This window comes from Salarias fasciatus, chromosome 7 (genome assembly GCF_902148845.1).
Source record: "Salarias fasciatus chromosome 7, fSalaFa1.1, whole genome shotgun sequence".
NCBI classification, from domain to species: Eukaryota; Metazoa; Chordata; class Actinopteri; order Blenniiformes; family Blenniidae; genus Salarias; species Salarias fasciatus.
The window spans coordinates 12,198,079-12,339,916 of record NC_043751.1 but is presented as its reverse complement, the minus strand read 5'-3'; the positions used below and the strand labels follow the sequence as shown (position 1 = coordinate 12,339,916).

At 42.8% G+C, this 141,838-nt stretch overlaps 7 protein-coding genes across 10 annotated transcripts; 3 read left to right on the top strand and 4 right to left on the bottom strand.

The window, feature by feature from the left end:
- Window positions 1-35,006: 35,006 nt before the first annotated feature.
- Window positions 35,007-37,223, bottom strand: LOC115392449 (cyclin-dependent kinase inhibitor 1C-like). The gene is made up of 3 exons (XM_030097063.1): window positions 36,458-37,223; window positions 36,178-36,295; window positions 35,007-35,732 (listed from the first exon to the last, which is right to left on the bottom strand). Exons 1-2 carry the CDS (start codon window positions 36,981-36,983, stop codon window positions 36,180-36,182), a joined length of 642 nt encoding a protein of 213 aa, XP_029952923.1. The 5' UTR covers window positions 36,984-37,223; the 3' UTR covers window positions 35,007-35,732; window positions 36,178-36,179.
- Window positions 37,224-42,706: 5,483 nt separating this feature from the next.
- On the top strand, window positions 42,707-60,910 carry ptdss2 (phosphatidylserine synthase 2). Of its 2 annotated transcripts, none has more exons than XM_030095670.1 (13): window positions 42,707-42,852; window positions 43,748-44,111; window positions 47,705-47,806; window positions 49,508-49,590; window positions 51,792-51,859; window positions 52,464-52,598; window positions 53,729-53,779; window positions 54,722-54,835; window positions 55,033-55,151; window positions 55,271-55,385; window positions 55,733-55,878; window positions 56,006-56,191; window positions 57,744-60,910. In XM_030095670.1, exons 2-13 carry the CDS (start codon window positions 43,876-43,878, stop codon window positions 57,895-57,897), a joined length of 1,509 nt encoding a protein of 502 aa, XP_029951530.1. In that variant the 5' UTR covers window positions 42,707-42,852; window positions 43,748-43,875; the 3' UTR covers window positions 57,898-60,910. The 2 variants fall into 2 exon arrangements, with proteins under 2 accessions (XP_029951530.1, XP_029951528.1); XM_030095668.1 differs by lacking the exon at window positions 42,707-42,852 and adding an exon at window positions 43,244-43,582.
- Window positions 53,175-74,987, bottom strand: samtor (S-adenosylmethionine sensor upstream of mTORC1). 2 transcript variants are annotated; one of them, XR_003931772.1, is made up of 6 exons: window positions 74,774-74,987; window positions 71,168-71,309; window positions 70,943-71,071; window positions 69,072-69,186; window positions 66,916-68,751; window positions 53,175-53,185 (listed from the first exon to the last, which is right to left on the bottom strand). XR_003931772.1 is itself a non-coding variant. In XM_030095671.1 (5 exons), exons 1-5 carry the CDS (start codon window positions 74,931-74,933, stop codon window positions 68,119-68,121), a joined length of 1,179 nt encoding a protein of 392 aa, XP_029951531.1. In that variant the 5' UTR covers window positions 74,934-74,987; the 3' UTR covers window positions 66,345-68,118. The 2 variants fall into 2 exon arrangements, 1 of the variants encoding a protein (XP_029951531.1); XM_030095671.1 differs by lacking the exon at window positions 53,175-53,185 and having other exon boundaries at window positions 66,345-68,751.
- Window positions 61,874-65,787, bottom strand: tmem168b (transmembrane protein 168b). Its single transcript, XM_030095667.1, has 4 exons — window positions 64,344-65,787; window positions 64,054-64,193; window positions 63,447-63,721; window positions 61,874-63,198 (listed from the first exon to the last, which is right to left on the bottom strand). Exons 1-4 carry the CDS (start codon window positions 65,499-65,501, stop codon window positions 62,651-62,653), a joined length of 2,121 nt encoding a protein of 706 aa, XP_029951527.1. The 5' UTR covers window positions 65,502-65,787; the 3' UTR covers window positions 61,874-62,650.
- A 12,145-nt stretch (window positions 74,988-87,132) lies between the features above and the next one.
- LOC115391575 (forkhead box protein P2-like) lies at window positions 87,133-97,035 on the top strand. Its single transcript, XM_030095848.1, has 15 exons — window positions 87,133-87,291; window positions 89,049-89,153; window positions 90,097-90,177; window positions 90,574-90,625; window positions 91,083-91,260; window positions 91,701-91,805; window positions 92,030-92,117; window positions 93,188-93,319; window positions 93,918-94,101; window positions 94,190-94,260; window positions 95,247-95,348; window positions 95,465-95,586; window positions 96,538-96,607; window positions 96,718-96,836; window positions 96,915-97,035. Exons 1-15 carry the CDS (start codon window positions 87,133-87,135, stop codon window positions 97,033-97,035), a joined length of 1,689 nt encoding a protein of 562 aa, XP_029951708.1.
- A 4,293-nt stretch (window positions 97,036-101,328) lies between these two features.
- LOC115391589 (myoD family inhibitor-like) lies at window positions 101,329-104,021 on the top strand. The gene is made up of 4 exons (XM_030095861.1): window positions 101,329-101,547; window positions 101,757-101,846; window positions 102,164-102,391; window positions 103,592-104,021. The coding sequence occupies exons 1-4, from the start codon at window positions 101,487-101,489 to the stop codon at window positions 103,861-103,863; spliced, it is 651 nt and encodes a 216-aa protein (XP_029951721.1). The 5' UTR covers window positions 101,329-101,486; the 3' UTR covers window positions 103,864-104,021.
- A 4,119-nt stretch (window positions 104,022-108,140) lies between these two features.
- On the bottom strand, window positions 108,141-134,676 carry ankrd26 (ankyrin repeat domain containing 26). 2 transcript variants are annotated; one of them, XM_030095860.1, is made up of 45 exons: window positions 134,619-134,676; window positions 133,364-133,654; window positions 132,730-132,844; window positions 132,425-132,598; window positions 131,950-132,056; window positions 131,731-131,868; window positions 131,313-131,470; window positions 131,166-131,192; window positions 130,873-130,909; window positions 130,722-130,791; window positions 130,590-130,641; window positions 130,299-130,495; window positions 127,675-127,849; window positions 127,421-127,482; window positions 127,233-127,329; window positions 126,945-127,049; window positions 126,526-126,614; window positions 126,045-126,108; window positions 125,919-125,963; window positions 125,094-125,360; window positions 124,898-124,996; window positions 124,744-124,814; window positions 123,661-124,485; window positions 117,877-118,055; window positions 117,478-117,651; window positions 116,834-116,864; window positions 116,597-116,738; window positions 116,305-116,518; window positions 116,005-116,188; window positions 115,751-115,897; window positions 115,199-115,661; window positions 114,564-115,069; window positions 114,319-114,471; window positions 114,020-114,195; window positions 113,683-113,776; window positions 113,507-113,533; window positions 113,011-113,088; window positions 112,682-112,816; window positions 112,464-112,576; window positions 112,085-112,232; window positions 111,713-112,003; window positions 111,377-111,612; window positions 111,040-111,283; window positions 109,073-109,118; window positions 108,141-108,992 (listed from the first exon to the last, which is right to left on the bottom strand). In XM_030095860.1, the coding sequence occupies exons 2-45, from the start codon at window positions 133,561-133,563 to the stop codon at window positions 108,862-108,864; spliced, it is 7,086 nt and encodes a 2,361-aa protein (XP_029951720.1). In that variant the 5' UTR covers window positions 133,564-133,654; window positions 134,619-134,676; the 3' UTR covers window positions 108,141-108,861. The 2 variants fall into 2 exon arrangements, with proteins under 2 accessions (XP_029951720.1, XP_029951719.1); XM_030095859.1 differs by lacking the exon at window positions 131,166-131,192 and having other exon boundaries at window positions 117,478-117,711.
- Between the last annotated feature and the right edge of the window lie 7,162 nt (window positions 134,677-141,838).

Genomic DNA, 141,838 nt, shown 5'->3' with positions numbered 1-141,838 from the left:
ATTGGATTGGCAGACTGGGGTGGTGGTTCCCCTTTTTAAAAAAGGGGGACCAGAGGTTGTGCTCCAGTTATAGGAGGATCACACTCCTCAGCCTCCCCGGTAAAGTCTATTCCAGGGTACTGGAGTGAAGAATTCGACATACAGTGGAACCTCAGATCCAGGAGGAACAATGTGGTTTTTGTCCTAGTCGTGGAACATTGGATCAGCTCTATATTCTCCATAGGCTGCTCGAGGGTTTGTGGGAGTTCGCCAACCAATCCATATGTGTTTGGTGGATTTTGAGAAGGTGTTCGTCCACGTCCCTCGGGGTGCCTTGTTGGGGGTGCGTTGGGAGTATGGAGTCCGGGGGCCCTTGTTAAGGGCCGTCCGGCCTCTATATGACCAAGGCACGAGGTCAGCATTGCCGGCAGTAAGACTAAAGACTAAAGACCAAAGACCAAAGACCAGGGGTGATAGGGCGTTTGCTGTGGCTGGGCCTAAACTGTGGAACAGTCTCCCTTTGAGCATTCACTGTGCTTCAGATGTTGAAGCTTTTAAAGCGTTGTTGAAGACCCACCTTTTTTCAGTGGCCTTTAACACAGGCTGAGCATTTATTGTGATCCGTATGTCTTCCCGTGTATCTGTTATAATTGTATGTCATTGTATTGTACAGCACTTTGGGCAGTGGAAACTGTATTTTAAATGTGCTTTCGAAATAAACTTGACCTTGACCTTGACCTTGACCTTGGCAGTATGTTGGACCTGTCCCTGGTCCATGTTGGAATCTGGCAGGGCTGCCCTTTGTCACCGGTTCTGTTCGTAATTTTTATGGACAGAATTTCTAGGTGCAGCCGGGATCTGGAGGGGGTCCAGTTTGGTAGTCACAGGATCTCATCTCTGCTTTTTCCAGACGATGTTGTCCTGTTGGCACAGGGATGGTTTGCAGCTGAGTGTGAATTGATGGGGATGAGGATCAGCACCTCCAAATCCGAGGCCATGGTCTTCGACAGAATGAAGGTGGTCTGCCCTCTCCGGGTTGGAGTAGAGACCTTGCCCCAAGTGGAGGAGTTCAAGTATCTTGGGGTTTTGTTCACGAGTGGGGGACGGCTGGAGCGTTAGATTGACAGGCGGATTGGTGTAGCAGCTGCAGTGATGAATTCGTATCGGTCCATTGTGGTGAAGAGGGAGCTTAGCCAAAAGGTGAAGCTCTCAATTTGCTGGTCAATCTTCGCTCCAACCCTCACCTGTGGTCTTGAGCTTTGGCCCATGACTGAAAGGACAAAATCCCGGATACAAGCGGCTGAAATGAGCTTCCTCCGTAGGGAGGCTGGGCGCTCCCTTAGAGATAAGGTGAGGAACTCAGTCACCAAGGAAGAGCTTGGAGCAGAGCCGCTACTCCTCCACATCGAGAGGAGCCAGCAGAGGTGGCTCGGGCATCTGTTTAGGATGCCTCCTGGACGCCTCCCTGGGGAGGTGTTCAGGGCATGTCCTACTGGGAGGAGACCCCGGGGAAGACCCAGGACACACTGGAGAGACTATGTTTCTCGGCTGGCCTGGGAACGCCTTGGGATCCTCCCAGAAGAGCTGGAGGAAGTGTCTGGGGACAGAAGTCTGGCCATCACTACTTAGATTGCTGCCCCTGCGGCCCAGTCCCAGATAAGCTGTTGAAAATGGATGGATGGATGGAATTAAGTTCTCGGCAGAAATGTCCTCTGACATTATGGAGAAAGGACCGTTCTTGTATTTCTATCCTTGTCGGGGCCAAATGTCCCCACAAGGATAGCAAAACGTGGAACGACGTGCCTTGTGGGGACCTTTTTCCGGTCCTAAGTAGGAGAAACAGTGTTTTCTTGACCGTGTTGTTGTTACTGAAAAAAGTAAAAGTGCAAAAACATTTCTTTAGGGTTAGGCTTTGTTGTGGTGTGGGTTAGGGTTAGGGTAAGGGTCAGGGTTAGGGGCTAGACATGAATGGGAGTCAATGGACGGTCCCCACAAGGATAGAAATACAAGACTGTGCGTGTGTGTGTGTGTGTGTGCGTGCGCGTGAAAGGCTGAGATTGGAATGTACTTTGCGTTTGTATTTGGGTGCATATTTACAACCCTCTGGGGGAAAGTAGGGCAAATATAGGACATACATGCAGTGAGAGAAAATTTCAAGGAAGCAAACAGCAGGATGAGATGAATGAGGGGTAAAATGTTATCAAATATTATTTATATAACTTGAGTTTTGCTACAGCTTCAAAAGCATTCACCAAACTCCTTTGCCCCTCAGTCTGAGCACAAATTATTGACAAAAGAAAACATTTAGGAGTAAGTCTGTAAAGCCCTGTTCACTCACAGGTACTGAAATATTGGAGGCATGAATTAGGATGAAAGAATCAATATCCCACCTTCCTAATAAAATTAGATCTCTCCTCTGAGAATTACACTCATACTTAAAAATACAATTTTGTGCTTTTTTTTCTTATAAACGCATTAAAAATCACTTGAGTTCTACAGTTAAACCTTCACAACACTCCCTGGAGCCACAGCTAATGTTGAAACACTCATTACCAAGGTGAAACCAGTCTAAAAAAGAAATGGGAATCATTAAGTTGCGTTCTCAGAAGTTGCTAGAGACAGTTAAGGGACAACAATTAAAAACAATTAACCTAAAATGCATGTTTTTGAATGCCGGGAGGTGATGGAATTTCTCTGTGAAAGTGTCCAGAAATGACTATATTGTATTTGCCACTTAATAAATAAAGCTGAATTGAACATGCAAACTCCACACAGAAAGGCCAGGCCGGTGTTTGAACTTGGACCTTCTCACGGTGAGGTGAGGGTGTTGACCATTGCACCTCCATGCAGTTCTGATCAAGTTCAGTTGCAGTCAAAGTGAATGTTTTGCATTAGTTTAATTTGACCAAAAAAATATAGGAGACCTGCAGTGATCAACTTTTGCTTTCCACAAGAATTTGTGAATCAGTACATGTGAAGCCAATGTCCATAAAAGAATTAGTTCCCAGTCTGCAAAATGATGCAAAAACATGCAGTGAGCAGAGAGATGCAGAGATTTGTCTTTCCGGTTCTAACTCAGGTCATCTGAGGGTTGCAAGTTGAAGAGCGAACCATAAAAGACAACAACACATATGGAGCATGTAAGTTAAAAAAGAAGTGGATGCAGGGAGTGTTGCTGAGGGTTCAGGACTGCACAGCTTCAGCAGGAGTTGTGCAATTTTGGAAAGTTGTAGGGATTTCGTCAAAAATATAGCCTCGTATATCACATTAATGCAGACATAAAGAACAAACACGTGTGCATAGTGCGTGTGAGAGTACGAACATATGAGGACAATGACTGTTGCCTGCATGCCCTCACTATGCTGTACAAAATGTTCTGGGACAGGAGAGCTGGCACCGGACCAAGTCCCTGGACTGAAGTAACCTCCATCTCACTACTCAACTGACTCCCTCTTTCAGGCGCTCCTACAATAACTCACAGCTCAAGCTTGACCCCCAGAGAGCGACGCACAAACACACGCACTGTCATGCAAATGCAGCCTTTCGCTTTTCTGCGATGCTGCATTTTGGGAAAAGTCTTCCAACTGTACAGGTTTATTGTAAAATGACATTCTGCACTTTTGTCTCTTGTCTGTCGTCACTTATATTATGTCTGATAAGATCCTTAGATAGGTATCGGGGAGAGACTGCAGAGATAAGGCATTCACATTTTTTTTATGGAAGCTGTAACATTTCTTTGACACACACACACACACACACACACACACACACACACACACACACACACACACTACAGTCCTCTTCGCTGTACATACTGTCTTGGATGCTCTTCTGTTACACCTCTCAGAAACACTTTGAGGACATTATGGCTCTGACTCTTGACCTATTTGTTATTAGTGCTGCTGATGGAGGAAGCGAAGCTCATTGTATTGTCTCACTCATTGTCCTCCTCTAATTTTTCAGCCTAAACAATGGAGTCGAGATCCTTTCCTGTTCCACCTAAACATGAAAACCAGCAGCGCTGTTTAAGCACCGAGGTCGGCTTCAGCCAGTAATAATATTTGACTTGCTGAAGGTAGCGCCTTTTCTTCCCGCGTCCCTCGTTTGGAGATTTGAACTCTGATAATTTTTTGGCTCTTGCTCGCATGAAACTCTAGCAGATTATTTTGTAAAGCAAGGGTGTGGAACAAAATACCATTTTAACATTTCATTTTGCATAAGGAGAAAATGTTGAGAATGACTCTCCTCAAGTTGCTTGTTGCTGTAATGCCATCATTTTTGAGAGAAAAACACCAGTAACTGCTAAACTGATAATGCTCTTGAAAATTGATAGTTTTGTGAACTTCTTCTTTTTGCTACTTTGTTCAAAAAGAGCAGTTCTCCTGTGCCAGCTCACACTCTGTTTACACAACGTTTACAAGTGAAAATGGAAAACTCTGATGCATGTTGGGTGTACACTTAGTTATATACTTTGCACTTACTGAAAACACAACTTTTTAAAAACAGCCCCCAAGAGAAAACTGTTTTTTTTTTTTTTTCCTTTTTTTTAAACTGGTACCCAGACTGACAAGATCTGAAGCTGGATCCTCTCTGAACTCACATGTGCTAACCTTACCTGCTGGCCAGAGAACAATGGTAGATTACAGGCTTGTGTTTATGCTACAGAAGCCACTAAGCTTGTTTTGGTTTTCTCAAAATCTAACACGCCTCTTTTATCACCATGAGAAACAAGAGGAGAATGAGAACAACATATATCACAAGCTCCTAGATCCTGTGTTTTGAGTTTTCTGTGTATGCTTTATGTTTTCTTCTCTCTTTTCGGGGCGACAGATCTGGTATCAGTACAACAGTTTCAGTCTTTTCTGCAGTTTAGTGGACAGAAACATTTCTTGATGTGGTTTCATGTGTATGGAAAGCCTTATAATGAGAACGTTTGTGGATCTTAATGACTTGTTAACTCAAACTGACTGAAATAATGAGTGTGCACCAACAACTGACTTCCAACTCCCTCACTTAATCATCACTCAACTGTGTGTACAATATTAAAACCCAAACTGAGCAAGACAACAAAAACACAGCGAGAGTTACAATATTTTGGAAGAAAGTCGGGGTGTTTTCTACTTAGACGAAACTGATTGTTCAGTAAGTTCATTATTTACCAGTCACGCACTGGTTCTTTCACGTGAGTCTGTTGTGAAACTAAAGCCCAGAGACGTGTCTGTTCGAGTTTACAAAAAGTCTTTTATCACATAGGATCATCGATCTGGCATTATTCGAGAGGGAAATGGACAATTTTTCAACACGTTCTCCCAAACTGTAAGCATTTGGTCAGTGTGTCTGTATAAAAGCTGAAATGCAGTAAGTGAGCCAACCAACAGCACAGCAGTGGGAGATTACAGGGTTGTGTTTATGTTAGAGAGGCAACTGAGCTTGTCACTGCTTTTACAACGCATTCTCTTCTAATTTTTTGGTTTTATTATCCAGAAACTTCACTGTTACTCCACACAAATTACCCTTTCTCACTCCTGCGTCTATAATTGCTCCGGAATCGACATTTCCCAGTTTTGCAGTAGTTTTGTGAGGACAGAAACATTTCTTGATGTGGTTTCATGTGTAGGAAAAACCATCTGGAATGGAAACAGAAAGGTTTTGATCTCTGTGTGAACAGGGTAAGTAAGATACTTAATGAAATACCTAAATATGGTCTCCATTTTCGACACAATGTCACTGACAACTCCCTTCGTCATTTCAAGTGTCCACTGTTAAAATAAATCTAAGATTTGTGATCGTCCAAATGAACGCCGCCCCCATGGGCGGTGGACAGGAGCAGGGAAGGGTTTAAGTGGCACCAGAGACACGCTTAATAGTCGCTCATTTTACACCAGTGGGATTTTGGGGCAATCATTTTATAACTTCAGGATTTGCTGCCTGACTTGTGAAATGTGAATGTTCCTCTTGTTTCACTCGGGGGAGCGGGAGAAACGGGGCCGGGTGTCGCCCTCGGTGATGGATGTTACGGTCTGAAGGTTTCTGCGGTCCAAATAACACCCTGCCCCTTCCTCCGTTACCTTTAAACTCCAACAGTAAAATGGGTTTGGCACATTTTTTGGAGTTGAAAAAGTTTTGGTCACAGGAAGCCTGAAGGCCTCCTGACTCTGTGTGGTTCCTACTTATTGTCTTGACCAACAGGAAAACCTTGACTTTCCACATGTTTTCACTTCATCTTCTGCTTCCCTCAAGCGGCCACTGGGCCGGTGGTGGTTGTATGCATGTTGGTGGTTTTGGTGAACATCTCACAGATGACTGAGCGCGTATCTTTTAGTGTACGTTTAAGTATATGTGTGGCGAAATGGGTCATAAGTTCATCCTTCACTGTTGTTTGAAACTCAACAGAATTCAATTGTTGTTGCCGTTGTTGCAGAATCGCGTTGGGTTGTTACAGTAAATGGATGTTATGAGTCATGTGAAGGTCAGCTGACGTCAAAAACACTCAACCACAAATAGATGATTACACAGAGCATGACAGGGCTTGTAAAGCAATGTTCTGTTTTCTTGATTTCTTGGCTTCATTGGATTTAAATTTTAACAACCAATGGGAGAATAACAATCGACCCCCATGACTATAATTGAGGAGAATTTTGGTACATTTGTACCTTGATGGGTTGTTGCTTCAGTGAACTTTGAACTATATAATTCCACTGAACTACTTCTATAACTGTAACTCGCTACTAAATAAACTTTATTGTCTGCATTTTGAAAAGCAACAAGTTTACTCTTTCTACAGAGAAAATGTCTACTTTATAGCTGCATCTGTTCATCATAGTGTCATTTTTACCTGGCCCTAATCTAAATATCATATTTGAACTGAGTTTCTATAAAAATTGGATTTGAATATTTTAACAGCAGCTTCTTCTTTTTTTCTTATAACTGAGTACATGCAGTGTTTGAGTAGTTGCACTTGGGTCCATCACCTCTCATGTCTATCATATTATTAAAGTCGTTGCAGTCACTGACGTTTCTGAGAGCCCAATATTGTTTTATATTAATCTTACAGGAAGCTGTTGTGAAGATGCTGCCCAAGTTTTTTCTTCTTGGTACATCTGTTTGTACCAAGGACAAGGTTCACGATGAGTTCTGCATAACGGAGAAAATGTCATCCCTCTGACACGAGTGAAAATATCTAACTTTAAGAATGACTGATTAGCAGATTAAATAACCAAGCAAAATAACACGCATGCCATGTCTTGAGTGAATCAGACTGACAGCCCAGCGAATGTGTCACATCTACTCTACAACCACACAACTGAGATCATTATGAAAACATTTCAACTGAACATATTTGAAAAAAGAAGCTTACAGTTTATGCTGTATTTCACATGAGAATGAGATGCCAAGCTGTAACTCAAATGTTTTGACAGCATTTAACATCTTCGTTAGAAATCACATTTTCCTCGTGATCATGAGGTGATTATCTTATTATCTTTCTCTAAAAATAAAAGGCTGTTAATCTGCAACTAGAAAGCCTTTTTCTGAGATGACAATAAGTCAAACAGCTCGTCCTCACTCATGTGCCTTTCATCAGTCAAACACCGACGCGCTTTGTTTTACAGAAAAATTGGATTTCTGCATTACGACTGAGGTGGAGGCAGCAACAGCTTTAATTTATGTCCAGAACTAAACAAAAGAGAACACTCAAGACACACTAAAAAGAATTCACTGGCAACATCTTAAGGTTTTTTAGATCAGGATCTTTTCCACATTGACTTTTGCTTGGAGGCACATTGATCTTTAAAAAAAATTCAGTTCACACCTCAGCAAAGAAAGAAAAAAAGACCAGGATCTGTTAGAATTGAGTTCATTTCATGAATCATTTAAGCTGAGATTACTCCAGTCACTAACAGACATCTCTGGTTGTTTCTGTCCTGACAGCTTCCAGAGGTCCCACAGATGGTTTTTCACAGATGGATAAACTGTAGCTGTTTATCATATGGCCCTCTGCCTTCACTCAGCAACCGCTGCAGCGAGGTGGGACGCGGGCCTGACTCCGCCAGACCCTCCTCTGCAGACGCAGCGCTGCCCCGGCCTCGGCCTGCTGTGCAGCACCAGGCTGCAGCGGAATTTTCATTATTTTCAAAGCGGCTGGTCCTGCTTGGGTGGTCCCCCGCCATGTGTCGGCCCCCAGTATGTGTAAATATGTGCGTGTTTGACTATGTGTACGTGTTAGTGAGTTTGGGCCTTGGTTGCTTGCACGTTTTGTGAATAAATTTTGTCCATGCGGTTTCTGCAAGTGTGCGCTTTTTTGCCCAAACAGCACAAGTCACGGATTCCCTCCCCGAGTAATTAGCCATGGCTGCCTTTTACGAGGGCGACAATCTAAACTGGGCTGCAGCCAAGTGGTTATGATACAGCTAAGTACAGCTGCCGTCCACCCCCACAGGAGGGATGGCTCTGAAATGGACAGAAATAGCAGATCTGGGGGTTTGACTCAATTCTTGCTTCTTTTTTTTTTTCCCCCTCTTACAGAAATCAGATTAAAAATAACTTGTCATAGCTATAAATAATAGCACCAATATGTAGAATGAGGTGCTTTGCATCTCACTTTTGCCACTGAATATTAGAATTCTTCTTATATTGTGCATTTATTAGCATACCAAAAATAATACTCATCTTTTGAGAAGAATTTGCATGAGAAATGCTGAAGAGACAGCCGTTCCAGCCAAAAGGGAGAAAAGAAGGCAAAAATAATACAAAATGCTTAGATTAAAAGCAAGAGACTCGAAAGTTAAAAATAATGACCCAACATGTAAAAATGCTAAACCTTCAACAGTTCACCTCAAAAATCATCACAACAGAATCCATTAAAAAAATAAAAACTAAACAGAAACAGACCAGTTTTGGTGAAGGGATGCAAAACAACTTTTACATGGAGATACAATTACCCACAAATGCTTATCTGCATATGTTCAAAAGAGAAACGACTGGCAGTTGGGAGGACAACAGCAACTTTGAAGGGCAACAAAGGCAGTTGTGTGTTGACCAACCTGCTATGTAAATGTGAGCTGAGTTCATGGCTTGTTGAAAGCTATAAGCAAATGAAGTAAAGAGCTTCGCTCTGCACCATGTTCCTGTATAGGATTAGCCCCTGTAAAGAACGGCTATACTGCACAATGAAAATCCAAACAAATAACAGGGAAATCATCTGCTTCAAAACAGTGTTTCCTCTTTAGAGCAGCTCAGCCATATAGATATCACTTCTTGAAATCGCAGTGAGAGCAGATCCCTCCTACAACCGATGTTCTAACTGAAGATCCCATCACTGTATTTTGTTCTGTGCATGACTTCTGTTAATTTTAATCTTTTAAAGAGCCAATTAAAATGAGATCAACTGAAAAAAGTCCCTTTGTCCAGCGTGCGTACACCACAGCTCGATGCTAATGTTTGAATATTTGTGGTTGTTGGAAAAGAGGGCTGCTTGGAAATTTGACTCTTCTGCTCCAAAATGATTTTTCCATTGTTTTGGCCAATTCCACAGAAGTTGGAAATGCAGCCAAGCCCCAAGCCAAATGTGAGTCCCAGCAAAGCAGCACATGTTTTTCAGAGTACACACCAGCTGTAAATGTCATCAAACCATTATCTAAATACAAATGTGGCACACTAATCACACAGAGAAACTGCACCAATTTTCTTGTCATGACCTGTCATGTGGCTCATTTACCAAAAATACAGCACATTCGAGTTTGGGGCTAATTCAGTGGAAGAACTATTCTTGATGCACAGTGATAAGTGAGGGAGAGCTGGAAGTGGAAAACATCCATTACAAACACTATTTTTCCCCACCATGGAGCATGATTCCTGGTCTCAAAAGCACATCATGTTTTCCACTCCAGCTGGAAGTGAGTATCCACCGATCAGCCGTCTTGACATCTGCTGCTGCCACAGAAAGACACAAACTTTTTTTCTTTTGCAAATTTCAAGGCAACCATAGGTTATTAGGTTGAAAAGAGAGGTGTTCAGTTATTTCTCTTCTGTACCAATTCATCACTGATCTAATGAAAATGGGAATACTTTCAAGGAAGAAGAGCTGAACACAGCACAAGGAGAAAGACAACCATTGACTCAGGTGTTGTTGTGCTTCTATAAAAAATCTCCTTGTGTTTAATGCAAATTTAAAATTAAAGAAGAACAATAACGCTATTTTTTCACCTAATTTGAAAACCGATGTAGAGTAGTATGAATTTACAGCTCGATCAAGAGAAAAACCTACACTCAGGGTCACACAATGTCATCATGGCTCCACGTTCTCCCTGTGTGGGTTTGTTTTCTACAAGTTCTCTAGTTTAGTCACAAAATTTTATAATGTTGTATTCTCATACATTGACAAATGAGTTTATTTTTCTTCTTTTATTAAACTGGTTGCTCCTATTTGTCCATATGAAGGTTAAGGTGAGTGTGTTTCGCCTGATGTTCTACTGCGACCGGTCACCTTTGCCCAAAGTTACCTGGATAAACTCTGTTCCTCAAGACCCCAAACTTAAATGTGCACACAAAGATAGCTGAATTCAGATTTACAACGAAAATACAGTTTGAAAAAAACTGGTAATTTTAGTCTTAATGACACGGATGTAATGAGATGTTACTTGAAGTGAAGCACAAAGTCTTCTTGAGGACCCATTTTTAGAACTATAACTGTCATTTCTCCACAAAGGCATGTTTATCTTCTTGTATATTTATTCGTAATACATTTTTGCTATTTAGTCTCTAACTTCTTCCACAACAAAATTGGATGCTGCAAAAATTCAGGCTCATGGAATGTTCACAAAAATTGGGACTGCAATGTTTCCCAGTAGTTAAAGGCCTAAAACCAACAGTTTGCTTAAAGGTATAATGGACGACGTTTTAGCCAATGAACGGCGTGATGATAGCGTCAACTATTGACAGAAATGCTTGCGTCACGCCATCAAGTGCGCTCGTAGGAGCAGCAGAGCAGGTAGGATGGTCTGGCGCATGTGCGTTTTCAAAAAGCGAGTAACAGACGTTTTGCTTCGACTTTTTCGAGAAAATCGTCCATTATACCTTTAATGTGCAAAAAAAAAATAAAATCAAAGTTGGCTATTTAACAAAGCTCTTTTAAAATCACGAGCTGCTCACAACAAGAGGACGATCTAACAAGAAACAGGTCTTTAGGAGACTGAAGTCTGTTGAATCATACTGGGATACAGCAATATAAACTTTTCTACAATTGTAGCAAGCAGGACTAGAAAATTCAATATTGTTACAGTTGTTGCTACAGAGTTGTAACTGTAGTGAACAGCTGCATGTAGCAGAATGAAAGGCAACAAGTTTTCGCTGGAAACTCTCGAGAGTCAATGCATTTCTGAAGATTTTGAGTTAAAAGGTGCACGTGTCTCTCCGGGCGAGTTCTGCTGCTGTTTATGTGAACATGCCTCGTTCTCTTCCCCACTGGCAGGAACAATGGCTTCTGCTGAAGTGCTGAGGAGCAGCCAAAGCCGGGAACAATGAGCGGGGCGTCGCACGTCTCAGCAGGAGGCGGTTCACGCCCGGGCCCTCATCAAGGAAGACGTCAAGAGACACAACTAGAAGCAGGTAAAATGTCTGGAATGCCTGAATCCTGTCTGGCTTCCTGAGATGGAAAATCAAGCCAATGAAAGCCAGAAGGAGAGAAAGTGGAGGATTGCGGTCTCTGTCCAAAAAGGTGGAATGTCGAGCTGGGGAGAACATCAGGGAGAGCGAGCAGAGCTCTGGAACAAAGCCACCAGCAACCTGAAGAGTCCAGCTCTTCTATCTGTGAGGGGCTCAGACGCCACGGCCAGACACATTTTCATTATAACTTATAGCACGTACCGCAATATTTCAACTTCCTGTCAAGCTTCACTGTTAAGCCTTATATATATCAATATATAGCTATTAAATATTTTGGATTTATATCTGTACATGTTATGTATGAGTGCGAACTATGCTTTTTTGCAATTAAAATTTACGAACAACAAAATAAGTTTCAGGTGCATTTAGAGCGACTCAGGTGACCAGACATGGATTTATCTCTCAACCTCCTCTCTGCTGAAACTCAAGATGGAGGTGGGCTTCTGCCACAGCAGGGAATCATCAAAAAAATCAAATCTGTGTGGGTTCAAATATCAGTGGGAGTGCTATTCTCTTTAATAAACACACATGATTTAGGTCTCTTTTTTTTTCAATCAACTGAGCAAATACTTTATGTCAGGATGAGCTTACGGACATGTGAGCATAGAGCAAATGATTAGTGCGGTAATAGAGACCGTGTGAAGTGAGGCTTTCTGCACTGCCTGTTTATGACTGGGTCACTGCGATTGGGCCCTTGAGTCTGAGCATAATGGAAACAACAGGTGCTGATTGGCCAATAAAAGCACAAGTGCCTGAACTCACCTTCATTTATGTGCAATTCTTTTTTTTTTTTTTTTTACCTGTGCATTATTAGAGCTTGTTTTGGAAAAACTATGAATATAGCTAAATTACCGACAAAAAGAAAACAAAACAATCATCAAGTGCAGATATCTTTGAAAACAGGATGGCATTTTAGTACATTTCTGGGCAACTTCCAGACATGGGACCAAGTCACACGTGTGGAAGTCTTCAGTCTCAAGTCTTAACCCAAGTCATTTTGTCTTTGGCAAGTCAAGTCGCCTTTCACTTGACCTCACATGCATGGACTGTGGGAGGAAACTCTTTTACATAGGGAGAATACGCAAACTTCACATGATATTTGAAGATTCTCAATGTGAAGTGAGAGAGCTTACCATCAGACAGCCCTACTTCATTATTTCCAGAATGAAATCCATTACAGTTACTTCATACAGAGTAGAACAAAGATGAATAGAATTGAATAATGAAAAATGAAATGAGCAAGGATGAAAAATTTAATGACTAAATATAGATATGCAGAAATAAATGTTGATATTTCGACCATTTCATTAAAAAACCATTATGGTCTTACCTTTAGGTGGAGTTCATAGGCAGATGCTTCCAGTTTCCCATGATGCAAATATTGGAGATTGGGTTTCTTCCTCTGCAGCTGTAGCGTTAAGAGTCTCTGGACTCTGGAGCGCCCCCTACCACGAGGCAGAAGAACTGTCTGCCTCGACTCCAGCAACGCGGAAAGAGAAACAAAGAAGAGTTCATTCTCTGAGTGAGTGAGTAAATTTATTTTCACAGCGCTTTTCACAGATACAAGATCAGAAAGAACTGTACATAACGAGGTAAAAAAGAAATGTGTGTACCATCTGGCCTGAAGACTGAGGGTTGTCTGTGAGGAGTTGGGGCACAATAAGTCCATAATGTACTGTGGGACTCACCATGCAACGCTTGGAGAGTCAGAACAAAAATTTAAAGATCAATCCAAGACTTGACAGGAAGCTAATAACTATATAATAATAACTATAATAACTATAACTATATTAATATTATATTTATGTTAATACTGAAAACAGAGAATCAACAACACTGAAGTCACTGTGTCTCAAGCCAAGTCAAGTCCCAAGTTTTTAACTTCCAAGTCCAAGTCAAGTCTCAAATCTTTCATTTAAGTCACATGTCATCAGAACAGCAATGTCATGGTTCATGTTTTGTCCTTCTGTTTTGTTTCTGTGGTGTGGCTCTGTGGCTCCCCTGCTCATGCTGATTGCTGTTCTCTGCCCTGATGTGGTTCAGCTGGGCTTGGGTGTGTGATTGAAATCAGCTGGTGTTCTAAGAAGCTGCCTGACTGTGTTCTGGTTGTTGGATCATCTTGTCTCCATGCCTTCTCTTTAGTGCTGTCGTGTTGTGTATGGATGCCTGCCTGCCTGCCTGCCTGCCTGCCTGCCATGATACAATGTGATGTACTTTCAAATGATGCTAAATTTGTGATGATTTCTTGTAAGAATTTTGAAGATTTAAAAGCTTCCAGATCTCTGTTGATTTTGTTGTTCAGGTCAAAAATCATAATATTCTCTGGCAGGCCTGTAAAAGTGAGTGATCAGTGTCAGAGATGTCAGTTGAGCCTGGGCACATTTGCTAAATTAATCCTTAAATATGAAAACATTTATAAGCCAGATGGTTTCCTCAACAGTACAACACCATGGAGAAATTCAATGATCATTTGTCAAAATATTAAATTCCAGTTCAAGAATAAATGAAAAAAATAAATCTTGATTATGAAGATGAATATTTCTGGCATCAAGAATATGCTTTTCAATAGTTCTTAATTCCAACCCATCTGTTTCTTTTCCCAGATGACCTCCTTCTCTGTGGTTGTCTTTATCCCTGCAGTTTCAGATTAACTTTCTGTCACAGTTAATCTGTTTGACTCAAATCTTTTATGCTTAAGAAAAAAAAAAGTTAAGTTCAACATGCATGCAAACACACAGAAAACCAAAAAATCTGAGCCTCAGCTCTGACAGCCGCTTTTGTGATGTTTGGTTAAACAACCAAGAAAGGCTGCTGAATGAAAACAAGTCTGAACAAGTCACTGCTAGTTTTCCCTTTTCTTCCCTTTTTTTGGGGGGGGGGGCTCAACTTCATGCTCCAGATCTTTCAATCATTCAAACCGAGGAGGAGGAGGATAATGGATGGGTGCGATGAAAAGAAAATCTCATTTTGATCATGATTTCACAAACCAGTTTTTGTTTTGATCAACCACAAAGTGAACCGTAAAAGTGAGCTTTAATGTCCCAACTCTTTAATCTCTCTTCATCTCGCTCTCTTTATCCCCACTTTGTTACCTGAGGTGTGAATTTTTATTAAACCCACATAATCCGCACTGTTCTTAAGACTTTGTTTCAAACAGGTTTTAATCTTCTGTGCCTGCAGAGGCACACCTGGAGGACTTTAAAGATTGACAGGTTGTGTTTGAGGGTCCAAATGTATGTGAATGGGTTTTGAAGTGTGGAGGTGAACAGATTTTTCTAACACTGTATCAGAATTCTGAGTGAAAGCCCTTCTTTATATACAGAGTATGCTGGATGACACAGCTCAGGCTTGCCGGAGGCTTGGGGTGGAGAGAGCAAACTGAAAGTATGAATTCCAACCACAGATTATTGGAAATATTAAGAACTGTCCGATACACAGGCACACAGAACAAATGAATACTCCAAAGAATCGGTGACTATCAGGATCTTTAATCAAATATGTTTCAATGCACTTACAATTGTCCACAGGAAATTTAAAATGATCCTAAAATCAACTTTTTTTTAAAAGCATGGACATCGACAGCTAACAGTACACTGGGGAATAATCCACTTTAACAGTAGAAGCCTGTCTGCCACCTTCAATAACATCAAACACTACATTTACACAACTATTCAACACAATTGCATTTTCATAAACTTGGATCAATAGCAAAAGATGCCCTTTGAACTGAAAGAGAACTGATTTGTAAAAACATATATGTATACCTACAGCTGTAGAATAAAATATCATCACTGTTAGATAATCTGCAAGAATGTTGCTGTGGAATTAATGATGGAACAAAAACTCTATCAGCTGCATGGTGCAGCAGTGGTTCGTGCTGTCACCTCCTCAGTGACAAGGCGTTGATTCAAATACTGGCCTTTATGCGCAGAGTTTGCATGTTCTCCCTGTGTGTGCATGTGGGTTTCTTCCAGCTGATTGTTTTCCCCCGGTTTATGGCCATTTCGTCTACTCCCATTTCTTCTACTCTGAAATTCCCATTTCGTCGACACCAAAACTCCCATTTCGTCCACTCCCAGTTCGTCTACTACCTTTTTGGCAAACGGTCCCATTTCGTCTACTTTTGTCTACTTCAACATTAGACCACCAAAATAACATTAATTATGAAAGTTATTTAAGAAACAGGATATTTATTACGAAAACTGCTACAACAGCTATTTATTTCCCTAACCCTAACCCTAAACCCTAACCCTTGAAATTTAGTATTTATAAGAGCAAGAATAGGTCAAAATATAGTATTACAGCAAAACCTGTGGAAAAGTAGTGAAACGTGGGAAAATTACACAGGAGACAAAAGTAGAGGAATTGGGAATATATGTCAGAAACAGAGTAGACAAAATGGGAAGTAGACGAAATGGGATGTTACCGCCGAAAAGGGGGTTCTTTCCTGTTTGTCCTGTTACATGTTAAACAGATGTGTCTCCCCCTGACCGGGCGTAATCTCCAAAAGGTATCAGTGGTCTGTACACTATTCTTCTCTGATGCATCGGCACCCACAGGGGGCTGAAGTGGGTTGGGTTGTTGTAGTTTCTGTTCCTTTGTCACTTCATATGTTAAGTATGTGTTCTTCCTGACTGAGTGCAGCCTCTAAGACATGCTAATGCAGGAGAGAGTATGAATATCAGCCTGTATCCCGGTGTGGCACAATGATAATGTGTGTATAATGGTGTTTGAGTTTCGCGCCTACTCGTTGCTGGACTCAAAAGACCATGATTCATTGCGGATGGAGCATGCGCAGAACCAAAAAACAATGTCCCGTTACTCAATATGTGTTTACACGGCGGCACTTTCGGGTTTGAAAAGGAGTAACCCAGCGGTCTTTTTCTGGTTTTTAAAATCTCGAATATGAGCTTTTTCGGGTTTTTGCAGGTGTTTACATGGCCATGCGCTACTGGGTTATTGCCAATATTCGAGTTTGAAAAGGGTTTGAAAATGGTTATTGGCTGCATGTAAACATACTGACTGAGCAGTGGTGACTTCTCTCCTGTTGCAACTGGAATAAAAGGAATCAATAAGGAACTTATCGTTGCTGCATTTATTAGTAGAATTTCCACAACACGAGTCAAGACATTGGTGTTAAATGAGATATTTTTCTGTGTTGTTCTAGTTTACTAATCTCTGACACGACGTCATTTCTTATCAGTCAGAAGTTAAAGATACAGCTTATCTTTACTTGAGGTAATGATACCTCAGTTTTCAATGGCGGCTGAGACTGTTTTGTACATATGGGAGAAGGTAAAACAGCATGCATGTGAAATATGTTGTTGCTGCAAATACCATGTGTGCACAGCAAACAGATGGAAGTTAGATTTTAAAGGGACTTCAGAAACGCTGCAGAAATGAAGCACCGACAGGATTCACAATAATATGACTCACTTCAATCGATGCTTATCTTTCACTTCACAAGCAAAAATGACAACTTGCAATGAATCCGTTCATCATCAAACGGAACGTACAGTAGTTGGTGCACGTCATGCATTCATTTTCAACTCCCACGACCTTAAATCAGGTTGGATTAATTAGCATGTCAGTTCATCCTTAGCTTGAATGGTTGCCAGTAATTATATGAACAGCCTCATTTTCACAATGGATGTCAGGGAAGCTCTGCACAGACTGTAAATAGGTGCTCTGGGACGTGTTTAACCCTTCTGTCTCTGCGTCTCGTGGCGACCCATCTTCAGCATGAAGCCTCATTTAATCACTGTTATTGATTGTCCTTAATCACCCCTACTGGTTTCATGTCATTTGGTTACCATGCCTGCCATGCTAATGATATGCCTGGTGCCATCTGTTCGGTTTTCAGGCGGATCGAGTTATCTGCCATGTGGCACCTATTCCCAGTCGGACGTGCTGCTCCTGCCTCCCAGCTCATTACTGATTACTGTTTCCTGCCGGAGGCCTGCGTCTGCAGACGGGTGTGCACGCAGGGTGGGAAGGTACAAGGTACTTATTTTGGCCTTTGATAAATTGTGTAGCCATACGCATTTTAGTGTTGCTGCTAAAGAAAGAGGAGTTAAAAAAAAAAAAAAGCCTCCCCTATTATGCCACATTATTTCCATTTGGCTAAATGATTTGTCACTGGCTTTGAATGGCAACGTGTGTTGTGGTAAAAACGCTTTTACAAAGCCCAAGAGGGGGTATGGCATCTATACTGGAGCATACAAGTTTTCACAATAGAGACAAAGCAAGCAAAGTGAAGAAAAAAAAAACTGTGCTGACAAACAACTGAATTGCAATTGAGGGCTGCAACTCCGAACAAGGACAGCGAATAATAATGGGCACTCTGCTTCTCCCGATGGCCTGCAGTTTTACAGCCAGAGGAGAAGGCCTTTTACTGTCTGGTAACTCAGCACCAACAGATGTGTTTACACAACCTTTATTACCTGTCATTAACGAGCTGTCAGCATGTGTGTGTGGAAACAATTGAAGGTTTACCTCAGAGACATGTGTGCAGAGGATGTAACCGGGAGCAGGTCTGAATCTTTCAATTTGATCTGAAAAAAAGTGGAGGAATATTGAAAATGCCAACATGCACAGATCTCCAAATTACCCCAGTGTTGAGGGAGGTAACCTAATCTTCTGTATATGAAAAGAGTGAGAGTAACTTCGTGTCTGCACACACGGTAGATGTGTTTAGTCTAGTGTTCGCTTGGCACAAAGACTGGAAGCAGCCAGGAAGCTTCAAAAGTCAGGAAAGTGTGAAACAGGTCAGTGTTTAAAAACTGAGGAGAATCCAAGAATCTGTCACTCTGAGTAACGAGAACGGCAAAGTGTAAAGATGTGAACATGAACTGCCAGAGAATTTTTTTTTTTTTGTCCTCTTACATCAAGCAAAACGGAATGCTGATTGGGAAAACAATCACCTGTGATCTTCTGCAAAAAACAGACAAGGAGCAAACACAATGTAAGACATTTCTGTAAATGATGCAAATGTTGCATCTTTTTGCAGTGAATATTGTTGTCTGCAAATAAAATCCTGTTAAGAATCCCAGATAAAAAAAATGGGACAAAAACATTTTACGGAGACGTGCAAAGTCGTTGTGCAGGCTCCCTCTTCTGTGCATGATTTGTCATAGACAGACAGAAACAATAGTCGGAGTGCATGTATCTTTATGTGAAGACATTAATCTAGCTTTCCTTTGACTCCTCCAGCGGCTCACCGTGGAGAGGTCAGAGCTGCAGAACAGGAACCTGGCAAGGACTCCGTGTCCTGCGTGATACTGGAGCAGAGTGAACACTGGCCGGCCCAGACGACCCACTGCAGGTTTTTCTTTGGGCTGTTGCTTTAAAGGTGCTGTAGGCAGGATTTTGCTAGTCAATGCTAATTTTTCTGTGTTTTCTTTGGATTAAATGTTAGAGTATCCATTGATAATCCTTTAGGAGTGTAGCATAATTGCACTACCGCGAGGGCGCAGCGTTTCCATCTGTCTCTGTTCTGAGCTGAAAAGGAATCTGACAGCTCCAGGTATCTTTGACCAATAAGACCAATCAGAAGAGCCCCTGAGGCTCTACCCGTGATTGGTCGAGGGGTGTTCGTCTCGCGTTCTTGTGGGAGGGGCTTAACTTGCGTAAGGGCGTGATGCCAGAGATAACAGGACCGGATTGGCTGTGCTGGGTTTCAAATCGCCATCTTGCTTAGGTAAACTTAAGCAAGATGGCGGAGATGTGGAATCCTGCCTATAGCACCTTTAAGGAAGAGTTTGACATTTTGAAAATGAGGTTTGCTCTTCTTTTTGCTGTTGTTGTTGAGAATTAAACGTGGAGATATCAGATACATTATTTTCTAATTCATTCAAATACTTTATTTTGAAAAAAATCCTACTTCTCATATGTGACTATAAGTGCCTTTCTGGGACTGACTCATTTAGTAATAATAGAATTGACTGAAATGTATCTCATCTGCATTGTGATCACAGCTACGTCGCCATCTATTCAATGCAGATCAAATAGGAGCTCTTTAAGAATCCAACTCATAAGATTAATTCTGAACTAAAAATTACACAGTACATTGCCTGGATCAAGTAGGTTCACATAAAACCTGACTTCCTACTCTTTCAAAATAAAATATCTCAAATATATTGTCAGCAATAGCTATTTTAAAAAGGTAATAAATGGTGTTTGTTGATGGATGAAAAAGGGTTTCATTTTGAAAGTGACAACTATCATAAAATAGAATATATATATATATATATATATATATATATATATATATATATATATATATATATATATATATATATATATATATATTATATATACATATCTATATATCTATATATATATATATATATATATATATATATATATATATATATATATATATATATATATATATATATATATACATATATATACATATATATATAGTTTAATTTTTTTTAATCCTAGGAGAAATTCTTTGGAGTGTTGCTTCACACAGTCATAATTCATAATAAATAGAATGAAATATTTATATGTATGTATGAATGTATGTATGTATGTATGTATGTATGTATGTGCAACCTTATATCCACTAGTTCAGTGTAACAAGTGGAAATGTTTAATATGATATTCCATCTATTTACATGAAACGACATACTTCCCCCTGAATTTCTAATAATTCCTTAAGTGTTAACAGGAAAAGTGTGTGGTCAAACAATCACCTTCCTAAAAATCCCCCAAAAAGTAAGTCAAACAGAAAAAGACTGAAAAACCACAAATGGTTCCATTTCAGAGAAATGGGCCCGACGAGGGAAGTGAAAGTGTGCCCGAGAGTTTATAAAGAAGGCGCATAATGACATTGTTTCTACCGCTGCCAACAGCACTGCAACTTCCTTTTCTTTTCGCATTTCAGTTTTACAAATTCCATGTAGTAGGACGAGATTATTAAAGTAACTCAAGACCTTGTCTGTGTACATCTGGAAAAATCTGACAAGCCTCTTCAAGATCTAAAGGAAAATGACTGGAGAAGAGGCATTGCAAAAAAAAAAAAAAAAGAAAAAAGAATAAAAGTGTCTGTTTATTTTCTGCCCTTTCAGAGTTTGTTGCCGTTTCTGGTCGGCTGCAGCCTGGGCTTTGGAGACGTCCACAGCTGCAGGCTGTAGCGTCCCGAACAGACCACTGCAATTATAGTAGAGCATGTCAGCCAAGCAAACAGCTACAGTGGACACTCCAGGGAATGTGTGTATACGTGTGCATGTCTGCTCTGTTACATTGTGTGTTTAGTTATGGACAGCTGCCAGTGGAAGGAGAGAACAGAGACAGGGGGGGGCTGCTTGGATATCAGTGTTTGCTCTGGCTCCGGACCAAAGGCCTCCTCTGTTTTTTTCAGCTGGCGATAATAAAAGGAGAGGACAGAAACAGAGAAAAAGAGCAAGACCAACCAAAAGGAGAGTAAGAAAAAGAAGATGATGAAGAGTGAAAAGGGAAAAAAAGAGATAGAAGAGGCAGAAATGGTGTAAAAGATAAGATCCAAACACAGAGGGAGAGAAATCACACAAAGGAGTGACTGCTGGAAGAAAGGTTGACAGTGAGGAGGAGCTGACGGGAATCGTGGGGAACAGGATGAGGAAAAGAAAATGACTGAGGGAACAATTAGGGGAAGGAACAAGGAGAAGAAGAAGGAGAAAAGGGTAGGAATATAGCCCAAAGCGCCAGTGTCCTTGAACAGCTGTAGACGAGAACCCTGTGAGAAAATGTCACAAAACTCTCAATTTCCTTAAAAAAAATAAAAATAAAAACACTGTCACCCCAATGTAAAATAAAGTGCAAATATAAACTACAGACCGCACCAGTAAAAAACAGTCCCCCTGTGCTGGTATGATTCAATTAAACACAGCTGCTTTCATCTCTGCTGTGACAGTGAAATCAAACTGCGGCCTGTTTTACTGCAGCTGACCAGACAGACGTTTAAGACGCTGCAGCCACCAAGAAACAAAGGCTGCACTCAGTGTTTGTTAAATATACACTGGAGATCAGCCGTCCAATCACCAAGTCCCACAACTTCCTTTCATTTATTTTCCAAGAATATTCTCTCCAGTTAGATCATTCACACAGTCAAGGGCTCGAGTGGAGTTTGCATGTTCTCCCTTCCTAACTCATTCAGTTGAGAACTGATATGTTTGGTTGTTTATGGAGTAAATAAATGTGAGATTCACTGGCATCTCTGATAGCAGTGCAGGTGCAGACGTTGCTGCTAAAGTTACCTGCCCCACAGTGCTGCCTCCTCTTTTTTTTTTTTGACAGAATGCAGCAGAAACCTGAGCCCTGCCTCGGCAGTGACTGTCACACCAGCAGTTCACGGTGAGAAATACACACCCATGCAAAAAAAAAAGGGAAAAAGGAACGCAGAGAGTGCGTCAGAGAGTGGCATGTTAGCGTCATGTAAGCTCATCAAGCCGTACAGCGGTCACGGTCATAAAGAGTTACAACATGAGAACCCATACATTTCTGAAAGTTGCACACACACTCACACACACACACACACAGCAGCAGCAGACCTATCATCCACCGGCGGCTTTGATCACAGCAACCACAAATCCGAGTGAGGCAGTGTTTATAGTGTGTAGTTGTCGCCTCTGTGTGACTTCAGACTGGGAGAGGCGGGCGCTGCACCAAGTGACACAACTTCATAAAGTTCAGCCATGTGCAATTAGTTTAGGGTTTTTACAGTCTGACTCTGCAATATCCTTTTTTCCCTACCTTTTTATGTTGGCCTACGTGTCTGTCGTTGCTCAAATCACAAAAAGCAAAAAGGAGAAGAGGCAGTGAAGTAGCCACGTTAGCTAATTGGGAGCCACATCTGAACGCGTGCCTCGTCTGATGTCGGAGCCGAGCCCAGATGTGTCGCTGTGGGCAGATGAAAGGCTTCAGAAGATGTGATGGGGTTTTTTTTTCCCCCCCATCCAGGGAAGCAAGCGGCGAACGCAGGCCTGATCCAAGAGGAGATAAAAAAGAACCAGGGGATCATTTTAGGCATAATGGTTTGATAGTGCTGGACTCTCCATCTCCGAAACGGGATCATAATGCCGGCGCACAAAGCGGATGGGAGGGAGAGGCAGATAAAGGAAGCCGGCCCCGTCGGGTTCTGATGACTTTTCGAAGTGTTTGTTGTTGTTCGGGTTTTGAAGTTTTCTGTCGACGATAAGAAGCCCCTCTGATCATGAGCCCGTCTTATTAAACTATTCAGAAGGCGACTCATTACAGCCATCTGATAAAAAAAAAAGAGCAAAACAAAAAGACTGATTCGTGTTTTCATGACAAAAGATAAACACACAATATCTCTGTCCCAGTGGGTTTGTTTGCTTACTCTGCTTGCCTCCCCTCCTGGCTGAGCTGCAAGTGTCTCTTGAGGCTGACACTGTTTTTTGAGGGGCTTTAAAATCTTAACACTCTCTTTCTTTGTCCGGGGACTTTAATCAAAGGAGTGAAAATCCTCTTGGATGCAGTAGGAGCAGGGATTGAATCTGTTAGCGAGATGACCAACAAGCCTTTCAGATGCTCATGAATGAAACCTTCTGATCCACAGTGAAAAGACATTATCTACCAGCACGCCGTTTCGCTGGGTGACATGTTTTCCATCCACAGAGCAGCATGTACAAGTCTCATCTTCAGCTTTATTAAAGATCTTTGGGAACACAAAGCTTTGATTACAGTCCAGCTTTTTAATTAAAAGTGCATCTTAATGAATTAACAAGTAGTGCTGTAATGTAACATAACAAGAAAAGTGTAAAAGACATCATTATTTTCAATAAATATAATTTTTCCACAAGTAGAGCAAAATCTGTATCTTTTAAGTTGACTACAAAGACCAAAACGATGATTTCCCTACTTAAACCAGCTATTAAAATCCCACCAGAGCCACAGAAAACATCATGTGTAATGATTATTTTGTGGTCTAGACTGTGCTTTTGGCCACTTCCCCTATTTGTAATACTTGCCTGAACAAGACTTATGATATCCGATGTAATCTCAAAGGTGATTACATAGGAAGTGTTTTCTTAATAATGCATTAGGGTGAAAGCTGTAGCAGATGCAGTTTGGCATAAATGCTGATACATTATGCAAGAGGAAAGGTAAATGACGAGAACCAGGAGAGCAGTGCAACATCAGGCTTATGTCATCTTGAAATGCAAGTTTAAGAACAGAAGGTGGAACTGAGATGTGAAAAAAAGACAATGAGTTTTCAATTACACTGTTACCATCTATGTTTTATTAAAAAAACCTAAATAGGATAGGTAAACTAGAAGCATAAATGGTGTGTTATTTCTTTTTTAATGCACCGAATAGCCTAAAGAACACAAAACTTTCTCTTCTGTCCGCTTTCGACCTTTTACTTCTCCCAGTGATCACATGGGGGCATACTTGAACCAAGAGACTGCTTTTTCTTCCACACTCTGGCCTGTTTGGACACACACACACACACACACACACACACACACACACACACACACACACACACACACACACACACACACACACACACACACACACACACTTAGAGAGGATTCAGACATTCACTCTCACACAGGGTGACACCCCCTCTCTTTTAAAAATACACAATCACCATTCACTCTGCAAAATCCACACACACCACGTCCTGTCTGCTTGGGTACACTTTATCAACACACACGCGCTCCTGCACGCGCACGCTCACACCACTACACACACACACACACACACACACACACACACACACACACACACACACACACATACACACACTTCACAGAGGGCCCCTCGCCTTATTGCCTCTCCATTTGGCTGGTGCTATTTGTTCCACACGTTTTGTCGGTGGCTGAGTAAAAGCTGCTCCGGACTGGTGGTGCTGTAAGGCCACATGATGGAGGTCCTGTCCCGACTTGTTAGAGACTTATGTCACCACCTGAGACTTCAGCAAGCATTTATCCATCAGATGTCCTGAGATTCTCAGCACCACAATAGTGTTTACAAGTTGATCAAACATAAGAAAACATCAAGCTGAAGCAACTGAGCTCTATAGAGGAATACATAGAAAATGGCTTGTTGTCTCACTCATGCATTATTACTGTCTCCACATGTTTACATTAAATCAAGCTTAAAGTCCATCTGTTTTTCTAATTTTTTTCTTTCATTCTATTTAGAAGTGTGTGCTTAGTTTAGATGTCTGGCACATTGCATTGTTCAGGTTGCTGACCTTCAGGAGCTGACCTTGACGCAAAGCGCTGATGCCATATACTGTAGTTCTGTGAAATCCTCATTATTTGAACGCAAAATAGAATATTTTACCAAATGTAACCACTCACTAGCACATAACAAATTATCATGATGATGCAGGTTCACTGTGTCTGTGGGTGAGAGTGTGCCAGTTTTTCACACCACCTTGAACTTGAGCAAAAAGGGAAAAAAGAATGCCAATAAGAAACTGACAGACGTAATAAGGACACACAACAACAGCAACAATGTCTATTAAACCACTATTTGGTTTGTTTGTTGTTGGGTTTTTTTGTGAGCTCTGACTGTTGCATTGTGGGATGGTGTCCTCAGCAGACACTGATCAGCACTTCTGCTGTCTCCATGACTGCTGCAAATGCAGCTTCTGCTTCCCAATCTCACTCTCTTCCTCACAAACTCAGAAACTCATTCTTTGTTTTCATTCTGCCTGTTTGTAATCCTTCTCTCTCGCTGCCCATGAAAGGCAACATTTGTCATTTCCTCCAAGTGAACACGAAGGCGCGCACGAGGCCGAGGAGACCAGCAGATTGTGATTCCACAAACGGGACCACACACTGGCGTGCACTTGAGCACATGTGGCGCGCACACACACACACACACACACACACACACACACACACACCTGAGCCTCACTTGACTCCCTGGGTGGTGCTCAACTTGCAAGATTTCACCTCTTTAAATAAACCAGCAGCGTTCGGCAGGCGTGGTTTAAAGAGTGAGAGTAATGATCTTGTATCGTGGTTAAGGCTAAACATGGCGGTGCTTTAAATGTCTCGTGTAAAATTACACTTTTTTGATGTTGCGTATTTATTCCTAGAGTATGACTAGTGTTATAATATTAATAAATGTTTCCTTTCAGATTGCAGGAGCTACTCCCAGGCGATCCTAACCCTGACCCTAACACAGGGTCATCCCGTCCGCGGTCACTCTCCAGGAACAAACCAGCTATCGCAAGAGAAGTTTCCACAGGGGAGGCAGATAAAGGTGGGGGGGGGGGGGGATGAATTTGGGGGACGGACAGGAAAGGGGGTGCTCACGGTGTCTGAGAGCAGATGGCGTGCCTCTCCCTCTCTCTCTTTTTGGTGACGTCCACTGGGAATTGGAGAGGCCTTTAAGCATTCCTTTAGAGGCCAGAGACAGATAAGTGAGTTATGCAGTTCGCCACCATCTGGGCTCAGACAGCGCCTGGCCTGCAGCTGACAAGTGCATGTGCGTGTGTATACTATAGTAATAGTAGCTGGGAGGAGTGCGGGGTGGCGGCGGTGGGGTGTTTCCATAGCGATAGGTCTTATTCCTGGAGAGAGGTCTATGCTGCACATGCACGCTGCCCTCCTCCAGCGCTGTGTTGTTATTGTTAACTTGGGATGCTGACTTTGAGAGCGTGTTTTTTTGCCCCCCCCCCCCCCCTCCTTTTTTTTTTTTTTTTTTCGTTGGTCCTCCGTTATTGTCAACAAATTTCGGCCCATTCTTGTGCAGCTGACAGTGTCTTCATGGAACATAGCATCTGTTGTGAAACAGAGGGAGGGAGCGAGGGATGATGGCAGGACACCGTGTTACGTTTGCCAATTTCCCTGTTCCCATCGTTCAAGGCTTTGTGCGCATTGTAAGATGCCGCGCCGCGCTGCCAATTCTGAACTGCGCTTGACCTGCTGTATATCTGCGTGTTGTTATCTGGGTCGAGGTCTTTTGTTCAACCCAAGGACGACATGGCACAAATGCGTCGATGTATACAGTTATAAAGTGTGTCTAAACCCACACAGTAAATTGTGGCCAAGAAATAACGTGAACCCTGGGAAATGATCGAGTTTTGGACATAAATCGGTCCTTAAGTAAGATTTCATGTGGATCTAAAGTAGTAAAGACTTGCAACAAAGAAACACAACTTGCTTTAACTGAAACAAATATCAAAAATATGAGATGTTGACAGCTGTTAAACATCCATGGTGCTATCAACTCAGCAACGATCTGAGCTAAGTTTGAAAAAAGAACTCAAAAATACTCAAAACTTTTACCACAGTACATTAATAAATCATTTTACAAGTTATACAGCTGCTCAACTTCTTTGATAACAGCTCTGGCTGTATTTAGACAATGCAGCTGCATGATGCACGTGTGCAATATCACATATATCCAAACTACAAGCACACACAGCAAGTGGTTAAAATAGTAACTGTGGTAATGTGTCTGTCACACAAGCTGTCTGATCTTGAGCTGTAAATATAAATAACTTATCATTGCCTAAATGTCTCAAAACTTTCTGCAGCCCTTTTGTGTTTTCTTTATCCAGAGGACAATGTTGGGGAAGTACCCACTCTGACTGATCAATGAACTATCGACAAAGCAAACTATTAGCAAAAAGTAAACACAAGCCAAAGAAATCCTGAAACAGAAGCTCTCGGCCTGGGCTGTCAAAGCATCATTTTTCAAATGGTAATCAGTTCAATCAAAGTGAAGAAATGGCACCGCCAAGGAGCCGTCTGGAGAGGGATTCGGTGTTTCAGGGACCAAGACATGACTTCGAGTTCCTTGATTAAACTTAAAAAACCGTGAATTCTAGACAGCATAAAATAATTTTTTGCTGGAAATTAGCATTTTCATTTTTTTGAAAGGGATATGGAAAGAGGAAAAAAAGTTGAGCTTTAATCGTTGTTGCATTTTTTCACTGACGCGCTCACTTGCCAACACTAATGAAAGAGCCTCTTTTCTACACCTCAATCTCTTGAGGAACAATGCGGTCACACAGTTTGGAATCAATCTAGAAAAATTCCCATCTCTGCCAGGAATCTGTTGGCATCCCGATACTCCAGCGGGGTAACACTGCCATGTCTGTGAAGATAAGCTGCCGCTCAGCTCCTCGATACATTGATTTCCATGTACACAATGTAGACTGAACGCCCAGTGTGTGAGCACAAAACACCACAACACACACTGAGACAGTTTCTCCTTCAAACCAGCCCTCCACCGCATCACCTGCTTCTTTCCCTGCTCAGCCAATTATTCCTGCATCTTTCCATCCATACATCCATCCATACACTTTGATACGGGTGCGTGTGTGTTTGCACGCATGCATATGGCTGCATGTCTAAGCAGGCCTTTCCCGCTGTGTAATTGCAGACTGTGTATCAGCCCACTGGCGCTGCCCTGTGTGGAGACTAAAAGATGTTGCTAATCCGCCAGGTCAAGCAGCCAGCAGTGACTGAATTCAACCCCAGGACCACAGCCACAAATTAGGACAGGCTGACAAGGCCCTGAGGCATTCTGGGTATTGTTGCGAGCTGCCAACGGGCCTCTAAAGCTCCAGGTCCGGAGTGAAAGAGCAGCCGAGGAAAGGTGAAGATTAATAGTGGCTTGGTGACCTGGGAGTATGGCTGTCGATCTATATCGCCACCAGACGCTTTCTGTGTTTAACACACACACACACACTTGCACACACACACACACACACTTGCACACATACACACCATGTGAAAGTTCAGACGTGACTGAGTCCCAGACTGCAGAAAGTTTCTACTAAAAGGCAGCGCAGACGTTGAGGATGTTTCTCTCCATCAGCTGTTTTCTCATCGAGACGAGCTCAAATTGGTTTGAACAAATGTGACAGAAAAGAGAAAACAGCGAATCCCACTGGGAAGACATCCATGCCTGAACGCGATGCTGGCAAAAGCAGGCAGCTGAGCGCTTGCAGGATGAACCCAAACTTCGCCACTCCTGTGTTCTCTGCTGCCTGATGAATGATGGCCCTTTGTTGTGCGTCTCATAAAGGCTGCCGTGGCCGTCCCTTTTCATAAGACCTGGCGAGCAAATGTGAGGCGTGAATAGCATTAGTCCGAGTCAGTGCACCCATAGCAGTGTAGCCAGCCCTGAAAACACAGCCTGCTCGCCCTCCTCCCCAAGTTTTATGAGCCAAGATGATTGAAGGAGAAGAAAACTGCGATGCCAAATAGAGAGGGGCAAGGGAGGAGACGGGCGAGCCGGAGGAGAGATGGATGGATGGACAGATAAAACAGAGACAGCAGCCGCTCAGCAGAGGACTCGCATCACACGGAGGACGGGCCGTGAAGGGGAACAGGTTTGCCTCCAAGGGACTGAAAGGGATTCGCACAAAGGGAAAGGGAACAAGAATGGAGGTGGAGGACTCTGGCTGTCAGGACTGGTGCTGCGATGGAGTTAGATCTCATTTCTCAAGTGTCATCGCGCTATCTGCGTCTCCTCCTTTCTCCTCTCCGTCCAATTACTGCCACAATGAAGTCGGCCTCCTCCTGCAGAGCTGCATATGGCTCTCTGGTTGTTAAGCGATCACTCCCGAGCAAAGCTATGCGCTTTCTGATGGGTACAGTATGTGCGGCGCTCAAAAGGCCGCAGTAGGCCGTTGTTTGACTGAGTGGGAGCCGCTGCTGCGATCGCTTGTCACCACATTATTTGTTGTGAATGCGAACAAACCGCTAGTCTGTCACTGGCTGCAAGCTACTGCAAACATTTACTTCAACATCGCCCTCAAACACTGCATTATTCCACATCTGAATAAAGCTATATCTATGCTGAATTAAAGCTTTGGATTATAAATGCAAAAAAAGGAGCATCAAATACCTCCCTGATCTTCATGTTGTGAAGGAATTCAGTGATCACATAGCGTCAGTAGTGTGTGTCTTCTGTGGGAATCTGGCAGACGCCATATGTTGATGGGAATCTGTCGACTGCGTCCACAGAGACCGGCGCTGTGTGTGACTGCAGCCACTGCAGGTCAGAGACAGCATCAGCCAGACAGGAATCGGTTTATTTCAAGGTCTGTCTGGCAGCAGACATACTTTCATAACAGCCAACATGAGCTAATTTGATCGTTTTAAATAAGATATGCAGACTTTTTTTTTTATATTGCATGGATCCAGTGCTGTAGTTTTAAAATCCTTGAAAGGATGAAGTTATAAAGATCAAGTGACAATATGTTATTGATCACTGTGTCACATCCAGTGTTAAACAGAGTAGAATCATTCATCAATATTATCAGGAACAACAAATATCAATGTTTTTTTTTTTTTTTAAAGCCAAGTGCTTCTTTGTGCTGTCAACATTTTCAGTGTTTTCAATGCAGGATAATATGTGGTTTCCAAGGAAAATGCAGAAAGAATGGTTTTATTTGTTGAAAATGCAGCTATTGGTTTCCAAAGAAATTGTACTAAAAACAATATTACACATTTAATAAGCAATCAAAACAGAGAATATTATTCAATATGTAAACATTAGATAAAACTCCATTATTCAGTTCCATAAATTGTAAGGGGATCGATTATGAATACAAATAACAGAAAACCAAAAAGTCAGCTGATAAATTGCAACTGTATTTATAAAGGGAAAATAAGAAGAATGGGAATAAAGTTTAGATGAAAAAAAGATAAAAAAAATTGTTTACCTATTCAATGAAATCAATCTGAATTCTATCTCTTTATCAGAAAACGTGGCACTATGCTGGAATTAGCAGCAGTGTAATGAAGGAGGTCAGATTGGCCCACCTGACTTAATGAAAGAAATGATTTCATGTTGTGATGAAAATGAGACACCATCATCTGTATATAGTCCACTGTCTATTTTATTAAATTCTGGTTAGACTTGTGAAAAAAGCACAGTGGTGTGTGTGAACCACAAAAACAAGCAAAACCACTTTGATGAAATACATTTCTTCACATCTATTCAATAAACTGTAAACATCTGAATATATAGTCCCTGTGATTTAGTTGACATTTTTGTTTCTTTCTTTCTTTTGGACAGGGTTGACCCTTTCACCTTTTCATGATGTGCAACAGACCCACAGAGAAAAGAGATTTAACTAACACTCTTAACCAGAAAATGTCCCAGTTTATGTCTCATATTGACTCATAAAATGTTATTTTGCTTTAGAAAAGGGACAAATTAAAACCCACAGTGGAAACGTACAAGAGGCCCTACATCCCTTCAGGCCCAGTTTACAAGCTATCTTCATTGGTTTTAATAAGGTTTTATTTTTTTGTGTTTCAAACCACATAATTGTGAAGGTTTTGAAAATCTGCAGCACATCAAGAAACAGTTTTGAAATCCCTTTCCACAAATGATCATTACGCCTCAAATAAGTGCACACTTCAAACAATGAGCAGGGGAAAAAAACAACTGTTCTTTTACCAACGTATTTGAACATAACTTCTATTGCTCCGGAGGTGTATTTACACATAGTGTACATCACGTTTAAAATGATATATTCTTCCATCCTTTGCTGTGCGCCCGGGGAGCCCCTCCCTCCCTCCAGCACGTTATGGCCCACTGTAAAGGATCTGCCTTTTCTCTTCTCCTTCTCGGTATTAAATCCGATCCCCTTGATGCGTGGGGAGAGCAAAGTGAATTTAGAGATTGAGGTGGCAGGCCGACTCACTCCCCCTCACCTCCCTCCTCCTGCTACCAAAGTCGGGATGCAAATAAAAAAAAAAAAAAAAAAAGGAGGAGACGCAGAAAGGGGATATTTGAAAAGCTGCCACGAGTTCCCTGTCACACCGCCTCCTGCGTGGATTGAGCCGTGCTCTTTGTTACCCACAGGCATGAATACTGAGTGGATGTAAAGAGAAAAAGGCCCAGGATGAGGAAGAAAAGGGAACACTGGGGCAAGTCTGCGTCTGGGAGAGCTCAAACTAAAAATAACTTGACCTACTATTTCAGTTCCTGTGATTCCCTTATTATAAACTTTCTTTATAAAATCTTTTTCAGCGTTATAGACGTGTATATTTGATTTGTGATTAATATACTGCAATTTTTTTAGGTCTATGAGATTGGATGTGTGTCTAAAACTTAATCGTGAGCTTCGAAATACGCACGTGTCGTTCAAATTGCCAAATGTTTTTAAGTTGCACACAGTAAGCAATATTCAGCGCACACGCAGTTCCTTTGGCTCTAACAATCACCTTCCACGTCTGTCGACCCACTCCACTCATGCACACTCAGTGAAGGGGGGACAGGTGTCCAACAATCCAGCAGGCATCCACCCCCACTCCGCACTCCGAGCGCACGGGAAAAAGCCAGAGGGCGTACGCACAAAGTGACAAACACACAGGAAAAATTTCTGAAATTTGTAAAATGATCTCACCTCATTCATCTGTGTCCGTAAATTAATTGCTCAGGTTAGTAAATGAAAGAACAGTGGGGCATTTTTTTAGAAACATTTTAGTGCGTAAAATCGCCACGCGCCGAAGCGCCAGTGAAAGAAAAACACACTGCTAAGATGCATTAGGATCAGTTCAACGAATTAGTTGTTTATAGAACATTATATTTCGCTCGATTAATGTAATTAATGGAGAAAGTGCTGATTACTTTGTTGTTTCTGGGATAAACAGATTGGAAGAGCCTGTTTTAATTAAACAAACCTGCAGAACTGCATTGTTTGCTCTTCTCCAGTAGCTCTTTTCTGACAGTTTTGGTCTGCAGCTCCTAAACATACACAAGCCCCCCCTCCGTCACGCTATAGATTTGGAGGAAAAAAAAAGTGTTTTTTGGGTAGAGGGGGGTAAAGGGGGTCAGGGAGCTTTAACTCGGTGACAAAGCCTCATTTGCAGGTCAATGCGATGGCACACTCGCCTCTCCTCTCCATCCAGCTCGCCTTTGTTCCCTGTCGCCTGCGCCGATGCCAGATGGTCATGGAAAATGCTAATTCTCCCTGGCTGATTTTCATCCTTTCTATATTTAATTGCAGTCTTTGCAGACTGTCCCGTTAATTGTGCGTTTTGACTGGCGAACGTGTTTTGTGAAACTATATATTTTTCTTGGTTTGCAACATTTAGTTTGAACTGATGAGATGCTGTGTGTTAAAGCTGCATTTTATATGTTAAAACCCTGAAAGGTAAGAGGTGTTTCCACGTGGATTTGGTTGAATATCATAAAATTATTGTAAGATTCAAGATTTACTTTTTCAGTACACATTTTTGAAATGTGCTTATATTAATAACAGATTCAGATTTACAATTTAATGACCTTAAGGTGCTGTACATTGATATTGCCATTCTAAAATGAACATTAAAACAACACAGACTAAATCGATTTGTTCTTTTCGTGTGTTTTAACCATTGAAAATTTTTTTATCTTGAAGATTGGATTTAGACTATTTAATATTTGATTATAATCAGATTTATGGAAAATGTTTTTATAGAAAACAATTGTTTTGACGTCTGTACTATGCAGTTTTGTGGTGCTGTTTGTCTAAATGCTCAGAAAACTGTAAAATGATACTATTTAGCATATAGATTCCCTGAAACTTGTAATGGATGAAGGAAATAAACACTGTTTTGCTGATGGCTGGGGGCAAAGTGAGGAGGAAAAAGGTCAGCCGGGACACGGCAGGGCCCAGGAGGCTGATCCTCTCCATCAGCAGCTGGCTGCTTAATGATATTCTGTAGGAGAAGGCATGTTAATGAGGCTGTATGTTCGCTGTCATATTGTTCCTTTATGCCCGTCATATTTACAACAGGACTAAATTAAGTCATAATCATGCACTCTATTATGAGAATCCCACACTGGAGAAGTTGTACTATTTAGGCACTAAATGGTATCCAATTCCTTCTTCTTCTTCTTCTTTTTTTTTTTTTTTTTTGTTAGTCTGAATAAAATGATCTGCAATTGAAAACACAACCAGACTCAGTTTTCTCTTTCTAAAAGAGGTTTACCAGATGATTTACAGGCTTTAACCCACGACCTTTCCCAGAAAAGCTCAAATTCAAATCCTTTTGGGGGGGAAAGAATAAGATTTTAGGTTCTATTTACAAGGACAAAATGTATATAGTTACACAGCTGTGGGGACAAATAAAGGAAGATGACCCTTTTAGCAGGATGTGAGGCTGGAGCCCCCGAATGTGTCCAGTCTCCAACATAGAGGGGACTTCATTAAAGTAACACATAAACAGCTGTTGTCTTTAACATGTAAACTATTGAGAATTTAAAACTGCAGTGAATGGCGCAGCAGCTCCCCGTGGGCATATGGGCGTTAATTAGCTGGATATAGCCATAGATTAATTATAATTTTTTTCGCCCATTCGTATCAATAGAAGAGCCAGACAAAGTGCCTTTTGTTCTCTGATGCAGGACATTCTGCGGCTGACTGAATGGGTCTTGGCTATGTCTACATGGATTTGCCATATGGCAACAAAAAGGAAAGAATGGAGACGGAGAGCGCTTTGTGTTGGAAATCAGAACAAGCTCCGTCAGAGCTTATTGCTGCACAGAACTGACAAAGTCACTCAGCCCATCAAAAGTCTCCATTTTTATCAAAACATTCATGTCAGACAGTCAAATCCATCCGAATGGGTGCAGAATCTTATTGGGAATTATGAAATGCGCCTTTGTTTTGTGCGCACTCATACAGGCAGTGCGGGCCCGGCGCGCATTCACGGGGCTGCATTTGGCTTCTTTCAATTAAGAGTAAACTTGCAAGTATGACCTGCTGAATGGTTTGTTTCAATAGACGAGGACAATTACAAAGACTAGTAGTTTTCTTTTTCCAGATCTGGCAGGTGGCCTCCACGCCCGGTGTGTCCACGATGGGGTAAACAGAGTGTGTGTGAGTGGGTCTTTAGAGGGCTAGTCGAGTGCGGGTGGATGTGGGGGTGTCTTCGTGGCGGACAAAGCGGGGATCCAAAGGCAGCTGCTGCTTCTTTAGAAGGGCGAAAGGGCCTTTAAATCCGAGCCTATATCCCGCAGCTGCCGTGCTGCTCATGTGCGTCTCATAATGCGTTTTTTAGCCGCGAGCTGCAGCCCAGACAGACACAACCTTTACGCACAGAGCACTTCTACCTGTCTGCGCCAGGGAGGGGCCAGGCGTTCACAGTCATCCAGGATAATGAAGTGTGGAGAATCGGTGGTGTTTATTGTGTTACTTTAAGCTGTGTAAAACCTCTGAAGAGATCAACGTCCACAGTCAAAATATAGACTAATGCGAGTTTCATAACGCTGCGGTTCAGCGTGAAATGCGATACTGATCTGTGAAGCATGAGGCAACGAAACAACACAACCTCTTCTCAGTTTCACTTTCCACACTATATTTACCAAGCTGTTTTTTCCCCCTGTCCAAGAGGCAGTGGAAAGTAGACAAAACACAGAAACAAGTGTGCTTAAAATTTAAGTGAAAGATATTTTATTCCCATCTTTTGCAAGACATTAGGGCACTTGTATGAAAACACAGAAAAAAAACGGCTCAGAGACACGAAACAAAACTATTTTCAAGTGTGGACTACTATGTGGAAGCTACATGATTGCAAAACATCACAATACAAAATGTAAATAATATAATACAAATAAAATAAAATATGCCCTTTGGCTAAATCAACAAGGCATTTAACAAATATAAAGAAACATAAATAAATTATAAGTTAGAATAAACTTAAAAATATAAATTTACAGAGAAAAAAAACAGAAATAAACATTTATAAGCTATTGTCTCTATAAAGCTGTACACTTTTGGCCAGTGTAGACGATTCTTTTAAAGAAGTTTAGGATTGCACAGATGTTAAAACATTTAACACTGTCGAGTGGCTGTATGCAAAAGCAACAATGAATGCTACATTTGTACTGGATAGAAGTCATTCGGCGAAAGTTTCCTCTGCTTCCTCCCCTCCCCAAACCGTTCAGTCCTGAGAGTCTGCTCCGGTGTTGAGGCTGCGCTCCGCCGGCCGCCGGGACGGCGCACGGAGCCGGTGGGACTTCTTTTGTGTCCTCCTCACACCGTCTCCTGGTTTTTGTTTCTGTTGTCCCCACTCCTCTTCTCCAGCAGTCCGCGGAAATCAAAGCGATTTCCCTCCGAGTTCCTTTAAAAATGCGCAGGCAAATAGTGCAAAAACCACCTGAGGGAGGAACAAAAAGCACGGTGAGCTCTCTGAAAAGATTGTACGATTCCGCAGAAACGCGGCGATCAGCTTTTCCGAGGAAAGAAGCGGAGCGCAGCAGCAGGCGTCACCCTTTACCCGAGCATTTTCCCGCCACACGGTGACGCACATCCCCCCTCCCCCAACCACCGCAGCTACTACTATCACTACTACTGCGATTTCACCACCACAAACTCTCCCCACCCCCAGTCCCGATAACAGTCTGCGCTTCTTGGCACTCGTAACCCACTGCAATCAATGCGTAAAAACAAAATTACGCAAGGACGGAGAGTGCGTGGCGATGCGCAGTTTATCACAAACTACTGATGGTAAAAAAAAAAAAACTCAGACATATCAAAGTCATTGTGTTAGATTAAAAAGGTTTAAACACGTCGGTAAATTAAAGAGAAAGAAATCTCATTACCTTCAACGAATCCTCTTTCGTGGAGTTTGTTCCACAGGAATCGGAGACTTGGAGAGATGGCAAGAGCTCATTTCGTTCGTTTTTATATCAGCACCCCTCTTTCGTTTCACGAAGAAGTCTGTAGGGAAGAGAAATGAAGTCAGCACTTAAATCGGTGCGGTTCTGTGGATGGTGCGTGTTAATGCGCACTCGTCTAAAGCACGGTAGATTGATTTATATATATAGATATATATATATATATATATATATATATATATATATAAAGAGATATTATATTTACCTGTGATGTGTGTGTTGTTGTCAGTAGTGGCCGTCCTCTTGCGTCTCACACACGGGACCTGCCTGTGCTTCCCTGAGTTGAGTTTGTCTGTGCGGTTCTCCTGGTTGATCTCCACCGGGCAGGGAGTGCTGCTGCTCTCGGGCACGGCCAGGCGCTCCAGTACATCCATGCTGGGGGTCTCCGCCACGGCGGGGTCCGAGGAGGGCCGCTGCTTGACGGGTGCCGCGGGCACGCGGCTCCTGCCGTTCTCCAGAGAGTCGTGATAAAACGCCGGGCTCTTATCCACCGGCACCTCTTCCCATTCGTAATCCCCATCCAGCGGGGTGTTGGCCTCGAAATTAAAGTTCCATCTCTGCTGGTCTCGCTCGGAAATCTCCCGCATCTTGGCTTTCATCTCCCTGTTCAGCTCGTCGTGGTCCACCGGTCCGAAGAGGTTGCGGCAGACGCTGGTGCGTCTGTGGAGAGGGAAGGTCCTCCTGGCCACCAGCCGCTCCAGCGCGCTGCTCGATAACTGGACGTGAGACATCTCCAAAACCTTCTCCGAGGAAATCTCCCCAAAAAAAACCACAAACAAAAAATCAGACGGTGGGTTTCTTTTATCCCCGGTGCGTCTCTCAGGTGTTGTTGTTGTTATTGTGCCTAAAGTGTTTGCGAGCCTCCTCTCCTCACGCGCACGTCTCTCCGCTGCTCACGGTTCTGTTTAAATGTACCTTTCATGGTGAGTCTCTGGGTATATACCGTCGCCACAAGTCGTAAGTCAGAGCAGGCACCTCGGGCGACTCTCTCATTGGCTGCCGTAAGTCCAGCCCTCCTCAGAAACGCAGACAGCCCCCACCCCGATCTCCCTTCGACCCCCTGTGCCGACTTGGCTGTGCGCCGAGCAGAGCGCAGCGTTTTGATTTTTCTCGCAGTGTCAACCTTCAGATAAAGCCCAGGGTACTTTCCCGGTGCCAAGGAGAAGGTGTCGGAGCTGCATTTCAGGGTTTAAGATGAACCTTTCCTCCTTTTTAGGTTTCTTCCGTCTTTGGACACTTTTTTTTTCTGTCCCTTGCGTTTTTTATATTTGATCTTTTTACGCATCATATGATAAATAAATGTCACACTTGTATTGAATCATCAACAGGTGAACAATCTTATTCTGATTTTTTTTTTTTTAATTTACAAGCACAAAATAAAACGTTTGTTCTCGCCTGTTAAAACATCTGGAACCATGTTTTAATACCCAGCATATATGCGCAAACCCACATTTCTGCCTCTCCATGTTATCCTTCCCTCCTCTTCTGTCTTTCACCACAATAATACTTCTGTCAGCTCATCGGGTCGTGTCGGATCTTCACTCAGCAGTCAGCTGCGGGGGCTTTGGGCTGACGGAGCTCATTTGGTTTTACGCACAAGAGCATAGTAAACAGCAGAAAGGAGAAGCAGTCAGGAATGGAAAAAAAAGTTCTGTGGAGGATAGTCATATCGCATATGGTGATTTAGTAACAAAAGAAACAACAGCTTGAGCTTTTTTCCTGAATGAAAATGGATTTTAGACTGATAAACTTCGAGTATTTAGAATGCAAAGTGGATTAAGGCTCATTATCATGTCAAATCCTGCATTTTAGTTTGGGATAAGTGTGTTTGGCTCGAAGATAGTGAAACAATCAGCCTGGTTCTACTAGTATTTGCTATTTTTTCCAGCATCGTGTTGTAATAAGTGCGCCCAGACCATCGTGGAATAACACAACTGTCACTTCTACCGCACCGGAACAATGGTATGGATAGGTTTGGCTTTCGGTTGCCGGTGGAGCCCGGCCGGTGTCTCCGTATCCAGGACGGAGAAGGGACAACGCCTTTAGCGGCGGACAGGCGGTGCGCAGCGACGCGTAGCGGCTCCAAGCACAACTGCAGCGCGTAAAAAGTGCAGACGCAGCAGAATGTGATGACATACCGATCCCCATCAGGAAAGACTGCCTGCTCACACCTCTCCGGGAATACTCCTGTACCTCATTATGTGTCACTAATAACACCTTTTTGTGTATTTTCTGAAAGCCAATGTTTTCTTTGTTGCAGTAAATTTTGAAATGTGGGGAAAAAAGCAAATAAAAGTAAAGTAAGCCCTCATCCAGGATGAAACGGGAGATCAAAGATTAATGGAAGTGTTGTTTGTTGGCGCCCTCTAGTGGTGAGTGGCGGTTTTTAAAATATATTGCGCCATATAATCTTGATAGATATTTTTGGTTAAGTTTGTGTTAATAATTGTCACATGACAGCAAATACCCGACAGAATCAAGACATTACTTTTTTTTCTGACGCTTGACAAAATGCTCAAACACAGATGTCCTGCGTACATCAATCTACTTCAGGAGACAATCTGAATCATTCCTCTTCGGGGGAAAACCGAATAGCCATGATGTCTCCTGACAAATTTGCATCTTTGACACACACACACACACACACACACACACACACACACACACACACACACACACACACACACACACACACACACACACACACACACACACACACACACACATATTTCAGATGACTTAGCTTGCACTTTGACAGAAAAGAAAATATCCAGAGGGCTGAATCCTACTTAAAAAGAGTCTGCATGCTCACCAGACTCAGACGTCACCTCGGTTAATGGAGCAAACAGAGAACAAAAACAGGTTTGGAGGAGTGTGTGTCTGAGCATTGAGACGTTTGAAAGTAGTCTAGCTATTGTCAGGCGTTTGATAAATCACTGAAATACACTGACGAAACAAAGACCTCAAATGGTTTTAATGATGATAGAAAATCACATAAATGTCTTTTTGTAGTCAGTTTTTTTTTTCTGAATGAAGAGGGACAATTATTGCTAGAGGTCAAAGGTGAATCAGACTGGTTCAAAATGACAGGAAAGTGACATTAAAATTTCACTTAAAATTCGTGACTGTCAAGGCAATTTACAACACTTTGAACTTTAAAGCAGAAGAGTTCCAGCAGCATAAGTCCGCAGAAGATACAACTCAGTCAGAATCCACAATTCACATATTTTCATTCATTTGTTTTTATATTTTTTTCAAAATTCAGTTCACACACGTGCAATTTTATACTTATGCAGTTTCCAAAAACTGTATGATGTATTTACAAAAAAATGAAAAAAGTTACAGCACAATGGAGAGGTGTATGTAATATTGTGATACCAATGTAAAATACTTATAAATATACACACTGATGTCTTAAAAAAATCCTCTGAGTTTCTATCACAAAATAAAACAACATCCATCAACAGAATCCTCAGTGAAAAGCAATCCAACCGTTTGAATCTTTACTAAGAGACATTTATTCTAATCGTATCCATCAACGTCTACTTAAAGCTACTTATATATTTGTTGACCAAGCTGCTGCTGCTGAGTGTTGTTTTTGACTTTTAAAAGCGTGAACTAAAATGCCGCTCTCCTCGGCACTGCTGTCCACATCCACCCCCACACAGTCCACCAACCTGAGCAAACTAATCCTTTTGAAGTTTCAAAGGGGCTGCAGGCATCACTCCTGGGCCCGTTTGAAGCCAGATAAATGGTCATTTGATCCCACAATCAAAGGTGAAACCCACAAAACTGTTTTCGCTGCGTGTTGCCTTTAAGCTTGATCTTGGCAATCATGTGATAAATCAGATTAGACGGACTTCCTTGATGAGTCTGTGGCTGTTTCACAGCCGCTGGTTCTAAAAAGCAGCGGAAGATCACAGAGTGTGAACCAAGAGAAGCAGTTTTTGGTGGAAATGCTCAAGCTTTTCTACCTATGGAATATGTTTAATCGGTGTTGGGGTCAATAAGCAATAGACTGGATTTATCTTAAAACTTGAGTTCTGCAAATTATTCTGTTTACTATTTTAAACATGGGTTTCTCTGATTGTCTCATTTTATTCCCCAGCTGTTAAAGAAAGCCCATCAGAAACATTTCCCCTTTTCATATAATACTACTGAGCTGTGCGGCTCTTTGAGGCGATGCACTGACTCTTGACAATAAAATCCGCTCACTGGAGCCAGCATCCAGCTGGACCACACATTTCTGCTGCCAGAACTTGTTCTGAGATGACCTGACCCCGTATCCAGCACTGTGAAAACATTTTGTGCCGAGCAGCTTGTTCAGGAGTTAAAATAGCTCTTGGAATGTTTTCATAATACGTTTGCACGAGCAGCGACCTTGTCTGCACTGCGTGCGGCATTCACCCAACGTGAGCTGTTTCGGTCCTGATAAGATTTTATAGCTATGCGCTTTTGTCTGGGTGACCCTTTGAACTTCTTTTGAACCCCACCTCTCTATTTTTCTGGCTGCCGGACACCATGAAATGGCTTTTCCTCACCAGCCCAGAATTATACGTTGCATAGATTTCCTGACTTAATTAATTATGGCTGCTGGGTAATTCATTTAAGGACATGATGAACAATGCTGAAACAATGAATATGGTCAAATTCTCTCCATATTGGTGTGTTTTTTCTTCTTCTTCTTCTTGCTTATCTTCCACATAGTCATGCTAAACTGAGTGCCGACAGTAAAACCTTGTGGTCCTCTCACCAATCATTTACATCTCTGGAAACAAACTATATTTTCCTACAGTTTATGATCAGTGGCCATCGGTCCTGTTTGCATCAACAGTGGCCCTCCAGGTTTCCCAGATTGTTGCCATTGGCAGCTATCCTGTAAGCACACAAAACCTCATAAGTTCTCAGCTTAATATAAAGTTGCAGTGTTTAAACTGACAAGATATAACATTTTCAACATATTTAACATATTCAACAGAAATCTTCTGACATATATGTCTCTGCTATGTCCAGGCTTTTCAGTAAAGTTAGTTAAGGAAGGATAAGCAATCATTCTGCACACTGGAGAATATCAGTGATAATAATATACAGTGAAAATTATTCTCAGAAAAATATCAATCACAGCATTGCTCTCCTCGTGAAAACAATTTAATACTTCATTGCTCGCTTTGAGATAATTACTAATCTCCATCCTGCTCATAGGTTGCCTTAACTATACATTGAGCAGTAAAATTGCACAATGTGGCATACAGGGAACAGCAGGGTTAAAGGTCTGGCTCAAGGACCCATAGGGATTTGAAACTCTGAAGTTACAGTCTGCTTCTTCGACCAATTCCATAACTAGTATTTAGATCCATTTAATGTGAAAATACAGATTTATTGAGCTGTCCAAAAACAATCCAAAAGTTAAAGGAAGAAATAAGAGCTTTTTCATCATGTCTGATGCAACTGAAACAGCCATGATGTTCTTTAAACTGAATGAGAAGAAGAGCTCCTTTATTTTTAACACAATAGAATGTGACTGTGAAATTGTGATTTTCTCAACTGATATGAGCTGATGGATTTTCCAGCTTCGACTGGGTAACAATATCTTTTTTAATAAGTTTGTCGACTGGTTCAAGAGAGAAAGGCCTGCTGTAAAAGTGGCAGAGGAGAAAGGTGTTTGCACATGTCCAGATGTTTTCAGATTGCTTGATCAGTGCACATGTCAAGTTGAGTACCTGAATGGCTGGAATAAAACCCTCAGCATTTAAGAGCAGCGGAAATTCATGAATTTTTGATGAGAGTTTTCACAAATTCTATAAAAATAAAACGTTGATGTTCTCCACAAAATGTGCAATAAGTGATCTTGCCTATAGCTGCATTTTAATGCTAAAACAATGGAGTGGTGGGCAGTGCAACTTTGTATGTCTGTGTAAAAAAATGCCCCTTGCAACTGAAACATTCTCAAGTGAAAATGTGAAAGTATGACTGATCAGAAATGAAAACTTGATCTTTATTTACATTGATTTAAAACTAAAAATAAAGATGAAATAAAAATGAATAAATGAATTGTTTATATTTATAAAATTCTTTGCTATTGGTTCAATATTATGTTTATTTGAAATTTCCAAGGGCAGTTTCTCTTAGCGATAAGAAAAAAAAGAACTTGCTGTGTGTGTTGGGGATTTTGACACATACAGGATAAAACGTGTCTGAACTGAGTCGTATTTTCTTGCACGATTTCACTGTAATTGTCTTTGTGGGCAATCCCTGGATAAAGCCGACAGATGGCACAGCTCGTCAGCGCTTCATGCCGGCGGATGTCCTGCTGTTTCAAAGTAAGAGCGGCACACAGTGAATTCATCGGTGATTCTTTTATTGTGGAGGTTCGAAGCGGATGCGGGATTGTTGCTCCAGTCAGCGTTTCACCCATGTGATGTATTTCTGTGTATGTGTGTGTGTGTGTGTGTGTGTGGACACTGCAAGGTCGACAGTCTGCGGCGGTTCGGCTGTGTGTAGCCACTTTGCATGGCGGGTTTAAGAGACTTGTGCTAATGTCGCGCTGACAGTTTGGGAACTGCTCTGGGATTACAATCCGTAATCCCTCAAATTCACCTGGTAAGTCCTTCAGCTTCATTTTGACTGCAATAATGCCTGTTTCCTGTGAAATGGTTAATAGATAGCTAGCTGTAGAACATAGAACTACTCTCCACTGTAGCGTTCTCGGGTTGTAAAAGCACAACTTTACTGAACCACATAGTTTTGCGCACGCGCGCCGTGACTCCACTGACCGTCGTCTGCGCGTGCGCGAATCGTAACAACAACAATGGCGGGTTCCGGCGAAATGCTTGTGCTGCTTTTTTAATTTAACAGCAATCCTCTAACTAATTACAACATTCCATCACTTGGAACATTGGAGACATCGCTTATATGTTACTATGTGAGCCCGTATGATGAAGAAGGACAGCTAAAAGGCGCTTTAATGTTTACGTGTACGCATATGTTGTTGGGTTACAGAAACACAGCGCCCACTCGCGGCCTGGCGTGCGAACTAAAGCGGTTTTAACATTGCTCGCGCTCCCGGTCGCTACCGGAACGTTTTCCGTCAGTGCGCGCGACTTTCCTGGAACACGGCAGCGTTTCCAGTTTCTCCTCCGAAAAGGACAGAATCCCGGTTGGAGGAGGTCAGTCAGTCAGCCACAGCGTGCCTAACTAACGCCGCGGTGTGACATGCGTCTGGCTAAACGTCCCCGTGCTGTGAATTATTCACCGTTTATTACTTCTCTGTTCAACGCCGAGTCAGAAAGTGGTCATCGGTGACACATGACGGTCCTGGAAGCGCTCTGTTGTGAGTAGGAGTCGTCAGAGAGAGGGAGAGAGGGAGGGAGAAAGAAATCTCAGCACGTTTCTAATCTGCATGTGTGTGCATGTCCTGATCTGGTCAGAGGCAGGACGTGATTTTCAGGTTGCTCTCTCCTCCCCTGGTAACACTCATTTCCTCCGACCACCCCAGGATGCTCCCTGCTGTCACTTGGGTGGGGCAGACGCGGGTGACGGTTGACGGGAGCGGAGCTCGCGGATCGTTTTAAAGGCACCGAGGGTGGTTGGTCTGTTTTAGTTAAAAAAAAAAAAAAAAAAAACATGACCAAACCGGAGCCCAAGAAAAGTGCCGCGATCGCCTCCAGCAAGTGCGCCACAGCCGCAGCCGCAGCCGCATCCGCCGCCGAGCAGGTCAACAACGGCTCCGTGGATCCCGGGTGTCCGGAGCAGAGCACCGTCACCAAAGCCAGGGTGATGAAGCAGACCTCCAGGGAGAGTCTCCACAGGAAAAACACGGAGAGCGAGGTGTATGACGACGGGACCAACACCTTCTTCTGGTGAGCAGCTTCTGACAATGTCACAGTCTACAGCAGGACTTTCACTGAGCACTGCATGTAGGAAAAGGAAACGAAGAAATGTGGACAGTAAGGGTGTGTTTATGTTTCAAGGTGAAGTGAAAGACGAGCTTAAGTGACCACCATTAATCACAAAATCTTATGACCTTGAGCCGAACCTCTAAATGTACTCCGATCCATGACTGATGTCATTGATCACAACTGAAATCGTTTGTTAAAATTGATTGCAGGGCATCAACAGGGCAAATTGTCTGTCAACGATGCTTATGTGGCTCACGGAGGCTCTGCGCTTGCTGTTGGCAGGACACCAGCTAATATCTCACCTTCAGCAGAATAATATCCACAACTGACCTGTATCGGGACGAATATCATGTCCATTCAGCATGGTTGAGTGAAATCTGCTCTCCTTACAGTTTGCGCACACCGAGTGAGCGTGTTCGTGTGTGCAAGCTGCAGGTGTTGCAGCCAGTCTGGAAAAGTGGCATTCCTTTCTGCAGCCGTTTTTTAATTTACGGCCACCTTCAGCCTGTCGCTCCTGACACGGTTAAGCACAGTGAGCGTGCGTGTGTTTCATCTCTAAAAAGCAAGGGTCAACAAGAAACTGCTAAGCTGTCCAATATCTTTGGCAGCAGACAAGGCAGGTCCTCCCAGAGAGAGTCTTAATGAGAATTTCTCATTACAGTGTTACAGCCTTGTCCTCTGGGTTCAGTAGTATTAGACAGAGAGACTTGCTCGTAGTGTCTACAGACGTTCCATATACAACATTTACATTATTTAGGGTTTAAAAAATAGTGCCACCTTCCAAACTGCCCTATAGAGTTGCTCCAGCTGTGGTTGAAACTGTTATTTATGTAATTCAGGTGAGAGATCTGACTCTTCCAGTTTAGTTAAGAAGAGCTGATTAAGAATGACTGTGGATCCAAAAAGAGTTAAGGGAAAGATTTGAAAAGTAGCAATCATTAAAAGCTGACATTCATGAGTTATGTTCTTTAACAGACTTATTGCCCACACAAATATCAAATGAAAACAATGCGAAGAAGTATTCCAAGCTACCTTTTGATACCTGTTACAGAATATTGTGCTGCTTTTACCACAGGCCAGCCAGAGAATCCAGGATATGGCGTTAAGAAAGATCTCAGAGGATTTCTGCCTGTGGAGTCAGAGCAGGAACGCACTTGGCTGTGTGTGGGAGTCAACCAAGTGTTTCAGAGTTATAACGAGGAACTGTTTGTGGATGACGGCAGCTTCCTCCAGTTGTTCAAGGGGACGGTCACGTGGATTCCAGCCTACCTTTTAGGCACAGAAGAATAGCTGGTAGCTTGGATTGACTTCTTCAACTGTCAGCCTTCAACAGGCTTCAGTAAAAAGGCATTTTGAAATAAAATGCATGAGAATTATTTTTGCTACTGTCTCTCGATCTGTTAAATTGTCAAATCAGTTCACTAAAGTTCCTCAGGATCACAGACTAATTTGTTGTGAAAGTAATTTTATTTGGGTTTTCAACCAGAAGTAAGGTGAATAATCCTTTCAAGCTCTGCTGGCTTCGGCTGCAGCACACCGTCATCCGCGTCCCTTCACTCCCAGTGTTGTGTGGTTGTCAGGCAAGAGAGAAGCCAGGCCCTCCCCTGTGTCTGCTGCCAAACAGGTTGGATCAGGAGGTGGAACAGGGAGAAAATGCTAATAACACCTGGCACGTCACGTTGTGATTCAGACTGCGCTGAAGGGCTGTCGAGGGACGACTGATGTTCTTCAGTCTGACAGATGAGAGCAGTGACACAAATGGAAATGAAGCTTTTTAAACTGCCATCACATTGCACTATAAAACACTGTCAAATAAACAGACGGATCTTTTGCTTCGTCACTAATTTTGTGTTCCTTAGAGGAAGTCCCAGTTGACCAGTTATGAACAGTAACTACTGTCCTTGTAAAATGACAGTTGCTGTCTTCTCATTTATCCTTGTGGGCCGGTGTTGGCCCAAGGCCGGCATGCTTTACACCCCGGCTCTAAGTGGTTGCATGTCATCTGGCTGTTTTTCCAGGTTGTGGAGCCGAGAGTCACAAACTGCTTTCAGTGATAATAAATGTCTGTGTTGAGTAATTCTTTGACACGTGTGATAATTGTGGATGTAAAACCGACTGCCTGATTTAAAAGTTACAACACGGTTGTTGGATATTATCCAGAGTTCATGGGGCTATGTAGATATATAGTGTGTGTCCTTAGACTGTTCTGTGTGTCTTCAAATCTTTTTCTGTGTTGAGACTGCATTTTGATATATATACAGCCACTTAAAAATCTGATAAATCTATTGTGGAGCTCTAATTCTGAGGAAATAGTCCAGCATGAAGTTAGATGAGAGATATTTGAGATTATTTGGAAGCAAAACGACCTTGCTGTTGGAACTTGTTCAAAGTACATATTTGTCACCGTGCTTTAAAAAGTGAAGCAAATATTTTTGAGACGAATTTAAGTTTGCTCTGAACACCAGGACTCCCTCAAAAGGGAAGTTTATGTTTTCAGATGCTCTTCTTTCATTCAGCGCTTATTAAATAAAACATTTACTGGGATCCAAAGAAAGTGTATTTCACTAACCTGATGCCGTTCTCTTCAGTCGCTGCTGCAGGCTGACAAATCATGAGTTTATTAGTCTTAACCGGGAGCTTTTTTATTTGTTATTTGAGGTTCACAGCCAGCCGATGATCTGCTCACAGTGAAGCAGTGGGGTGTTTTCGGCTGCAGCATGCACTGAAGAAGTCGGTAAAGGGTGGGAAATAGTTTAAACCTGTTCAAAAATGTTGATTTTCACTCAGCATCCTTGGAGTGAGGTAACAGATATATCATATCCTTCAAGTGATCTTATAATTATGTCCTGAGATTATTCAAATGCTTGTTCTCTAGATCGTTCTAGTGGGGTGACTGATTCTATTTCACGTCACCGTTTGACTAAGACATTATCAGTAATCACTTAAATCAGCCTTTGGCCCCTTCAGTGCAGGTGAAGGCCACAGATCGTACCATAAATAACAAAGGCCAAGGGTTGACGTGCTGCCGTGGCGTGATGCCTGTGGCATGAGGAGGACTGCACTTCATCCACTCTAATTGAATGTTAGATATGAGGATTTTCACAGGCCACAGTGAGACAAGTCCTCAGGAAATTGATGCAGAAGCTATTTTTGATTTGTATTCTTACCTTTTAAGGACATTTTGGACTGAAGTTTGTGGCACATCCCTTTTTTTTTCTTCTATTTTCAGCTGCAGTAACCTAGTTTCCCAAAAGAAATCATTTTAAAGCTGCAGTCTTTGATGTCTCCTCTTCACTGCTTTCATTTGTATTTGTATGTACTTTAATGAGCAGGACTATAGATTTTCAAAATAAAGGCTTTGTCTATTGATCCTCAACATGTTCTCACTTTACTTGCGATGCAATTGTATATATCTGAAGTCTCTCCCATGATGCCATCAGATTTGATCTCTATAATCTTATTTTCAATCCTCAAGTGACTTTTATTACATTTTTCTTTTCGGAAATTGCATTAACGTCCCTCTTTCTATCTTTGCTCTCATCTTCTGTCCCCAGGCGAGCCCACACTGTGACAGTGCTGTTTATCCTGACCTGTGCGCTGGTCTACGTCACGCTGTTAGAGGAAACTCCTCAGGACACAGCTTACAACACTAAAAGGTCAGTAGGCTGCCTTCACCATTCTGGGTTGTTCCACAGAGCCAAAAACCTCGCAGGACATGTACATGCACATCGTCAGATGAACGGCTTTTCTCATTTCCTCTTCACGTTATGGCACATTTTTTTTTCCTTTTAACTGGTAAATTGTGTTGCTTGTCTCCCATTGACCTCCAAGTGAAATATCTCTTATTCAACACTGTTTGGTGTGAAGCCACAGCAACATGAGTGAGTTGTTTCCAAGTGAATCACCCTTTTGGTAACATTCACCTTAAGCCCTGCTGGCCTCGTCTCAAGGCCACGCGTACCAACCTGCTGCTTTTCACCAACATATAAAAACACAAGCGCTGCACCACGGTGTAACACCTTGAACTGAATAAAAGTTTCTGAATGTACTGAGAGGGGTAGAGACTTGAAGGAAATGACTGAAAAGTGATTCAGTTTCCTTTTGTTTGTGCCAACTTGAGAAAGTGGCACAGTGCAGTTGGGTCTGGGAAGCAGTTAAACTGATCCAGAAAACAGTCAGAAAGAAGGCTCCAAAAACCAAAAACTTCCCACTGTTTTCATGCAAAAAGAGTTTTTAATAGGATTGCAAAGTCATTGGTTTTGATATTCTGTGTGGTTATTTGTTATCTTCAGTCACGGTGCATGTGGTTGTGTGATTATTATGTGGCTTTGGTGGCCTGATGACCAGAGGTGTGTTCCTTCACACACTTTGAGGGAAGGAGACTTTCACTGCTCTGCCATCTCTTGACGTGTTGTAATTCTTGACTTATTCATAAAGTATTTGGTAGGAAAGTTCATGAGAGGCGAAGCTGCATTGTGTCAGAAGATGCCCCGAGGCGACGAAGCTGTTTACTGTGATTTGACTGACTGGGATCGTTGACTCGCTTCGGGGACACACGGCCTGAATCAGTGACTGGTGTGTTTGATTGTAGGTTGTGTTTGTGTGCATGTTGTTGCTGTGAGGAATTGCGAGATGGCTCTTAACAGGATTTGCTGCAGTCAGCGCTGTCCGGCTCATCGGGATAAAGACCCTAGAGCTTCTTCCTGGCAACACACACTCACTCTCGAGCGGGTGGTCATACTCTCACTTGTTTGACGTGTACAATCAACAGATTACATTATGATTAGCCTTAGCATTAGCATTATGATTTAATCTAATTTCCCCAAGCTATACCTTCATTTTGACACGTTAAAACTTGAATCCCCACCCACACTCATCCGTTCACAATCAATCAGTCGATCACACACTCCTGTGCCCACACTGGCTGGCAGGCACACGCTGTAATCTCATTGCTTGGCTCGCCTCCTAATCCTCCTCTGTTTACCTTTTAAGTTCGAGGAATATCCTCATTTGGTCTTTCGGTCGTCGGAGCCCAGTGCAAATGTTTTGCCGAGGTCGCCCGGATCTCTCCGCAAACACAGAAGTAATCTGTCGTGAGGAGTGAGAGCGTGACCGGCAGCTGAGACAGGCCTCCAGATTCCGGTTAAATCAAATTATACCTCATGACTTTCCCCTGCCTGCGCTGCATACCTACAGTTTGTTGGAGCCTTTGACGTCACAGATATTTTTAGGAGAGCACAGGCTTAAAAAAAAAAAGGACGGTTCAAAGTGTTTTCAGTCTGTGAGGGGAAAAAAAAGAATGACTTACAAAGCCCGTCTGTTAATAACACCTTTGGTTCATGGTTTTGTCGCTGCAGGGGGATTGTTGCCAGCATCCTGGTGTTCCTGTGTTTCGGAGTGACGCAGGCTAAAGATGGACCCTTCACCAGACCGCATCCAGGTACGTACAGCACATTGACCATCCAAGTGAAGCAACTACTGATTAAAATATGTTTCTTGTAGCTCGTTAAAGTGGAATAAATTACAGGTGTTTGCTCATGAAGGTCGTATCTGCAAATTAGTAGAGGAGTAACTTGAATGATGTTTGTTTTAGGTAGTCAAGATAGCATCAAATAAAAAGCAGATTGTCAAATATGGCCTTTTTGAAGTGGAGCCCTTTTTTTTTTCCAAAAGAACTCATTGAAAAGGTCGTGACCGAGTTCATCCATGATCAATGATTGAGTATCTGATTGGCATCGGTTCTTGTTTTCCTTTTTCCTCAGTGGGTTAATGGTTTGTTTTTACACTCTGTTAAATGCATTAAAGTCAGACACAGAGATTCGTTGATGGATATCCACTCTGTAGGCGACGCACACTCTTTAATGTGGGTTTATTTATTTAATGAGTGTTCTGACCGTCGGACCTGAAACCTGCAGGTCTCAGGTTTGAGCGCTGCGATCAACATGAGGGTTTTTTTGTTTTGTTTGTGTTTTTATAATTTTCCAGAGCTAAGAAGGCACACATGACCTTAAACATCTGCTGTTAACATTTTCACATTTCCAAATAGCCAGCATTTACTCACACACACACACACACGACAGAAGTTTACCTCTGTCAGTGAAACATGCAGCACGACACAGACCAACTCTTTCCATTCCCACTGGGTCTCACTACCGCTGATCTGTAAAGACAGCCTGTTACGCCGCATGAATATTCTGCACCAGACGGGCTTTAAACTCCGTGTCAGGGACGTTGAGCTCTTTGGAGACCTTCTGTGCCTTCAGCCGAATAACGGCTTTGGTCATGTTCAGTCTGTCTGTCTGTATTCAGTGTAGTAGGGCGAGTCTTTGTGTGGCGTGATGTTGATGGATGCTCTTGCATTTTGTTGCCCTTTTTTTTCGTGTAAGTGAAAATATTGATTTGCATTTACAAGCAGCCTCCAAAGCATTAGCAGGCCCCTAAAATGTTGACAGCGTAGCTTCCTTTTACTGTAATTGGCGATTGAGTTCATGCATCCAAAGCCCAGGTGTTGTTGTCTTTTAAGGTTGTATTGATTATTCCTCCCTTGGTTTCCTGTTCGGAAGGATAAGAGTACCTGAATGCAACTTCAGTCAACATCTGAGAGTCTCATGTTGGCTTCTAATATGAAATAGAAGTCCTTTAAGTGGTGGGGATCAATGCTAATTGTAATCATCAAATCAAAGGAGACGTCTGGACAAATGAACTGTGTTGAGAGCAAGTGGAGCCTCCTGGGTTCCAGTCAATGTCCCGTAGATAACGAGATAAACAGCAGCAAACACACCAAACAGGGTGGCTGCTCCTCCTGACTTATAGCTGCAGTGCTGACGGTACTTTAAACTCACCAAACAACAACTGACTCCAGAGGGAAGAGAATTAAGATGTGACGGAGGACGTGGGCAGAATCGCACTGAATGCTGCCAGTTTTTGATGGTCTGAAGCGCCCGGGCAAGAATTTGGGTTCCCACTGTCTTCTTGCCCCCTCCTTTCATGGACTGAAAGACAAGGGGAGGCTTGTGTGTGACGCACAGCGTCTCACACACACACACACACACACACACACACACACACACTGACCTGTTGAGCCGGCCATGTGGCTTCTGATGTTGTTCATCACTCACTCGCAGCCAAACGCTGCTCCACAGATCAGTGTCTGGGAGTAAAGAAAACCCCGAGGGCGTTTTCAGATGTGGAACCTGTCGCTCTCGATGGATCACCTGCTGGCTGTTTGGCATTAAATAAATATAATTGAAAGGGAAAAAAATAAAAGTTTTGAAGTTTTAATTGAACAGAAATGAGACTTTGATTAAAATATGTCTTTATCCATTGTGTTCATTGTGGACGGCTTTTATGTGAATGGTCACGTGACTTTTTGAGTCCTTACAGCATATCCCACATTGCTGAAGTGTTTATTTTGTGTAGGCAGAGTAAGGGAAGTGATGGGAGGAGTGAACGTTAAAAACAGGACATGAACAGAGAAATGACATGAGCAGACATGAGAATCTTGGCAGGAACGGTGCGGAAATGAATCATCCAGAAAAATTCATTTATAAATGTCACAACATTACCTTGGTATGTGTGTTTAATTCACTTTATTTCCCTGTTTCCTTTTTGCTTATGTAACTTTTCTGTCTCTGTCTCTAGCTTACTGGAGGTTCTGGCTTTGTGTCACCGTCGTCTACGAGCTGTTCCTCATCTTCATCCTATTTCAGGTTGGTGTTCCAAGATAAGGCCCAGAGCAGTCAAAGGTTCATCCAGTCACATAATATCACTGCTTAGAGGAAAAACTACATTGCAGTTGCATAAAGGCGCCGTAATCGTACGGCAGTCATCCTTTGTGTGGGTTTTCAAACATTTTGGAGAAACATTCCGTCTCCTTTCCTCACAAGGAGGCAGCTTCACTCCCACACTGAATCCGTCCTCTGTTTTCTGGGCATTCGCTCCTAACTTTTACTCAGATATTGGACAGTGGGATTCAAGAAACCAAAAGTCCAGTTGGAGGCGTCTTAAAGCATACTTAATCACCCACCAAATGAAAGGAGTTTGATTTGATTTGAGCTCCAGTCACTGGTGTTTTCTGTGGCGGTCCTCGGAAGCCTCTTTCAGTTTAATTTGAGTGTCTGTCTCTGTGCCAAGCACAGTATCTTAACCAGGCCTTCAGGGAAACAAGAAAAAAGTGTGTTTGCCAGAGTTTTATTAGAGTTTGCAGGGTAGCGCTGTAAAAACTTTATTGTACAATATGAGGTACAACCAAGGCAGGGAGTGAACACGCTGTGACGATAACCCGCTAAACTCTAGTGTTTCCTCATTCCACAGACGGTTCACGACGGGCGACAGTTCATGAAATACATCGACCCCAAACTGGGGGTCCCTTTACCCGAACGCGACTATGGAGGGAACTGCCTCATGTACGACCCGGGCAACACCACCGACCCCTTTCACAACATCTGGGTGAGAAAACACATTCTGCTTGGTGTAGAAAAACACTTAATGTCTGCATGATTAGCATGACAGTGAAACTCAATAGAGCTTCTGTCCGAGCTGACTGTTGTACACATGCTTATCTTCCTTTCCTCTCTAGCTCTCATTCACATAAACCAGCTCGTACTGTGTGCGAACTGACCCCAGCAGTTAGTGTGTGGTGCAAATTACTGCCAGTCAGTGGAAGCGGAGCTGCCTCTGCTGCCCCCGGGGGAGGCAGCCTGCTGCTGTCTGCTGCTGTGACCCCCATCTCCGCTGTTAGCCTCATTTCAGCGCGTCAAAGCAGGCCGCGCCACAACTTCCACCACGGAAATGCACAGGCTTTTGAAAATGTCAGAATACCATGTGATATTTGGAAATGACCTTTTTTTTTCCCCCACCTTCCAGATATAAAAGTTACAGTAAGAATTGAATTCAAAAGTAGAAAAATAGAAAAGGATTCATCGTGAAGGAGCCAGAATCACTCAGTGCTTGCTGGACTTCATTAGAGCGATAACCGCGAGACTTTATTGGCCCGTCACGAGCTTGAGTGACGGCTGCACAGGCCGCGCTCTCACCTGTCATATCAGCTCTCATGATATGAAAAAAGGGACGATAAAGTAGGATATTAACCGGGGGAGCGGCACTAATAAAAGCAGCCTGGGCCTGTCACTCCACTGGTCTCATCACTTTGAGAAGTGCTGTCAGTGCCACGCTGGATCGCCGAGCTCCTCCGAATTGTCTCTACTCATCATGCAGGGTTTAGCCGGGAGCCTCCTGCTGTCGGCAGCAAGCAATTTACTGCGGACTCATCCTGGAAACAGCCGCATAATAGCCGTGCACCCTGGTGTGGAGTTATATGTCATCAGTATATGTGCACGTGGCTTCAGATACGGTGAATTGATGGAATTATTTCACAGTATTTACTTTGTTTTTCAAATAAACTTACTAAAGTGGCCACAGATTTGTACAGTAATGTCTGGTTTTAACTTAATTCGTTTTTTGAGATGAGCCGATTGTTGCCTTTTGATGATTGTTTATCAGGGTTTTATTTGACTTTGAAGCTCAGCATCGCTTGATCATGAAACTTGGTGTTAATTCACCCTGGTTTGTCTTTGCAGGATAAAATGGATGGTTTTGTTCCCGCTCACTTCCTGGGGTGGTACATCAAGGTACGTTTGCCCAAAAGTCAGAATGTTGTTGAATATACACCCATATTTTTACAGCTTAAAAGATAGAGATTGCACAAAACATGTTTCAGATTTGGTTGACATTTACATCAGCCAATTGCACATAGAAATCAAAGAAGACAATTTCTGTTTTATATAAAATTCCGCTGTACAAAAACTCCGTTCAAGTATTTTTTGACACAGATCAAGAAACAGTCCAAGTCAGCCCGCACAGATGCAAACTGGAGAAAAGTATTTTTTCATTTCATGGGGTCTTCAGAGTTAATGAAGAGGACTCACTAAGAAAAACAAACACATTCTGAATTGCTATTAGTCTCATAAATCCTGTATTTTATTCTCACATAACTGTTCAGAAATGGAACGTACATTCAGGGTTCCTGCAGGGTCTGAAAAAATCTTAAATTTGATCTTGTATGTCTTGAATTATGTTGCCAGAAACTTGCTCCCGATATTGTTGTGATTTTAGTCAGTTTCACTCTTTCCAAACCGTCAGTTTATTTTGAAATTACGAACCAGTCATTGCTAAGTTTGCAGCCTCCCGGTGGGAAATGGTCAGAAAGTGAAGCCGTCAATCACGCGCGTCGCCTGAGAGAGCTGACTCAGGAGCTCGCAGTGAAATGGAAGCATGAGGAAGCAGCTCTAGATTTAGACCAGTGTTTCTCAATCCTGGTCCTCAGGCCCCCCCGCTGTCCAGCACGTTTTAGAAGTTTCCCTCTCTTCCCCTCTCGTTTTTGCCGGTATGGCTGTGCTGTGCTGGGCATTAAATTCTGTTTTAAATCGTCTTAAAAATTCTTAAATTTGACTTGTAGAAACTTGTAGAAACCCTGACATCCCTGTTGTTGTATTGTGTTGCTAATCTATTCACACCATTCTCATATTCTTCTTATTTTGTTTAAACGGCGGTTTTTCTTGTTTTTCCTTTAGACCCTGGTGATTCGCGACTGGTGGATGTGCATGATAATCAGTGTTATGTTTGAGTTTCTGGAGTACAGCCTGGAGCACCAGTTACCAAACTTTTCAGAGTGTTGGTGGGACCATGTAAGTACCAGCATGTTCATACGTCTCCACCTGGTGTATCCAGTGTATCAGAGTAAAGATAACGTGAGGACTGGGATGTAGAAATATGGGTCAAGAAGATGCTTTAACTCCCACACGTTTGCAATAAAATTGCCTTTCTTTGTGGGCGGGAGCTGGCTGCGCAGGAGCTTCCCTAACAAAGCTGTTTCCTCCTCCAGTGGATCATGGATGTGCTGGTCTGCAACGGTTTGGGGATCTACTGTGGCATGAAGACGCTGGCGTGGCTGTCCATGAAGCCGTACCAGTGGCAGGGCCTCTGGAACATTCCCACTTACAAGTATGACTGCAGAAATCTCTGCTCTTGAATGAACATTACAGCAGGTTTTGCTTTCGTTTGAGAAGCTCCTGCGCCTTCACTGGTTTTATCTAACAGTGTTTGATATCTGCGTCGATCAGGGGGAAGATCAAGCGGATAGCTTTCCAGTTCACGCCGTACAGCTGGGTGAAGTTCGAGTGGAAGCCTGCCTCCAGCCTGCGCCGCTGGCTGGCCGTGTTAGGCATCATCTTCATGGTGAGAAAAAGTGTTCGGTGATTCCAGAAAGAAATATACAGATTCTCAAGCTGAAATATGAGCTCCCTCTTGTGCCGTATGCTGGGAAGCCATTAAATAAAATCAAAATGTCTATTTTGGAAAAAAAAAAATACCAAATGGCATAATAAATTTGAAAGTCCTCCGTATCTGATTAAGAACAAACAGCTGTTGTTCTTCATGTTTTTGCTTTAAGAGAGATCAGAGGTCAACATTTTCTCACTTTCAAAACGTTTCAGAATCAGTGAAATCGATGTAAAACAGATGTAACTCGGTTTTCCTTGTGGTCTCTTCATTGGCCCTCGCTCTTTTTCCATCCCGTCTGTCAGTTTCTGTTGGCGGAGCTGAACACCTTCTACCTGAAGTTCGTGCTGTGGATGCCTCCTGAACACTACCTGGTGCTGCTCCGCCTCGTCTTTTTCGTCAACGTGGGAGGAGTGGCCATGAGGGAGATCTACGACTTCATGGACGACCCGTGAGTGGATGAGGAATCAGTGAAAACACCACAGATCTTTTCCTGTTTCTCTGAAATACCCGCCATAAACAGTGTTTTGTTTTTTTACAAGTTGTTTGCTCATTCCACCGTTTCCTGATTCCAACAGGAAGTTCCATAAGAAGCTGGGCCAGCAGGCGTGGCTGGTCGCTGCCATCACAGTGACCGAGTTCCTCATCGTGGTCAAGTACGACCCCAACACCATCATGCTGCCCATCCCCTTCTTCATCATGCAGTGCTGGTTCTTAGGAATCCTCCTCATCCTCATCTGGACCCTGTGGAGGTTCTTCATCCGGTAAGAAGTGAAATCGAGACAAAAACCTGTTATTCTCAATGAGAAACAGAGAAGGCTCAAAGTTTCTTGTGTCTTTATGGCGGAGGCGTTCTCTCTCTCTGTGATTGAGTTTATTTTGCATTCTGGGATTCGAAGAATTCCCACAGCGTGTCTCTTTTGAGCCAGCAGGGCAGCGGCGACGTCTAGCGACCTGCTGCGGTCCTTTAAGCACCTCTGAGCTGGTGCTCTTTAACATGTTGAGGAGCAGAAAGGTGGAAGTGAAAACAGGAGTACAAGTTTTGGTGTGCGCGCACACACACACAAGTTCGCAGTATCAAGCCACAGGCGCACAAGCTGATGATCCTGAGTGAGTCTGGATGACAGCGCAGCTCAGCCACACACACAAAGATCACTGCAGTAAATTAGCTGGGAAAACAGCCTTAAAGTCATCAAATCATCCAGTCACTGCTGCTTCACGAAAATAATACAACCTTGAAGTGTGAGATCTCCCATTCAGTGTTTTCTCTCTGCTGGTTTAATTTCCATCTATCAGCTCAAACAGTCAGCTAGTCTTAGTTACTTTTAGTTTAATTCACCTACTGAGGATTATTCCAGTGAAGTGCAGCCCAGCCCCAGCTTGTTAAGCTTCTTGTCTGATTTCTCCCTCCTCCTCCTCCTCCTCCTCCTTCCCTCTGCTCTTACTTCCTTCCGCTAATGCTCATCAGTAATGCGGTAATGTCCTTGTCCAGTGAGGTAGGTGTAGCAGATGGGTGTTTTGCCCTGTCTGTTTTCTCCTTTCAGCAGGAGGTTCTTTTATTTGTTTTTTGGTTCACCATACCACCAGCACTCTCCTGGATTCACCTCCAGCATGACGCTCCTCACGGTTCTTATTCCTTTCATTCCCCGTAACATCTTATTGACTCTCAGTTTAAGACACACCACTTCTGCTGATATGAGACGGGTCAAAGGTTAACTTTTTATATTCCAGTTTCATTATTCTTTTGAGAATAACCCCTCAACTGTTCATGATATTGAGACGGTTTAAAAGTATGCCAAAACAGAGAAATAAAGGTTCCAGATTCACCAGGGTGTCACGATTTCTGTCAAAAACACAAACATTTCAGAAGCTCCAACTGTTTTTCCTTTTATGGAAGTTCTACACGTGTCAGACATTCCTACAGCGAGTGCCTCAGTACCGTCAGAACACAGGAACATTGAAGAACAGACTATTGTCAGTTCTGCAGCCATGAAATCAAAAAACATCCCTTTTAGTTGTTGTACAGTGACAAAATGGTACACACTCACACTCACTAACACACACTCACACAGTCAGCATGCTGGCTCCTTCCACTGAACCGTCTATCACTGAGCCAATCAGATGAGAGCATCCAGAGCACTAAAGCATGCCAGTCTGTGGAGAAATGAAGCGAGGAGCACAACACGGCAACTCCAGGAGGAAACTCATTAAGTTGTTGTTAAATGAGAAACAAAAAGCGTCCGATACATTTTCTGCTCACTGAATCTTTTTTTGTTTTTTTTTTTGCGTTTTTCCCCAATCCAACGTTCACGGCAGTGACATCACGCTGCGCTACAAAGAGACGCGCCGGCGCAAACAGGAAGCCCCCGCCGGCCGGGACTGCCCGCTGGGCAACGGCAGCACGGCCGCCCCGTCCGGCCGGAGCAAGCTGAACGGCAGCTCGGAGACGCTGCGGCAGAGGAAGTCCTGAGAGGACGTCCCGTCAGACGGCCGGTCTGACAGCGACTGACAGGTGGGAGCAGGAGGACGGGAGGACAGACACCGAGAGGCAATAAACGGACTCACTGCTGTGGAGATGGTTCTCGTGCCTACCGGGGGGGGGGGGGAGTGGTAGTTTATATTTGTGTAGTTAGGATCATGCTACAGGGAGTTACCTCATTCTATTTTTAAAGGACATTTGAGGAGTCAAACATTTTTTTTTTTTTGTGTGTGTTACGAGTAGATTATTGTGAATGTTTGGTGATGATGGGGGGGGTTAAAGAGAGGTGGAACAGTGGGAGGAGGGGTGTAGATAGACCAAAAAAATCCACTGCGGTTTCCATCTCCTCAGCTGCACTTTGTCTTAAATACACAGAAGGTGAGCGTCAGGAACGCGGTCTCCGCTGTAAATACGCTTCGTTCACAGTGTCGCGCAGGAAACCGCGGTTTGAGTTTCTGTTAGGCACAATGACTGATTAGGATCCCGTTTCTGGTTCACTGCTATGCAATCTTCACGATCTCCCCGGGATTCTAGACACAAAACGTCCAACACGTTGGTTATAGTTCGGCATCTGTGGTTGGTTCATTCAGGTGAAACTTTATTTGTCCTCTGGTTCAGATTCAGTTTTGAAGCAAGGCGCGGTCCCAGGCACATGACACGTTGTTCACATGCGGGAAACGTTAGAAACTTCTTATTTACAGTCCATTCCTGGAGACGCCGAGGATCGTCGTCCCTCAGTTGGACTCTGGGAGGAGATCCGGCCCGGAGTCGCTCTCCTCTCAGGGTCTGTTCTTTGATAAGAACGCCATGTTTGTTTGAAACCAAAAAAAAACAATGTTAAGATGTACCATAAAGGGTTATTTAACTGGTTATATTGTACATGATAAACGGGATATAATTTTGGTGGGTTTTTTTTGAAGATGTTTTGTTCTCACCGGTGTTTATTCGTTGGGTTGAACTGCCCACAGAAAACATCCACGACAATCACACAGACACAAGACTGTGATCAGGATTGAATTTATCATTTGATCTTCTTCTTCTTCTTTTTAAGGCCAAATTGTTTTTTTTTTTTTCTATGTGAGATTTTATCATAATCACTTCGTGTGCTGGCTGAATTCGTGAAACCCAGACAGAAGAAGAGGTTCGGGGGTTTTCATGTTGCACAAGCAGACGGCCAAAGCTTCAGTTGATTGAGCCATAAATGCCACCGAAGACCCGCTTCAGCCTCTCCATTCGTTTTAAAACCCCAACTTGGATTTCTTTTAAACCCCGGCAGACCTTGGCTGCGTGCAGATTTCCTGCTGGAGAAGGTCACAACACTGAAACATTCACGCACTTCTTAAATCATTGTCTTTGTCGCCGTCGATCTTCATTTCTGTCTGAGTCGACAGGAAAGCTGCAAGGTTTTACCCGCACATCACACCAGACATCCGAGTCTTTTTGTCCCACACAATAAAAAAAGAAAAAAATATCGAAAATGTGTCTAAATTTCAGCTGAATAAAAGATTTTTTTTAAGATTTTGTTGTGTGACATTTGTGTTAATACTTATTGAACTAGTATTTACTGCTAAATGCTGCTGTCGTGTTGAAAATTATGTAAAAAGTCAATTCAGAAAAGCACAAGTGTCTCAGTTCGGTCTGTATTTGAGCTCAGTAACTACGAGGATCTGGAACATGGTGGATGGAGCACCTTGTTGATTACCGGCAGTAAATGAACAAATCATGAAAATATACTAACACTACGTCTGCAATGATACAGAAGAATCTCAAAACACATTCAAATTTTAGAGTTATTGCACATGAAGTATTTAGTTTTTTTTTAATGTTTTTCATCATTATTCAACTTATAATTAATCCAAATGAAATATTGCATCAAAAGATATTAGAATATTACATTACATCCACTTATTTTCCTGTTTGCAAAAAAACTCAATGCCAGGAATTATAGCGACTAAAACAATTCAACATTTCAGTTCTTGTCATGATTATAGAAAAACAAAATGATTTTCCAGTGATGTTCTATTTTTTTTAGCTGTATGTGTTGGTAGGAACCAGGCGCTGCTGTTGTGTGGGACAAAATCTGCATCAACCAGTGTGAATATTTAGGATTTCTTTCCAAGCAAAAAAAAAAAAACAAAACAAACTGTCGCCCCGTTTTCAGTGTGAGAGTTTAATGTTCATATGTGAGGCTCGTGATGTTAGACTGAATATTTCTAGGTTTGGGGTTGTTGGGATTGAAATTTAAAAAAAGGAATTTGAGGATATAAATAGATTTTTCTCTATCTGTCAAACATTGTGTAGACATTATGATTAATCAGGTAATAAAAGTAAATCTGGTGATAGTGATATGAAATAGTTGTCGCTGTAGCTAAATGTTTAAGAGGACTAAGAAATAAAGCTTTACATTGAACTTAAGCAGGTCCAGCTCAGCATCCACTGTTACCGAACAGCTGGAGCGACGTCGGCGTGCTCCTCGCCGTGCACGGTGACCGTTTGAGCTGTTCCTGCCGAACACCCGCTCCTCTTCTGGTGAATGTAACCCAGCAGGAGCTGCTGCTCAGACCAGAGGATTTATTTCCATTTAGACACTAGATTTGTTGGTTCCTGTAGATCCTGCTGCTGTGGTGCGTCACTTCCTTCTGTCGGAGCAGCGTCTGAATTGCTGCTCAACGTTGAACCCTAAAAACATCGTTTCTTTATGTCCAGACTTTGAAGTTGTGATGTTCTGATTCAGTCGCTAGAGAAGAAAGTCCTGCTTTCTTTTGGAGCTATTAGATTAGTAAAACTGTTTCTGTGTGCATGTGGAGGGTTTTCAGGATTTTGATTTGTGTTTGTTGATATCTGTTTGCCCTCCGTGTCGACTGGCAGGCTCACGCCCGTCCCTCTGTGCCTTTTGGTTTGCACTCTGGCTCTGTTGTGATGTAACCTTAATAACATGAAGTAGTACTGTCAAAAAAAACAAACAAACCCATACATCACATCTAATTTTTGACCAAAGTGAGCCTTCCCAGTCTCAGCTGAGGGCAATAAAACCCCTACAAAGATGAAAAAATAACAGAGGTGGAAACACAGACACCTACAAGTCCTTGTTGACACACACCGAACATGTTACACACACATTTCGATACAAATCTGTCATTACAGACTCAAAGATAGAAATATCAGAACTCACACAAATCAAGACGTGCAAAACTCTCCACACATGAAAGTCTTTCTGCTACTACAGCAGCCCCATGTCTTTGTTGAATGAAAGCTGTTTTCAGTGTGGTCCGAGGAGTCGCTGTGTGGCTGCATCCGTGCTTCAGATGAAATCCGTCAGTCCTGAAATCACACTGTGCTGACTTCTCAAACAAAAACAAAGTAGGAGCAGTAGGACCTTTTCTTTGTGTGTCTGAGGGTTCGGTTCAGTGTCGCTGGCAGCCACATGGGGACAGTCCTCACTGTTTCCTGCCCTCTTCCCAGGCTATTGACAACTTGCTGTAAATGCCGTTTTCAACTTGTGCAAATGTGAACATGTTAAAGGTCATGGAAACTGAAAAATGCTGCTGCATCACTTAATTTTATAATGTTTTTCAATAAAATCAAGAAAACCTCACTTTGACAGTGTCTGCTTGAGTTTCTCATTCTGGCTGCTTGTATCCAGATCTTACTCTTCCGGTCACGACTCCTGGTGAGGACAACAGAGAGCGTGGCCCTGAAGGCCAGCTTTCTTTTCCACTGTCCAGAATGATGGATTTCACAATCTCTCCTCCCTTCGCTCCAAATACGATCCAAAAATACTCAAAGTCCTCAACGCTTGTTCACCCTGTAACAAGTTTAACTCAGCGATGCGGACACAGATGAGAACGTTTGGGGCATCTGGACGCCACACTTTACAGAACGTTTAAAGGACTAAAGATACAATAAACCTCTTTGTTTAGTGTGTGAAAAGAAATAAGAGACCAGTCAGTCGATCACTTGAGCAGTAAAGACGTTATTTATTGCATAGTTCCATCCGTCATACTTTCACCGGCATTTTTCCCCTCATGAAACCATTCAGACTAAACTTGCATATTGCAGAGAATGGATCCCATTAAATACCGTAGTTTAGTCATTTGTCCCTGCTTATAGTGCATTCATCAGTACAGTTAACAACTGTGTGGAAGCAGCTGGAGTTGATTAAAAAGATCACTCCCAAAAGCATAAAAAAAAGAGATTACGCAGTGCATCAGCTGATCATAAGCTATTCCTGAAAAGCAAGAAGAAAAATACAGATGGCTGTCAGAGGAATCACACCCACAGTTAAATATTGGTACTTCAGAAACGTCACCACTGAGAAGACTTCATGCCTGAGAGGAAACAAAGTACCACATTGTTGCTTTGGTTTAATATTTGAGAGCTGTGCGCGGGGAGCTGGAGCTTTGGTGAATTTCAGGTGGAAGGCACCGTGTGAACGCACGCAGATTTAAGGTGGAATCGACTAATAGAGAAATAAAAAAAAATGTGCAAATCCGTGTGCTTGGTCTAAAACCACAAACTGGCACGTGCGACTGACAGGATGTCAGGGCAAGGTTGAAAAATCAAGACTTTTTATAAACCGGTCTCAGTAACTGATTCATTTTTAAGTGTCTGACTTAAGAAGATGCTGGTCTGAAAAGACTTTAAAATCCAATAGCTGCCTATTTTCAGGGTAGAAAAACTCGTTTTGGACAAAACATGGAGAGTGGAAGTCATGTACACGTTCGGAATCCCTCTGCTGATCTCCCTACGATCGCACCAGTTTGAAGCCCTGACCCGTGTCCAGTATGGCCGGCGGGAACCAGTTGAGCTTGAGTCTCTTGAGGCAGCGCAGGCAGGCGTTGCAGATCCACAGCAGGTTGAGTCCGCCGCACCACAGGGCCAGCTGCACCACCGGGTAGGTCACCCGCGGGAAGTACGCGCTCCAGTGGTTGGTGACGTCGCTCCCCGAGGGCAGGTGCAGCGTGTAGTCGCTCCAGTGCCGGGAGACGCCGTAGGCGGCCGAGACGGCCCTGCCCCGCTCCGCCCACTGGATGTCGCTGTCGGGGTTGCAGTTGTACTCCACCCACTGCGAGGTGAAGTCCCCGAGCTGCGGCGGGTCCTGCAGCTCCACGTCCGTCGCCCGGGCGAGCGCCGCTCCCTGCACGGCCACGTGCAGGCGCTCCACCCGCCCCACCTCCCTCACCCACGGCAGGGAGTTGTCGCAGTCGAGGACGAGGATGAGCCGAGAGCAGAAGCTGCCGTTCTTCTCCCTCCACCAGTCCAGAATCTGGTCCAGCCGGAGCGTGTCTCCACCTGGTGAACATTACATGTCAGCATCGTGGAAATTACAATCCAATACTGATTTTTCCACACATGAATCGAAAAAACAGCTGAATGCCACATAAAAAAAAGTGCTTCTATTCAGCCACCAGGTGGCAGCATTGTTTTCTAACCACTTAGCACTACAAACAAACACATTTCTATCCAAATAGAGTTCCAAAGTGTATTGATTGCTTTTGTTTCCACTGATCCTCAGACAGGATTGCTTCACACCATCTCACCTGCCAGTGCCCACTCCCCGGTGCGGTGTGTGTGACCGCTGTAGAAGATAACATAGGTGTCGTGGCGAGGGCCGTCCGCTGTACGCAGCTCCAGGAAGGATTTGATCTTGGCCTGCAGAGCCTCCAGGCTCACGCCGCTGGTGGAGTAGTCACAGCCGAAGGTCTCGATCAGGTGGTGGGCGAAGAAACGCTGCACGCTGTTCAGCATGCCCGTGGAGCGCCGGTTCAGCTCGTCCACCTGACCCGGAGGCAGCAGCATCGGCTGGCCGTCGGGACTGCAGGGAAGAAGCAGCGAGCGTTCATGAGTGTGTGACTATCGACGCACCACGTTGTGTTAACGGACGAGAAAGCCAAGCTCCTATGTGCTTAAAAGAGATTGTGTTAATTGCAGGACTGCATAAACATGAAGCAGCAGTCACTCTGAGAGGTATTATATGAAATCGACTCACATGTGCAAAACATTCAAAATATTTCCTTTTCAGGCATCATCTATTCTCAACATGTGGATGTTTGACAGAAGCAGAACAGAAAATGTGCTCTACTGAAATGATAAAGAGGCCTCCAGGCACCAATGCAGCCATCATAGAAAATGTAGTTCTGACGCCACCTGCAGTAGTTGGTGGGGATGACGACAGCGTATCCCACACAGGTTCCTCCCAGGCTGCTCCCCAGCTCGTGGAAGAGGCCGTGAAAAAGGGACTCCAGAGGCAGGATGAGCAAAACAGTGCTGACAAAGATGCTGGAGGCCTGCAAAGAAAATTCAACAACAACTGAACTCAAACAGAGCACATGGCTCAAGAATGCATTAATGTTCACCATGATCAATACTTAAACTAAGCCTTTCTGCTCTGATCAATGAGCCATAATACTGGGCTCCAGCAGCATTCCTCTCCTTACCTGCCAGCAGAGAGCAGCCAGAGCAACAGACGACAGCAGCGTGAAGACCACAAGGCGCTCAGAGATTAGACAGAAGTGTCTCATCCCCTTCGAGGCCATGACTTTGTCCAGGCTGCCGACAGATGACCTCTGGGAGAAGCACAGCCTCTGGCAGTCGCTGAGTTTGGTGTGGAAGCCCCACACAGTGATCACAAACACCATGTGGCAAATGGCCCAGAAGAGCACGCACACCACGAAGCCAGGGACCATCAGGTACAACGGGTCCATGTCGGTCAGCTTCCGAGCGGCCAAAGCAATGAAGGTCACCTCCACCGACAGCAGGGGCAGCAGGGACAGGCGGCGCCACAGGCCCCTCCACACCAGGAAGGGCTGCCAGCGCTCGGTCACGGACAGGCCGCTGAAGTAGACGTCCAGCAGGGGGTCGCAGATCAGCTGGCTGAAGAAGCAGCCCAGGGCGAAGGGGTTGGTGGAGATGTTCAGAGACCTGAAGAACAGCACGCCGGTGATGACGGCGAAGCAGACGAGGTTGGGAAGGGCCAGGACGGCCTTCATCCGGAGCGCCACCATGACCGTGGCCAGCGCCACCACCAGCACCATGACGCTCAGGGACGTCTGGATGAGCAGCGCCGTGCTGGCGGTGGCGAAGCCCGCCAGCTCCAGCCGCTCCGCCGAGGTGAGGAAGGCGGGGCGGTACCTGGCGCAGCCGAACAGCCGCTCCAGCAGCGCCCACAGAGTCCTCAGCACCACGCTGGCCACCAGCAGGTAGTTGGCCGCCTGCTCCTTCACGTCGCCCCCCAGGTTGGAGTTGTCGAGGAAGCAGAGCAGCCCCAGCAGGAAGCCCAGCCAGAGGTGCAGCAGGCTGAGGCTGACCCGCTCCATGCTGAAGTAGTAGTACAGGATGCTCGCGATTCCGAGCACGAACAGGGCCAAAACAAAGATGACGAGAAGCGTGGACTCGGCGGTCCTCTCCCAGCGGGCGTACAGCCCCAGGCAGAGGGCCAGCAGCAGGTTGAGCCCGGACAGGTAGCCCAGGCAGCGCACCGAGGACCAGGCGCTCACCTCTCCGTTCACCTCCTCCAGCCGGGTCATCGCCGCGTGGAGGCAGTGGCTCACGCAGTAGCGAAAAAAACGAAACATGTTGAGGTAAAATCTGAACATGTAGAAAATAAAGTGGCGCAGAGAAAAGTTACCACGACTTCTATGACTTCACGTTAGCCCGCAGGCTAACTTGTTGCTTAGTTTCTGTTAGCATCTTCAGCGCGCGGACGTTTTACATCTTGAGGGTCGCGGTTTGTGACCTTTCACCTGGAGTCCGGAGAAGTGTCAGGCGGCTGTTGACGGGACGCTGTGAATCCGGCCGCGAGGAGTTTTAGAGACATTGCAGCTCAGAAAGTTTGTCACGTCAAAAGTTTATAGACACACACCGCCGCCATGATGCTACCGCTGCTGCGTCCACGGAGAGCGCGAAGGGTCAAAAAGCACGAGCTCATTAAAAACGCAATCCGAGTTTTGTGATTTTTTTTTAAAAAAAATAGGATAGATATGAGTTATAGAATTTGAATAACTGGCAGATTTGAACCGGTTACAAGTATTTTTGTAACCAGTAATTTTGTTAACCCCGTTTAATAGTTATGTTTGTTTAATCTCAGTGTAATTATCTACTTTGTCTGAGAAATGTGCTTTGAACATTAATTATCCATTTGAGTTGAAATCAATGTCTACTGCTGATCACAAATATTTAAAAATAGATAATATTCATGCGTGGTTTGAGAAGAATACTTAATTTTACTCAAGTACTTTTTTTAAACAATATTTTTATTTGTAATCGAGTACAATTTAGGTAATGTAACAGTAGTTGTACTTGAGTACACATTTGCAGGACTTTTCCCATCTCTGCTCATGAGTTCACAAGCAGCACACAGCAGTGTATTGGATATTCAAAAAAAAAAAAAAATAATAAAGGCAAGAATACACAAAAACACACACACAGACAAGCTTCAATCTTAATTTACATTCATTTATAAAAGAGAAATACAACCATACTAAAAGCACACATTGTTCTGCATTGTTGAAAATGCTGATGATGAAGATGAACCATCTCATGCAAATGAGCAGAAAGAAAACACTGGAAGACAAATCATGAAAACTGTTTCTTCGGAGTCGTATGTGTGGTATGTGAATTTTTTTTTCTTTCTTGTCTAACAGGAAATATCAGTAGAGGATTGTGCACAAACTTGAAAATGATATGAAAACGGAAATGACACACTGCATTACACCAACACTGGAGACATTTCTTGTAGTTTGTGTGGATTTGTTTGGCCTTAAAATCTTTATTGAACAAGACTGGGGATTTAATTATGTCCAAGAGTGCGACCGTACTGAGCGAAGAAGGCACCTTATACTTTTTTTTTTTTTCATCCTGTCGACCCCATCATATTGGCTGTAAAACTGTGAAACAATTGCATTTTTTTTGTGTGACACCCTTTAGGATCAATCATACAGTATAAAAAAGAGGAAAAAAAAAATCACATCAAATCACACCCTAACATTCAGCCTGTTCAGACATGGGAACACACACACTCACATCTCACCGGGTCGTGCCCTCACCGAAAACCTCCACCTGTAGTATATTTAGGACAAAACCGTTAATTAGTGCAAATCTCTTCAGTCGTGAGTTTTCCAACTTGAAGGGGCTCAGGTCTGGATTTTATTGTGTGTGTGGCGGCAAAGTACTTAGCGGGACTTCACATTGTCTATAAGGTTGTGTGCATGGACACTGGTGATGTAACGTCCATCGCATGTCACTGACGAGCAGTGTCTTGACTTTTTTTTTTTGCTTCAGAAAAAAATGTGAAGTCTAACAGAAGACTAATCAGAATTTATATCTAAGTGCACAACAACAGGAGGAAAAAAATGTGGAATACCTATTTTGCACTCGTACCTTGTTACACAATAAGTAAACAGTTACTTTTTCACATTAGTAAACCTAGTAATACTCCTACAGTATGGTTCTGAAAATGTTTAAAATGCTACAAATACCACTTTCCTGTAAAAGATATACAAGTCATTCGATCCCAAGTTAAAACGGCATTGCCACACTTTATACTGGACAACACCAACGTCAGACTCGGAGTATATGCTTCAAAATGAAGAGCTTCTATTTGTTTTTCGTCTTGGAAAACTAAATGCACATCGAGATTTCTCAGAAAGTTTAGCTGCATGACTGTGACAGAAGCGAGCGTACCAGTCCAGTCGATCCTTCTCAGCCTCTCCAGTGCAATCAAACTCCTGACAGACTGCTCGCTTTGCTGTATTTGGCTTTGTGTAGGAAGCAGCCTGCGACACTAGCTTATTCAAACAGAGACCGAGTTACAGAACGCAGACGTGACGACTTTTCTAATCGAGAGCTGATTGGATGATGGGGGTGGAAATCGAGGAGGGGCGGGGGGGAAGTTCAGATATCTTAAGGGCATTCGATTTCCAACTTTTAAAAAACCTAGCTATTTATCAAAATATATCAATCTTAGTGTGTGTGTCGGTGTGTATGTGCATGTATTTGTGTTTGCGTATGTACTCTCGGAGGAGCGTGGATATGAGAAAATAATCTGTAAACTTCTCTCTTTCACGCTGTGCAAACTGCATTGTTTGGAGGAGAGGGGGGGAGAAGTGGGAGGAGAATGCAGCAGGTTAAGTTTGGCAGCGCAGCAATCGAAGGGGAGCCGACAGGTCGAGGAGAGGTCGGGGGGAGGGGGCGGGGCTCGTTGCTGGTTTTGACCTAGCTCTGAAGCAGGATGGGGTCTTCCAGCTCGTGGAAGCCAGGCACCGAGCCGCTCTGGCTCTCCCCAGAATCGGAATCGTACGGCGTGTCCGGCAGCTCCGTGAAGCCCCAAGCCAGCTGGTCGTCCTCAAAATCGGAGCGCATGTGCACCGGCATGTCGGCGCAGTCCTCCTCCTCGTTGGAGTTGAAGTCCTGAGGGATGTAGAGCATCTCCGGGTAGTTGCGTGACACCAGGTCGCTGGTGGTGGCCAGAGACACCTTACGGAAGGCGATGAGATGCATGTGGGAGTACTTGACGTACTTGTAGCGCTTGAAGCCCAGCGACTCCACCGCCACGCGCCAGCTGCGCATCATGAGCGCGTGGCGGTTCTGGTGGGAGGAGTCGGGCGTGATGATGAGCAGCAGCCCGTGCAGCTCCAGCAGCTCGTGGGCCTTCTTGCAGCAGATCCAGCGCTGGTAGGGTGAGGGGAAGTACGAGAGGAGCAGGGAGAAGACCACCACGTGGAACAGCTGGGCGGGCAGGGCGTCGATGGGGTTGTGCAGGTGTCGGAGGAAGGCGTCCACCGCGTCGCCGGCCAGCTGGAGAGGCTGCTGCAGCTGGAGGTTGAGGAAGTCACACTTGTACACACTCTGGGGGGGGGGGAATAAAAAGATTCATCATTAAACATGGTTGAAGCATATAGGAATGACCACTGCCACGCCATTAGGAGACTTCTGCTTTCTGGATTTGCTCAATGCAAAGTGTTTTTTCTTCTGTTTTTCTGCTGATTTCTACAGTGTCTAACCACAAGACTGACACCTCAGCATGACTCATTTCTACTGTTTGTGCTTTGTAATGCGAAGCACTCAGCACCCAGGAAATGAAAGCCCCACACATGCAACTTGGACCAGCACGGATGGAAAACAAGAAAACAGAATTAGAAATAACAAATAGAAATAATTGCACTCACCTCGACAGCAGGCACTATGTCGATACCGACTGTCAGGAATTCATCAAACTTTAGGAAAGGGTTGAAGCAGCTTCCCACATCCAGGAGGCGCATTTTGCCCAACTGAGAGATTGAACTGCAGCACATACACAAGGAGGAGCGTCAGCATCTGCAGGTTAACCAAACCAGCATCTGCGGCCTCGTGCAACCAGCACGGGCAGCCGATACTCACTGAGGCCCAGATCTCACCGGGCTGTGACAAAAATCTGAATGAGTGACAATTGCAATGCACCTTGTCTGTAATTTGTAAAGTTAAAATTCCACCGTACATCACCGAGCATATTTTGTATAACACCGATGTCCTGGGATAATACCAGTCCTGAGCAAATCTTTACCTCAATGATTGGGGGTATTTTAGTAGGCTTTTTTTACTGCTTGTCTTTTTCTCCCTTTTTTCCGCAGTTACATAACGGAGGCTGCAGTGGAAATTATTCTGGAGGATATTGAGATGGACGACGTGCACAGCAGCATGCAGTAAGAGACATTTTTCAACATGTTTAATACAAATGGCAGACTTGAAAACAGTGAACGCTATTTACTGTTCTCAAGTCACGTTGCTGTTTTGACATGTTTACTGTTGACATGATGACTATATACCAGGTTAAAAGTGATCATTTTAACCCGAACCACAAGCTTTTTATAAACCTTCCCAAGTGGTGTGACTGTGAACCATGTTATCAAATAGTCTCTGGTACCGCAGCTTAATTACATTTATTGTCTCTTTTCAAGACCAGTGTCTTTTTTTGATGCATAGCAGCATTTCGCACAGATACGGAACAATAGCGGATGTTGGAACAGGCACAGACTTCATATCATACCTGGACGTAATGTTAGTAAATCCTAGTAAAATTACCACAGATCTACAGGTAAAACTAATTTCGTGCAAACAGAAAATAGGTGATCTATAAAACAGGTAGAGTAAAAGTCCATCTGTAAATGGATGTTCAATTCTGTTCATTGGCCGAGTGTCAAATGAGAATAAGATTAAACTGTTGCAGCTTGAACAAACAAAATCTTTGAATTCTCACACAATCTGAGCAGAATGAAACAGATTAGAGAAGGAGTTAGGATTTAGGTGCTGAAGCTCCCGTCACCAGACTGTCCACACAACACAGCCGGATATATTGAAGTGTAATAAAGTTTTCATAACCCAGTAAATTATTATACTACAGCCTTCATAGTAAGTGACTGGTGCACTATGTAAAGAAACTGGAAATACAGCAAACTTTTCAAACACGTTTTCTGATTTAGTGGAGTAAAATACGGGGCTGCAGTCTGCTGGAGGTCATTGATTTTTGTTTTCAAACACGGTTTAGTGTAGTAAAGAAACCTATCAGTCTGCATAGTTTTACCCTCTTAAAGGCTCAGTCGGTCGACTGGTCGATGCAGGTTCTATTCTGAGCGCCTTGAATGGCAGCTGCCGACATTAGTGAGTGTGTGAGTGTGTGTGTGTGTGTGTGTGTGTGTGTGTGTGTGTGTGTGTGGATGAACGTGCTTAATAGTGTAAAGCAGACAAGCACTATATAAGAGTATATATAGTATATATTTACCATTTACTTTGTGAAATCAGGCAAACTGCAACCTCGGAATTTTTACAAGAATCACTCATCAGATTTGGCATGCAGTGATTCATCAGTCAAAAGATGAATAGATATTTTAATTTCACTTTTTTAACTTTTCAATTCTCTTACTTCTCCAAAATACTTTAATTTAAAGATTTTTTTTCTTAAATTGTTTTATTTAGCCTTTACCACACACAGAGACACAACATTTGATTTATATTCTTATTAACTGCATCTAAATGGTAGAAAAGCGTTCTCCTTCCAGCTTACCTGGGGATGGTGCTGTACGGCTGGGCGCTGACCGACGCTGCAGGCAGGCCGCTGGAGAGCATGGCACTTTTCTGGTCCTTTTCTAACATTCGTTTCATTCCGCCATCCAAAAAATATTCCTGACAGACACTGTAGAAAAAGCACCATGATACAACCTCGAGTGTATTAAAAGCAATTCTACAGGTCGGGATAAGTCACAACGCAGACATGCTGAGTCAGTCAAACCTGCGACACCACTCGATGCGGCCCTCTCCTTCACAGCTTTTGGTCCAATGGTTGTCGGCAAGATTCTTCATGGCGAGGGCGTACTCGCTCAGCGTCTGCTCATCCTCGCAGTGCTCACGCCAGATCTTTTCAAAGTCTCCCACTAAAGAGGGAAAAAAAAACAAAAGAAAAAAAAACTTTAAACTAAACCAAAAGTCATTATTCAAGACTTTCAATCAAATTAAAAAAAAATATGCCAGCAGGAATGTTTTTCTTTCTCATAGTCAGAGGCATCTGCGCACACAGCTCGAAGTAAACAGTCTCAACCTAACTGTGAGCACCAAAAACATGACCGTACTTAGAAAAGCCAGAGGGAAAAACCTTGGGCCACTGCTGGTGCAGTGGTGCCAACACAGAGGCAGAACTGTTCCTCTGGAAAAAACAAAAATCTACCTAAAAAAAAAAAAAACATTTTCCCTTGGATAATAATGTTCAGTCAGTGCATCTTCACAGCTGCTCAGACGCTGACAGCCTGCAGCATAAGTAAACATGCTGATAAGGGAGAAATCCCATGACCAGAAGGAAAAACTCTGTATCTGATTTGCAAAAATGAAAGGACAACAAGAGGAGTGGTGGTAAACAGCAGCGCTCTGAAAGCATGACCGCTGTGATTCCATGCCAAGCCTCCCAGATCATGCTTTACTTATTAACCAATCATGAGGTCTGCTGGGAGGAAGACTTCTTTGTGTGGGTCTAAAAAACAACCACCAGTTCGTTTCTGCTATCCTGAATATGTTTTACTGAAAACACACACTACTCACAAAAAATGAGGGATATTCACCTTTGTGTTGAAATTTCAGGATGAACCTAAAATGCAAAATAACCTTTACAGGTGAACTTAATGTGACCTTCTGCAAACTTTTGCATGTCCAACTGTTCAACGTTTCAGTATTTGTTGCGCAACCTGCTCATTCTCTAACAAGGAGTTTAATGGCAAAATTCACCACAGGTGCTTGATCCATGACTCGCCAATACATTTCCTGGTTCAATTTAAATCAGTCTTCCTCATCCTGCTGTTCACATTTAGACATAATGAGATCAAGACGACGCCTGACAATTCATCAACAGTGCCTCGACATTGCAAGGCGTCAAACAGGATGTTATCAGACAGGAGTGGGCGCTGAGCCGAGTGTCACAGAGCGCCAGCAGAGATACAGAGAGAGAGAGAGAGAAGGGTCACAGGAAGGCGGGTGTCCTTTTGGCCACATCCTGCATTGATGACCGCTTCATTGTGAACAGTGACCTGTGGAACCGGGTGATGAATGCCCCTTAACTATCGGCACATTTAAGATATATAGATATCTATTGGCACCAATGGTTAGAGGCACATGGAGATCTGAACATGAGAGAACGGCTGCTGGAGACTGGGGTACATCAAATGGAGAGACCTTCACTTTCTCCAGACCTCAGTCCCATAGAAAACCCCTGAGACCAGCTGAATCACTGTGCAGAGGCCAAACTGAATTACTGAACAAAAAGTTGTTTTTGGTCAGTAATTTTCATTTTGCTATTATATAATAGAAAAAAATCTGATCTTATATAATATTTCAATATATAAGATAAAATGATGAACAATACAACAAAAAACTTAGAATTTGTCATTGTATGTGCAATTTCAATGTGAATTTCAAAATTCAAAGTGAATTGTTGGGATAAGAAACCCTTTCAGTACACTGTTTTCCCAAAAATAGTTAATCAAACTTTTCTGCAACAGCAACGAGATAATCATCACCCTCAGTTTTTTCTTTCACAAGATAAAGATTTTCCGCCTGTGTTTTTTGTTTCCCTCCCACACAGACTCCAGGAGGACTGTGAGGGCGTGCAACAATCACAACAAGTGCAAAAATCCAGCCATAGGTAGGCACACTGACAAGGTTTTAAAGCTTGGTAACACATACCTACATTCCTAAACTGCAACTTCAGACTCAGAATAAAACCTCCGGTCTGAGCTACACACTGAGAAGTGAATGTTTTTACTGCACAACACTCAAATGTCACACGTCGGTCCCAATGTGTTGCAAAAGGGATTTTCCAGGTTCCCCATTTTGCATCAACAAGGTGTTGATCACAACAACTGCATTTATAAAATGCCTTCAATCAACATGCTGTATGTGTGTCTGAACTTCTAGTTTAAAATCTTGTAGCCGTTTTTCTTGCCTATTTTCTCTTTTCCCATTCTATTTAGGGTGATGTATGTCATCTATATTCTTTATTTTATTCTGGGTGATATAAGCCCACAGGATGGTGAGTGAGACAAAATTTTGATTCCACTCTGCATCTTGTACATACAGCAGAACTGGCACTAAAGTTTACCCTGACATTGCAAAAAACAGGACTGTATATCTATAGGTAGACTCTTCTATAACACCACTCTTTGAAATAAAACAATGTAATACTAATACGGTGCTCATAGGTATGGAATGCCGACTGAGTGTCTCTCTTTTTATTTGTCACTGAAGCACAAACAGTAGAACATGCAAAAGGAAGATGAAACTTCCTGTTTTTCAGTTACTGCATCTACATGGATCCAAAAACTAACCACCAAGTAAACATGTTGTGTATTAAATCATTATTATTGGCTTCTATCAGATGCACACTTTGTTGTAGTTTTAGTCTAATTACTTGATAATGCCATGAAAACTGATGATCAGTTTAATGATTTTATATCAAGTAACTGTGGGTTTATGTACTTTTATCCAACTTACTGTCTTCTCCGTGGGCTTCGAACTCAGATGTCAAGTCTCTGAAACAAATATGACTGTCTTTAAGCTGTTTTGAGCTCTGGAAGTGGAATTATGGGAGCATTGTCTTGAGTCTTAAAGTATCAGGGTAGTAATGAGGACAAGTAATTTATCTTCTATAAACAAGTGCAAGTCCGTCTTTCATTGTCATGTTGCCATACAGAATATAAGACAATTTAATGCATTCATTCATGAAGTTGATCATCCACTTTTCTTACTATTTTATTGTAGGGGTCATCAGTTAAATCTGTTCCTTTTGAATTGTGCACAAGTGGACAGCCTTAACTTAAAGTCCAACCATTATTTTTGACATATAAACAGGTCCTTTCAAATGTTTTCTTACGAACTGCAAAATCTGACTGATACTATTTGCATGCACTTTGGCTGTCTAGTTTTGAATGACGGCAATACTCCCCAGTAAAACTAATTTGCGTTGTAAAAGTTGCTCCAAATGTTTGATCAATGTGCCGTTATCACTCAATGGCAACAGACAGATTGTTTTATAATCTCTCATCAGTAACTTATTAATGTGTAGACAAGAGATAAGACAGGGGAGACTTGTGCAGCAACATGTGCACTGCATGTTATGTCCAGGAGCTTTAAAGGCCTCCGTGCTGCTCTCATTGCTGGCGGCTGCAGTCTGGCTGAACGCCAGAGAACCAGCCTCCTGACGAGACTGTTAACCACGGTGGGCCGATAAAGCTGTGTTTACCGAGCTGCCTTTAATGAAAACTGCTCGGTCTGAGATTAATGTAGCGTCCGGGAGCTTTGGTTAGCCCTCAGCTGCAGGGCCACAGAGACAGAGGGGCCCACCGAGGCAGCTTACCCTCTCTGTATTTCCTGCGCAGTTTTCTGTGGACGTTTTTGACGACTCCGGACAGCTTCTCCTGCTCCTTCTTGCACGGTGCTTCGTCTGGAATGGGCAGGTAGAAGCCGTCCAGGTGGTTTTCCGTCTCCCCCGTCTCGACATTGTCCCTGGGGTCCATAGCACCGCACCGCACCGCACAGCACCGCTCCGCCAGCCGCTTCCCCTTTTTCCAGACTGCAACCCGACCGGCGAACCGGCGCACGGGCCAACAACGCGGCAGCCCATTGGCTGGCGTCCACCGACACGCCGCCGAACTGACAGCGCGTCGTCCAATCACAGAGCCGGAAGCGCACTCCGGCTCGTGTGCGTGCCGTGATAAGTTCAGGTACATTCTGTAAACATCACAACTCATAATCTGGGGCAACACAAGAGGGAAATATAATCGAATACCATCTTATTCTACGAACAAAATGTTATCAGAACGACAGAATATGTACTTACATTTCACAGTTTTCAATAGACAGTCTAGCTATCAATAATAACAAGCCGAAATAGATTCCAGTGGGTGTCCTATATCTCCTGTTTATACCTCTTTACATTTCATCTTTCAGACAGGAGCTGCCCAGGCATCCAACAAAAACCTACCAGATTTGAGCCATCCTCTTCCCTCGAGCTATTAGGACTACCAACACAGGGTCAAGACTCCTGTATGAGACAACAGGCAAACAACCACGATCTCACAATGCACTCTTTTAATATTCTTCAACTTATCTTCAGGAGAGGTAGTAGTGTCTTCCAACATCCACTCCTCCTTTTTCACTGACAGCTGACATGACTTGGAGACCTGCCATGAGATGCATGTTCAGGTGTAATGTGGACATGATGTGGTCAGTAGGGCGTACAGCAATTCAGCAGCTACAGTACAAGAGAGAGAACTCTGACTACCTGGCCTGAAGTGAAATAATGAGATTAAGCCCAAACATGGTTTGTAGTCTGTTAGGAGAGAGCACACAGTGTTTTCTATGCAGAGAAGTGTGTAAGAAAATCACTTCAACACTGACCCCTCAACCCTGTTCTCAAAAAAGCTCAGCCTGTTATCTCACACATCCTTTCTGAAGGATAATGATGACCATTTAACAACAGTTCAATGGATGGGAAAAACTTTAGAATTGCACTTATGATAACAAAATCTATATTGTGTGTTATACCTTTTTAATATACAGGTAAAACAATATGTTCTGAAGCAGCAATTTAATGCTCAAATATTCATCCTCTAAGACCTAATGTAAAACATCTATGCAATTATTTTCATAGCAATAGCTTTTCAGACAATTAGGCGTTTATATCTAATATTTTTCATTTCTGTGCATTAGGTTTTACTCAAAATAGATGTGTACATAGTGCCACCCAATGGTTTTTTTTTTTTTAGTTATCTCATGCAGGCCGTATTTTTCAGTCAGGTTTTTCACTACACTATAGTATGGAACTTTTAAACACTTTTTTACTGGCTTTGTTTTTAAAGGTATATTCACTGTGAAGTACAGCTGCAGCTGTATTTACAAGGTTTGTTATCCAAACTACTTCAAAATTCTTTCAAACCCCTCGGTAGTACGTGACTATTTCTATCTCCCAAAATAACATGTAGCACATGATGGTTACTGCACTGTTTATTTAGCTGCAGAAATCCCTGCTGGATTCACTGTAACACTCTGTTGGGGATTTCATTTTAATATTGTCACCCAATAGTGGTGTGGTGGTCTGCCAAGTCTTCTTTAAAAACATTTCTCATGTTGCATGTTAGTTTTATTATTTTGTATACATACATAGCACATAAAATGTCCACTTAACGAAATGTAAAAGTATCTATGTCAACGCTAATGTTTCCAAATAAAAAAGATATTATCTTGTCACAAGTACATTTGATTTATCACTCAAGTAGCCTTATAAACACCTGATGAGATATGGCAGATATGGCATTGTCGTAAAGATGACAGTTGGCTGGCTGCCCTTTGTTTTAGCTGTTGTACTTTTTAGCTTTCAAGCTGTGATTCAACAAGTGTGTCATCCTGAGCACTGACGATATATGGCCAAAACCTGTATCTTTGGTTGTTGTTTTTTTAATCTTAAATAAAGATATGAATCCCTGTCAATAAGACAACAAAGAGCAACAATATAATTTTAGTATGTCTAGTCAGATCATAAATGAATCCACAAGATATATTATGAATTGCTCTCGGTGGCTGTAGAAATAAATATTTGCAAAGGGCAGTAATCTTCACCGAACAGTCTGACATGACCTTCTGTTTGACTTTGTAAAAATGTTACTGTGTTCCCTTTCAAGAGAGAGTGGTAATCCTGTCAGTGGATCGCTCTCAAATCCTCTGGTAACTTTATTCTGGCAGCTGTGTTCAGCTCATACGGCTAAAAGCCAAAGTTGAAAACAGGGAACAAGAACGATATGCAAGACAAGTGACTTATTTTAATTTGTTGTTGATTCATTCTGAAACAAAATACTCACCTACATGAAAGCTGTCAAAGAACAGATCACTTTACCAGACCCAGCGTCAAAGTAAATCAGGGCTCTGATTAAAATATGTCCTGTTCTGATCAATGGAAACAAGCCTGACTTTCTTTGCCAAAGGCTTATAACGCAATAAAGAGATCTATAGAAAAAGTATTAAAAAATATTTTTGTTCTCCTCTGTCTCATTCTCATGTCCTTTTAATAAATCTCCAGCTCAGATAAACTGTATGTTAAATAGTGGTAAGTGAACTGTAAGTTATAAGCTCAATGCAAGTTCAAGTTTGAAATGTTTTCAACACCTCTGATGCCAATTTGTTGAATAATTACTAGTAATAACGACACACCCGATTTGAAGACAAAGCAGAACAAGATTAAAAACGAGAAACATTTCCACACATAAGAAACAGCCGGACTAGAATCTGGTTTCTGTGTTCTTTTTTTTTCAGTTTCAGCATATGACCCAGATCGCTGATATAACATAACATAACATAACACCAACTGCATTTGTCAGCACTTTCTTTTGTAGAGCAACAATCTGCAAGCGACCTGTTTGCTTGCAAATGATTCACTGTCAGCCTCTGCCATTTTTACCTCACCATGATCACACCATGAGGCTTAATAGAAAACACACAATTTAATTTTGCATCTTTAATCCACCTTTATCAGCACCACACCAATCTAACAAACAAGCAATGAAGGACCCCACTTCCAAAAAGGTTCACAATGTAATGCTGACTAGGTCAGACCTACTTCATGATACTTCAGTCTAGTGGGAGTAACACATCTGAAAAAATTTGGAACAAAAGCGACAAAATGCTGTAAACGTGACTGGTACAAAAACACAACCCGGGGAATTATTTTTCCTCTAAATGTGTGACTTTTCAGGTCAGAAAAAGGGCTGAGAGCACCGTATTTCTGTCAGAACACATCAGTTTCACATTTCCATCCTGCGGAGATCTCAGAGAATCAGTGATCACAGTGAACGCAAAGAGACCAATCTGCATGTACTTTATTGTTATGAAACTAATTCTAAATGCATAAATCTCTCATTTCTAGAAGCAGACACACAGCACACTGATATGTTTAACTTCCACCTCAAAAGAGAATTTAAATGATCTGCAGAACTGATTATTTTTGAGCAATATTTTTCAGTCTGATGGCCGACGTGACACTGAGCCTTATGTACAGGAAAGCAAAAAGAAAATTGGTTCATACTCTTGACAACAGAGAGCTAATGTCCTCCCATAGGGAATATACAGTATTTATTTTGATATGTGTCTATATACTTTTAAAAAAATGCCCATATACTTGTCTATTGTGTGAGTTTGTTTTGTTTTTTGATCATTACTGGACAATATTTAAATTTACCATTGTACGTAGAAAAATGTGCATCACCTTCCACCCGGAGAGTCCATTTTGAACATCATTATGACTGAAGCATGTTTTTAACATATAAATCATCCAGTTCTGTTGTTGTTTTTAGCTGGTTGTCTCTCCCCTTGACAGTAGAGCCAGACCACAGATATCAAGTAGAGCCCAAAACAGGCAAGAAAATCATAATGGTATGCCACGACTAAAAATACCACTAACAAGGTGGTGTATAACAATGTTTTTGAGATATTGCTGCAGGAAAAAGTATCTTTCCACCATGAAATACTTTGGTTGACACTTTCCTGTCCACTTGACGCTGTCAGAGCTGCTGCAGCAGCAGCTGTCGCTGCCTCCTCCTGATTCTCCTGAAGGTAGCTGAGTTGCTGTTCTTCATCCAGAGACTCGCTGATGGATGGCATCGGTGCGGACAGCAGTTTGCTCTTGCTTATAGAAGGCCTTTTGCTCGCAGTGATCCCCGTATCATTGTTCCTGTCTTTGTGGGCCTGGGCTCCGGAGCTCACAGCCCTGAGACAGTGCATGTACAGCTCCACCTCGTCGTCTGAGTCAGACTCGGATGAAGCGCCGTCGCTGCTCGCTTGGTCGTTTTCAAGTCCATCCGTCACAACGCACATGTCTCCTGGATCACTCTCTGCTATTAGTGGGTCATGTGTGACTTCCTCCTTCTCTTCCTCCTCTTCATCCTCGACCTCCTCCTCCCTCTCCTCTTCTTCCTCTTCACGGAGGCAGATTGCAGTTTGAAAGTGTTCATTTAGTTTTCCTCCATTATCTTCTTTGTCAGTTACTCTCCCGTTGATTCCCTCCTGTGCATTGTTTACGACTGCAGACAAATAATCGACTTCAGCCATATTTTTTATGACTTCCAAACTTTCTTCCACTCCCCCTTCTTCACTATCCTCATCATGTAGTGTGATGCTTGAACCTGCGTTGAGACTGTCGTCTCCTTCAACTAGCGTTTCCTCCTTGTGATGTGGACTCACTTCAGTTCCCTCCGCTGGTCGTATCTGGTCCCCACTCCTCAACCCTCCTTCAGCTTCATGGTTGATCTCAATTCCCATTTTTTCATTACCATCTTCCTCTTGTTCTTGTTCATTCGTTCCTTCAGAAAAGATTTTCTCAAACTCTGCAGAATGTTTTTTGTTCTCTTCTGGTTCCAAAGTTTTCTCTACTTCAGTCTCCTCAGCCAGCTCTGTGTCTTTGGCCATCATTTCAGTGTTTGTGTTTTGTTGATAATCTAACTCTATCTCTATATATGTTGTTTCTTCTTCTCTCACTATTTCCTCTGTCGTATCCTTTCCTATCCTCTGATCGTCTTCTGATCTCAACTCTCCATTTTCTTTTACTCCCAGAGATATGGTCTTCTCCATTAATTCTTCTACTAATTCCTCATTTTCCTCCTGTTTTATAACCTCCTGTTTTATTTTTATGTTCTCAACATGTACAGCATCTCTATCCTCTTCACCTATCATGTTGTTTTCTTCCTCTTCAACCATGGCTTCCCAGTTTTTCACTCCAGTAAATTCTGTGAAATCAATGTCCTCATCTTGTTTCGAGACAGGAGTCTCCTTTCCAGGATGCTCTTTAATATCTTGACCTTCAAGTCCCACCGAAATGACGTCCCCATGCTTTTCATCCATGTTTAACCATGTTTCTGTCTGTGTGACATCCACTTCGCCGCGTACCTTCATTTGACCAGAGGGTTGTGTCTCCTCTCCCTTGGAGCAGCTCGTCTCTTCTTTGTCTTCTTTAATATCGTCCGTCTCTCTGCGAGTTTCCAGAGGCGAGTCAAGTGCTGCAAAATCTGCTTTCTCAACAAGTGTACAAGGAAAATGGTTACTCACAGTTTCTGTAGTAACTGTATCATTGTGATTTAAATCTAATTCATGTTTCACATCAAGTAATTCATCCTCTCTTACAGGTGTGTCCGTCTTCGATACAGTTACTAAAGAGCTACTCAGCTCCTCACTGTCTATTTCTCTGCTGTAGGTCGGTTGTTCTGTCTCTTCAGTAACCTTCTCTGACACTTTCTGACAGGATTGAGCGGACACAACTGATGATGGTAGACTGATCTTGGCTGCTTGTGTTTCGTCTCGGTTAGTTTCAGTCTGACTGTGAGTGTGCTCTGGCAGCAGCAGCTGTGATCTCTCCGCTGCGATCTGGCCTTTGAGATCTGTGTTCTCTGGAGATACGTTAGATTTCAGCAGATCTTCATTTGACATAGTGTTTCCAGTCTGGGGAAGCTCCCACATGTCCTCCAGAGGAAGGTTTGGACCTTGAGATGTACACACACGCTGTCTCTTCTCAGTCTCATCAGGAGTTTCTGCACTATCTGCAACTCTGTTCACAATCAAACTCAAACTGTTTCCTTCTTCTTGAATTGGTCGGTTTAGTGGGAGATTTAGAAATTTAAGGGTCGACTCCTGATTGTTACATTCTTCCTCCTCAACTTCTCTATTGTCACCTGTAGCATCTGATGGGTCGATGCAGCCATTTTGTCCTCCGTGAGGATTCACGTCTCCGACGTTCAGTCTTTCCCAGACAGGATTCCCCCAGCTGGCTGCGTCCGTACTTTCACTCCCCACTCGGCCAAACACCTGTTGATACAGCGGAGCCACCACAGTCCCAAATGTGAAGCAGCCGGTCTGGCTGACAAGACTCTCACTGCTCACTTCTGGTATGCTGTTTGCATGTGAATCACTCTTATTTAGATTCTGATTGCTCTCCTCAGCTCTGGTGACAGCTGCATCGATATCTGGCTCTCCTGCGGGAGCAGACTCATTATCGGAGTGGGTCAGCGTGTCTCGAAGCTCCGAGGCACTCTCACCTCCTGGTAATGTATCTGAATCAGCTGAAGTGACGGCCTCGGATTTCACTGACTCACTGTTGGATATGTAGTCGTGTGCTGTTGACGTATCATCGTGGAGGAGCTTGCTACGCCTTTCAGCCGGTTCAGAAACGGACTGAGAGCCTTCTGATTGGTTCCTGTCAGACAGTGGTTGCACGTCTCTGTGGTTTTCCTCTGGATTTTTATCTCCAGCAGCCTTCATTTCTGAAGTAGAGCCATCTCTTTCAGTGTCATTCACTCCTCCTCCTCCTCCTCTCTGGGCAAAATAGTCCTTCACTCGGGCCATCCGTGCAGCCTTTCTGCGACTTTTTCGGCTGCTGTTTTGTCTGTTCTCCATCTGTCCATCAACAAGAATAAATTAGTTGCAGCTTTCTCACACATCAACCATGCATTTGTTTCTTTTTTTTTTAAGTGAGTTGAAATTTAGAGCTGCATGTTTCTTAAGACATGTACGACCAACAGCATGCATGTGAAAATACGACACTCCGAGGAAGCAAACTGGAAGCACTAAGTGTCCTTTACATGCACGGTACATTATGTATTGCTGGTGCTATTCAAGCTCCAGTCATGTGACATTCTTTCAGAAAGTGCAAGAGGGGTCAGGTGAAGTTTTCTGTTTCTCTTGTGCCTCATAGGCTCACTCTAAGCTCCCTGTCACGGCTAATAATACATCAATCTCATCAAGTCACGATCATAAATGAGGCACACTCAAAATAATCTAAACCATAGGTCTCATCTGATATTTGGTTAATCCCACTGTGTTACATAACCTGCATAGGCGATTGTATTGCATGAACACAGTTAGGTTTCCCACTGAGTGATCGTTTTCCTTTACTCACCAGGAGTTTCTGCTTTTGTTCCTCTGATGTTCCCGACTCACTGTTACAAGTTTTGATGACTGGAATAGTCCCTACTTCCGGTCCGTGGCTGGACAGAGCTGGACAAAGTGGACATTTTACATTTGCAGTACTGATAGAAGTGACATTTCCTCAACAATAAAAAGTAAAGTGCAACTTTGTCATGGCACAATCAGCAAAATGAATATTCACCTGTTGAATTATTGTCCATTGATGAATCCTCCATTGGTGAAATGTTTTCCACAGTGGAGAAATTCTGACTGAAAATTAATAAAGATGCATTCAGTTAGAATTAATCTGTGTCTCTTTCAAGGGAAAAAAATATATCAGAAATTTTGCTGATGGTGTTCCTCAGTAAATTAAATGTGCAGACTGTATTCCTTTTTTGAGAGGACCGTTTTTTCATTCACATGCATGTGTCTACATGGATGTTTAAAACAATTTTTCCTCATTTTGATCTTAAAGTGACTCACTTAAAAAATGAGTTAATTAAAAAACTGTTTTAACAATGGTATAGCAACCAGTTCTTGAGTACTGAGTACTTGTCAGTACTGAGTTGTAGTCGAATAAATCAAATTGCAACAGAAAGGAAAACCGGCCATGATGATCTTTAAAAACCTCTCATCCTCACCTGATGGTTTTAAGGCAGCTTTTCTTGTTCAAGGTTTCCTTGCATGGTTTCCTTTCCTCATCTTTCTTTCTGTGCTGACAGAAAACCACGTAGTTCCTGTTGTTATTGTTGGACCAGAATGTGCCCATCGGAGTCTCATATCGCAGGCAAAAGTCAACCCGAGCTCCCTGTTCCCCAAACGGAGGCACTAAGGTGAGCCTGAATGAGAAACAGTCCGTCACGCCGTCGCTGGAGCCGTGGATGTACTCTGCCAGGAGGTCGAAGTGGGAGGACCACGAGTCCAGTGTGGTTCGGATGTATACCGCCTTACTGAACGACACGTTGAGGACGCGTATTACCCCCTTAAGTATTGTGGTCCCTTGAAGTAACTCAAGTGTTTCCAGCTCTACTTTCTGCTCCCGGACGTTGGCGAAGAGCTCTTCGGTCGACAGCGGACGGGAAAAGGTGAGCGGCGAGAGGAAGTATTCTTCTGCATCGCTGCCTTCGCCCTCGGAGGATTCGTATCCAGGCAGTTTGGGTACATCCCACGTGTCAAACTCCTTCACCTGCACCAAGCTGAGGCCTTTGGCATCCGCAAACGACACTCGTCTGGAGCCGCACGGGGGAGGCTCCGGGTCCGAGTCCTCGTCACTGACAGAGGTCTTCCTCCGAGGGAGCGGGGATGATTTGGGCCTGATGCCGATGACTATCTCACCCTCATCATCGTCCAGGTCCACGGAGCTGAGGCCCGGGACTCCTAAGAGGTTACAGGCCCCAGAAGAACTCGGTTGTCCCACAAACTCCATGAAGTTTAGCGTGAGACAGTCAGCGAGAAATGACTGCAGTGCTTCTGCATCTGGCAACTGACATTCAACATGCTCTGACTTAACAGATGGAGTCCAGTTACAGATGACATTGTTGCAGGGGCCAACTCTATAAATAGGCCAGAGGGGACTCGAGCTATGTCCAGTAGTCTCAGCTCTGGAGAAGAACATGTCAGACACTTGCTTCATTGAGTTTTTCTTTTATTGCTTTAAACTTTACTCAAAATTAGATTTTCTTGCTGTGAGACTGCAGAAGTTCCTTAATGTTTTCTAAACACTTGTAAGTTCTGCTTACATGAGCTGAGATTTCCCCAGAGAGTCATAATGATAAAACAGGAGATTTACCACAAGAGCTATTTGGGTTTTGTTTGTTTTGGCTCATAATGGGTCACATGAAGTTTAAAACAGAACTAAAAGACTTTTTCATACAGTGTGGCTTTCTACAGTTATCCCTATTGACCACCTGGTGACTTTCTGGATGGAGAAACAGTGAAAGTCTGATATGTAAAAACAACCATTCTACATACAGCCACGTTTTTATCCAAAAGAAAGAAATGATGATCACTGCCCTCCTTTGAACAGGATGGATGTAAAACACACGCAGTACTGTTCCGCTGTATATTTTGCAACATTCTGTCAGAGGATCTGAGATCTGCCAAAGATCAGAAGTTACAATAAAAAGAAAACACTAAATGCAGAAGAGAGGAGGCCAAGCTAACATCTACAAGACATTCCACAAAAGGAAAGAGAATTTTATAGCATTAGATGTAGGACTGCAGCATTATAGAGGAGAAAAAGGACGACACTGCCCTCAGTAAACAGTAATGCGATTCTTGGAGCGTCGGTGTTTGTCGGGGGCATTCCCCTACCTGAATGAGACATTTCCAGGGTTATGTGGCATGAGAGGAAGCATCCCAGTCGCCCTCTGATCTGTGGTCTTGACAGTTACCCCTGCCGGCACATGGCTCCGGTCAGCAAAGACTTCAAATCCCCTGTTCTAATGAGGCAACTTTTGGTCCAATCCCTGGACTGTCCTCCAACATAATGGGACAAATTAGAAAATGGAAACTTGGAAGATGGAAATTACTTGGAAAGATTTTCTTCCTGCCAATGGAAAAAACAAAAACAAAACAAAAAAAAAAACTTGAATACAAAGAGAAGGGCAGGTAAACACTAATCCAGTAGGTGGCAGAAAGTTACCTTGATAACAATATCTACAATTCACCCAGTAATTGCTCCCAAATTCTCTCATTCTGGAAGACATATTCTGCCAGATGTTATTCATATAAGGTAAATGTACAACAATAATTCACATTTTCATGATTTTTTTTTTTTTTACCTTGTGCCAACCTGCACTGTTATTCTGTGAAGAAATGAATCATGTTATTCAATCATTTTTATATAATGTTAAAAGTACTAAACTGTGTCTGCACAAAGCTGGAAAAAATGGAAATAGGGTTTTTGCCTCAAACCTTCTGATCTTCTTGTTTCTCTGTATTGTATTCATTTATTTATATGAGCTCTGCATCAAACCATGACACATGCATCACACAGTTGGTGCATGGAGAAAATATTATACATGAGCAACAGCAATCTTTTTAACCAAGAAATGATTTTGCGGAACTGTCTTTTGTGCACAAAGTTAATCATGTCCTGAACAGGTCTGGAGTTATTTCCAGGGCTGTTTGTCAGTGTGGATAGACATCTTTACTCCAGGGTACACTGCATTTATCAGCGGCCCAAATTAAAACACTTTTATTTGTTTTTTTAATAGATACACTGATGTGCTTTTCAAATAAAGGTGCAGTAACAACTGTAAATAGCCCTTTGATAACAGTTTGACAGTTGTGTAGTTACAGAGCGTCTTTTGTTGTTCAAAACGCTCAGATACTGCATATCTAAATAAAGTCACAGACAACTATACTTGTCTTCTCTGAAAGAAAGGAAAAAAAGCTTTGTTTTTTCATTTAGGACAATCAATGACGCCTGTTTTGAAGCATCTTTAAAATCATATTTTTCATTAGATTGTGTAAATCTATGAATATCAACAAAGAAAAATGCCTCCATCAAGAGTTCAGACTGCAAAGGAGATGGAAAAAAAAAACACAAACTCATGCTTTGTGTGTGATGCACATCCTCGTTTTAATGAGCCAAGCTTTTAGTATTGCAATGTAATAAAATTAAAATACTGTTGAATTTAGAAGGCTTTTCAGTGATACTGCAAAACAAAACTGTGCAGCTATCGAAACACATCCAGTAAATGTTGTTACTTTTGCATGATTTTAATTATAAAATAAACATTTTCTGTGGCTCCAGTTGATGTCTTTCGTTCTCCTTCATTGTTTCACATGCTGGTAACTGACTGTGAGGCTCACCGCCACGTTTACTGAGTGACACTGGGACTCCTCCCCCTCAGGTAGACGCACAACTCCATCAGTTATCCTCCATCCTCACCAGAAAACTGCCTGACTTGGAGACAAAAACTCTGCCTGACTGCACTGAATTCAGCCATCCACCTCCACGGTAAGCAGCTTCTATATACTGCATTCATCAAAGGGACGACGGCGCCACGGCCCTATTTTATGGATGATGTGATAAAAGCGTGTGTATTCAACAGCTTTTAGCTCCATGAACTTAAACTTGTTTGTTTTTCTTTTGCGTTTTATCTCTCATTCATGGAATCATTTTTATTACTTTGCATGGAAATCAAAGGTGTTAATGTATAAAATGTTAAAGTGATGAAATTTTGTTTTATTCTCATAAATGCAATGCTGCAAACCCAGCAATCTGCGTCCCACGGTGACAGTTTCAGACATGATGTTCTCAATTATATAATATAGTTTTAATGTGTAATAACTGTGATATTCATCACAATGTATTTATTTTTATTAACATGATACTTTTCTGCTTGATTTAAATAACTGTCATCTTCACTGAACTTTTTTCTAAATGAGGTAAAAATGGAAGTTTAAGACTGTGGCATGTCTATGCACGTGCACACGTTTAGAAATGTACTTTTCATCTGGAATGTAAATTATCTTCAGGTCACTTCAGTGAATTTTAAACATTAATATAAGTCTTTCTTTTTTTTCAGAAGAGCAAAATGCATTTTCGCTTGAGATACTTAAAGTGTAATCCTGCACCCTATAAATAAAAATTTGTGTATTTTGGCAGTTCTGAAAAGGCAGTCCAAGTTTCTAAAACTGAATTGTGCTCATGGAGGTCACATGAATTCAGATTTGAAGTGTGATGGAGAGATGCATCTCGCGTGTCTGCGTCTCGCAGCTTATCTCTTTGTTTGCTGATGTTCTTTCAGGACTGGAGCTGAAATGCCTGAGTCTCCCCTCAGTCCCGCGGCTGCTCGTCAAACCCCGGCAGCCAGCAGCCTCCTCAGTCACACAGACAACAGAGCGGGAGAGAGGGCGTCTAATGGGGACTCCTGCAGCGGAGTGAGTGCTGAAAACTGGCAGACTCTCCACCACAAACAGGTACGTTGGTGCTGCCGCTCCGTTTCTCTTCTGCTTCGTCCTTCAGCTCTTCCTCCTCCTCTTTATACAGTCTTAGGCAAACACACGTCAGGAGAGGGAGCTTGCAGGTCCATAGTGGACGTCCTCTGACAGGACACCAAACCCAGAGCCTGCAGCTCTGTTGACAGTGCCAGAGGCTCCATATGAGATCTGGTGTGAGGCGGGAGTTGACACGCAGAACTCTTGTTTGTCCTTTATTATTAGTTTGTGAGTCACAGCCTGGGAGGAATAATTGTGCGAAGACCGAGGTCAAACAGATGCAAGTGAAAGGCAAATAGGCATGGCCCAAAATAATTTTATGGTTGTCTCAAGCAATTCTGTCCCTGATAGTCTTAATCTAAGCGATCAGCTGAGATGATGAACACTCAGCCAGCATTGTTTCTTTCGGTTTGTTCTCTCATCTCTTCGCTTCTGCTTTTCTTTTTAATTCACTTTTCTGTGAGCTGAAAGTCTGCCAGAATTGTAATTGTGTGATGTGAATGCTTAAACATGCTACTTTTGTAGTATTTCCAGCTAATATAAAAACTATATTGAGTGACAATGTCTTAGTTGTGCTGCTGCAACATTGTCTGATTGTCAGAGCGCGATTGTAGTCGCCAGAATAGGATAAAGACTTGAGATATGAATATTTTTCAACTTGCAAACTGCAGAGAAAATTTCCAAATGACAATTATTTACAGTGAAGACTGGTTTTATTGTGATAACAAAAAGGAGCGACCTTCATCTGAAATGTATTTCTTTTTTAACTATAGCATCATGAATGGCCTGTCCGTGGTTTATGAAGCGACATAATGCAGCCGTCTGGGCATCACTGCTTTCTTTAAAGCTGTTCAAAAGAAAACCGGATCTCCTTTATTAGTGATAAATCTTGCTTTTGTAACTCTATGTGATAATTTGCTCACTGACAAAAACTTTAAAAGTGATGTATGTGTAATGTGAGCGTTTTCTTTTACACACGCTGAGTTTGTTCGGAGCTGGGATGGAGCTTTTCAATTTCAGCTTTTTTAGCAGAAGAAGATTTTAGTGGAGTGATCTGAGTTAAGTTTAGAATATATTTTTGAGCTAAAGACACATCAAACCTCCTCTCTGAGGTGGAATCAGCGGTTTGTTGCTTTTTCTCTCCGGCTTTCAAGCCAAAAACAAAACGTGAGACGTTATCTCAATAGACTGACCACAAAAATACAGTTCTGAGGTCCTTATTCTTCTTTTATTACACCCAGCTGTCAACTGACATATATGTTACTCCTCTGCAGACATGGTATATATGTCTTTATGATGTTCGTATTACAACTTGTTGAATGTGTAAGTGTCTTTTGTTGTGTCTTAATGCAGTCATGGCAATTGTTGCTGCCTCTGTTCCACTACAGAGGGAGACAATCACGGCGTTATTTGTCACTCCATCAGTAACAGATCACAGATCGGTTATTATTCTGCCAGTGTTTGCCTTTATTAATACCCATACACTTCTATTAAGAGCCACAACAAGCATGAAATTGTGTTGCTAATTAACTGCTGGTCTTATCTTCCCCGTTTCATTTAGGGTCAATGACACAATCCGGCATGATGATGTTCACAAAAGGTTGACAACACTGTTGTGTAATTGGAAAGATTCCCATTACTGTTGATCACCTGACACTTACCTCCAGTCTCCCTCATCCCCTTGACTCTGCTCTGGAGATTGTGCTCTTTTAATGATTGCGTCCTTCCTCTCCCGGCAGGTCTTTCTGGCTATGATGGCTCCTCAGCAGATGCAGCAGCTTCTGTCCCCAAACCAGCTGCAGGCTCTGATCCACCAGAAGCAGCAAGCCCTGCTGCTCCAGCAGGTACCGAGGCCGTTAGTGCTATTGTTGGAGGTCCAGGCCAGTGGTTCTCATGCTTTTTTGTTTCCAGCTTACATTTTTCTTTAAATAAAAATACCCAAAGCTCCTAAATGGTACCGCACTGACCAAACTCACACTGAATAACACCAGTAAAATAGTCCTATTACATCTAATTGTGAAAAACCTTATGCTCTGCAATGCTTTTACATTGTGGCTCTTTTTATGCTGCAGTTGCATTTATCAAATGAATCTAAAGTTGTGCATTTAAAAAAAAAGGCTGATTTCATTCTGTAATGACTAATTTTTGGCAAACTGATGTAAAAAAATGACAGGAAGGAGACCTGAGGAAAATCTGACTGCCTCTGCATTAGCTTACTGGTCTCTTTCAAAACAGAAAATTGCACCTTAAAATAAATAGATTTAAAAAACAGTAGTATTGCTTCTACTTCAAGCAAAAAGCTTTGAGTTGAAGCGATGTTAGCCTCAATATTATTACCTTAAACAATACAGTAACTGCTGCAGCTCACATGTCAACTGAACCGTCAGCCTGAACTGCAGCAACACAAACAAACTGCATTCAAATTTAATTTCCATCTTCTATAACTTAATTTTTTCACCAAAGTCCGACAAGGAAAACTACACTGAAATTTTTTGCATCCATTCCTGTGCTCAAATGAGATTTTTGCTCTTGTTGCTATAGTCATATAAACCTTCAGTCTGGTTCTCTCTGTTTCTTTTGTGTGAAATCTGTCAAGAATAACTCCTCATAAATAACCCTTCTTGTCATTCTTGCTTCTGACTGATCTTTAAATAAATTGGCTCATTAGCTGCAGTGGTAGTCGCTGATTCTGGAGAAAGACTGACAAGAAGCAAAAACACTGTGCCTGTGGTTCTCGTGATTTGAAATCTCTGAATGACGAAGAAACGTGTTTTCGTTTTTCTCCAGCAACATCTGAAAGACTTTTACAAGAAACAACAGCAACAGATCCAGCTACTTCAGCAGCAGTCCAGCAAGAAAATCAAAGAAGTAAGTGCCAAACCAATGTTGTTTTAATTTGCAAAAAAATGCTAATTTAGGAAAAGATCGTGGTGTTGATAACATATAAGGTGCATGTAAAAAACATAACAGCAGTAATAAATTAAGAATAGCTTATCCCATCATATTCTAATCATTTTTATATCGAGTATCATAATAAATGTATTATTCTTGACCGTTCAACGAAAGTACGATTGAATTGCAGAAATTTCCAGGCAGAAAATCGTGTTGACTGTACTTGATATAACACACTGTTCATGGAGATGTAGGGTTTAGAAGCTTTCAGATCATAAGTGGATATGTTGAAAGCTTCTTGTCTTCTCCTCCCTGCAGCTGCCTGCACAGCAGCTCATCTTCCAGCAGCTGCTTCAGCTTCAGCAGCAGCAGCAGCTCCTCCGCGCTCAGAGGCCGGCGCTGTCCTCACCTGCACTCTCTCCAGGTGTTTACACTCTGGACCTCTGAATGTGTCCTTCCTCAGCTTTTGCTCACGTCTCCTGTCAGCTGTGGAAATGTTGATTTTTTTTTTCTGTAGTAACAAAGATCGTCCTTAATATTGAGCTACAGGTGGATGAACTGAGAATAATGGACAGTATCACAGTTTACAGTCTGCAAATATGTTTTGGGTAGATGTATATCCATCATGTAATATCAACATAAAGACTTCAAAATGATCACAGCAGCCCAAACAAACAGAGATAACATGAGAAATATGTTCATACCATGCTCAGACAGAGTCTTCAATGCCATACAATGTAGTTAATGTCACAGTTGTGGAAAAATTTGCCCCCACTCCCCACATTTCCCTTTTTTATGCATGGATTAACAAACCCAACATCCACTTTTCTTTGGCTTTGCTAACAGTACCGCCGCCCTCTGTGTTTTCTGCGCTGTTGCAGCCTGTCTCAGCCCTGCAGACATGCAGCAGATATGGAAGGAGCTCACTTTGGGGCACAATGAAGAAAAAACCTCAACGAAGGCCAATGAAGACGCTTCTGCTCCCAAACTGATGTCCCCTAAAGTCCCGGGGCGAGCGAGCGGAGACCAGCAGCCTCTCTCTCCTCGCAGGGCAGAATGGTGAGAGCTTTCTGTCGGAGCCTGCAGCTCTCCTCACCACTCTGACTCCTTACAGGCATCAAAGACCTGTCACCAGTCGACATTTTCTTTCTCTTAAGGCGCCGGTGGGGAGGTGTTTGCTTTGAGACTTCTCTTTTAATTCCCCTTGGGACGATATATTTTGTATTGTTTGTTTGCTTTGTGTTCCGCCACCCGAAGTGGTTCAGCGAAGATAAAGTTTACATGACTACAGTACATGTCCCAAATCAAAAGTAAATAGTTTTCCGTTTATTTCTCGGAGCGCCCTTCCACCTCGCTCTGTCATTTCACGCTGTCTGCAAAGAAAACAAAACACTCTTCTATCTGTTTCATTGCTGTTTTGTAGTCTGGCTGCTGCAGATCGCTGTCTTTTCTCTCTCTCTCTCTCTCTCTCTCTCTCTCTCTCTCTCTCCTCCTCTCAGCTCTGCTAAAGATGATCCCATCGAGACACACGTCCTCTTCGGTCACGGTGTGTGTAACTGGCCTGGCTGTGAGTCCGCCTGTGAAAACTTCAGCCAGTTTGTCAAGTGAGTTTCGACTTAATCCCCGTGTTCTTAACTCCTCTGCAACAAGCCGCCTTTTTCCTGCTGTTATAATGTATATTAATTCAACCTTTCTGTTCATTCTGATTAGAAACTTTACTTAAAATCTACAAAATCAGCAGTTAATTTGGTGAATCAATACTCTTTTGGCCTCCTCCTCAGAGAGCTGCATGCTGATATGAAGGGATGATTGTTCCTGTGTGTTTCAGGCACATGAGGCGAGAACACAACCTGGACGACAGAAGCACGGCGCAGTGCAGAGTTCAGATGCAGGTGGTTCAGCAGCTCGAGCTTCAGGTCGGAGTCCGGAAACCGTCCTCAATCTGTGCCTCAGAACTGCTGCGTTTTCTTTTCTTTTCTAAACCCTTTGAATTGTATTTATTCATGTTTTCAGCCAAAATGAATGATTCCATGGAAATTATAGCAGGAAGATGCATTCATTATGTATCTGGAATGAATGGGCCTGAACTATCAGTTTCTGCGAGTTTGGTTTAGTTTAATATAAATAAAGGAATTTTTTCACCTTCTGTGACATTTACAAAAACCCCACTGGATGCTTTACGCTAGTAATTTTCCCATTCAAAGAACCATTTAGAGGAAGGGAATCCCTAAAATATGTAATACAAAGATAAATGGATAATACAAATGTAAATTTCCTCCCTTATCCTAATGGAACAGAGAAATTCTTCAAAGAACTTTCAGAATTATTACATATAAGTTTGCAAACCTTGTTTTGCTTGATTCCTCCATAGAAATACACTCAGTGTAGAAACTTGAAGGTTTCAATCACAGAATGTGAATAATATATATAAATAAAAGCATTAAACTGGCCAAAATGTCAGACAGTTCTGGCATAAAAATATCCATAAATTTAATATATCTAAATTATATATATACATATATATTATATCTAACTAAATTTATGGTAAAAAAATAAAATTCTACCTCTCGAATACTACAATAAAATAAAATAAATATGATTTCCAACTAACATATTTTGAGAAAACTGCAGTACTTGCATGCGTCGATGGGCAAAACAAAACAGCAGGTCTGATCTGAATGTTTAGTAATCCACTATCAGGTGGAAATCATTTAGTTGGAAGAAATGATGCTCAGAACTTTCTATGTTCTTCATAAAAGTGTCTTATATGACAACAAAGAAAACAGTGGAGTTTGCAGATGCGTGTGGTAAATATTCATGTGCCGTTCTGTCGTTGCTGGCTCTCAGCTGAAGTTGGGCCCCAGCAGGAAGTCTTCCTTTGCCGTGTTTGGTTCACGGCTTTCAGTTTCAATAACCCCTGTAGAATCGCTCTGATGAGACGCCATCCTGTCTGATCTCCTCTTCCTCCCGTCGTCTCCTCTAACAGCTCTGCAGAGAACGGGAGCGTCTGCAGGCGATGATGGCTCACCTGCATCTGCCGACTCTGGAGGCTCGGCCGCTCTCCGCTCCGGCTCAGACGCCCCGGTCGGGTCCGCCCGCTGACCCGCGTGGGCCGCAGGTAGATTGATGGCCTCGACGGTCGTCCTGTACGGCGGGGGGTCGAGTAAATGAGCCGTGAATCTGAGAGGAAAACACCAAATGTGTGGTGAAACTGACACTTATCTGGAGGCGACTCCATCTTCTCCAGCACTGATGAAGATGCTGCCACTCTATAATTAACCTGCTGCACTCCTGAAGTATGCCGTCATCTTCTCTGAAACATTCCAGATTCAATCACAAAGACATTTTTGGGGGTTTTTCCCATTATAGCGCTCCCCTTTCTGCCTGTTGACGGTCTCCCTGCTCTGGTGTCCAGCAGCTGGAGCCAGACGTCGATGATTGTGTTTTTCAGACAGCAGACATGTTCTGATTATGTGGCAGCTAATCGTTTATTAATCTTGCAAATATTGCACTGTAATCGCAACAGCCACCAAACAATTTCACCCTACAATTAACAGTAATTGGCTCCCTCACCGTTGTGATATTAGCAGAATCACCTCTGAAGAGGCGGATCGGATCGCTTTGTTCCACCCAGTTAAAAATCTAACACTCTGTTTTGTTTCTTTTGTCACTCCCTCTCACTCTCCTTTGTTACCATCTGCTTCTGTGGCACTCAGCTGGGCTCAGACGGCGTCAGAAACAACAGCAGCAGCCCGTCAGACCCTTCCCAGGCGTCGCCCCGGCTCCTGGACCCCGTCGGCTCCCCGTCACAGGGGTGTGAGGAAGAGCTGCTGTCTCGCTCGGCCTGCGCCGGGGCCATCAGGCGCCAGCACCACCCTCTGGTGTTCTCTCTGTCCTCAGGTGAAGCAAAAACATGTTTATCCAGACAATAAATAAATCCAGAAATCAGTGGCAGGTTTTTCTATTTGACTCTTTTGTCTCCTTTCAGAAAACGAATATGAGCTTTACAAGAACACTGACATCAGGCCACCGTTCACCTACGCTACGCTGATTCGACAGGTACGTTCAGCCACTCGGATCTGACTTTAGTTTGCGCTGGTGATGAGATACCGAAATTATATGAACCATGTTACTGCAGATGACTGGATTTGTTTAGACGTTATGGTTGGAGAACTGATAAATGAATGTGCAGTGAGTTCCTCTGGTCTTTTTATCAAGATATCATCACAGTTCATCAATATTACTGTTTTTGAGAACTCTGGAGTGAATCTTCTGTGTGATCAGTCACTCATTAGTGCCACAGTTGATATATGGGCAATAATATCTCCAGTTTTTTTTTTTTTTTTTGCTTCGAGATAGATTTTGAATAGGGTTAGCGTTAGGGTCAACACTCTTGGAGTTATTATCTCGACATTTGGCAATATAAAGTAATTTATGAGTTACTCGTTTCAATGTTTGAAGATTTAAAAACGTGTTAAAGTCTGGTTAAAAACATTTGTGGCCTTTCAAAGTTAGCAAACTCAAAATACTTCTCTGTGCTGTAAGAATACGAAAAGAAATATTCTCACTTAATTCACAATTTGGGAATTTGGATATGAAACTTGTTTGCAAGTTGCAACTACTTGTGCTTCACTGTGGATAGTCACTACTATATCTGTTATATTTTTTGAATATGTTTTATAATCTATTTCATATTCATATTAATGGATGCATTAATACAATAGTTATAATAATAAATAGAATTTTCACAAGTTTTCCTTTTATGTAAAGCCTATCTCTTTATTCAGCACAATCATTCACTAGTATATGAAGCACCCATCATGAGTTTATATTGATATTAAAATAGGAAGAAGGGCAGAAGTTATAAAGTATGGGCCCTTTACTGCTAAAGAGTTTAATCTATAGCCAAAAAAAGGCTTGATATACATTGAAATGTCAGAGTGATGTTGAAAAAGCCTGTAAAAGAACCAAAATATTGATTCATCGAATTCCTCTGGATTTAATTTAAAGCTGTAACTCAGATTTTTGTCCCTCTTTGTCTGCAGGCGATTATGGAAGCATCAGACATGCAACTAACACTAAATGAGATTTACAACTGGTTCACACGGACGTTTGCTTATTTCCGACGCAACGCCGCCACTTGGAAGGTACCGCGCTCGCAGATGATTAACTCTGTGTTCCCACTGTGTGTCACGCCTTATTTATGCGGCATTTATTCCTCGATACCTTCCCTTCCCTTCTGCTCTGATTGTCTCTGAATCAGAACGCCGTCCGCCACAACCTGAGTCTGCACAAGTGCTTTGTGCGCGTGGAGAACGTGAAAGGCGCCGTGTGGACGGTGGATGAGGTGGAGTACCAGAGGAGGAGGTCCCAGAAGATCGCAGGGTACAAGCACAGATCTGAGTGCAAATGTGATCAGAGTTTGGACATTTTTAATACTTTGTCATCAATAAAATAAGGTTTTAAACATGGAGCCCAGACACATAGAACTACCGGGATGGAAGAAACATATTACAAATGATCACATTGTTTTAATCAAATAGTGTTTTTGGCTATATTTGTTTATTAAGTTATACTTAAATGCAATTTTATTGGTGAAATCTACTTTGATTCTTTTAAAATCACCACTTTTTCATTAACAGAATTATATTTTAATTTTTTAACAAACAAATGCCAGTGTGTAATTTTGAATTAAATTTTATTGTTAGTCTGAGAAATGTGTTTAGATATCCAGTGCAGGTAGGTTGAATGATAACTCTGCCGTTGACGATCCAGTAAAAAAAAAGGTTAAGAAAAGTCATCACTCTGATTTTAGTCAACTACAATTTAACAGTGGATTAATGTGGAACTGAATATAATTTGAGAAATTTATCAGTCACACTTGAGTAATAAGTTCAAATAGCTTTCAACTTAATTTAGAGTAGATCTTTATAGATTTACTTTTTTTATTCAGATTTAAAAAAACAACTTTTTTTTTATTCTTTTAAGGTGATATTTCTAAGTGGACTTTGGAGAATTGTGGATATGTGATGTACAGTTTACTAGACAAAACAGATTCAATTAAGTTGATTTTTTTTTAACACTATAGGAAGACAAGAGTGAAATTTGTAGTGGCAGAATTTATAATAAAGTAAAATGTAATGAAATAAAATAAAATAGTAATCAGTGATCTCAATAAATAGGCAAATTTGTCATTAAAAAAACTATAACAGCCTTTTTCTAACAACAGAATTCATTCGTATTTTCTTCTTAAAGGTGGTCTTTATGGCTGTTATTGACTATAATCCACATTAGTTACGGCTGTGCTGCGTTACACGTCGCTCTGTTTTCCTCCAGGACTCCGTCGCTGATCAAGAACGTCTCGTCTCATCTGGCTTACGGCAGCGTTCTGAGTGCCACTTTGCAGGTGAGCGCACGTGAGTCAGTGCACCTTTTGATCGGCGCTGTGCCGATCACACGCGCCGGATCTGACGGTGTCGCGCTCACTGCTTCGTTGTCGATCAATCTTCTTCGTAGACGGCGCTGGCGGAGGCGTCGCTGCCTGGATTCAAGAAGGAGAGAAGCTCACTGAGTCAAACGACAGACAGCAAGGCGGCAGACGGCGGCAGGAACGACTTCCCTCCACGAGTCCAGCAGTGAGTCCAGTTTCAGACCATCTCTGAAGAATTCCCCATGAAATCTGTCTAAATGATTTGTTCCCTCGCCTCCTCCAGGCCAGTCTTCTTCAAAGACGAAGATCTCAACGATCAGGAGACCCTGTTGCCGACGCTGAAGCCTGTCGGCCCGCAGCACGACGTGACTGAACACCAAGATCACTTGTTTGACCTTGAATGACCCTCCTCAGTCGATACAGTCAATACAAAGATGAATCATGTTAAAGCAAATCTCCAGTGATCATCCAGGGCCGGAGGACAAACAGTTCAGCTCAGATCATTACTGTTGTCCAACTTGGAGCCACAAACCTCCCTGTAAGAGCAGTGTTCCAACAAATACAGTAAACTATCACAGTCCAGTATTATGTGGTTTATGTATTCCTATTCATCGAGATGTGTCTGTCGCTGTTTAAACGTCTCGAGCCGACCAGGAAGAGAAACTGGAAGTCAGGGTTACCTTTTTGATATTTTTTTTGTTTTTACTCTCGCCATGCCTGACAGTGTCGTCTCTAAACGTGTTCAGGTGTGTTGTAGTTCAGTCAGTCCTCCATAAAACTGTTTCTTCCACACAGTCACATTGGAAATGTACAAATCCAACCCTTGTTGATGTGATGTAATAAAGCTTAGCGATGGTTTGTGGATTTGATTTTACAACAAAGACAGAGGATGTGTCGCTCAGTGAGATACTTGAAAATGTGTCTCTTCCTCTCTGTAAATAAAAGCATCTAAAAAACAGTTCATTTTGCTGAAAAGAGTTTTGCAAAGCTTTCTTAAGTTATCATTAGTATGCCTTAAACTTGTTCTCTCAAGTAACACTCATCCATTCCGATCAATGCAACAACTCTGAGTACTTCAAACAATGCACATAAACATATATGTCGCTATCAGTGTAATAATACATGTTTACTGCTGTATATGAATCAGTGTTGTACATTTTTCCTTCAGTATGCTAAAATACTTAATCTGCTTCAGACTGTTACTCTTAATGCTGAGTAGTTAAATCATTTCTACAAGGAAAAGAATAAATCACTTTTCTTGGACGCGTGTTCCTGTTTGATTTTTGATACTGTGTCTAAACAGGGCTGCTCTTCAGCTTCCAGACAAACAACAGATACCATCAGAGATTATGAACCATTCATCATTCAGTTTGGTGAATTCAGCATGTTTAGCATTTCTTTTGAGTTCAAGAATATGATTTAATCATTTCTGCTGAACATTAAGATATGTGATGTTATTTTGTTACTTAAAAACCAACTTACTGTAGCAGAACTCAGAGGTCCTGACTGATGCATTCATAACTGAGGCAAAATTGTATGAAGCAAAAGTCATTCACATGTACATGGTTGAAAATGTGACTATTGCTTCAAGTAAGTCATATTCAAGGGGCTTTTTAGTACAATAGTGGCACTGCTGATCTTTTACAGCTAATTAATAGTTTTGCATGCTAGAAGCAGCTACAGTTCTATACTCAACCACCACTAGCACTGAAACTACTTAACTACATAAAATGGCTCATACATGTGTTGATTCACACTCACTTGAATGTCAATAAATATTCTTTGATCAAACTGAGAAGACTGCCTTAAAAACTGTGAAGTGAATATTACAGGCCTTATGCTGTGTAGTTCAGGCAGTTCATCAGGATATAGTCATTTTCCGAACTAACCAGAACTTCAGAGTGTTGTATTAAAAGAATATGAATACATGTATATCGATAATAAAATCGATAATCGATATCGATAATAAAATCAGCAATGTTCATGTCAGCCAAATTGTCACAATATGGACGTCATGATGGTTGAAATTGTCTTTATTGTCACAGCTTAAAATGAATGGAGGCATTGTGCAGCTCATGTAAAGAAAAATGTATTGCCATAATTAATAACTTTACATGGAAAAAATAATGATTTACTATATGTACCAATATTCAGAAATATTTAGAAATTTAATACCAATTTGGATGTAATTATCACATCAAAAAAGTATTTCTTAGAATTAAGTCAGTATTCTTGGAGTTGGATTAAGCGATCATTCATTTTTTACCATTTTTGTTAGTATTAAAAATCCTCCATGTCCTGATGATGACGGAGACGAGCTGTTGGTGTTCACTTTAATGTGCCGCCTTTGTGCGCAAAATCAAAAAAGCAAACATCGTCTCATCAATCGCAGCGCGGCGTGAAGTAAAACAGCGACTGTTCTCTTCACAACCAAACACAGAACCAAAGCCTCCCTCCGCTCCCTGTTTTGACTAATGTCAGTAATTGTCTTTGCTGATAACGTGTTGGCTTTAAGTTTGCTGTTGCCTCTCAGGGCTCCCTTTGATTTGCTGTCAGCCCCTTTAGATGACATTCTCTTTTTCCGGTTGCCTCGCCACGTGGCGCGCTCGCTGACGGAAAAGTTAGCATGGCGCTCAGACAACTTCAGCAGCGTCGCTCGCGCGCCGCTTTGATGTGCCACACACTCAGTGTGAGGCGGGCGAGTCAACATGTTTTTCAATGTAGCACTTTTGACAGCACTTAGTCAACAGCTCCAGCAGACGAGGGCTGGTCTCTGCTCCTTCTCTCATCAGTACGGTGTAATGAAGACGCCGTCATGCCAAGCGATCACTCAGCTTGAGACTCTCAGTATATGCAAGAAAACAACATTTCCATACAGGATTTAGACATGTCTAATTGTAAGCAATGGAAATAAAGGGTGATCTGTAGGCCCGTGCCTTGAAAATGCTTTTGAGAAAATATTTTGCGTAATCGAATAAGTTCGGGAGCGGGACATGATCTTGATCAGAGAGCTCTTGTCCATCCTCATCCTCGCTCCTCACCCCCTCATTTCATCCTCATCAACCTTCAGCTCCCATACACCTTTATTGCTCCCCTCCTGGTTGTTTCAATGCCCTGACCTCTCCTGACCTCTCCTCTCTGTACGGTGGCCCAGAAGGGTCAACACCACAACATAACTGCAAATCCAAGGCTGCCCGCAGCGCCACAAACAACAAATCCTCATCCTGCTCCGAACCCACCAGTCACCAGGTTCATGAGGCCTCATCTTTTGGACCATTTCTTTTCTTCACCTACTCACCCCTCGCTCTTAATCTCTTAATCTGCAGCAGTGTGGTTTTTCCCCCCAGCACTGACATAAAACTCCTGCTTTTGCCAGCCAGAGAAACACAAGGAAGACGGAGACAGCTTGCTGTGTTCACAAGCCTCGCAAAGTTTTGTGAGAAAAGAAAAGAAAAATTCTAAATATATTTGCTGGATCATTATGACATTTTGCATCAATATTCATGTTGGCACAACTCTTTGAATGCTGGCGACCCTGCCGACCCTCCCTATAGCTCCGGCAGCAGGCCCAGCAGGACACCTGCTATGCTGAAAACTCAAGTTTATTTGTAGACCCAGGAGGTTTGACAACTCTGAAAACAGACAAAATATAGAGAACTGAGGCTGGGATTTGATCACAGCGAGGAATTGCTGTCATCCTGATTAAATTCGACAAGTAAAAAGCATTGAAATAAGGAAAAAAAAAACACATAGCAAGATATTTAACTGTAATCAAGTTGTGAGAAGAGGAAGGCGGCTTTTAAGAAGCTGAATTTAGGACATACGGGCATTGCAGTTCCACCTGGTGCAAAATAAAAGGACATAATTACATCGTAAAAACACACAAACTAGGCTAAATTGTGCTCTATTAATGAATCTGATCTAACATATTCTGTTGTTAGGATAATAGAAATGTCTGAAATTTTCTCTAATCTGGAAATTTATCCCCAATATTTACCATTAGGTGAGAATGCCACAAAGTTAGAATCACTGACTTCATTTCATCGTTCCATTTAGAAGGCAAAGAAAATCAGGAAAACTTGCACAGGTAGCCATTCACACCTTCACAGCTCGGGTTCAGTTCACTTTTCAAACAGACTCAAATGCTTTGTTGGACTGTGGGAATAAAATTCCATAAATGCACAGGGGCAGAGACATAAAGATCTCCAAACCTGTCCTTGAGCAAGACACTGAACCCTTACTGAGCGCTTTGCACGGACAGCTGCCTCCTTTGGTCTGTGAGTCTGTGTAACGTTTGACTTTACAGAGAACCAGAAAACACGAAAGTATAATAAAACAATCACCTCAAACTGGTAATTACATGAATTGCATTCTGCATTTTTTTACAGCATTGAGTGTGTGTGGGTGTGTGTATAAATGCGTGTGTCTGTGTGTGCATGCAGAGCAAGCCTTGCATTTATACAATCTTGAGATGACACACTGATGGGGCATGTGTCTCCGTGGTGTTAGGTGACTAAAGGCAGAACAGAGAAGGTAACTTAAAGTCACTCGGCGAGGCCTCGGCCGTCCGCGCTGCTCTCTGACCAGCATGCTTCGGGAGGCCGCTCACAGATCTGATAGGAAGGGGAGTGTTTGTTATAGTATGCTGAACAACAACAGTGCTCCCACACACACACACACACACACTCACACAGACATACGCGGGACAGCTCAGTTTGTCCTGAGCAGTGACTCATGCCGGCATGCAGGGTGTTGCTGGAGGTTTCCTGACCTCCCCGGTGCAGAGAGAAGCAGAAGGCTTGAGAAGACGGCGATCGAGCGTTGAGAGGATCCCGAGCAGTCATGTGCATCAGACATGCTACCGGGAGAGCGTTCATCTGTGGGCGGGAGGGAGACACACAGCAGCCGGACTGAAGGCAAGTACTGATCATTTTAGTAATCTGTTCTGTTTATCTGACATAATCAGCTTTTAAGTTTCAACTGTCGAAACAAGTTGAAAGAATCATTCAAAGGATGATATATTACAAAATGCTCTAATAAAAATATGTGTGCTGACTGTAAATGTAGCTTATCCGTCAGTTTTCAGTCTTGAACACTCCACTGATGCCTTTTTATTTGCCTCAAGGTTGCATGTCTCTCAGCTCAGCCCAGGAAATCCGTGCAGCGAGTGACCCCGGTACAGAAGGAAATGCCGTCCTCACACAGCTCATCAGCTGTAAGTGGAAGCCGACAGCAAACAATACAGGCACCCAAATCAATTCCCGGCTCTCTGAATCAGGGTCTTGTGGGCAAATCTGAATTGAGAAAGTAAGAGGGAGTTATTGAGAAATAGTGACTCTGTCTTACTTACTCAACACACAGTTGCTCATACAGAGTTATTTCTGTTCTGTGTGGGGGCAGAAGCAGCTGGAAAAATTATAACAAATTAAATATTAAAAAATAAAATAAAATTTGCCGTCCTTTTATTCACAGTAATCTGAGCCTTTGTGTTAATCTTCTGAAAAACAATCTTGTTTTCTCCGCTCTGTTCAGCTCAGCCGCCTCCTGCTGCAGCTCCACTCTCAGAGAGCACAGAGGCCGCAATGTTTCAGACCGACCTCCAGACGCCCACGTGTCCTCGATGTGGTCCGACAGTCCCAGCTTCAGGACTCCCCCCTCCCTCCACCGGTCAGAGCCCCAGACCGACGGTGCAGAGCAGCAGACGGAGCAGGAGCAGGGCCGGTGTGGCTGGACCGCACCAGGCCGCTGCTGCACCTGCCGGTAGGCTGACTGATCAGAAACAGACTCACATTATTCTAACTTCCTAGAAGAAAATGAGAATATGCACAGGTGAGAACACTGTGTCAGTCTTTTTGAAAATGTTCTCTCTGAAACTTATAAAAATGCATAAAGCTGCATAGAAGATGGATTGATGAATGTAAATAATTGGTTTAGTTTCTTAAATAAATTTATTGAATCAAATTTGTGGGGATAACGAAGCCCTGCTGAATGTAAGGGATATAACATAACAAGTCTTGAAAATGGTTGACCCAGTATTTAATTACTTTACGTCACAGAACTATACATTTTCACTGTTAAGTGCATCATTTGTTAAAACACACAACGTACTGTTAAATGTGTCTGATATATAAAGAAGTCGCCTGGAGATCTACTAAGTTTCTTCATCTCCAAAATTGTGAACAAAAGACAATTCGTCCTCTCTACAGCTCCTAAAAGTTTCCCACGCAGACTTCTGCTCGTTCCATCAAACAGCCACTCCTTGTTTATGGTTGTGTTCGTGTCATTATCCCTATGAAGGTATGCATTAAGTGAACGCGGCGGCCACACATAATGCTCCTTTATTTCATCTACACACAGACATTAGCATAAGCTACATATGGGGGGTGTATAATTTGAGCAGCTGAGGAGGAAAACGCCGGACCCCACTCCCCGGGGAATTCTGCCTTCTCCGTTTCATTTACTTCCTTGAGTAAACAGGATAAAACAGCTCTATTTGCATGAGCTCACACACTATCTGGTCCTCGCCGGGATGAAAACAGAAGCTTCCTAATAAAACAATGGGTGGGATCGCAGGAGATGCTGTGGAACACACCGCCGGGGTTAATGTATGCAATTTCATCTGCACCTAATTTTGGTAGCAGAACAATTATCATGTGACAGCTTCCTCCGAGTTGTTGTTCATCACTGGCAGCCTCTGTGGCCTTTTTTATTCTCCCCCGAGGACTGAACAAAGCTCTGTGATTAAGTAAACACAATCACACTTGATCACCGCAGCAGAGCGGCTCCTCTTTTAAGTTCTGGCTGCCGCCACAAACAAACACACCGGAGATTAATTTGGGGTTAATAGAGTCGTTAATCCCCAATCTGACGGCGTGTGACAGGCTCTCAGAACACACGGCGGCTCTGTTTTGACCCCGGATGGGACCGTTTGACGCTCAGCCCGGTGCGTGTCGCCCGCAGACTGCTGTTTCCGCCTGCTGCTGGCCTGCCTGTCGTGCCAGGGCTCGGCCCTGCTGCTGGGCCTGCTGGAGGCCTGCTCCTCCTGCCTGCACGGCCTCTGCGCCCGCTGCTGCCGCCGCTGCGCCCGCTGCTGCTCCGCCATCCAGGAGGTGCCGGTGGAGGAGCTCAACTGTCACGCCCACTGCCACTCGGTCCTGTTCGAGTCCTGCTGCGAGCCCACCGAGTGTCTGGAGTTCTGCCTGGACTGCTGCGACATCTGCCATCGGACATAGGAGGAAAACATCCGAATGAAGAGCTGCTGAACATCTCCTCAGGCCTTATGTTGTGTACATACTGTTGTTTGGTCACGTTTGAAAAGTAAATGTCAAGAGGCTCATTCACTCAGCTTCACACACACACGTTTTTAATTTAAATTAGCACGTCCACCTTTTTTTTTTTTTTTTGCCTCCAGCAATAAATAAGACTGATGCTATTTCTGCTTCTATTTATGTTTAAATTTCAGACATCACACTCAAAATCAATAAAAGCTCACATCTTCTGTAAATACAGAACTCTTCACTGTCTTCAGTTTGGACTCCTTCACTCCTCACAACAGTTTCATCTCGATTCCCATTTGAAATATTATGAAAAATTCACCTTTGTGAAGAGGAGGAGAGGTGTCACTGATCTGACTGAAACTGAACTCTGAATTTTACAGTGTGCTTAACTCTGTGACTCTGAAGACCATATTGACTGGATTGGAACAATATCTATTTATCTTCTCTTCTGCCTTACTGATCTCAGGGATGCAGCGCACTGTGGCTGGTGAAGCAAGTCAACAGCTCATCACAGGGCGAACACAGAGACAGACTCACATTCAAACCGAGGGGAAGTTTTCAGGCCATCTTCAAAAACCTTTGATTTGGAATGAGAGAGACCAAACCTCACACCAAGAGAACATGCAGCATCTGCACCGAAAAGACCGACTATAGCAGAGCAGCCTTCTTACAGCGAGGGTTTTCTCCAAGTGCTCTGATTTCCTCGTGCACTCCAAAAATGATGGATGGATGGATGGATGAATGGTTATCATATGTATTCACCGCATTGCAGCCATGCTGGCTTGAGGAAATATACATATTAAATTCCTTTTGAAATTCACTCAGAAATTAAGGTTCAAAATCTTCTTGAATGATCATTCCACACATTATTTGTTCCTTTGGGTTTTCAGAGTGAATAAAGCTGAAGCCAGAGAGGGACTCATGAGTTCAGTGTTGCTGGTTGGGGTAATCACGCTGATCAACCAAATGATTATTTTGTGGGTAAACAGGCACATGCAAGCTTCACTGTTTCCTCATTTTCAGGAATTTGCTCCACAGATATGCCTTTTATTTGTGCATGAAGTTGCATTTAATGACACTGACCCAGCAGGACCTTGAGCCGCGAGGGCCTCCACCTCTGCTCGGCTCTGCACGGTTTCTAATGTTATCGGATCGCGAGCTTGACTTCTCCCTGCACGTCTCTTTGCGGCTCGGGAACAGGGCGACGCACAACTTGTCAGCTCCCTCCTGAATCCCGTTTCATATTTGTCATATAAAGCACTTAGAACATAAAAGGATGCTTACTCTCGCTAGATCTCAGAAGATCTAAGCAGCTCCTTTAAAGTGGAAGCGCCGGGATGACAGCAGAGAGGCAGAGTAAACAGCCAAAAATAAAACAAAGTGGTGATAAAGACAACACTGTCAATCTGTCCGGGCCAGCCAAGAGGCTCATTTAAATCATGTTAGAGCACGTAAATCGAATTTAAGCATCTCTTTTGCCCACAACACGTTCAGATTCCGCCGCTGACAAGAAACTGGGCTGATGTCTAATTTAGAGCATGGCGAGTACACACCATCAAATAAACAGTCAGGTTTGTTCCACTTGCCCCACTCAATTTGTTCTAGCCTTTACCCGCAGCTCATGTCTCCCTCCACAAATCACTCACAGCTCCGACTGCCACATTCCCGCAGACACGGACGCCGTCTGCATGTTTCAGGCCTGAAATCACCGCCGAAGCCACGAATAATAAAGCCGCCTCTGTGTCACCGTTCAGATGGCATTTCAGGCGGTAAAAGCAGAAACTTTCAGGTGTGTGAAGTTTCAGTGAAGCATCCCTGGCAACACGTTTCAGGTTCTCGGTGGTTTTGGAGAAAGCATTAAATGTTGCGGTGGCACCTGTTGGAAAAACACACCAGAGCTCCCAGTGCAACATTTTTCAAACCAGAACTTGTTGAGAAATGAAGATAAGCCTGTATTGATATCTGCTACTGTGAAAATACAGAAAATCTGTCTTCAAAGTTGATCGCAAAAAACTACTTCAAAACTGATCAATTCTCAAACATGCAGAATCACATTTACATGGAAAATATTTCAGTCATTCTTTTCATCATTTTACTTCCAAGTCAGTGTTGTTGTTTTTATTTCATTTTATTTAATAAACTAAAAAAATGAAGCAAAGTGATTAAAATGATAACTCAACATTATAGTGGTTATTTCAGATTAATATTCAATCAGTGACTAATAACATTCTACATCATTTAATTATAGATGGCCCCATGGCCTGATGATGTTTGCTCTTTTTATTTCTTTTCATCTTTACTTTGTTTCTTATCTGGCAGTGTGAAAACGTGATTAAAGAGTTTTACTTCACTCACATGTTTGGAGAAATATTTGTGCTTCAGTGTGCAGGACGGTAGGAATGAGAAATGTCCAGAAAGCAGCTGTTTTCACATTCAGGCTATCTGCCGAGGAATTAACACACAAGCTGATCCTGGTTGAATACTAAATACAGACTTAAAATTTGTATGACGCGACCAACATGTTTGGTTTGAAGCTGACAAGAACAACTGAGTTATATATGGGAGAGTTCTTCTTCTTCTTCTTCTGCTTTGTGTGTATATTTATAAAAACTGAGACAGACAAAAAAAAGTTTTTAAATTAAAAAATATAAGTCATTATTAATAATGTTTTCACATATATTTTAAATATTTTTGAAGCTGATTTGAAATTGAGATGAGCTCTGAGAGGTAAATATGGATTCATTTGAATTTCAACTTCATTCAAACAGAATTTCTGTACTTATTTCAGAATCAAGGATGCAATAGGATTTTTTTTAAAGTGTTTTAGAACAAGCAGGATTTTGAGCAGCAGGTAGAACAGGTGAGATTCTTCACAATAATGCTAGAACTCTCTATTCTGTGAGTTTAAATGTGTGAGGGATGGAGGTAGAGGTGTGATGTGCTCTTCCTCTCCTACAGCCAGCTGTAGGTCTTTCCTGTCCAGCTGTACTTGGCTGGAAAATTACAAGTTCTCAACGTCTGACAGAGGTTTGTTCACTGGAGTCCTGCACATCCTGCTCACTCCAAATGAAAACGGCTTTGATTGGTCGACATAAAGACTCCATTCTGTTGTCTTTGAGTTATTCACTTGCTGTCAGCCGTTATTTTGCGTCACGTTCCTTCACTTTGCGTGACAGTCAAAGTTTGAGGGATTTGCACGTTTGCTTAAGCTCCATAAATAAAACGGTCCACTCGGTTGACAACCTCATCGTGTGAGTGAGGCTCCGGGTTTCAAACCGACGCCTTGTTTTTCCCTAACAGCTATTGGACTGGCAGTCGGCGATAACAAGACTGGGCATCACAGATGGAGGATGACCCAGCGAGGAGCGGTTTGTCTCAAACCCTCGGTTACTTTTCAAAAACAACTCTTTCAACAGTTTTTTTTTTTTTCTAATTCAGAATCTGTCTATTTGTATTCTCGCCTGCCTCCAAAGCATCATGACAACGGTTGTAACCTCCTCAATCAAAACAAGCTTTATGTGTAGTGTATGAAGTGGCGTCTATTGGAAAAAAAAAGAAAAAAAAAAAGGGGGGAAATAATAACACCTAATAGTCAGTCTGTCAGATGTGCCCATCTGCTGTAAAGGAAACAAAAATAAATGTAACCAGATTTGAATATCTAACATTTGAGGCTGACGCAGGGAGGACGGATCAAAGGCAGGAGAGACACACCGGAGGGGGGCAATCATAAACACATTGTCTCATTTTAATAAGTGAGGAAAATGGTTCCTAAACCGGCGCATACCATCAAGCTCGGCGTGTTTGGAGGAGGAGGAGGAGGAGGAGGGGGAGGAGGAGGAGGGGGCGAGTGGTGAGGTACATCAAAACACAGCTAATGAGGGGCGGGTTAAAACGGGCGTGCATAAAGCAGTGATGGCACGCTGCAAGTTCTGCAGACAATAACTGCAGAAACATGAATAAAAAAAAAAAAAAATGTATTGAGGAAAATATGGAGGTCAACACTAAACACACGGCATGCGACAGTGTATTCAGTTTTCTGTTCTTTGTCTAGATGGTCTGTTCATTCTTACTCTACTTTATGGAAATTAAAATCAATACATTGAAGCTTTTGAAGCACTACTCGATTTTTTTTTAATGAGTCAGAAGACATGAAGTGATCAGTCACTTGAAATCACATCTTTTTGTGGGAGAAACTCAAGAAGAAATCAAACAGAGGGTTTCATGATGTAAAGAGGAAATATTTTATTTCATATTCCACAAAAATAATGTACGTTACATTAGAAAACGTTGTCTCTATCTTAAGACTGATTATCTTTCAACGCTAGTTATAATTGTAGTTACAGTATTTATGAATAATAACATAATCTCACCTTTGGTGGAAGTGAAAAGCATCCAGCCAGAGATGACGTGACAGGTGTATAAATGTAGACCCCGCTTTTATAGCTGGAGAGCATTCCAGCTCGTCTGATTCAAGTATATCATTTAAAAGGAAATAAATAAAATGATGACGAAACAAAATGTGAGCCCAAGACAGATATTGCACCATTTGATGGCACGTACCATGCAGCATCTTGGCAACATTATGAATGATGAATACAAATACTAAAAAATACAGATTTAGCAACACCAATATTCACAAATGAAGTCCAAAGCTACCATTCTGTATATTATATACACACATACGCACGTGTCTATGTCGTTATATTTACATAAGACTGAAAGAACAAACAAAAAAAAGTCCAAAAATACAAATACTTTTGAGGTTGTTGTTAATCAATAACGCTCTAGTGTGTGTGTGCGCCTCATGCCCTTTGCTCCTGAGTGGTTAAGTGCAATGTGCATCATATATACGTTCATACCAGAGTAACAATGTGATTAAGGTCAGAAACTTTGGTTCAACCAGAGTCTTTAGCGTTTGTCACTACTTAAGACGGCAGCGTCCGAAACGCGACGTCAGATCATGTGGTTCCTCTTCAGGACCTCCAGGTACTGCTGCGTCGCCCTGCTCACCGGGTCCAGCTCCGCCCTGGACGCCGAGCCCACGGGGGACAGCCGGGCTGAGGCCACGTCCAGCTCCGCCGCGGCTGAGGACGGGAGAGGAAGCGCGTTAGGCGTGATCAAAGGACTGGACTTCTGCTGGTGTTTCCAGATCCTGCTCACTCACCGCTGCTCAGCTCCCTCGATATGTTCTTGTCCAGCTCACTCTGCATCTGGAAACAAACAAAAAAAAAAAGGAAACGGTGTCATTAGATCTGAGACACTGGGAGAAACGGCCTTGAAAAACACGTGTGTGTTAACGGAAGAGGAAAACTAAAAGATGAATGATATCACCACAAAACACAACACCATGGAAAAGAAGACGCAGCAGGAAAGACAGCAAGACTAGAGAGTGAAACACGGCGGGACATGCCAAACATGCAGGCTCTGCTTCACTGTAGAAATGATCTTTTATATCATTTGATAAGGTTTAATCACATTTAAAATAATGAGAAATGGTTTTAGGGGAATGAAGGAATTAATGATAAATTTAACCAGGATGTAAAATCACGATTTTAAATGTGTTGATTTCAGTTAATTTTCCTGAAGGGAAAACGTGAGCTCCAGCCGAGAGCTGACTGCAGGTCTGATCGATATATCTTAACAGAAAGCAGTTCGTCTCTGGGTTTTAATGAGCTGATGCTCTGAGTTCACTCTGAGTTGTGTGAATAAATATTTAAATGCTCGTGTCTGAGAGAAAAAAAAATGCAGCCTTCTTTAAAACTTTGTTTTTCTAACTACGAGCTCAAACATTTGCAAAAATTGTCAGTTCTGCTTTTTAAGGTTGGTTTTATTTTATTTTATTTATCATAGGTCACTGAGCTCCCTGAGGACGGGCCAGTGAGGAATATGCTCAGTCTAGTGTAGAAGCACACGGCGACTGTCACAAAGATAAAGTGACTTTATGCATCAAATTACAAAAACATTTTCTGATATGATGAAACAGTGAATGTAGTGTATGTAAAACATTCAGACTGAATCAGAATCTCACAACTGTGTTTTTATTTATCTATATTTAATTTAAAATTTTAATTTTATGTGAGGTTTCTCGCATAGTTTGTTCAGCTATAATACAATCATACATTTTATTTTTAAGTTGAACGCTCCCACTTCGTTTCACTTCACTTTGTTATAATGTGAGGGCTGATTAAGAGCTATTATTGATTCAATAGTCTTGATAAATTTGTAAAATGATGGGATGTCTGGTAACATAAACTTCACACTATTGTCACAGAATATTCAACTGGTGACATTAAAATTGAACCGTTTTTACTTTAAAGAAGCCTAATGTTTAAGACAGACCCTAACTCCTGCATTTTCTTCACTTTACTGGTCAACATTAGAAAGTCAATCACAGCAGAGTGGAAGAAAAGTTTGTGGAAAAGTGTCTTTAACTGCTAGCGATATTGATAACCTGAGGATCCTGCATCATTTCAGCGATTATAATCAAAGTTCACAGTAAATAGCATTTCCATTGCCTGAAAAATGATAATTCCAGTGAGTTTAACCATTTTCCAGGATGGTTGTAACTTTCTTTTCACAATGCCAGCAGCTTCTTTGATAAGTGTTTTTTAACAGTTTACTTTTGGAATAAGAGAGCTGACATTGCAGCCACTGCAGTGCTGATAACGCTCAGCTGATGTGTTTCATGCACAACCCTGAACATCTGGGTTTGCATGTTGGCAGCACAATAAACACCAGGCCGGGAGCGAGCAGGGCGAAGGCGTCAGACGCCGGACTAAACACATCTACACACCTGGTTATGGGTCTGGCTGAAGAGAGGACAGGTGAGAGACAGACTTTTGAGCTAAAAGCTAAAAGAGTGAGACACAGAAGACAGGTTAGAGGTGCTACTGTGAAGACGAGAGTGAGAGAAGATGTGCAAGAGGAACAAAGAAGGAGAAATGACTTCTGAAGGCTTTATGTTTGAGTAAAATCCTCCTTTCTGTGCATAAAAAGCAGCATGTTTGACCGAAACACCACCGGTCACACTGACAGTTATGGAGCTGAGGAAATGAAAATGGCTCAAAATAAAGAACCTCGTCTAGAAAGAGCCGTTGTGATGCGAGTTAGTAAAGGAATCGCGGTGCAGACCTTGGCCAGGTAGTCCTCCACCCTGCTGCTCTGCGCTTCCGCCATGGGGCTAAAGAGGGGGAGCCCCAGGCCGAGGCTTCGGCTGAGGGGCCCTAACGTGGCCCCGTAGTTTGCCGGTGAAGCCAGAGAGCCGAGGTCCAGCGAGGCGCCGCCGAGGCTCCCGTTCCCAATGTTGCTGGTGATCAGAGACCGGCTGCGTTCATTCAGCAACTTGGAATTCGCTTCCTCCAGCCGAATATTGGCCCTGTGGACGGAACAGATCCACAGATTCACTGTTTCGATCGGGCAACGTTAAGATCCAGCTTGCCAGGGGAAAAAGAAGAGATGCGCTGCTGACCTCTCCAGTTTGGCGGCCAGAGACTTGCGGAGGCGCAGCTCCTCCGAGTAGAGCTGGCGGTATCTGTCCAGTTCCGTGCGCGTGGAATCCCTCTGGTTCAGGCTGTCCTGCTGGGTGGTGCGCGCCCGGCCCAGCTCCCCCTCCAGCTCCCGGATCTTCTGCTCCAGCTGAGAGCGCAGGTTGGCCTCGTTGGCGGCTCTGATCTGGTCCAGAGCCTCTTGGGAAGCAGCCTGGGACTGGGAGCCGTTCAGTAGACACAGCAGCTTTGATCAATCTGGTCATTCAAGCAAAACTGTTCTGATTTGGGTTCATTTCTGTATTTCATTTCCACTTTACCTGGAGGAAGAGGTTGACCTGCTCCAGTTTCTGCTGGACCTCCTGCCGGGCCTTCTCGTCCGCGTCGCGGCGGTACTGCTCCACCTGGCCCTGCTCCACCTGCGAGGCCTCCATCCGGCGCCTGAGGTCCAGCACCTCCTCCTCCAGCTGCCTCCTGCTCCTCTCCAGCTGCTCGTTGCTGCGGCTCAGGCCTTTCAGGGAGGCCAGCTGGTCCCTCAGGTCGCTGTTCACCTTCTCGAGCTGGCTGCGGCGAGACGCCTCTTTCTCCAGCTGGCCCTGAAGATCGTCCACCTGGCACGGGGGAAACGTTTCAGTCCCAACCCCAGTCGCATCTCCTGGTTTGAACTGAATATTCACACGAGAGGATCAAACCTTGTCTGTCATTCGGCCGAAGCCCCCGTCGACCTGGCTGTGTCGGCCCGCGTCCATCCGCAGGCTGCTCATCGGAGACACAAACTCCGCCCCGCCCGCATCCTGATCTCGCAGCTTCTTCTTAGCAGTTTTTAATAAAGTGCGCAGCCTTACAAAAAGAGAGCAGAAGTAGATTCCACGCATTTCACAACATACGAAACAAAAGTTGTGTGAAAATAAAGAAATTCAATTCCAAAGAAAACAATACAAAACTGAGGATATATGAGCCACAGTCACATAAGCTGGGAAAGACCGCCCTCTAGTGGATCCTAGGAGGGTCTACAAGGAGGGAGGAACTGCCTGAGGGAGAGTGAGCCGCCAGGAGGAAGTGAGGTGTCACCTGTACATTTCTTTTTGAAGCTCTGTGTTTCTCTTCATCTCTTGATCCAGGCGCGTGTCGACAGCCTTCTTCTGCTCCACGATCTTCTTGGCTTTCTTTTTTTCAATTTCCATCTAAGAAGAGAGACCAGCGGACAATTACTCCCAGGGTCCAAACCATCTTCATAAGCTCTAAACGCAAGATGAGCCGAGTGTATATTAATACATTAATGAGAGCACCTGGGTGTTCAGTTCGCCTTTTTCTTTTTCGAGCTCCGCCAGGCGCAGTCCTAACTTGGAGCGGCTCTTCAGCTCCTCCTCCCACAGCGCCTGGGAGTCCTGGGCCGTGTGAGACAACATGCTCTGCTTCTGGACCTAAAGTAAGAAATGACACGGAAACACATAAGATCCATAAGATTGGGAGAAATGCAGGATATCCAGCAAAAATCATCCCAAATTATCAATTATTTTCCCAAAATAAACATCTCACGAGAATTCAGTTCCGGCAACAGAAAAGTAAAGTATAAGAGAAAGATTTCTATAGAAAGGGAACAAAACATGCCACCAACCTCTCTATTGAGTTGGTCTTCCAAAGACATCTTACTGCTTTGGAGGTTTGTGACCAACTCTTCTAAATGACCTCTGACCTACAGACATAGGAGAAGATTTGTAAAAAAAAAAAAAAATAATAAAAATAAAAAAGAGCAGAAGCAAAAGTGTAAAGAGGCTGATTGTATCCTTGCTGTTCCATTTCAGAAAGCTGACAAAAGACAGGAGTGGCATGCAATTCGCAGGTCGAGGGAGGAAGAGCAGAAAACCCCACACACCAAGATCAGGATTCAGGGAGAAGACGTGTTAAATGTCACCAGGAAAAACCAAAAGCAACACAAAGATATCTCTTAGTGAACGTGTGGGTCCCAGACGGAGCTATTTGTCTTTAAACCCGTAGACGCCACAACACATTTCATTCGAGTTAAACTGAACTTTTGTTTAGAATTATTCCACACAAAACAGACATAACATGATCCTACACAGAGAGTCTAAGCCTACAGCCTCAGTACTAACCCCTCCTCCAGGCGAGCAGTCAGAGAGCTGGAAAAAGATTACACTTCTTAAAACATAACAACTAACAACTCATCATGTTTGATATGTTTACAGTGCACCACTGGGATTTTGCATTGAAGCATTGAAAACACAGATCCTGTGAGGGACGTTTGTGGCGTTCGGGTCACAGTACTCACCATGGCGGCTTCCTGAGCTCCTTTCTGAAGGGCGTCGATTTTGTTGGACTGTTGTTTTGCAGCAGCCTCTAATCTGGCATTCTCTATTTCCAACCTGTAACAACACAGCGACACACACATTAAACCCAAACGTCTCAAAACAAGAGGAGACAGTGTTGCACACACACACAATTATATATGTGGGATGATGATGATGATGATGATGATGATGATCTGTTTCTCGGGCTTAATTTGTTTTTTAATTGCTTTTCTGTTTTGTAATCTTCAATAGAAGATGGATGGATGGATGAATTTTGGCTTTCATCTGTGTGCGACCACAGGAAGTATTAATACACACCTCTGTACGGCTTCCTCCAGCTGTTTGATGGTTATACTGGAAGCTCCTGAGGCAGACAGCGCCTCCTGCAGCTTCTGCGCAGCAGACGTGAGCTCCATTTCCTTCTCATTCAGATTGTTCTTCAGGCCGTTGATGAGTCTCTCTGCCTGCATGTACTGATCTTCGCTTTCTTGGAGCTGTGTGATGAAGACAAAACATTCGAAGCAAATGTAATTCTTACTCAATACTGTTGATACACCCAAAAAATAAACAAAAGTCGTTATCATTTGAACCAATCTATGATAAAATATTCCCAGTACCTTTCCTTTGAGCCTGTCCAGGTCTTTGTGCAGCCGAGTCTTCTCCTCCTCCAGGTCACTCCGATAACGAGTGTTCACTTCTAAAGAGGCCTCGCTCATCGACTGCCTCTTCAGAGAGTCTGCCAGCTCCTGCTGAAGCTGCCTCAGATTCGCCTGGAAAGACAGGATTGAAAATCAACATACACGCAAGAAAAGGCATTATTGATTAAGAAAACTAGTGAAGACCTAACCCTGCTGATTCCTACCTCTCTTTCATCCTTCTCTTCCTCCAGCTTACAGATCTGCTCCCGCTGATCAGCAACCTTACTGACGAGCTCCTTGTTCCTGTCCTCCACCAGCTGGACCCTCTCTTCGCAGTCAGAGCGCACCTTGGACAAAAGGTCGCTGAAGAGCTCCTGGGCGTCGGTCACAGCGCGCTCCTTCGCCACGCCTTTGTTTTGGGACTCCTCCAGCTGCTGACGGAGAAGCATGGCCTCGCTCTGGGTCTGGGCGAGCCGCTCCTGCAGGGCCTCCTGGCTCGCCCTGGCACGGCTGACCGCCTCCTTCTCGGCCTGCAGCGCCGTCTCCGCCTCCTTGACGCGGGCGGACGCCTGGTCCTTCTCGCGCTGCAGGACCTCCAGCAGGACGCTCTTCTCCGTCAGCTGCAGCGTGACGCGGTGAACCTCGTTCTCCATGCTGTTGGCGCGAGCTTCCGCCTTGGCGAGCTTCTGTGACAGGCTGCTGACTGCTTCCCGCTGACTGGCTGCTCCATCTGTGGGAGCAAACAGGCACTCAGTTATAATAATAATGACAATACGATGTGCGAAGACATACGAGTGCAGGAGATCATAAGATTAGGAAAAGGAAGCGTTGAGCGCCTCTTTGTCTGAACATAACTCACCTGAGATTTTGTCTTTGAGGCGCTGGTGCTCCTCTTTCTCTCGGAGCAGAGACTTCTCTACATCCGTGCGAGCGGCCAGGCAGAGCTCGGCCTCCTTCACGGCTCCGGCCAGGCGGATCCGAGTCGACTCCACCTCGGCCTCCAGCGCCTCGCGAGACTGACGCTCGCTTTCCAGGCGGCTGGTGGTTTTCGCCAGCTCGGACTTCAAGGCAGTCATCTTGCTGTCGCAGGAGAAGACGGTCTGGGTCAGGGCTTCGTTGCTGAGCTTCAGATCTCGCCGGGTGTCTTCCAGCTGTTCCTTCAGAGCCTCTTTCTCGTCCTGATGGTGACTCTCTTTCAGGCTGCTGTTTGCCTGAAAACCCTCCAGTTCTGCCCTCATAACGGTCAGCTGCTCCTGCAAGCTGGCGTTCTGCTGGACCAGCTCCCTCTCCCTGTCGCTGGCCTCGGTGAGCTGAGACAAGGCCTGCAGAGATCAGGGAACAAGTTGACTTTTTTATTCAAAATGCTGAGGGATCATGTATCTGTTTTATTTAAATCATAACTACTTATTACCTCATTACTTTTACTCATGTGTCTTTTGTTCTCGTCCTCTATTTCTTGCTGTTTCCGGAGATGGGTGCTCAGCAGGTTCTCCTGCAGTGACCGTGCACTGCGCTCCTGGGCCAGGAGTCTCTGGGTCTCACTGTGGTCCTCTTCCAGCTAAGAGGGCATTAGAAACACATTTTATATAGAAGCTTAGTAACCAGGCAAAGTTACATAAGCTACTGCGCTGCACAGAAACACAAATGAAACGTTTCAGGAAGCACCTGTTTCATGTTGTTCACCAGGGTCCTCATCTCCAGCTCCTGGTTTCTGAGTGTGAGCTCCACCTTCTGCCTCTCCTGCACCTCCAGCTCGTGCTGCTCCTCCATCCTCCTCAGCTTATCTCGAGTGGCGTCGTACATCATGGTGGCATTACGGCGATTCTCCTGCTCCTGCTTCAGGTGAAATCTGCACAAAGTGTCAGAAACACATGAATACCGTCACATAATGTATGAAAAGTGGGGTTGTCCTCATCATATGATGCACTACGACATTAAAACAGTGAAGAAAAAAGTAGTTCTCACTTGAGGTTGGTGACTTCCGTCTGTAATTCCAGCTGGTTGCGCTCCAAGGCGGACTTCACATCCTTCACTTCCTCCAGGTTGCTCTTCAGCTCGGTCCTCTCCATCTCCAGCTGCCTCACCTTGTCGGCCTCGTACTCGCAGCGGCTCCTCGTCTTTTGGTTGGAGCGCTCGTATTCGTGGAAAATGTTCTGGAGTTTCACTTTCGTTCTCGAGTCTGTAAAATCAAACAGTGGTGTCAGGAGTTTTCAGGGTCTATCACAGATGTAAATGTGTGTTTAAGCTCAATCAATACCTAAATCAGGCAAATCCAGCTTCTGAACGAGGAGGGATGCGTGCCGATAGCCAGACGTGGGGGAGTCGATGTCGTCCGTGGCGGTATCGGACGACTGCGTGAGCTCATCAAAGTCTTCTGCCATCTCCACATCTTCAGGGGTCTGAATTGATCAAACAAAACGAGATGATGTTACTCAGAGGTGTGGTCAAACGTCTGTCCTGTCCATTTCAGTAGAAGGTCAGTTTTACACATTACCTTGATTTTGTGTGGTCCAGCAGCCGGCATCCTGAGTAAAGTCAAACCAACAACAAAATTATTGTTAAAAAGCTAATTTTATGCATATTCTTAACCTGTGAGAAATTTTAAATTGCTGGAAGTATTAAGTAGAATGCAGCATACTAGTTAACATGTGGGAAACAAGTGGTTAGCCATGCAGTTGGAAAAAAATCTAGGATAGAAAATATTTGCATTCCGATCATCACCCACCACCAGTGTTGGAAAGGTTGGTTCTGACTGAATGCAAAACCAGAATCTGACTGCTGGATTACATGTTGAGTAATGATCCAACAAAAATAATTCACTTCAGTTGTTTGTCTCATTGTATTACTTATTTGATTTGCTGTTATCTTGACTGTATCTGTAGGTAATACAGAGTAAACACTCTTGGATTCTGGTCTGATTGGGACTTTTAATGACACTGAAGGGGTTCAAGTGTGAAAAAAAAGTCCTTGATAAGCAATAAGTGTCATATTATCTTAAAAACATAATAATGAGTGATACATTGTGAATTCATTAATTTATTTCATTCAATTAATTTATTTCATTTTGCATTCAGTCAGAACCCGCAGGTTAGTGACAGAAAGGTGGAACTGCACGGCAGTATCGTCCTGCATGTATACCTTCCTTCATCGTCCGACACGTCACTTAAAGTGCTATCGTCAAACACAGAGAGGGGGTCTCCGTTAACTCTGCTGAGCCGGGGCCCTGCGGCCGGCTCCGGCTTTAAGCTCTCCGTCTGCTGCTTGCTGCTACCGCAGCTCTGCTTGGCTGGAGGAGGTGAAAGCACCGGGGCCCTGTTGGTGCCATGGAGAGGGGTCAACTTGACAGTCAGGGAGCTGCGGCGTCTACGTGACCTTTTCGTTAGGCGGATTATTAATGGAGATGAATAAAATGAGGTTGAAACGGGAACCTTCTGCTCAGTTACTGCTCACAATTCAAACATTAACTTCAGATCCTCTTAGTGGAGGATAAAAGGCCACAAAATAGACAAAAAAACAACAAAACCAAATCATGCATACCTCTTTGTTGCCGTTGGCTGCTGCTGCTGTTGAGCTGCTTCCCCTGCCAGGCATCCTGACCTGATCTCAGGTTTCTCACTGCCAACTTCTTCCAGGCCCATTCCGCCAGCGTCTCCGGAGCCGCCCGACATCCGCGCCGCCGCCGCTGCTGCTGCACTCTCCGTCGCCTCTTTGCTGGTCTGAAAGGAGAGGGACAAATGATGAATGACTGACACTTGAACGCTTCATCCTCATGGAAAAAAAAGCTTTCAGCCAGCCTTTTAAAAAGCATTCTGAAGCAGGTAGTTGTACACTTTGTCATATATTATTTACTGCCCCTCCCTTTGGAGACCGAACACCTGAGCGAGCGCCGTTACTCTATTCGACGTGGTATTTCCTGTTAATTACAGTGAAGACTAAACTCCATGTATTGATTGGAGAAATAATTAAAACAACTTTGCAAATTTCTTTTAGTTTGACATGAACAATCGATGTGACTGTCTACATTAAAAACTAGAATTCACACAAAGTTTAAATTTCATGATTCTAAAGGAGAAATCTTCTCATTCTTTCGAAATAATTGACTTAAAAGGCTGGCCAAAACTCTTTCTTCATTACAAAGTTCTCAGTTTATCACAAAATGCCTGCATGTATAAAAATTCATGAAAGACATGCATGAAAACAAACAAAAAAAACAGCATTTAATTTCTGCATCATAAACACAGCTCTTCTTTAGAGGAGCAAAGAAGGCTATTATTCACACAGCCTCCACACCACAACTTTGAAGAGAGATGACAACATTAGCTGGTTCTGTACAGATGGTATCCATGCACGGCGAAAGGAAAGTCAACCAAACTTTCAGACTTTGAGTACGACAGAATATTTCTAATATGCAAACCAGTAACTAAAGTTTTTTTGAGTTAAGTGCAAATTACAGTTCAAGTATAATTCTGTTTTCTTCAAAGTTAGTGACACAAATGTGGACATAAGAACATGCAACACGAACTCTGCAACGTGGAATCAGACCTAAATGGAAAAAACGAACGGACATTGAAGCATGAAAAAAAAAAAAAAAAAAAAAACATTAAACAAACAAAAAAAAGATAATGTAAAGTTGGTGTAGGCCTGGGTTAAAGAAAGAAAAAGCCGCAAGCGGCATTGGACGGGACCTCGCCCTCTGGCAAGGTGGCCCGACTGAGGTCGTCCTCGTACCTTGATGACCGAAGTCCAAGTCACTGGGAACCTTGCTCCTCCATAGACTTCCAGCACTTTCTCACCCACTAACATGGAGTTGTTAGCATCCCCCATCCACTGACGTGGAGCTTTTAGCATCTGTCATCTGCTAACATGTAGCTGTTAGCATCCCCCATCTGCTAACAGGTAGCTGTTAGCATCTCTCATCCGCTAGCAAGTAGCTGTTAGCATCTCTCACCCGCTAGCATGTAGCTGTTAGCATCTCTCACTTGCTAGCATGTAGCTGTTAGCATCTCCCATCCGCTAACATGTAGCTGTTAGCATATCCCATCCGCTAACATGTAGCTGTTAGCATCTCCCATCTGCTAGCATGTAGCTGTTAGCGTCTTCCATCCGCTAACATGTAGCTGTTAGCATCTCTCATCCGCGAGCATGTAGCTGTTAGCATCTTCCATCCGCTAGCATATAGCTGTTAGCATCTCGTATCTGTCACCCGCTAGCATGTAGCTGTTAGCATCTCTCACCCGCTAGCATGTAGCTGTTAGCATCTCCCATCCGCTAACATGTAGCTGTTAGCATCTCCCATCCGCTAACATGTAGCTGTTAGCATCTCCCATCCACTAACATGTAGCTGTTAGCATCTGTCATCTGATTCAGCATGGGCCACGACAATGGATTGCAGTGCGGGAAGCTCCATTGCCGTGGCCCCCGCTGAATCGGTTGGATTTAAATAACTTCTGAAGGAATCCAAGATGCACCATGTTTGTCTGAGTGAGTATATGAGCAGGCACACACCTATAAATAAAGTCCAGGTATCAAAAAAACCGGAGTTGCCCTTTAACACTGTTGAATTTGAAATTATCCCTGTGCTTTGTTAAAAATGTCATATTTTGCAAAAATATGGGGTGTGAGGCTCTTATTTTGATAGTCATGTCTGCTCCACTATGTCAAACACCAATATATCCATGTGAGTGTGATTCCATACATTCATTTGCCTGTTTGAGCAGCAATCCATCACTCATGTGTGATTTGTGGTCACGGTGCGCCATCTACTGTGGAAAGCAGGGACAACATGCAGAATGTTTTACAGCAGCTCTCAGATCAGCCCTGAGGCTCTATGCCCATATATGGCTTAAGTAGGTCACATGATGTTAGAGTGTGACTCGGCAGACACACAGTTTCTCTTTGGTGAAAACAGCTGGGGAAATGCATTTCCGTGGACCAAAGTGAGCAAACAATGTCAGAAAGTGATAGGAAATTTAGTTGTCTTTCACTGTAGAGCTTTTCAGAGCAGTCAGACTTATAGTTTTGAAACGGGAGGCTTAATTGATGAAGAAGGTGAGATTTTTGAGCAAAATTTGAGCAAAATTTTGAGCAGAAAGTGTGAATGACGGACTTCCTGTTGCATTTAGGTCATAGGCACGAGTGAGAAAGTTGTAGATCTCGATGAGACGAACGCGTGCATATGTTTCTTTTCTCTGTACCACACTGTGAAGGGTGAAACAGTCCATATTAGTGGTTTTTGAGTGAAAAGTGTTTTGAGGCACATTTGATTTGACAGGAAATAACGGACTTCCTGTTGGATTTAGGTATAGGTATGTCTCTTGGTAAATTGTAGAGCTCGATGAGACGAACTCATCCATGTTGATTTTATTTCTCTGCGACATTCGTGCGGGTCGCACTGTCCATTGTAGTGTTGCAAGTGCGTTTTCAGACTTCAAACTTTAAGGGTTAATAAAATCACACCCTGAGACTTTTGAAAAAGTTTTTAACAACTTTGTGAGAGAAACTTGTCCTCTTTTATTTGGCACTACTCTGACGTCTCCACGACAAGCGGTCTCGGAGCAGATAATTTTTAAAGGAGGAGTCATTTTTTGCCGAATTTTACACTGAAAGTGAAATACCGGACTTCCTGTGCGATTTAGGTCAAAAATAACAGATCATTATTTTTAGATCTCGAGGAGACGAACGCGTGAGCGTTGGTTTGATCTCTCTACGACATTCCTGGGAGTAAAGGCAGCTATTCTACTGTTTGTAGGTGGCGCTAGAGAGCAGATGATGTCATGGGGTAAATTTTTGTATTTTATCAAATGTTTCGCGAGTCCGGATGTGCCTGCCAAATTTGGTGAGTTTTCGTGCATGTTTAGGGGGTCAAATTAGCCGTCGAAGTGGCGTCGGAATAATAAATTAAAGCCGCAAGCGGCATTGGACGGGACCTCGCCCTCTGGCAAGGTGGCCCGACTGAGGTCGTCCTCGTACCTTGATGACCGAAGTCCAAGTCACTGGGAAACTTGCTCCTCCATAGACTTCCAGCACCCTCTCACCCACTAACATGGAGTTGTTAGCATCCCCCATCCGCTAACATGTAGCTGTTAGCATCTCCCTTCCACTATCATGTAGCTGTTAGCATCTTCCATCCGCTAACATGTAGCTGTTAGCATCTCACATCCGCTATCATGTAGCTGTTAGCATCTGTCATCCGCTAACATGTAGCTGTTAGCATCTCCCATCCGCTAACATGTAGCTGTTAGCATCTCACATCCGCTATCATGTAGCTGTTAGCATCTCCCATCCGCTAACATGTAGCTGTTAGCATCTCCCGTCCGCTAACATGTAGCTGTTAGCATCTTCCATCCGCGAGCATGTAGCTTTTAGCATCTCCCATCCGCTAACATGTAGCTGTTAGCATCTCCCATCCGCTAACATGTAGCTGTTAGCATCTCCCATCTGCTAGCATGTAGCTGTTAGCATCTCCCATCCGCTGGCATGTAGCTGTTAGCATCTCCCATCCACTAACATGTCGCTGTTAGCATCTGTCATCTGATTCAGCAGGGGCCACGGCAATGGATTGCAGTGCGGGAAGCTCCATTGCCGTGGCCCCCGCTGAATCGGTTGGATTTAAATAACTTCTGAAGGAATCCAAGCTGCACCATGTTTGTCTGAGTGAGTATATGAGCAGGCACACACCTATAAATAAGGTCCAGGTATCAAAAAAACCGGAGTTGCCCTTTAACACTGTTGAATTTGAAATTATCCCTGTGCTTTGTTAAAAATGTCATATTTTGCAAAAATATGGGGTGTGACGCTCTTATTTTGATAGTCATGTCTGCTCCACTATGTCAAACACCAATATATCCATGTGAGTGTGATTCCATACATTCATTTGCCTGTTTGAGCAGCAATCCATCACTCGTGTGATTTATGGTCACGGAGCGCAATCTACTGTGGAAAGCAGAGACAACATGCAGAATGTTTTACAGCAGCTCTCAGATCAGCCCTGAGGCTCAATGCCCATATATGGCATAAGTAGGTCACATGATGTTAGAGTGTGACTCGGCAGACACACAGTTTCTCTTTGGTCAAAACAGCTGGGGAAATGCATTTCCGTGGACCAAAGTGAGCAAACAATGTCAGAAAGTGATAGGAAATTTAGTTGTCTTTCACTGTAGAGCTTTTCAGAGCAGTCAGACTTATAGTTTTGAAACGGGAGGCTTAATTGATGAAGAAGGTGAGATTTTTGAGCAAAATTTGAGCAAAATTTTGAGCAGAAAGTGTGAATGACGGACTTCCTGTTGCATTTAGGTCATAGACACGAGTGAGAAAGTTGTAGATCTCGATGAGACGAACGCGTGCATATGTTTCTTTTCTCTGTACCACACTGTGAAGGGTGAAACAGTCCATATTAGTGGTTTTTGAGTGAAAAGTGTTTTGAGGCACATTTGATTTGACAGGAAATAACGGACTTCCTGTTGGATTTAGGTATAGGTATGTCTCTTGGTAAATTGTAGAGCTCGATGAGACGAACTCATCCATGTTGATTTTATTTCTCTGCGACATTCGTGCGGGTCGCACTGTCCATTGTAGTGTTGCAAGTGCGTTTTCAGACTTCAAACTTTAAGGGTTAATAAAATCCACACCCTGAGACTTTTGAAAAAGTTTTTAACAACTTTGGGAGAGACACTTGTCCTCTTTTATTTGGCACCAACCTGACGTCTCCACGACAAGCGGTCTCGGAGCAGATAATTTTTAAAGGAGGAGTCATTTTTTGCCAAATTTTACACTGAAAGGGAAATAGTGGACTTCCTGTTGGGTTTAGGACATTTTTGTCAATGAGAGACTTTTAGATCTCGAGGAGACGAACGCATCCACATCGATTTGGTCTCTCTGCGACATTCCTAATGGTTGCTGTGGCTATTTTACTGTTTCTAGGTGGCGCTAGAGAGCAGATGAGGTTATAGGGTTAATTTTTTCATTATATCAAGTGGCCACCGGTCCGGATGTCCGTGCCAAATTTGGTGAGTTTTCGTGCATGTTTAGGGGGTCAAATTAGTGCTCGAGTGCGACAGTAAAATAAGAAACAAACGGACGAAGAACAATAGAGGCCTTGCCCTCAGGCAAGGTGGCCTCAGTTGAGGCCACCTCGCCCTCGGGCTCGGTCCCTAATAATAAGAAGAAACGAACGAAGAACAATAGAGGCCTTGCCCTCAGGCAAGGTGGCCTCAGTTGAGGCCACCTCGCCCTCGGGCTCGGTCCCTAATTAAGGACTTGAATGAAATGAGAGAAAGAGATGCAATCTAGAGAAGGTTGGAGAGCGGGACGGACATCCTCTACCTCTTTCTGAAGTTGGGTCTTTTCTTTCTCCAAATCGAAGAAGACAACCTTCAGCTTCCCTACCTCCAGCTTAAACCTTTCCGTGTCCTCTGGCAGCTCTTCATCAGAAACACCTGGAATGGGCGCTGATGCGGCTCTCTCTCTGGGAACATCTTCTGACCTCGAATAATTCTTCAGGTGTTCGTTCATGTCACCACTTCCCTCTTTCATTACTGAATCCATGGATTTCTGGGTATTTTCTTGTAACGATGAGCTACATTCAGGGACGTGCGTGGGCACGGTAGTGTGGGATGTCTGCGCCGTGTTGAGTTGTGGTGAAGAAGACTCCACCGGATGGTCAGTGACTATGTCTGCTTTATGATGGATGCTGCGCTCGCTGTCCTGGATCCTGTCCTCACATAGAGAATTATCGGTGGACTCTGTAGCCGAGTCCTCCAGTCCAGACTCCCTCTGCTCCGGGATGGTTAGGAGGACGATGCTTCTCGCTCTGGCCGTAGGACGCACTATGACTTCCCCGTCATCTTCATCGCTTGAGTCCTCTTCTGCCGAGGTGGAGCCGGCCGTGTCCACGTCATCCAAGACTTTTTCTGTCGGAGTTTTCGACCTCAGCAGCTCTCCAAACCGTTCTTTTAATTCACCTGCAACGTTCTTGAAGGTGGACTTCATCTCCTTCTTCTCCACTTCCACCCAGAGCTTCTCGTAGCGTCTCTCCCAGGGCACGTCGTCACCTGCGTCGTCTTTTCCTTCACTGTTCTCTTTCCCACTTTCAGAGCTCACAGAGTTATTTAGATCTAACTTACGTCTATCTACAGCATCATCTTTTCCCTGGGATGGCATGGATGGACAAGGAACACACAGGACAAGACAAAAATGCAAAACCAAGATTTCACAAAATATCCAAACAGATACACACAAAGAGCACCTGATCACAATTTCTTGTATACATTTACAGAAATATAGATCTGATAAATTTCTTTTTTCATTTTAATCAATTGCTCCATCGTTCAAGCTGTGCTTGGAAAAAGAAGATTGAGCACTGGAATTACTGGAGAAACATGTTAAGTTCACTGCGCTGCTTTTCACCTTTTGCTGCTGGTTTCCCATCTCCGCTCCACTCGTGCCGTTCCTCCTCCTTGGTGAAGGCTCAGGGGAAACTGAAGACAAGAGAAACATGTCACATGAAGCACAAAGCAGGTTCATCACGAAAAAAAACCTGCTTGAAAATTAGAATCCATACTTTGTTTAACTGTTGGTGAAGGATCGGCTCCATGTTGGAGTTGAGTGTCAGTTTGAGCTGTTTTCCCAGAAGTGATTTTGTCCGACTCGCAATCCGAGTCTGAATGAGAGGACAGCCGACAGAAATGGTCTGAACATGTTTTCACAATACGACATGCATTACCGCGAAAGAAAACTTTCTGCAAAGTTCAGGTTACCTTCCTCACTGTTTGGTTTCTGAGGCACAGCTTTCCTTGCTCGAGGCTGAGGGTGTGGAGCTGACCCAGGCGGTGTGCCGGAGGGGCTTTTTTCAACATCAACACTCATCTGAACGGTCTGGGGTGCAGTGAGAGCAAAGTCTCTACCCTGGTTCTTAACGGGAGAACTGGAGCATTCTGGGAACTCCTCGAGTCCGGGAGACGTCCCTCTGCGGCCGGGCAGGGTCCGCTTACTGGCTGTGCTGGCTGAGTCCCAGTCGGACGCGTCTGTGTCGTTTAGACAAAAGGCGTTAGGCCGATTGGCAAAAAAAACTGACACTGATGTTGCCAAGGGGCAAGGCAGCCGGCGAACAGAGGCAAAACCACGACTCCCCCATGCTTCATGCAGGCACAGAAAAAGGAAAAGGTATGCAGCGAGTTGTTCTACTGTAGGATTCTAACAGACTGAGGGCTCAAAAGTGACACTAAAGCTACCAGAGTGCACAATTCACCTACTCCCATTAGCTTGCTGATCTTTACTGACCTGCTTTTTGAGCTTCGAAATGTGAAATGACAGAAACGAACAAAAGGATGGGAAAGTCAGTGAGGCATGCAGAGAACTGTTTCAATGAAAAGAGTGAAGAAGCTACTTCAAAAGGACAGGTTCATCATCAGATATTGATCGCTGTTCAGTGTAGCCAGACAGTGGACCTTTCATATGTGCATGCTTCGTAACAATCTGGACTGTTCAGAGTAAAAAATAAATAAATAAATAAATAAATAAATAAAAAATCTAACATGCTCATCAAAAATCTATGTGGAAAACAAATGACTTTTCAGTCTCACCTTCAAGATCATCAACATCTCCCAGACCGAGTTCTTCCATTAAATCTGTTAAGTGGAAGAAAATCAAGAGATTAAATACAAACATCATGAAGTAGTGTTCAGATGGACGTTTCCTCCTGTCTTTACCTGTCTTCGGATCACCTTCAAGTTTGCTCATAACACTGAGTGGACCAAACTTTGCCCTCTCCATCTAGAAGGAAAAAAAAAAACAAAAGAAATAAGAAAAACCACTAGTAAATAATCACATCTACTTCTTTAAGGAAGAGGTGGGCAAGACTGAGCGTTGTGAAAGAGGCTGCAAAAAGGCATCTTAATGACTAAACAGCGTAAATTAATTAAAACAATTTATTAGGAATTTAGCAGTTAATTTATTGACAAAAACTAACTGGACGTTTCTAATTTGAAGCAGGTAGTTGTACTTTTTGCCTTTATTAAACTTGGGAATCGACACTGAATTACATTAATTCTGAGACATTTCACCTGAAACCAATTTACACAAAGTGACGGTCATCATTCCTGCAAAACTGGGAATACGTTAGCCTTTTGAAAAAGGCTTACAGACTCATTGCTGCCCACGTCTGCCCATGGTATTAGTGAATGAATTTACCTCTTTCTGTGTAGAATCACCTAGATCAGCCTTCACATCATCATCATCATCATCATCATCATCATCATCATCATCACCAACTTTTCCATCTGGGGGATAAAAAAAAACAAAGCACATTTCCCAACAGCATATCCTTATAAGGAAAGAAATATCTTGGTTAAAAAAGCAGAAGCTGGGTGAGTCTGCCAGGATTTTGCAAAAAAGCATTCCCATGCAGATGAGCTTGTGGCTGGTTAGCATGAACACACAGTTTGGCATCAGGCAGGCGTTCAGACTTCCCTGCAGACATTCAATTAAGACATTCATTACGGGCAGCAGGCGGGGCTGCATGCATCCTCTCAGGGCGGATGTGAGGAGCTCTAGCCTGAGGTGTGTTTGACATGCCGCTTCTTCAGATCTGCAAGGCAAGACATTCATACCCTCTCCCTGGCTTCCTCCTGGCCTGCCTATATTCTTCCGAGTCTCTAGCACTGCCATCCTACTGTCTCCTTCCCGTCTTATAAAAGAGGGAATGTAAAGCAAGTCTACAAAAGAAATGTAACATGTTGTTTGAAAGGGTGTTTTGATTTCACAAGGGGTGAAAACCTTTATAAAGACTTAATTATGCACGCAACGATTATATACGGTTACATTGTGCTTTGCAGCGTGGAATGAGGCCTGGAATCACTGGACCGCATCAGGAAAACACATTAGTATAATGGACTTACCTTCTTTGATTTCTTCTTTTGGAGTGGTCATCCTTTCTTCGGGGGCTTGGAAGCTTGGCCTTTCTTCGTGCGGGGCAGGGGAGTTTTCAGAGTTGGACTGGAAAAAGTAAAGTAGTTTTTTTGTTTGAGTTGTGTATCAAACCTATGAGCTGAGCTTAGAGAGTATTTCAAAAATTTCTGCAGTGTACCTCAGTATCCCATGTATCCTGCTCCTCCTCACCATTCTCCAGACCCAGCTCAGACAGTAAATCTATTCACAATATACAGATTATAATACAATTAAGAGAGTTTCCATGGAGGTCTGATTGAAAACATGATTTCTTCAACATCACATTTGCGAACTATCATGTTTGTTTTCTATTAATTTATTAAGGAAGGTCAAAATCTCCCAACAAGTAGTAATCACATTCCATTGAGCTTTTCTCTGGCTTTCACTCCTGACCTCTTTTCTTCTCTTTGGAGCCTTCTGCCTCAGGAACAGCCAAAGTGGTATCGATGAATTCTCCACCGTCTTCAGGAGGATCATCTGACACATCTCCTTCCTTCGCCTCTTCTTCCTCGTCTTCTTCCTTCTCCTCATCAGATTTATCGCTACTGTCCACTGTCAACTCTTCCTTCTGTAAAACAAACAGAACAAATGTTTACTTGCAATGATGTGCTATAAAATATGCTTCACTCTGAGAGAAGTGGAGAACCTACAATACGGTCAAATTACTTCACTAAAACAACCCAACTACGAATAAAGTGTTCCTATTTTACCTGAATCTCTGAGCGTTTAATGTCTGTGACCTCTGGCCATTTGAAGCCTGTGCTTTCTGCCTCATCAGGCGAGTCTAAATCAACTTCGTCGATGTCAGTCTGAGGCAACGCTTCATCCGAGAACGGATCGGCAACGGAACTGTCCTGCTGAACGGCAGTGGCACGACCATCTGCTGGTGGGATTGAAAGTCTCTTCTCATTTGCTGCTTCCTTACCGAAGGCGCCTGAGCGTGTACCAGTGTGTGAAACGATGGGAGCATTACTATCAAGTTTAACATACGCAGTCAGTTTGGCCTCACACTGATCATGTGACATATCTCCACAGAGCTGTCCATCCAGTCTGGTATTGTTGTCGAGATCGGGCAGTTTGATTTTCGCGCTGGTGAAATCGTACTGCAGGTTTCGCTCCATGCTGTCGGAGTCCTCACTCGTGTCATCTTTGCTCTGGCATTCTGTCTTAACACCTACAAGATTTTCCTCCACGGGCTTAATTTGCTGTGGTACCTTAGAATTTCCATCAATAACAGACAGAGAAAGCTCTTTATTACTCTCAACCACTCTGGCTTCTGTCTCTACCTTCTTGCCTTCAGCACTTAGTGACGACAGATTCGGTGGGGTGAAAGTGTGTGTTTTCGGGGCATCTCTGGAACTCGCAATTTCATCAATTGTCTTCTGTTTTTCTGAGTCATCACTTTCTTCTTCTTCATCATCCCAACTATCTGAGTTTAAGTTTCCATCCTTTTGTGACAAACGCTCAACATTATCATCCAGTATTTGGTTTCTGGCTTCATAATCAGTCTGTGGAACTGTTGACTCTTCGGGGAAGGGTTCATGATGCTCGCCTTGGTGTTCTGCAGTCTGGCTTGACGTTGGAGCACAAGCTTTGGAAAACAGTGACTGTGCTTGGCCTCCAGTGGCGAGGTTGATCTGGTTCTGGTCAATATTTTCTGAAGAATCCCAGTCCGATTCTTCAACTTTCTCCCCAGCTGGTCTGTTTTTAGATGGGGCAGAGTTTATTGAACATGATCCTGCAGATGGTGCGCGCCCTTTATCTTGCCCTGGCGAGACACATTTCGTAAACGGTGATGGAAAATCCCTGGAGCTTTGTGGGTAGTCTCCATTCGATTGAGGTAACGTGGTTTTACATGGTGACGCTTGTGGCAAATCTGGAGATTTGGCATGGCTCTCCTGACAAAAAATAGCATTATTTACCTCATTCTCTTTGGGTAAATCACTGTCACTGTCTTCTAACGAAGAGCCCCACGACGACCTACGTTTCTCCCCTTTGGAAATGTTTTTATTGGATCCAGCCTTGGACAGACTATCCGTATTATCTGTCCCAGCTTCACAGAACAAAACTATTTGATTAGCAGGCAAAGCGGTGCGACTACATGCTCCTATTTTATTGTCCTCATCATCATCATCACTGTCATTCCAATCTGTATCACCGCTGTTTGGCTCATTGCTCCCGGGATCACCGTCCTGATTTTCTGATTCTCCTTCAGATTCTTCTTGTACGCGACTCGGCCTCGCAGTCTCTCTAAAATGCTGGGACGGTTCCCTCCCTTGGCTGTCGTCTTCGTCGGAGAACTTGGATTCTACCCTGATGGCCGACACGACACAATCCTCCTCTAAAACCAGAGCTGCTGGCAGAGCGTAGCCTGCTGGTCCAGCGGGGCTGAGCAGCTCTTTGACTGACGTCGCTCTTTTGGCATCTTTCTTCAAGGCATCTCCGTCGTCACATTCAGCACCCAGAGAAGCTCCACGTTCAGCCGTGGTTTCAGCAGTTTGTATTTTTTGACCGTCAGTGAGCTGGAGGGGACCACTGACAGAGGGCTTCTGTTGAGCTTCGAATGTAGTTGTGTTTTTCCTGACAGCAGCCACACCGTTACTGTCATCTTCCACAGATTCACTCTCATCTTCATTTTCTTCCTCGTCCTCATCTTCACTATCTTCATCTTCTTCATCATCGTCCTCTTCATCCTCATCATCTTCCTCTTCATCCTCATCATCTTCCTCTTCATCATCATCATCATCTTCTTCTTCGTCTTCCTCCTCCTCCTCCTCCTCCTCTTCCTCTTCTCCTTCAAGTTCCTCCTCAGACTCCTCTGCTCCTGAGCTTCCCTCATTAGAGTCCACCGTTGTTTTATTGTTTGAAGGATGTGTCGAGTGTTTGACTTTCTCTTTCTCAGCTGCACTGTGTGCTGGGTTAATGCATTTAGAGGGGAAAAAAAAAACATAAAAGAAGAAAGAAAAAGGCTGTTAAAGACATGCAAACAGGAAAGCTTCACCACAGTCTGTTTTTACCTTTGTGTACTTTGGAAGAGGGGTAGAGGTCATCTGGGGAGCTTTACAGGGCAGGGGAGCAGGAGAGGGATCTACGGGGGACTGCACAGTTTGGACGGATGATAAAGCCTTTGGGTGGGATGGGATTCTCTGGACTCTATTTTCACTCTCTGGGTCAGACTCTGTACCACTCAGGGATGTGTCATGGAGAGCAGACGCTATGGGGCAGGCAGGGGTAAAAGATTACTGCTGGAAACTACAGTCTGCGGAGGAACACAACAGTCTGAGAAAACTGAAAAGATATCGGGCTACCTTCCGTCGTTTTAGACGCCATCATTTTGCTGATGTTGACTTTCAGTCGTTTCTGAAAGTCAGAAGATGAGATGAAGGTCAGAGTCAAATTTAAGAGAAAAAAAAGCCAACACAAGGAAATTCAACACTAACTTTTTCAGTTGAAAGAGATTCCTCGTCATCCTCTGACGAAGGCCACTCATCTGCAGCACTTTTGGAAACCCTGAAGAAAAAAATAATGCTTGAAACTAAAGAGAAATTTGTAACCACGAATTGTAAACTGCGAGAATAAAAATCAACTCACCGACTTAATGACTCTGACTGAGAATTGTCATCGAAATCTATAGAGAACAAATACAACATTTTAAATTTATCCTCACATGACTCAATCAGAGCATAGTACATGCCATATATTTTGATCACTACTGTTGAACAAGACATTCAAAGCATCTAAATCTTAAAAAGCTCACAAAGCAGTACAATTTAAGAAGCAGGGAAACAGAAGCTGGTTGAATATCCACCCTAAGTCACTGATAACCAATGACAGACAGTCTGGACTAATTCTTGCTTGCAGATTTCATCTAAGCAAAGCAATACCTCCCCCTCCTTTATTTGCTCCATGCTCTAGATCCGGTCAAAGGGTTATGCATGAGGAATAAATAAAATGATCAAGTCAATAATGAAGTGAAATGATGATTTAAAAAAAAAAAATACATGTGCTAGTGTTTGATGAGGCATCCTCACCATCCCTGTCAGTGGCGGGACCCCCCAGGGAGAAGCCTGCTTCAGCATCTTGAGAGTGACTGCCCAACATCTTTTTCTTCTTTTTGCTGGTACCTTGATGCGACAGCGACGCACCGTCTTTCCTCTGAGTACCGTGCTCAATGATTAGATGAGAACAACTGCAAGACAGATTCAATCCATGACAACACTGAACTTGCTTTTAAGTTTTTCATGTGTAAACAGTCTGTGAGAACAAATTAGGAAAAACACAAGAACAGAAAAATTGACTTGTAGTTATCAAAATGACCATTTATATATCTTAAGTTTGATTTTTTGTTTTTAATTTATTAGATTTTGTGCTCTCCTACTCACACCACAACTGCAAAAACCCACAATGATATGCGTTGAGAATTAAGACGCACGGAAAAGCAAAACTTACGGATGATGTCCATTCATTACTGCATAGTCATCAGCGGAATATCCACTGGCGTCCTTCAATGTGATATCCGCATCAAACCGCAGGAGCAATCGTACCATACTGATCTGTCCATTACCAGCGGCGATCATTAGTGGAGACCTGCATGTAAAATCACACCAGCTGTTAGCATTTTTTTGCTAAAACTTTACAAAAAAAAAAGTATTATTGTGAATGAATGACCTTTGGTTTTGGTCCATGAAATTCACATTGGCTCCTTCCTTCAGAAGAAACTCTGCCATCTCAATGTGATCCTCACGCACTGCTACAGACAAGGGCGTGAAACCCTCCTGAAATGTTCAGCAATGTACAGACAAGTCACAATTTTTTTAGACACAGGTAACTGATGGATCCAAACCAAAAGTGAGCTCAAATCACACATTTAACATTTAACATAGAGAAGCAGAAACGTGTAGCAATAAACATCAATACTGGTTATCTATTATATAAACACACTGTGTGTTCAACATAAAGTGTTATGGAGTCTGCTATATCAGTTCTGACTGGTATCATTCAATCTCTATCATCTTAAGTAGAGCTGCACATAGTTTTAAAACATATCCTAAGGTGAAAAAAGTCCTGTAATAAATAAAGTGTGTCCTGAGGCTGGGTTGAAAGCTGAAAAGTTGAACAGTAGTAGTCGCAAAAATGAAATCACCTTGTTTTGAGCGTTGATTTCAGCGTCATACTGCAGCAGCAGGACAGCAGTGGACACAGCGGGGATGTTTGCTGCTAAATGTAGTGCTGTGTTGCTGTTGATGTCCACAAGGTTTGGATTAGCATGGTTTTCGAGCAGTATGTTGACACAACGCTCATGCTGGCACTGTACAGCCTGGTGAGTGGGGGACAATAAGGAAAAAAATTAAATCAGTCAGAGCAATGTATGAGAATAAACAGTCAACCATGATGTTGCACATTTAATTAACTATCACTCTCTTCTCAAGTGTCAACATCCAGGATTACCTTCATTAAGGCGGATCTGTTTTGATTGTCACATAGGTCAAGCTTGGCTTTGCTCTCCACAAGGAATTGCACGACTTCAGCATGACCGCTAGCACAGGCAATATGTAGTGCAGTTCTGTGACAGCGAAAAATAACATTGATGACCACTATCACAGCATTTCTATGCAACAGCAGACCGTCCGGATAACAAGTAGACTGTCTGAAGTGCTCCACTTCCTGCACTGGGTTACTTCTCACACATACTAATGATGAGTGGTAACTTGATCTCACCTTGAAACATAAGTAGAAATGAAAGACTGGGTGTCAAGTACATTTTAATGAGTCTTTCACAAAACTGGCGGTTTGCTGCGACCATTTGGGACATCAGACGCAGTCCAGGTCGAGATATTTTTCTACATCAGCTCATGCATTTTACAAGAGAGCCATACACTCAATCATTATTCATTTAAATTAAAAAAAAATATGATATATATAATAGTATAATAATAGTATGATAACTCTAACTCAAAGATAAAACATAAGGATACTGAAGACTCTAAGTCAATCTTTGTTCTAAAAAACAAAAAACAAAACAAAAAAAAAAACAGAAAGAAATCTTTTCAGACTGTGACAGCACTGCTTTAATTCCACTCACCGGTTTTCCTTGTCAAGCTGATTAATATCATTCTTCTTAGCAAGCTGCTTCAGCTTTGCTAAGTCACCTGCTGAGGCAGCTTTGTGAACCTTCCCAAGGTCCTTGTCTTTCAGCTCATAGCCCACGGAAAGCACACTTCCATTGTCGGGGGTACCGGACGATTGTTTCTTCTTCTTAGTGAAGCTGAATATCTTCTTCATTGTTTTGGGCTGCACAGCATTGCTTTTGCACCGTCACTCGTGCACCTGCCACTCATCTGGTGCTGGAGGATCACAGGAAGCTCTACCATCCCTAAAATAAGACGTGCAAAGCGGATTAGAAGCCTATACAACTGTGCTGCGAGCACCCCGGCGTCGTTTGGCATAATGTATAACGCCGCAATGGTTGTCTTGTTTTTGCAATGCAGTAATCAAGAGCGCACGTCAAGAGGAAGCATCATGCATCATGTGTAGTGTATAATTCCTGAAACGCTGCGTTAGGTTGACAGGAAGACATAGCTGTCATGCTAAGCAAGCCGCTTATACTTTCATTTTACAGGCCATACCTTACCTTTGGACGTCCTCTATGACGTTCTGCGGAGATCGGGAGTAAGAAAACCCTGCATAATATTCGATAAAGCAATTTGGATGCTAAACCTGTCGTTATTAACGAATGATAAGGTCAGCGTTGTTTATATGTGCGCAGGTAATGTTAAAGGTTGTCAGCTGTTGCTATGGCGACTGACTGTACAGATAATGTGCGAATCTAGTTCACAGTACGCATTAGCACGGGTCGTCAAATTATTTATTCTTCTAATGCTTATTACGTCAGGCTATAAGCTTCAGTTAAATTTTAAAAAAGAAATGATAAACAGAAATTGCATGGCGAGCGACACATTATAGATTACTTGTTGCCTGGCAACATTATCTAGCTTCGCCTGGCGCCGAGCTGCGCCTCCCACGTCGTCACTTCGCCAGTGATGCAAACCGCCACATTCAAAATGAATCTGCAGAGGAAACCGAGCACAGCCGCTGATTTCCTTAACGAAGGCATTTCTACAACAGCTGGCGTCAAACCTCAGTGTAACGGGTTAAGATCGCTCAACCTGCTAACTCAATGCTAATTAGCTAAATATGAAACTCGGTGGAGGTGCGGGGTTGATTAGTGTGGGGAACTAATATTCAGGTATGAAAAAGTTTTGTGATCCTTCTCCGTTCCAGTTCGCGCAACCATGCAAGTCACATACAAACGATGTTCCATTAATTCAAACACTAACCTGTTGATCATGTGTCGAGTCGCTATCATCACAGACAGCCTGCAGCTAGCGAATGCCTTGCTCACAGTACCGTGCTGGTTGGTGGGGCGTTCAGCGAACCAATCAGTGATGAGTTTGATATGAGGCTGCTGTGATTGACCAATCGGGGAGCTTTGTTGTAGCCTAAAGGTTGGTTTACGCGTCAAAGTGGGGCTTTGCTTTGAGACAGCCACCACTTGGTGGTAGCATTTATCTTAAAACCCTAGAAGTGTGAAAGGTTGATTTTACTGCAAATTCCTGCAACATGCTTCACATTATTATAAAAACAATAAGTAGCGTTGCCTGTTACATCTAAATAAAACAAACAGACAATGATGTAAATATATACATCCCGTGTAGAACCTCCCAGAGTGCTCGGTTATTTAGCCTTACTTGGAATGCTGCTTGACCAATAAACTGTTGTGACAGTTTGAAGTTCGAAATTTGTGAACATTGTGAACTCATTTAGCCTCCTTGATTGAAAGCATAGTACTTTGGCCCAGTACAGGAATGCAAAGTTTTGGGCTACACTTCAGAGAACTTTAGATTAGACACATTTTCATTCAAAAGATTCCCCTGATGAAAAAAATCTGATTGTAAATACAAGAAATATTCTAGTTTGAAAACAAAAACAAAACACTGATGTCTTACATGAATAGTGTAATGTTTTTCATTTTAGAATCCACAAACTGTGGAACTTGATAATACGTTAATTCAGTCTCTAACTGAAAATGACACTTTTATGCAGAAATAAAATACAATAGGCTACTGTATTTTTTTCTGTGCAAAAAGGTTATTTCATTTCATAGCTAAATATTGATTTTGTTTGGTGCAGTTAAACAGTTTATGTGCACCATTTGGTTTTATGAAACTTTCCTGGCGTGATTGGCCATCAACTTCAAAACAATCTTTCCCTGGTATCATCCGTTGCTAATAGAAATATTTTTCACCCCTGAATCAAAGTGTCACATTTTAATTGAAATGTCAGATGCATTTAGGTCCTAACCATGTGGTATTGTTTGTAATCTCACTGATGGTCAGGCATTTCATGCAAGGATACCAGTGAGAGCTGAAAGTACTGAGCTTAACACCATCATTAGCATAGTTACACAATGATCTGCTGCTCCATCGTGATCTATTAGGATCACAGACGCTTTGGCTGATCCCAGCTGACCAGGGGCAGATCACCATGGACAGGTCACCAGTCAGTCAGTCAGAGAATAAACAGAGACAGATATTCACACCTACAGACAATTTCAGATCACCAATTAACCAGTTAATTAAATCCTCTCACTTCTCACAGTCTGGTGCCAATGCGAACTATAAACTGTGCTCTTAACTTTCCACTGAACAATATCAAAAGAAAGTGTTTGTATATGCAGTTGTCAACTTCATCTTCATATTTATAAAGCAGAGAAATCCATCAAACAATCCGCATGACTTAGCTAGTACAGTGTGTTCCAGTGTTTACACATACACGGCACACATCTGAATTTATTACAATTTCATCCTGTTCACGCCACTGGGAGCAAGCATGCGCTCATGTCAAAACACAACTGCACTGATGAATCCAAACACTGCATCACAAAACCAAGTTTCACATGGAGCCGATGAGCACCTCATCAATTTGACTGACAGTTTACAATTGGTCTCTATACAACCGCTGTGAAAGGTGTTAGTGTTAATGGTGCTTTAAGGCTGCGACTGGTGGAAAAGAAAAACACATACACATGTTTATTCAGACTGAATAACCTTTTCACTGGTTCAGTTTTTACACCCAGTAAGTGACTAGTGAGGCAATAGGCTACAACAAACAGAGGCCTGGGGTTTGTTTTCCACGTCGCCGTTGGCCCATGCCTGAATTATTCCAAAAAAGTTTTCCGATGAGTATACACCAGTAATAAGCCTTTTCAATGTTTACATTATGTTAATGTGTATATCTTTATAAGTCCTTTGTCATTATTGCTAGACCTCAAAAACCATTAAAGGTTTGAAAACTTCTAGTTATTTAAAGTGTGATAGCTAAATATGGACAACAACAAATAATCCCTGGCATCAATTATTTGACATAAAAACTCTTTTGATACAGTTATTATATGTTTCTCAAAATTAAACATTATTATAAAGGGCATGCAATTGTAAAAGAAAAAAAAAGTGGCTATAAAACAGCCAAAAAGTTACACTGCTAGACATCAGTACAAAGAAAAACATGATTAACAAAATCAGAACAAAACATGTGGGGTTCTGCAAATTTCAGTTTTAGCCCCAAACACTGTTTAATTCATGTATTTAAAAATTAAAGAAGCTTTTCATCAAAAACTTTACATTTCTTGTTTTCATATAGTTGTGTCGGTGTTCTTTCTTTGGATGTGTGTGGGGGAAAATAGGTATTTCTGGTACAGTTTAGGAAAAGATCAGCGAGTTGGGACTTTCTATTCAACCTCAGGTATATTTAGTCAGATCTTCCAGGTATTGTCATGTGAAATTGAACTGTCACCTTCAGGTTTTATAAAATTAATGGCTACAGTGCTGGAGGGCCCATGCGCACGAGCAATTTGGAGTCAGAAGAGGAGAATCACAGGGAAATCTGATAGATTGTGGTAGATTTCACAGAAGCAAAGGAGGACAACAACACATAAAATCTGAGAAATCTGTGCTTTAGGGGACAGGTTGGGGTTTAGGTTGAAATAAAGACCACTCCTATCAAAAGATGCATTTTTTTTCTCTTTATTCACTGATTAATTGCTTGAAATCATAAAGCTATTTTTTTATTATGTTACACAGAGTAAAAATGCCCAAGTTCTATTTATAATATTTTAATTTACCAGCAGATCCATGACAACCTGATTCAACTCTGTTGACATCTAAAGAGCACATGTGTCCTAACACATACATCTAAGCACTGCCTCATATTTGCTCTCTAGGAGCTGTTTAAGAGCTCCCCAAACTGACTGGCACTATTCAAGGGTCCCTCAGCAACTGCTGTGAAAACTGTTAGTGTTGATGGTGGATACGAGGCTTCAGGTGCTGGAAGAGCAACATTCCCATGTGACTTTATGTTCAGTAGCCCTTTCAATGGTTCAAAGATTTTACAACCTCTGAGGGAGGAAATTCAGGAAATAGGGTCTTGAGGGTTGTTTTTCCTTTGAGTAATAGTGCTTACTGTGTAAATGGTACGATACGCAGGCTATGCAGCTGCACCAAGTACGGTAATATTTCCTGGTTTATTCATCCTTAGATGGATAGATGGATGGATAGATAGATAGGATATACGTCGTTCTGTAGTGTGAATTAGCAAGTGTCCGTTCAATTCAATGTTTTCTCAAGTCACATGATCTTCTAGTAGCAGCTGGTGAGTAGAGTTCAAGCCTAATGTTTCTGGGCAGGTCCCAAGTGTCAGTAAGCATGATCAAACTGGAGATTGTGAACTGAACAGGGGCACAGCATTCCCATGGAGCAGATGTTTGGCCAAAAAGCCTTTGTGTTGAAAGCAGGAAGCGAAGTGATGTCTCTTATCTGACCCATCGGCTATTTTTCATACAAGAGTAGATGTCATTCATGCGAGACAGGAATTTTGTTGTGAGCTTAATTAAAACAACTCTAAGTGGCTTTAAAGCTAAGGCCTCTTCATTTTTAGCTCAGGATAAGAAGCCAAGCTTTGAGGAAATGGATGTAGAAATATCCCCTTCCACAAATTGTCTCTTACTATATTGCCCCCCCTCTGAACTGAAGAATGCATGGACGGATGTGCTATGAATACTCGAGTGTGCAATGTGAAGTGTAACTTTGGACAAAGATTCCTCCTCAGGGCATGCTGAGGTTACCAAAAAATGCAAGCACCGAGAAGTCTGAGGCCACATCACTGTATTTAGTTTATCAGTAGATCAGTACATAACACCGACTGACCGCCAGCTCAGGACTGGACATTGTAAGTCTCAGCAGATCCTTTGGTTGTTTCTGGCTGGCCTGTATGACATCAGTGAGAAAATATGAGTGAAATAAAACTTGAATATGTAATGCATGCAATGCTAATGCCTTACTTCAACCTTACTGTTACCTTTTTCCTTTTTGATGATCACAAGTTAAAATTATTTTACAAAAACCAAGAAGTTCCAGGCTGATAGCCCACAATAAAATCAAAAGATGTCTCAAAACCTCTTGACATTACAGTTTTTGTTAAGGACTTCATTGTAAATAGCAGAGTAGAGTCAAATAGATTGACCCTAAATAAAGATGTAGCAGCAGTTTTGTCAGATTTATGACTTCTGTCATCAAAATGACTTGTTTAGGCCGAGGTAAAATTCTGTAATGTTGACCCTGTCACTTTGGTTTGGTCTGTGCCCTCAGTCTCATTATTAACCATACGTGTTCTTTCATTTGGATTTCTTCCAGCCTTTGGCCTTTGTCCAGCCTTTCAGCATTGCTCTCTTCTTCATTACTGCATCCACTAGACATCACAAATACCATCATTCAATTTTAAACATAATTCTACCACACAGAGACTAACAACCATACACTTACATCGGAGCAATTTAGAGTCTTTTAACCTTTGACATGTGTCAGGAAAAACATGAAAACTCCACATATAGGGCCTGCATTTGAACACATGACCTTCCTTTTATCTTAGGTATCTTTTTAAAATAAACAATACCCATTTTCTTACCTTAAAACTAAGCAAAAATGTAAGTTGTAAATAACTAACTGAGCTTTCCGCTGTGTGCATTGACTTTTTTGGTCAGTATTACTGTAACCCTCACATGAGTTGACTCTGTATCCAGTGCGGAGCTGTTTTCATGAAAGGAAGCCTGAATATTAGGTGACTTCATTGCACATTAACTCAGTCTTATCTTGTGCAGTTTGGGGTCATGGAAAACCACAACAGGCCACTTGTTATGAAGGTGATAATGTTCATTTATGACCCCAAACTTACTGTATGGAATGGTTTTTTATTTATTTATTTATTTTTTTGGTAGGTTGAATTCATTTTCCTCCAGATATTGCAGCAAGATAACAACAAGCAAACTGTTCAGTCTGTTTATCATGTAAAACAACTGATGCAGGTATTGTGAGAGACTGAAAAAGAGAACAACACAGCTCCTTCTTTTTGATTACATGAATTATCTCGAGGAGGGAAGAAAAACACATTTTTATCACTGAATGAAAGTGAAATCACAAAAGAAGCGTTTGGAGAATATTTACAAGTGTGAAATTTAAATATGAAGATTCAAATAGAAACAGTGGGTTTATTCAAAAAAGGGATGGCTCTTTACTTCACACCTTGTTTTTCTTCTAGAGGACAAAATATATCTTCCCAAACTGTAAATAGAAGAAGCATCATATTTGAATGTGTGTAAATTCTGCTTTTGGTCCTGAACTGTTTTAATTTTCACACCCAGAAGTGCTCGATTGGTTTTGCTTTTCTCAGTGTTAACTTAGAAATATTAACAAGTCTACAAGGGGAAACTTTCACACATCATACCAGTGAGTCGACTGGCGTAAAATTTGGTGTGTTCATGAAACAGAAGAATCAAAGTTCATCCATTTCCCACAGCAGGAACAATGGCGGGAACAATCATTTTTCACTCTGTATTTAGTTTGGAAGAACATTTGTTATGTCACAATCACTATACGTGGTGGAATAACTACATGTTTAATCTTTGATAATACGATAATCAAATATAATTAGCATACTTCAATCAACATATGCTCCTACAGGACCTATAGAGTCAGTTGTTTTTGTTTCAGGACCATTTACTTATGCATATATCAATTCTTTTTTTCTTTTTTTTCATTAACATTCTGTTCACACGCCTTAGTTACTGTTCGATGCCGCTCAGAGAAAGTTGGTTTCACAAAGTCTAGGCCATGAATGACAATCTTTGTTTTTATTTTTCAGTGGTTTGATGAAAGCCAGTGACATACAGCTCACTAATTAGTGAAAGCACACCGAGCAGAGTGATAAGAATCCAACCAGATAAGACCGATTCAGCGAAGAGGTTAAAGTTTGAATAAAAGTCGTGCAAGCTAAACTCGAAGTGTCCTGCAGAGATGACGGATGGTGTTTACATTATGTTGCTGACCTATCTCACTGGACTTCAGGAGGCCGCCTGACGGATTGATGATGGGAACCAGTTCAAGTTATTTTATTGGTTGGAATGAGGTTTCGCCTGCAGAATCAGTGGACAGATTCAAACAATTAGAATTTCTCATAAGCAATCTCTTTTTGTAATTTGTTGATCTAAACTCCTTGTTGCCAACACAGGTTCTATTTTGCACACGCACGCTTTTAATTAGTCACAACATCTGTGCAATCACTTGCTATTTTTGCAAGACAATGTGCCATTTTTCTAAGCTGTCCGAGATGGTGAACCAAACCACAGTCAGCTGGTGGGCTCTTATTGTCCCTCATTCCTCAAACTCAAATTATTATTTCCTGTGATTTATGTGTGTCCCATGCTGCCTCAGATATATATAGAGAGATGAGTCCACATGGAAGAATGTAAATACTGAGTTCTCTTTACGCTTCATTCAGCGAGAAAGCGGATCAGATGCCATCTGGACAAACAACACAGTTGTGTTAGTTTTTGTTCATTTTAACAAAATTTGCCACTTCAGCCCAAGAAAATTAAAAAATAATTTTGCTGGGAATACCCCATATAATAAATTATATAATATGGTATTATGTAGTATTTTTTCTAAAGAGATTTTAAGCCTTTTTTTCCATGTAGTTGCTGCAGAATCAACCTGAATTGATGCTGCTTGTTTGATTTGTGGCAGTTGAGCAACAATCCACTTTCAGAAGAACATTCAGAACCACTGAATAATCCAGAGCAGTGATATGCTTTTTCACCCTAAGCAAGCATGCTGTAAAAATCCTGAACATCTCTCTCTCTCTCTCTCACACACACACACACACACGGAAAGAAACAGTAGCATAGATGTGCATGCAACTCCTGAAACTAATGAATTAACTTTTTTCCCATTTCAAGAAGCTAATAACGCAGAAGCCACAATTCACACTCAGCACTCAACATCCCGAAAACTGAGTGCAGCTGCCACCTGAGCAGCGTCCGAACTGGATCACAGCTGCACATGCCAGCTGTTTACAAGCGCTGACCAAAGCGTGAATTGAGCGATTGCTTTAAGACCTGTTGATTTTGCACTGGAGGACAGCAATCCACACATTCCTCAGACTTAACATT

Excerpts from the sequence above, each read along its gene's own strand:
- LOC115391575 (XM_030095848.1), top strand. The coding sequence starts at position 87,133 with ATGCCTGAGTCTCCCCTCAGTCCCGCGGCTGCTCGTCAAACCCCGGCA. Across the intron at positions 89,154-90,096 it reads AAGCCCTGCTGCTCCAGCAG|CAACATCTGAAAGACTTTTA; the intron begins GTACCGAGGCCG and ends GTTTTTCTCCAG. Across the intron at positions 91,806-92,029 it reads AACTTCAGCCAGTTTGTCAA|GCACATGAGGCGAGAACACA; the intron begins GTGAGTTTCGAC and ends TGTGTGTTTCAG.
- LOC115391589 (XM_030095861.1), top strand. The coding sequence starts at position 101,487 with ATGCTACCGGGAGAGCGTTCATCTGTGGGCGGGAGGGAGACACACAGC. Across the intron at positions 101,548-101,756 it reads ACACAGCAGCCGGACTGAAG|GTTGCATGTCTCTCAGCTCA; the intron begins GCAAGTACTGAT and ends ATTTGCCTCAAG. Across the intron at positions 101,847-102,163 it reads CCTCACACAGCTCATCAGCT|CTCAGCCGCCTCCTGCTGCA; the intron begins GTAAGTGGAAGC and ends CGCTCTGTTCAG.
- LOC115392449 (XM_030097063.1), bottom strand. The coding sequence starts at position 36,983 with ATGTCTCACGTCCAGTTATCGAGCAGCGCGCTGGAGCGGCTGGTGGCC. Across the intron at positions 36,296-36,457 it reads CAACAACACACACATCACAG|ACTTCTTCGTGAAACGAAAG; the intron begins GTAAATATAATA and ends TCTTCCCTACAG.
- tmem168b (XM_030095667.1), bottom strand. The coding sequence starts at position 65,501 with ATGTTCAGATTTTACCTCAACATGTTTCGTTTTTTTCGCTACTGCGTG. Across the intron at positions 64,194-64,343 it reads TGGCTGCTCTCTGCTGGCAG|GCCTCCAGCATCTTTGTCAG; the intron begins GTAAGGAGAGGA and ends TTTTCTTTGCAG. Across the intron at positions 63,722-64,053 it reads ATCCCCACCAACTACTGCAG|TCCCGACGGCCAGCCGATGC; the intron begins GTGGCGTCAGAA and ends TCTTCCCTGCAG.
- ankrd26 (XM_030095859.1), bottom strand. The coding sequence starts at position 133,563 with ATGAAGAAGATATTCAGCTTCACTAAGAAGAAGAAACAATCGTCCGGT. Across the intron at positions 132,057-132,424 it reads AAATCAACGCTCAAAACAAG|GAGGGTTTCACGCCCTTGTC; the intron begins GTGATTTCATTT and ends TGAACATTTCAG. Across the intron at positions 113,534-113,682 it reads GAGCTCAGGAAGCCGCCATG|CTCTCTGACTGCTCGCCTGG; the intron begins GTGAGTACTGTG and ends ATCTTTTTCCAG.
- ptdss2 (XM_030095670.1), top strand. The coding sequence starts at position 43,876 with ATGACCAAACCGGAGCCCAAGAAAAGTGCCGCGATCGCCTCCAGCAAG. Across the intron at positions 53,780-54,721 it reads TCCTGGGGTGGTACATCAAG|ACCCTGGTGATTCGCGACTG; the intron begins GTACGTTTGCCC and ends TTTTTCCTTTAG. Across the intron at positions 55,386-55,732 it reads TGTTAGGCATCATCTTCATG|TTTCTGTTGGCGGAGCTGAA; the intron begins GTGAGAAAAAGT and ends CCCGTCTGTCAG.
- samtor (XM_030095671.1), bottom strand. The coding sequence starts at position 74,933 with ATGGACCCCAGGGACAATGTCGAGACGGGGGAGACGGAAAACCACCTG. Across the intron at positions 71,310-74,773 it reads GCGCAGGAAATACAGAGAGG|TGGGAGACTTTGAAAAGATC; the intron begins GTAAGCTGCCTC and ends TTCCCTCTTTAG. Across the intron at positions 69,187-70,942 it reads CCGTACAGCACCATCCCCAG|TTCAATCTCTCAGTTGGGCA; the intron begins GTAAGCTGGAAG and ends TATGTGCTGCAG.